This window comes from Micrasema longulum, unplaced genomic scaffold (assembly GCF_059751315.1).
Source record: "Micrasema longulum isolate JH-2025_06_02 unplaced genomic scaffold, ASM5975131v1 h1tg000309l, whole genome shotgun sequence".
NCBI classification, from domain to species: domain Eukaryota; kingdom Metazoa; phylum Arthropoda; class Insecta; order Trichoptera; family Brachycentridae; genus Micrasema; species Micrasema longulum.
This window is the reverse complement of record NW_028277513.1, coordinates 97,507-209,968: the sequence shown is the minus strand read 5'-3', so window position 1 is coordinate 209,968 and position 112,462 is coordinate 97,507. Positions and strand designations below refer to the sequence as shown.

General features: G+C 35.0%; 6 protein-coding genes across 6 annotated transcripts; 2 read left to right on the top strand and 4 right to left on the bottom strand.

Annotated features, from left to right (window-relative positions):
• Positions 1 to 16,484: 16,484 nt before the first annotated feature.
• On the bottom strand, positions 16,485 to 22,616 carry LOC148282618 (uncharacterized). Its single transcript, XM_088224798.1, has 4 exons — positions 22,416 to 22,616; positions 20,339 to 20,512; positions 19,436 to 19,609; positions 16,485 to 16,844 (listed from the first exon to the last, which is right to left on the bottom strand). Exons 1-4 carry the CDS (start codon positions 22,614 to 22,616, stop codon positions 16,590 to 16,592), a joined length of 804 nt encoding a protein of 267 aa, XP_088080924.1. The 3' UTR covers positions 16,485 to 16,589.
• Positions 22,617 to 26,766: 4,150 nt separating this feature from the next.
• LOC148282617 (uncharacterized) lies at positions 26,767 to 34,514 on the bottom strand. Its single transcript, XM_088224774.1, has 3 exons — positions 34,236 to 34,514; positions 33,393 to 33,568; positions 26,767 to 32,036 (listed from the first exon to the last, which is right to left on the bottom strand). The coding sequence occupies exons 1-3, from the start codon at positions 34,512 to 34,514 to the stop codon at positions 31,616 to 31,618; spliced, it is 876 nt and encodes a 291-aa protein (XP_088080900.1). The 3' UTR covers positions 26,767 to 31,615.
• A 4,016-nt stretch (positions 34,515 to 38,530) lies between these two features.
• On the bottom strand, positions 38,531 to 47,511 carry LOC148282616 (zinc finger protein-like 1 homolog). Its single transcript, XM_088224773.1, has 6 exons — positions 47,258 to 47,511; positions 47,065 to 47,176; positions 44,550 to 44,743; positions 42,363 to 42,558; positions 41,560 to 41,686; positions 38,531 to 39,966 (listed from the first exon to the last, which is right to left on the bottom strand). Exons 1-6 carry the CDS (start codon positions 47,357 to 47,359, stop codon positions 39,762 to 39,764), a joined length of 936 nt encoding a protein of 311 aa, XP_088080899.1. The 5' UTR covers positions 47,360 to 47,511; the 3' UTR covers positions 38,531 to 39,761.
• A 1,016-nt stretch (positions 47,512 to 48,527) lies between these two features.
• Positions 48,528 to 56,795, top strand: mRpS5 (mitochondrial ribosomal protein S5). The gene is made up of 7 exons (XM_088224772.1): positions 48,528 to 48,784; positions 48,871 to 49,090; positions 50,000 to 50,133; positions 50,216 to 50,310; positions 51,394 to 51,529; positions 52,830 to 53,029; positions 55,470 to 56,795. The coding sequence occupies exons 1-7, from the start codon at positions 48,616 to 48,618 to the stop codon at positions 55,815 to 55,817; spliced, it is 1,302 nt and encodes a 433-aa protein (XP_088080898.1). The 5' UTR covers positions 48,528 to 48,615; the 3' UTR covers positions 55,818 to 56,795.
• Positions 56,796 to 57,123: 328 nt separating this feature from the next.
• On the bottom strand, positions 57,124 to 106,806 carry Atg2 (Autophagy-related 2). Its single transcript, XM_088224771.1, has 37 exons — positions 106,523 to 106,806; positions 104,895 to 105,063; positions 102,854 to 103,018; positions 101,768 to 101,870; positions 101,112 to 101,684; positions 100,314 to 100,468; positions 99,215 to 99,382; positions 97,163 to 97,251; positions 96,563 to 96,738; positions 95,882 to 96,048; positions 95,269 to 95,422; positions 94,382 to 94,579; positions 92,301 to 92,466; positions 91,298 to 91,383; positions 88,818 to 89,002; positions 86,761 to 86,884; positions 85,415 to 85,563; positions 84,635 to 84,834; positions 83,601 to 83,751; positions 82,157 to 82,344; positions 81,270 to 81,457; positions 78,684 to 78,906; positions 77,236 to 77,428; positions 76,704 to 76,808; positions 73,516 to 73,838; positions 72,164 to 72,363; positions 69,254 to 69,436; positions 66,941 to 67,112; positions 66,510 to 66,677; positions 65,851 to 66,010; positions 65,197 to 65,367; positions 64,710 to 64,914; positions 64,272 to 64,418; positions 63,327 to 63,454; positions 62,322 to 62,476; positions 60,890 to 61,027; positions 57,124 to 60,152 (listed from the first exon to the last, which is right to left on the bottom strand). Exons 1-37 carry the CDS (start codon positions 106,688 to 106,690, stop codon positions 59,934 to 59,936), a joined length of 6,612 nt encoding a protein of 2,203 aa, XP_088080897.1. The 5' UTR covers positions 106,691 to 106,806; the 3' UTR covers positions 57,124 to 59,933.
• A 318-nt stretch (positions 106,807 to 107,124) lies between these two features.
• Positions 107,125 to 109,139, top strand: PolI (DNA polymerase iota). Its single transcript, XM_088224813.1, has 2 exons — positions 107,125 to 107,271; positions 107,361 to 109,139. Exons 1-2 carry the CDS (start codon positions 107,261 to 107,263, stop codon positions 108,979 to 108,981), a joined length of 1,632 nt encoding a protein of 543 aa, XP_088080939.1. The 5' UTR covers positions 107,125 to 107,260; the 3' UTR covers positions 108,982 to 109,139.
• Positions 109,140 to 112,462: the final 3,323 nt, after the last annotated feature.

The following is a 112,462-nucleotide window of genomic DNA, read 5'->3' as shown; positions in this document are numbered from 1 at the left end:
TTTTTGAATTTTTTAAATGTTCCACTAAATGTTTTCAAAATTCATTTGTAAATAGAACCTGCAATATGTGTAATCAGAAAATAAATTGTATTGATATTAATAACATTTTAAAAATGAAATTTCCAAAATTAATTCAAGTTATGATGTTGCGCCTTGAATCCGCAGCCTATATTATGCAGGTTATGTGCTGTTCTGTATGTAGGCACATAATAAATGTACACTGCATGGTCAACTATAGTTTTATTATTTATTATAATGTGCAACTGTGTGAGCAATATTGAAAAGTAGATATATTTTTAATAATATGTATTACATTTACATTTCTAGTAATATTATAAGTTTTGTATGATTAGTTATTTCATGAAATGTATAATTTTTGTGTGACAACATTTACAATAACAATATTATGTGGAAGCCTCTAATTGGACTTTATGATATGTATTTATAGTATAATTGTATCTTTTAAATTTATAAATGTCGGTTCTTGTTAAAATTAACAAATATAACCATGTATAGGTAATATTTATTCCACTCGGTGACAAGAAAAAAAATAGTATTTATTTACACTTTTGATTGTTGAAAAACCTTTAGAATCTCAAATAAAAACATGTTCCTCACACTCAAACATCGGCGGTAACGGGTGACTGATGAGTTGGCAAGGCTGGGAGCTGAGACAGCACCAATAGGCCCTGAACCCTACCGTGGGTAGCTTAAATATGCTCCTCGTAACGAGCTGGTCATGGCCCAGGAAACAGAGTGTAATGCTCCGCCAAAAAGCACCAAGTCAGCACCACGCGATGGAACTGATAAAACGGTACTCGCAAAGGTTTGGTTTCGACCTAATTAAGCTCAACATAAATCAAGTGAGGGTTATCACTAGAGCCCGCCCAGGGCTCTGCAGATTGAACAAACACCTTGCTAGAATGAACCTTTCCAAAACTTCTAGATGTGGGTTCTGCAGTGCAGATGAGGAAACACCTATGCACATTATATGCTAATGTTAATATGACGCTTTGCATCATAAAGAAAGCCGCATCCTCGGGGGACCACTGGTTAAACCTGAGGATGTTAAATAGCTCCCCTCTACCTAATCGCCTGATACTTTACGGATCTGGAATTGGAGGGGGAGATGTATCAAAAGAAGAACTCTCACCTTCCACACGGTAGTTGGGCTGGGCTAGGCCTGGGCTTGGAAGGCGAGGACTATTCACGGGGACCCGTCATAATAGATCTTCACAGGTCGCAGTGACGTCAGAAGCTTGTATTGCACTGACGCACCTCTTTAAGAATAAGAATATCGCTAATAGCCTAAGTTAACAACTTATATTAAGAAGAACAGGTTTTTTTTTAACTGTAGCATTTTCATGAGTAACGTGTTATGGGGATTTCACCGAGATTAGGAGGAAGTTGTTTTCGCGAATTATTATCATAATGATACCTTTTATAATTTTACAAATTAATTCCTTTTTGCGGTCAACCGGAGTAAAAATTACATGGTTAAATATAGTTACGTACGTAGGGGTCTACGATAGTGGCGAGCGCGCAAGATAAAAATTCGGTAGTGATACTATCCGGTTAAGACACTTTTAAAGATTGCATTTGTTGCGGCGTCTGGTAGACAGAATTATTTTGTAAATTCTCCCAATCATCAGACTACACTGGCTCGGAAACGAGTATGGAGAAATTTATATGTTTCGTTTTTAATAAGTATTAATATTTAAAATTCTCACGTCAAATAACTTTCTTTATTCGAATGCTGAAAAAAACACTTTATTAAGAAGTATAATAATTGGAAAATTGTTTTCAGGCGTTGCCTAGTAGGTGATTTGGTTCAGCCAGATGAATCTCACCCACATAATAAAGGTTTCAGCTCCTTTACTTCACAAAAGTCAACAGATGGAAGAGTTAAGGAAATGTGAATATTTAAACATAGGCAGAATGGTAAATGTTACACAGTGTGTAAAGTGGCCACTCAAACCAGCCAATGATAGGTCAAAAGCCCTGTAAATGCCTAGACTTCCATATTCCCTTATCAATAACGTTTTCTTTCTCTGTTGAAATAAATTTAAATATGAATAGGGAGGAAATCCAGCCAGTCTGCAAGCATTTGGACATATTCAAACATTGTTGTACTCTTTTTACTGTTAGTATGTATTTCATTTATATGTATTTTATTGCTCTGTAATTATCCTTTACTTTTCAAATACTCTGTTTTACCTCTTATGTATTTTGTTAAAAAAACAAAAAAAATATATTTTTTTAATACAATTTACTTATTTACTCTGTTGTGTCAATCAACGTTTTCGCGTGTACAATAAAATTTTAGAGAAATTAACAAATTGCTTTTTTTTATTTTTATATTAATTACATTTGTGTTATAATTATATTTTTCGCAACATGGTAACATTACGTGGCGACTTCAAGTATGCGAGCGGCGAAAGTGCGACATAGTGGGGGCATTTTTGGACACAGTCCGATGTATTCAAATATGATTCTACGCCCCGCCCCTTCTTGGCTATTCTTAATTCTATGGATCGTAGTATTATTTTTGAAGTAAATTTCCCGTTTAAGTCCCATATTACTAGTGTTGTAGATAAATCTAGTAAGATGCCTGGATTTGTACTTGTAAAATCTAGATATTTCAATAATACTACTGCAATTCGCACATTGTAAAATACACTATAGTCCTTAAAATGTAACATGATTAGAATGACAGCTGTCAAACAAAGTGACGACATAACTTTGTAGTAACGTCAAAGGAGTTATTTATATTGACACACGAAAAATCATTTGTATCTGGCGTGTTAATTTATTTTTTTAATACAATGCTTGAAACATAAATCAACATTAATATATAAAATCAGCGTTAAAACTAAAAGAAAACTAAAATAAACCTAATTATTAACGACGTTCTTACAAGGTTACATCATTTTGCAAAAACGTTAGAGATGGGACAAATTTATCAATGTTAATTGATCGAATAAAAAAATAATTCATTTGATGTTGTTCATGAAAAAAATATAAATGTCTCATTTTTTGTTGAATAATTGTGTTAAACACACTATAACAGGCTTGTTTTTGCGTTTTTTATGCCAATTTTCGGAAACCGAGTTTCATGATTGCTTGAAATAACTGGTAAAATCGATTTGATCAGTGATCAGTAATTTCTCATCACTAATGAAATTAGTTTAACAGCTGTCGTTCTAATCAAGCTATATTTTAAAGACTATAGTCCTCGGCATACTAGAATACTGTTTCATCATTTGAGACCCTTATGAATCAAACGACACCCTTGAAATAGAGAAGGTTTAAAAGTGATTTTAGCGATACTTATATCTTAAAGAAAATAATCATTTTCCATTCTTGTATCCATCGTTACTTCTAGCAAGGATGCTGGATTACAACACCCTCGAGTCTCGTCGTCAAATTTTTCTTAGGAAACATTTCTATAGGCTGATTTTTTGGAAGTTATATAATTATACCAAACTAGCGGACACGACAGACGTTGTCCTGCCCAAACGTTGGCAAAAGACTTTTCATTGATAAGTTAGTACCTAGACACTTGTTTGTGATTAAATTCCAAAACTAAAAATTGACAATATTCAATTAATTTTATACACACAAATAATATTAAATTTAAGTAGGTAATTGTTTATGGTTGAATTCCAAAACATAAAATAAATATTTTTTCAAATATGGCATTCTTTTCGCAAACGTCAAACTCCGGTCGTCTCACCAACAAAGGGGTGTACTTATGTAGAAATACGGTTTTTTAAAATACATTAAATTTTATATTATTTTAGTGTTACCAAAAATCCAATAAAATTAAATAAATGGGTAAAAATTATAAGGAATTTAAGGAAAGAATCTGATTGAGATCCACAAAAAACAAATGCTGTTTGTAAACATTCAAAAACAAACTTTTTTTAAACACAAAATAACAACATCTTTTCATTTTTTCGCAAATGCATTCTAACCGAACGCAACCCCGGTAGATTGATGAATAAAGCATTTATGCTCCTAACTTCTTTTTTACATATTCGATGAAAGATTTTAATATCTACGAACACGCACAGCGCAAAGATCTATATTTCTCTGAAAACCGCACGTAAATCGGTTAAGCCGTTTAGGAGGAGTACGGTGACATCATTCGTATAGAGGAGTTATATATATAAAGATATACTAAAAGAAATCCATTTGTATGTTCCTAATAATTATACTAGAGCGAGATCGTGCACTGTTTTATACACCCAGAAGCCGTACAAATGCACGTCAGAATTCAGACGTTAACTGGGCAATTCGATCGCTCAATACGGCTTCTGCGGATAATATGGATCTATTTTTCTGTACATGTCGGCAGTTTAGCAGCTATCTGCTTTCTATTCATAATTTTCAAACTTATGTTTACAATCTGCATTACGAAATGGGTTAAACAGCCCGTAAAGAAATGCAGACTACAGTTGTTAAATAAATAAATAATAGACATACATATTGTATTGTTATAACCATGATACGCTTAAATTTTAATTTTGTACCGGTCATGTAAAAGTCCTATATATATTTAGATAATTTATATAGCGCCATTTTTGTGAAAATCACCTCAAGAGCGCTGTACAATAAATAAATATCCCAGCACGTATTGCTGCTACAGAGCGCATGGACGATTGGGATTATAGACCCAATTTACTAAATTTAAGGGCGTATATAATAAATAAATAAATAATAATATAAAAAAGCATAAATTCTTAAGACTTAAATATATTCAGATTTCTTAAATACGATATTTCATAAATTAAAACTATCGATTATAAAACGCTTGATTTTTTTCTTCATACAAACGTATTCTCGTATTTTCTCCGTGGATTACTAGATAATGTTTTCTTACACTCTATAATATTTACCATTGGCATGTCTATCGTTTCCCTTTTCGATAAATTGTTTCTTATGGGAGCAATGATCATTCAAAATCCATAAAACGCCCAGTTTAATCTACCGTCTTCGGGCGTACGGTATACAAATATTATTAATAATTATGAACTTCGACTTAATAGTGAACCACTCAGTTTACCCTGAAGATGGCTCCTGCAATGGTAGCCGAAACGTCGGAACAAATCCAACACACACGGTATCACCCAAAAAAGAAACATATTGAAGGCCAAACATGTTGCGTTTTTGTAGACATATTTTTCAAAAATTTTATTTTTAAAATTATGTATGAAAACATTTTTCCAAAATAATCATAGTAATTTTGAAAATACAATGAGGAAGTTCAGTGGTTTTTTTAAATTTTTTATTTGTTGAAAGACTGTTAAACTAAGTCAAAAAAATTTTATTTTTTTATTTTTATATATCGTATTATCGGCGCTACGATTTTTCAAAGTTTTGTATTTCTGAAATAACTCCGTGTGTAACGTCAGAGGTTCATTTCCGCTTATTCTCATTCAGTTCTTCCCATTGGTCCAGAAGCGACAAGCAGACCGGAAATCTTCCATAGCTCTCAGATCATAGGTTGATTCACATGAACCAATGACGTAATTTAAAGTAGTGCGTTTTTATCAAAATATTTTTTATTATTTTTTCTGTACATTTTCAAGAAACTTTGCAGTACAATTTAATGCTCTAATTTTTACCCCGCGTAAGAAAACATTTTTTGTATCCAATTTCCCGTAGGGCTGAAGTTCCTCATTGATTTTTCTTAATCCATTTCACATGTTTTTATCGGCATTCGTAGTAGGTGATATTTTCCTGTTCCCAGACACCGCTTATCTTTTTAACCAGAAGAACAGGTTTTTTATAACTGTGGCATTTTCATGAGTAATGTGTGACTGGGATTTCACCGAGATTGGGAGAAGTTATTTTCGTGAATTATTATCATAATGATAGGTTGTATAATTTTAGAAATGAGTTCCCTTTTGCGGTCGAACGTGAGTAAAAATGACGGTGAAATAAAGGTACTATAATATACGTATGTACAATATGGACGGGCATGACATACCGATATTTAGGGGGAGTATTTTTCAGGTATTTTTATCAACAAATCCACTCCCCTACAATGACCTACCTCACCCCCCTTTAAATGGCCGCCATTTTTATTTTTACGTTACGATTACGCTAGTACATGTACAAAAATATCAATAACTGAGTACGTAAATATCGCAGAACAATAAAATTGGTGTTATTCGCACGATAACATATTGTTCTAGCGCCTATTAAACAAATTTTATTGATACTAACTGTCAAACATACCTAAAAACATTCAAACACCGAAAAAAGTATGCGAACACATTTAATGTATATATTTCTACCGACATATTGAAACCATTGTTTAAATTCCATAATGTGTTTTGTTTTTATGGGAAAAATAAAATAAAATACACCAACGAGTATGGCTAGGAGGCGTGTATCGGTCGGGGGCCTGGCTGAGCTGCTGGTGTTTTATTTAGGACGCTGTCCTAGTACCTATGATTAGGTTTTCCTATTGCGTGGGGTTGATAAGGTTGTTTGATAGGTTGGTTGATAGATTGCATGATAGGTCTTGACTAGGATGATGCCAGGTTTTTATTATGTTGATACTAACATACCCTATCGCCATCTGAATTGGGAAAATTAGATTGAGGGTGACAAACAAATTGACTAAACATATATATGTACGTAAAACAATCCCTTGAGATTTTAGAGGAACTACTAATGCCATCTATTGTTTAATTCTATAAACATATACATAATAACGTTTTAAAAATTTGACAGTAATGGCGGAAAGACGCGTGTAGTGAGAACAGTGTGCGAGTGTGCGTAAAAAAATATAATTTTCACCTGTCTGCAGCGTTGTCAATGCTAATTTTCCAAATTCCCCAAAAATCTAGATCAAATTCCCCACATAATTATCTCAAGAAAGAAAAAACAGTTTTGATAAAATGTGTATATAATAACCTGAATTAAAAACTGGCTAGAATCGTGAGTGTAGCGAGGGTCCGCCATCGGTAACTTTGCCATTTATGTACATATAATATTACAATATTTTTTAATTCAAACAAAATAGACTTAAGGTCTAATCATCCTCGATGCTTCGAGGGGACGTTTGTGGGCTCTTAAGAAGAATTTAAACAAATTTTGTTAATAACCTACCTTAGGATTATCTTGCGCTTTTTTATCAACAACTTTTGAGTGGTTAAGGCCACTCGATTGTGCATAGGTTCCGCACAATCGCCATCGCTCCGATTACCCGCCCGCTCTCATTTCCCCGCGCTCCCCTATTATTATTTTTATATATTTTAATGAAATAAAATTATTGACGTACTTTTAGTAAAGAAGTTGAATAATGTATAAATATTGTACCTATATGTATGTATATTAAAATAAAAAGTCAATGTGACATTTGCTGTTTGTGGTTTTTAGTGTAAACTATGAATAAATTAGTATACTTTACTTACGATTTGATTGTATAAACAATAAAAATGGCCATATACTCGTCATGTACAGGTTGTATATTAAAGCGTGACCAAATTTCGAATTGAAATATAATCATTAAGATATAATATATATAAAGATGACACTCCATGCAAATCCGAGCTAAAAAGTCGTCCCCAAAGAAAAGGGAATGACCAGCAGAGGGATCAAGTATCGTCACGTCATATCACGTCGACTTTGACAAGAAAAACAAGTTCTGTAAAAAGCGCTGACTGTTTAAATCGGTCTACTGTAAGTTCTATCGAGTATGTCGCTCCCTTCCGTTTGTCGTTTCACTGTACGCCCGACTAATCAAAATGGACCGAGACAAAGGATGGCTTACGACTAATAAATACTGGTAACATATTCATAAGACGTTTTTCAACATTAAAATAGCTATTTTAAACAAGTATTGAGTAAGATAAAAGCATTAATTTCCGGTGAAAGGTTATGCCGTCGCTTTTTCTACTTTCTCCAGATCGATTTGTGCAGAATCTTAGCGTACATTTAGAGGCATTTTAGTAATTTCGAGGAGGCAACGGTTCAAAAGTAGCCGGAGAACGCTCGCAACAGACTAAAGTCCGTTCCGTGAAACATATGCCAAAAGGGAAATATCACAAACTACGAATACCGATACAAATATATGAAACGAATTTAGAATAATTCATTGTATTTTCAAAATCAAAATGGATATTGCGGAGAAATGTTTTCATACATTTTTTTTTTTAATACGTTGCTAAAAAAACGTGACATGTTTGGCCTTGATAGTTGTGATGTCAAGATTCGTGACAATGTTCTAACCAAATTTGAATGGTCAGAGCAAATAAACATGAATCGTGATATCGTGGTTAATTCCGTACACTGTACGATATTAACCGCATAACAAGAAATATCTATAGTCTATCGGCTAAATTAGCAGTTCAAAATGGAGTTCTGGTACCAACCCTAATGTATGGAAGCGAAGCATGGAGTTGGAAAAAAAGGGACGAAAGTAGACTGAATGCTGTTGAAATGCGATCCCTCAGGCGAATGTGCGGAAAAACAATGTATGATAGGTGCCCTAATGTCGAAATTAGAGCAGAATGCAAGGCTGAGTTAAGCATTATCGACAAAATTAAGAAAGGTCTTTTGCGATGGTTCGGTCATGTGGAGCGAATGAATGATGAAAGAACGGCTAAAAAGATTTATGATGCGAATGTGTCTGGTTGTAGAAGTCGAGGAAGGCCGAGAAAGACATGGCATGATCAAGTACAACAAATTCTTGAAAGTGGTCATGTGAAAAGTCGGAATAATCGACGTGCGTGCATGAGAAGATGTATGAATGTGAAGGAAGCAAAGGAAGTGTGCCAGGACAGAGTGGTGTGGCGTTCTATCCTCTCTGCCTACCCCTCCGGGGAAATGGCGTGATGGTTAGTTAGTTAGTTAGTTAGTAACAAGAAATAAGTATTTATTCCATCTGCCAGTCTGTAGCACTAACTATGCACAACACTCTTTCCTCTATCGTTCTTGCTCTAACTATAATGATTTTTTTTCATCTATTGATATATTTTACATGCCCCTTAATTTATTTAAAAATATTATGTTAATAAAATTTGTATAAAACCACTCACCGACTTATCTGTCTACCGGTTTCGAGACGTAACCCGTCTCTTCGTCAGGACAACAACATCCTTTTGAAATATTAGCTTCATAAGTCATTACCCCTCGGTGGTGGCGTAGTGAAGCATGTGTCTAACCTGCATGTCGATTTTATATTTTTGCAAATCTACTATGGTGAAGGTGTGTAGTGGTATTTGCATGTTGGTGTAGTGTTGTTGTCCTGACGAAGAGACGGGTTACGTCTCGAAACCGGTAGACAGATAAGTCGGTGAGTGGTTTTATACAATTTTTATAACATAATATTAAAATGTTGGACCACAAAGTTAATGCTTTGAATATTAATAATATTTAAAAATAAATTAAGACTTATTATTTCTGGCTGCGATACGATCCCACTTACTATTAAATGATGCACACTCCTGAACACTTACTCCCACCTTAATACACATTACACTTACTCTCATACAAATACACATAAACACATCCTTATGTTGCAACACAATTTAATAATATGTATGATTTTCATTTAGAAACTTTGCTGGTCGGTCTTTAAACTGTTTTTTTTTTAATGTTATTATATCATTGTCGACTGTTTATATCATTGTCGACTGTCTTTAAAATAAATACATAAGTAACTATTTGTTTTACACCGAGCTAATGCCACTTTACCACATTGCTCTTTTCATCAAAGTTTACCTCAAAATTGCCAATGCGGAGAAAGAACGCAAATTTAAGATAAGATAATGTGAATAATATGCGAAGAATTTTTTTAGAACAAAAAATTATGGCACAGATGTTTCTTGCATTAAGTACCCACGTGCTTTATGCAGCGGTGAGACTTCTGCGGATAATTATTAATGTGAATTTTGTGAATGAATGTTCCCATGTAAATACTTGAATAAAGGTTTGATTGAAAAAGTCATTTTATCATTTGTAAAAAACACTTTATTCGTCATTTTTTGAGCCTTGAAAGAGTGTACGAAATGAGATGAATGATATACGGAATAACAAGCAAGTGTCGGGTAATTACGTACATTCTCCCTTTTTTAATTCTTTTTTATTGGGTTCCGTGGTAGTCACATATAAATAAATTTTAGTAATTTAAAACCTAACTTAATTCAGCTCTCTATAATAATAAACAGAGGATCGAGAAAGTTGTCAGCTTTAAATACTTGGGAGTTTACATAACTGAAGATGGAAGCATGAACAAAGAGCTCGTAACCAAACCTAAGGGTTGCCGGAGCAACTTTTAACATGATGCATGTTGTCTGGAACTCTAGTCTATACTCGGTCAAAATGAAATGCCGATTATTCAACTATAATGCCAGTGCTCCTACATGTGTGCGAATCTTGGCATCTTACCAAAACTCAGGAAATTCTGATGGATGTAGGTCTGTTCGTACCTGATAACTATCTTCGACAAAGACAGCATCGATTGTTTTACCTACCGCGATGCAGAACCAACCTGCCAATGGTTATGCCGGTTGGTAGAGCAATCTTGCTACTTAATCGCATCGCCCCAGATGTCGACATATTTCACGACAGTGGGCCTTCCCTTAGGAAAGCACTTTCTAATTTTTAATTTTTCTTTTTACATTTTGTTATATTATTTTAATAACATAACTATCTACTGTAATTTGTGATCTATTATTGTATTTAGAATGAATTGGGTCTTTTTTCTGTAATGTTCTAAATATCTGAATAAATAAATGAAAATGAAATTCAGAGTTTCTAGAGTACGTGCTTGAGGAGAATATTAGGCATAATTTGGTTCGATTTTATAACTAACATTGAAGTCCGAGAACGGACACTGCAGCATTCTATAATAAGCGTCTTTTTTTTTTTCTTTTTCCCAGTCCTCATGCGGCGGTGGACCCGGCTTGGACACGTGCTGCGCATGCCTCAGGAGAACCTACACCCAAGTTGCCTCTTCTTTAAACCGGCGAGCTTACGCCTTCCTAGAAGGCCGTCGGTGACGGTCTTTCGATCTTGTTCGACTTAAGTAGGGGACGCTGGATTGACGCGGGAGGAGGCGAGTGCTGGCTGGCGATCGAGTCTGCTGGAGGTACCAGGGCCTAGATTACAATGGGAAGTTAACAGATTTATCTTCGACTGTCTATAAAGAAAAAACAATGTATTTTTTTACGAAAATGAGTATATTTGCATGAACATCTAAAGTATCTTCGTTGGTAATCTATAATTGAGCATGTTTAGAAGAGAACAATTTATGCATATTTTATTTTACAAAGAAATCTGAGTCATTTTCGAAATTCAAATCTGGTTTGAGTAACTGGTTTGCTCGAACGGGAATGGATTTCTGCGATCAAATGTGGACTAACTAATAAATGATTAATATGTATTTATAAATGTAAAATGTAATAATGTATAAAGTATCAATGGTGTGTATAAACTTAATATATATGTATATGTATGTATAAAATATAATATAAATATGTATGTGCGAATATATATGTATATATGTGTGTGAATGTATGGTTATGAATGCATTACAAGTGGCCCGACTCAACACGGATTTTCTAGCGAGTCGGAGCAAGTTCACAGACATGGGTCGTTCCTGATTGTGTCGCTATAAACTGTGTCTCTGTCTCTAACAAATGTATGTATAATCTCTGTCTCTAACAAATGTATGGCGGCCTCCGTGGTGTAGTGGTCAAGACGCTTGATTCACGCACGGAAGGTTCCGGGTTCGATTCCCGGTGAGAACACAAAAATTACAATTTGATTTTTCTCAAGCCTGGGTGCTCTGTGATGTAATTCACTACTGTAATTAGGCCTCCTGGCCTGTTGTAGTGCAAAAAAAAAATGTAAAATGTAAAAAAAAAATAATGTAATTAATAAATAGAATAATAAATAAACTTATATTCTGCTTTTCGAGTTGAAGATAAATGTTAACTTCCCATTGTAATCGGGGCCCCGGTGATGTCCACATGCTTCACTTAGGGGTGGATGTGGAAAATAAAAAAATGAGAAATTAAGGGTGAATTGATACCTTCATAAAAGTTAGACTTGTATCGAATAGATTCCAAGAACATGACATTTAATGTTAGGTGTACGGCATTACCCTCCACTCTCCTACTAGTGTGTCGGAATTAATTATTATTTATTGAAATTAAATAAAAGTACGTAGTTAAATTTATAACCGGGACATCATTTATTTAATGTTGATTATTAGAAATAATTGATACATTAAATGTACTCACATGTAATGTACGTACTTAACTGTAAGATGCATGGAAATGGACTATTTAGATATCCGCCGGATGTGGCTTTTCTAACACTCGACGCGTTTAAAAGTCATTAATAAATGTCTATAACACAATACGTCACTGTATTACAATATTAATTTGTCGAAGATCATTCAAAATATATCTATAATTTTCACTAAACAAATATTAAATAATAATAGCAAAAACGTTTACATTTGTTGCAACAGAGGGGCAAAAAAAATGAGATGGGAATATGGAAGTCTAGGCATTTACAGGGCTTATGACCTGTCATTGGCTGGTTTAAGTGGCCATTTTACACTGTTATGTTTGAACATCCACATTTTCAAAACTCTTCAATCTGTTGACTTTTGTGAAGTAAAAAAGCTGAAACCTTCTTTGCCGCAACAAATTTATTTATTTTATTGTAATTAAATATGGATAACTCCTTAGGTAGGAAATCCAGCCAGTCTGCAAGCACTTGGACATACGGAATTTTTTTTTGTAAAAAGGTTAAATTATGCGGAGCCAATATTATCGTATTGGAAAAAAAACATACCTATTTTATTTGTATGAAACTAATCGCAAACAAACAAATTTTTCAGGAAAAATTAACAAAACCAATAAGTTCTTATGGCAATAAGGAAGTTCAGTGTTTTAAAAAAATAGTTATTAAAAGATTATCAAAAAAAGATAAAATTCGTGTAAAAATATTTTTAAGTATCGTACTATCGACGCTGTGATGTCGGCCTCGTGGTGTAATGGTCAGCGCGTTTGCCTACCATGCAAGAGGTCTCGGTTTCGATTCCCGTCATGGTTCCCGTCATCGGTCAGCTCTGCTGATTAGTGAGTAAACTGGAAATCTATTTTAACAGTATGACAGTGAAGAAATGCAGTGTTAGTTCAGATTCAGTTGCAAATTCAGATCGCGGAAATATTATATCCCAAATCCCTCTTCGAAAGAGGAAGAAGAACGTAGTGATACAAACGACACCTGTAGCTCAATCACAAATAACTATCTACGTGCTAATAAGCGACGTGATAACAATTTCTCACCATGGTTGTTTATCGCATTCCCGATCACAATTGAACATTCGCGAACACCTAATTTTAAATGTCAAAATATTGACGTTTCGCGACGTATAATCTTGCTGCGCTATCACATATTTGAATTTCACCGGTGTAAATATGGAAAATATTCCAAATCTGCTATTTTTATTTATTATTTATCATGCTATTCATTGCATTTAGCCGGCGCGGCGGTTGGCAAGCCAAATGTCAAGAAAAGCAGTCGCCATAGTAATTGTAATTTAATTTTCACTTTTTTGTATTAGATGCTCCTTACTATTTTGCAAATGCAATATATTGTATTATTTTTTATAGTAAACGCCGATTTTTCGCCAATGAACTGTGTTTATTTATGAGGAAATAAAAAAAACCGACACGAGCGTTGACTTAGAGATTACACACGCGTTGACTCATGACTGCGATATCCTAAGCATGTTCATTATTGTTCATTGTATCATCTTTATATCATCTGTAATAAATCTATTGATTCTGGTATTTTTCCATTATTATGGAAAACTGCACACATCTCTCCAACATTTAAGAAGTGCGATAAGGAGGATGTCAGAAATTACAGACCAATTGCAAAATTATCATGCCTTAGCAAGATTCTTGAATCTCTTGTATATCATATATTATTCTCACATGTTAAAAACTCTATTCTATCAGAACATCATTTTTTTTTCAAACGATCTGTTACAATAAATCTTATCCAATACACCCAATTTTTTAGTGACAGCATCGATAACAATTTGCAAGTTGATGCCATATATACAGATTTCTGTAAAGCTTTTGATAAGGTCAATCATAATCTTCTACTATTAAAACTTCAGAGATTTGGGGTGGTTGGCTCACTATCAAATTGGTTGAAAACATACCTCACGCACAGATCTCAGATCGTTGTTATCAGCGGGTTTTCAGGCTCTCCTTATTCCGTATCCTCTGGTACACAACAAGGATACAACCTCGGACCTCTACTCTTTCTGATATTTATAAATTAAATTGTTTTAAAAATTAAATTTTCCAAATATCTTTTATTTGCAGAACCTTAAAATATTCAAAATTATAAAATCAATTGATGACTGTCATAAAATACAAAATGATCTACATTTTTTGTTATCTTAGTGTGATAAAAACAACTTGTTTTTTAATATAAATAAATGTATGTCTATTAAATTCACAAGAAAAATTGATAAAATCGTTTTCAATTATTCAATCGACAACACAATTTTAATGAACGTCGAGGCAATTCGAGATCTTGGGATACTTTTTGATAACAAACTTAAATGCAACCATCACATTGATCACATTTCAAAGAAAGCGTCCAAAATCTGAGGATTTATTTTGCGAATATCTAAGCCATTCAAAAGCCCGAAAATTGAAATTACATTGTATAATTCATTTGTTCGTAGTTTGCTAGAATTTAATTCTATAGAATTAAATAATATGGTCTATTATTATAATATGGTCTCCTAATTATAATATGCATATAACGCCGATTGAATCGGTGCAACGTAATTTTTCAAAATCGTTAATATTTAGAATCGGATCAAATACTTTCATAATCAACTATTATGATCGTCTAGAGTACTTTCATATCTTCAGCTTAGAATTCAGAAGAATTTTAGCTGGTTTGATATTTTTGCACAAATTAATATCTGGCTGTATAGATAGATGCCTATGATATCCTTGCTCAGATAAACTTAAATGTACCTCGCCGTAACTTGCGTACCAATACGTAAGTGAACATAGAATTGTATTTTGATAAAGAGTGTAAGTAAATATATAAATACTTTCTTTGCTGTGAGAAATTATAAAACTAACATCGGATTATTTTCCCCTCTGCCAAGAATCCTCAGAACAGTGAACGAAATCTCACTAAACGGTACTGTCGATGTGTTCCTATAGTAAGGGCAGGCATTTAAGAAGCAAACGGTGTTGTCTCTCCTGACTCGCGATGTCCCACATTTGTTAATTATGCACTTTGTTCATTTAAGTTAATTTTATGAATGTTTAGATTAAGTATTATTCATAAATGCCAATCTATTAGGGCTTACTTAAGCCTTTTGATTGGCTTAAAAAAAGTATGATCGCTCAAATGCTTAGCACGTCGATAGTTATTTGTGATAGCTCCGATATGTATAAACATATCGGAAACCGAAGAATTCGCCCAATGTAACACTCACTCAAACAACAACAAAAAAAACTATTCGTATTCCAAAGCACGTAAGGACATTAAATTATCAAGACAGTATTGTCTAGGTAAAGTCCTAACACATATTCTAAGATGACGTTTTTATTTTATTAGTATTAAAATTAAAAGAATATTCAAATATTTGTAGTTTATGCTATAATTCTGCAAGAAAGGAAGCTTCAATCAAAGAAAATGAAATTGGTTGGTTTTTTAAAAAAAGTGTGAGAATTTAATTTAGTACCGACGAACTGGCCAGTTTGTATTTATTATAAAAAAATCATCATTTATATCAAAAGATCATTATTTATTTTGTAAATGAATTTAAACTGTATTTATTATATATTTATAATTTATTTTAAATATATACGATATGATGTATTCTTCTTCTTATGGTTCCTCTCCCCGATGGAGGTTGGAAAATCATCGTTGCGATTCTTACTTTGTCGGCAGCTGCCCTGAACAAGAACTGAGTGCTGCAATGGAACCAGTCGCGCAAGTTCTTAAGCCAAGAGATGCGCCTTTTACCTGCACTGCGTGAAGACGCATGAATGAAGTTCAATCCTTCCCCGTAGAATGATTTGTAAAATTTTATATTTTTCGCCTCTCATCACATGCCCAAAGTACTCAAGTTTTATTTTCTTTATGGTCTTCAGTACCTCTTTATCTTGTTCCATCCGTCTGTATGGTTGTATTAAATAAATATTTTAGATTGTTCTTAGAATTTTGACACGGAACCTAATCTTATATCTTTTATTATATTTGTGTTCATTTTACGCCGATTTTTTTACGCCGGTGTCTCTCGGAACGAAACCCCGGCGTAAAACGACGTTTACCTGTAATTGTGTTACAAAATATCTCATATTTCCAGCATCGTTTCCAAAGGTAGTTTTACCACAGTCTTTTGAGAGTTAAATACACTTAAAAAAATTGTAAATGGTTGATCACAACTACATACTTAATATAAAATTTATTTAAATCTAAAACTGGTAAAACAAAAGTGGTCTGTCAGATGAGGTCATGAGCCGATCAACCGCGATGTGAATAGACGTATTTTCTAGATATTACTCGTTCTCGAATCTCTTGGCCATGACTGCCTGTCTCTTCATGTCCCTGCCCCGGAGCATCCAGCCCTGGCCGGGGGAGCGGTGCGCGGCCTGCAGCGGCTCGTCATCCGCGCTCATCAACTGCGCCAGGAACATGCGGCGAGGGCGCGTCGTCAGATTTAGGTAGCTGCCGTGGATCAGGAGATACGAGAACACCACTACTTCCCCGCGCTTAGCGGAGATCGGACTGGCCTTCTCGAGGGGAAACTTTGTCTAAAACACAAATGAGGAAGTTCCAAATGATTTATTTATACATATGAAGATTACAAAATATTAAATCCTAATTCATACATATAATATAAAATGCCAACAAAATTAGATATATTTATATCTACCTGGGACTCTCAATGAATATTAGCAAAACTAAGCTTATGATCATTGATCGAGCTAATAAAATAGCTCCATTATCCTTATAGCGCAACTTAGAAAGAGTCGACAATTTATTTTATCTAGGTTCTCATTAGCTATGGTGGTGGGTGTGAAGGTGAAATACGGCGACGTATAGGTATTGCCAAAAGTGCTATGAGTGAAGAGGTGAAGGTTTGGAAGAATAGCAGTATAACCATTAACACCAAAAAGAGACTGGTAAAGGCCTCGGTTTTCTCAGTGTTCATGTACGGTGTGGAGTGTTGTACACTGGGGAAATCTGAAAAAAAATCGAAGCTTTCGAAATGTGGTGTTGGCGGCAAATGCTGCAGATTCCGTGGACGGCCAGACGTACGAATGCATCTATACTCTAGGAACTGGGCATAGAAGAAAGACACTTGCGAGAAAAGAATCCTGCAGTTCTTTGGACATATTTCCAGGGGGAACTCTGATAGTTTGAAGAAAACTATCCTTCTGGAAAATGACCAAAGAACAGGGTCGCGTGGACGTCAACCGACAAGATGGAGCGGCACAGTCACTAAACTATCAGAATCATCACTGACGAATGCATAGGCATTCGTCAGTCTATAGAGATGAGCGCAAGACCGTTCCAGGTGGAGTGAGACTATCCACAGACGAGCCATGTCTGGAGTCAGGCGTAATCACCATCCTCAGACATGAGCACGGATTGAAGACAAAATTTAACCGATAACAATATTGATTTTTTTAAATAACACATAGGTACATATAAAATCTTGAGGAAATATTAAAAAAGCAAGAGGATCTTGCATTAAAAAATTACCTCAGAGACGTGAAAAATATCAATGTCCAAAGTAGTATTGTTCAACATAGAGGTAGCCCTTGCAAGAGGTGTAACCATTGGCAAGTTGGTTATGTGTATTGGAATGTGGAACAGTCTATGTTGATCCTGTCTAAGGTCATAAAAACTAATGTTCTGCATATTCAGAGTTATCGACAATACCGCGCAGCAAACTTCGGTGTTTGTTGAGGAACGGACGAAATGCGTAGAAAATGAGAAATTAGAGAGTGACTATTTGAAGAGAAGGTGGCACAACTCCACTAATCTGCTAAATTCTTGGGGGGAGGTGATGGAACTTTGCTGGCAAGCTAGTGGTCAACTGACGCTGGCACAGCTTGTGCATAGTATGTGCTGAGTTAGTGGTCTGGGTGAGCACTAACAAATCTCGGTTGAAAATGTTTGAGAAACACTTCACTAGCTTGGTACTGTTATCGGTTAAATGACTTGGGAGGCGATCTCACACAAGATTTTTTCCATGCAAAGCTACTCAGGAGATTTGGAAATTTTGTGACCTTTATGGATTGATAGGGAAAAATATAAGGAGCAATACAAGCAGTTGATCTGCACAATGTTTTTTTTGAAAATACTATTCTATTTGACCAAGTCAATGAACATTTTTTTTAATTTCACTTTATATTATACAAGATTTACATTTATAAAATTAACCTAAAAATTATACAGCATATTCAGTAGAAAGTTTAAATAATAAAACATTCTACAGTAATACAACAAGAAAATCATGAGTACTGTTTCATACAGCTGGGCAAAGTGAACAATAAACTGTGTATACTATGAAATGCATAAATAAATAAATATAATTACCATTCTCCATCTTTGAAAAAGTTCAAAAGGTTTGTTCTATAGGAACAATACCCTACACTAAATATATCGGATACGTGGGAATAACTATTGCCGAGTTCATGAAGTCTGTTTAATACGGCATTACAAGTATACACTGTCCGTGAATTGTTGCTACAAAACGGTGGCATCTGTCTAGTCTTTATGTTAAAAATATAGAACACCTCATTTATCATACCATGTATGGCGTATTATTTATATTAAAATACAGGACTGCTAAAAGGGTTGTCGAAAAACAGAACGTGCTGTAAAATACAAGACAATAGGGAAAGATTTATTTTTTTACATTTTTAAAGTAATAAAGGTCTATGATATACAGTCCAGTAAAAATAATATTATTTGCTTATTATTAGTAGCATAAAAAATACTAATTTGTAATTTTGAATTCCCGCAAAAACAGTGATTCCATTGGCCGCGCCCCTAATACGTCACGATTCATGTTTATTTGTTCCTGCCATTGAAATTTGTGTAGAAGAATATCACGAATCTTGACGTTACAACAACCAACACGTCGCGTTTTTCTACGAACGTATTTTCTTGAAATCTTTTTTTTACATTTATGGATGAAAACATTTTTCCACAATATTGATTTTGAAAATAAAATAAAATAATCTAAATCCATTTTATATATTTTTATCGGTATTCGTAGTATGTGATATTTTCCAATTGCCAGTATTCAAATAGAGGCGGTGTGTCCCGGACGTTGAAGACAGTAAGTATAATATGAAGACAACAGGGTGATCCTTAAGGTGATCCTTACCTGATCCATGTAATGATAAGACTCCCCCTTCTCTACGACCCCTCTGTCCTCCTGCGGCCCCAACTCGTGCGAGCCCGGGTACACGGCCAGACCACCATTTTCTGGAGTGGTGTCGTCCAAGTGAACAAATGCCGCGACCATTGAATCGTTTTTGAACGGAAAGTAATGATAATCCTACAGCCAAACAGATAACTAAAACACTGCAAAACTTAAGTGAATTGAATTTTTCATTTTGATACCATGAATTGATTTTTATCCAAATAAACCTATTCATCAGAGTGGGCCTGGTATGAAGTTTTTTTATTTTTTTAGACATAAAAGTGAAAGGGGTCTAAAAAGTTACTTTTTGGATCACATTGAACGCAAAAATTATTTTTATAAATATTCCATACTACTTTTTGTTAATTATCTATATTGATAAAAAAAATGTTAATAAATACACAGCTTAAAGTTATAACCTTATCACATTACATATTCGAACACGTTTTAAAACTACTGAAATGCAAAAAATTTACACTCCGCGGAACTGATTCCATTGAGCGCCTGGCTAATATTGACGAAAACAATAGCTCATCAAAACAATGCTACCCATTTATTGCAAAAAAAAGCGCAACTCACGCCCTTAGATGCTTATTAAATAAGGTTTAATGCACGTTCTAAAATTTAATTGGACTGATTTTCTTACTTAAATACGAAATGACAGCCGGTTTAGCGCAAAAAAATGACTTTTTCGAAAACGTCAAGCTCGGGTTGAAGACCAAAAGTAGTATCAAATATTTTTTGCATTCCGAGTTATCCAAAAGGTAACTTTTCAAAATTTGGAAAAAAAATATCGGCCCACTACATGAATTTAGTATGCCAATATAAGTGCGAAATCTGAGTCCAGTGAACATAATATTTTACCTGGTGCATTAAATAAGGAGCACCATTTTCTGGCGGTTTAAAATGTGCTTTGGTGTGGTGTAGAGAAATATTCTTCGTTTCCATGATGTCCTCCAGAGCATCGAGAAGTCGGGCATTCATGAGGAGTTTTGAGAACACGCTGCTATGGAATTGTAAATTATGAATAGACTTGACCTGTAAGTAAAAATAACATTGATAAATGATGCATCAATCATGTTACAATCATTTTACTTCGAAAACCTACATCCATAAAATTAAGAATAGTCCATAAAAAGCGTAGAATCATATTTGAATATATATTACTGTGTCCAAAATCCCCCAACTTTGCCCAGCTTTCGCCGCGCGCATTCGTGAAGTCGCCGCGTAATGTTGTAAAAAATATAATCATAACACAAATGTAAGGTAAAAAAAAAGTAATCTGTTAATTTCTCTAAAATGTTATTTTGCACGCGAAAACATTTATTGACACAACAGAGTAGATAAGTAAAGGGTCATTTAATAAATTAATAATTATAATTGAATTAATGAACTTTGAACTTAAAACATAAAACGTAATATTTGATGTTTTAAAGATAATGTCGTTCAAATGTTCACCACGGCGTTGTTTAATCCGAGGTCCAATTTTCATTAGTTCTCTCATTAGATGAGCAAAGTAGGGTAAAAAAATTACTACCCTGGCAACACTCCAAAATGTCCATTTTGTTTTCTTCGACAATCTGACAGAAAAATAATTCAATTTTTAAGTAATGCATTTGCTACTAACACATAAATTTGCTAATTACGCATGAAATGTGATCCCACCCTGTTTCTTTAAGATCCCAGCAGTATTTCTACACTTTCGGGAGTTGCGTATGAGCGACGTCTACAAAGAAACTAATAGGTGAAAACGTAAAACAACTATTTTTTTAAGAGTAGGTCCAACATAAAGTGTATTTAACTGGCAATAATCAATATGTGTAGCTTGCTTTCCGTATACTCCACACTTCTCCTGACCTAAGTCTCATTGGTGGTGCCTTTATACAAAGAAAAATTGCTAGTTGCCAAATGACAAAAGTTGTCCTAGGACCTGTCTGTAATCTGGTAGCTTTGACATCTATATGCAAGAAGATAATAAAGTAGGTATTACATGTGCTTCATTAGGTTGAAGAAAAGAGGGAAATGACAGGATGAATTTGTCGAAACTATTCCGTAACCACTAACCGAAAATATTATTTTATAATAATTCATATTACAAAAAACCTTGAAAATTAATTTAAGAAACTGTCAGATTAAAAGGTCAGAACAAAATGACTACATAAACTGCTGGCAGAAAGCATAATTATTTTGAATAGATCGAGTTCTCTTTATTATTTCTTGGTAGATCTGAATTTTAAATTTTAATTAGGATGTTCAGTGTAATGGGAAATCGGATAAAAAAAAAGTTTTTTAAAAAACAACAGCTCTTGAAAATGTAATTGAAAAAATAATAAAAGTGTTTTTCATAAAAACGGACGTCAAAAATTCTTCCTAATTAATAAATCAACTACAGCGTTGGATAGATTTCTAGTTTCCAGAGAGCCAACTCACCCGCCAGGTCAACTCTTCGATGACAACTAGTCACTTCAAAATTATAAAACTTTAAAAAATACCAGCAATAAATCTGTTCTTTGTAGATCTTTTAATTACCATGATTGGTATGGAGAATGCTCTACCTCCAGAAGTTCAAATTTGTACAACCGAATCGCTTTTCAAAAAAAAATTTAAAACTTTTATTTGTGAAATCGTCTCCTGATTTGAAAAGTGAAACTTTTTAGAGGTAATTTTTAAAAATACAAACATAATGTGTATTACATGATTTTTTAAATTTGTCTGTAAGTAAATAGTAATTAAGAGTTAGCCTGTAGATAGACCTTTTTTAAATAAGTATAAAGTACAGCGCCCTTGAAGTGATTACTCGAAAACGGCGCTTTAAAAATTGTTGAAATTTATTATTATTATTCCATTTTGAGGAGTATTTTTTTGATGACACAATCTCATTGATGGGGAAACAGTAAAAAATTGACAGTTGTAGTTGTAAAGAGAAAAAAATCTTGCTTACTGAGTAGTTAATGTAGTTGGCTTGTTTCTTCATGTCGTTCCCCACCCATGCAGCTTCCATTCCATCATTACTCTTAGCTTTGAAAATTAAGTCGTACTCCTGACATATCTCATCCATTTCGGCGTCAGTAAAGATATCCGACAACTTAATAAAACCATTGTCTTTGTAAAACTTCTTCTGCTCTGGCGTTAAACGAGGCATCTTAAAGAGAATCACAATACAACTAAACACGATGACATGGAGAAGTGGAAAGTAGGTAATGATTTTTTTTAAATTATGTAATTAACGAAAAAAATAAATAAAGTTTACTATGGAAAATTCTACGGTTAGTGGTTAATTTAAATGGCTAAAATGTACCCTTTCTTTTCAAAATTCATAAGATTCGTATCCTTAGTGGTGGGGGTCAGTGCAATGAAAGCTCCTGACGTCACTGCGACCTGTGAAGATCTATTGTGACGGGTCCCCGTGAATAGTTCTCGCCCTCCAATCCCGGATATATCAAGAGCCTGGCTACTGTGTGAAAGTCAAGAGTTTATATTTTGCTAAATCTCCCCCTCCAAGCCCAAAATTGTAAAGTATCGGGCTATTAGGTAGGGGGCGAGCTCTTTAAAATCCTCAGGATTAACCAGTGGTCCCCCGAGGATGATGCTCTCAAAGTGGAACGGAAGATTTGTTAATGCCTGTCAATAGTCCGGCTTCTCCTGTAAGAATTTCCAGGTTTTACTATGGTAAAAAAAATAGAAGGAAAATACCTTTTGCAGTGAATATAAGCCTTTTACATAATAAGCGAGGCAAAAAATTTGCAACTCCTTTGATGAAAAAAAAAAACCTAAATCTAGAAGTTTCGGAAAGGTTCATTCTGATATTCTTCATATAATCTGTACATTCTTCTTTGTACAATTTGCAGTACCCTGTAAGGGCTTTAGTGATAACCATCACTTGATTTCGGTTGAGCTAAATTCACATGATAGTTAAAAAATAAAAAAGAAAGAGTCGCAAAAAATTAACTGCCATAACTGTCATTTAAAATATTTGTAACTTTAAAAACCCATTAGAGTTATATAAACATGATATGTTATAAGGTTAAGTCACGTTATGTCTTGCCTGGTCAATGTAGGTAGTCATCGTGTGGCTTTTATATTGATTTTAAATTATGAAATTTATGGCACCAAACATTTTTCTAACGTAAACAAATTTACTAAAATATTTTATTATTTGCTGTTGAAATATCTGTTATTTTAAAAGTTCAAACTATTTCACATTGATTTTAATTTAGTGAATCACAAAAATTAATATGTGGTAATATTTAACATGAAAAATCCCAAATGAATTTTAATTTTATTTCACATCTAAAAATACTTTTAAATTCGTATACTATAACGTTTATTAAACTTACATTTTCTCCAGTGAACTATTGCTAAATGTAATGTAGCTGATAGATTTATACTGAATCAATAAATTAATATATATCTTATTTAAATCTAAATATAAAACTTTTGACTTTACTTTATCACCAAGTAAACATGGAAAGGTTGTGGAGGGCATTAAAATATTGGATTGGATTTAACAAAACATTTACTTCAATACATACTTGTTTCAGTTTTATGAAAATCTCCAGGCAATAGTCCTGCACGCTTTAATAATTGTTTCTTCTTGGCAGTCCTGGGGATTGGTTTGCGGAAAAGTCCTGCATCTCGTCCTCCACTGCTCTCTATTCTCTGCAGCCCTCTTCAGCTCAACATATGAGACGCAGTTCAAATCCTCGCACACTTGCTCCAAATACTCTCGTCGGGGGCGCCCTCTGTGATTTGTCCCCTCAGCTATTCCCTCTATTATGTCATGCAGTAGACCCCCATTGCGTATAATGAGGCCGATCCATTGGGCTCGCCTCTCTGAGATGGTTTTGATTAGGTGCTTCTCTTCTACGATTCTACTGAGAACCTCGTCATTGATAATGTGGTATCTCCAGGAAATTCCTAATATTCTTCTGCAGTACCACATCCCAAAGGCCTCTAGTCTTTTTTTTATCTCTTTCGGTAAGGCGCAATGTCTCACAACCGTACATCAATATGCTCCATACATATAATATGTCTTGTCAAGTTGCTTGCGGAGTTTTATGTTGTTTGACTCGAAATGATGATGGTGATGTTTTTTTTTCCGTGCGACATCAGATAGTTTTTTTTACCCTTGTTAAAAATTTATTTTTGACCCTTGTAATATAATTTAAAATATGCGTAGGTATATAAGTCCTTATATACGCATATTTTAAATTACCATAAAACAGGAAGTTTCGTGCCCTATGGGACAAACAGCACATATTACGGTACCGCGTCATACTTGTACACTATTTTATTTAGAAGGGCATGACGCATGGTGTCAAAATGACGTGACGCTAACTGCGAGCCGTTTTACGGGTGCGTTTTTAAACCAGAAAATTATAAATGAAATAAATACGATTAAAATGGTATATTATGCACTTAGTCATCGCTTCTCTATGGAATAATTGGATGGGGGGAACTTACAACAATCATATTAAACCATTAGAAACTGTTCAAAAATTTATATTAAAAATAATGCTTCACAAAAATCGCACTTTTCCCTCTTTCCAATTGTTCCAAGAAGCTAAACTTTTAGATCTAAGATAAATTTATTGTTTTCAATATTTAAAATATATATTTAAGAACCAAAATTTATTTACAAGTAATTCAAATAGATCAAGTCAAAGAAGGAATCGTGTGTTAGAAATACCACATTGTAAAACGAGGCTCGCACAGAGACATGCATATTTTATAGGCCCAAAAATTTTTAATTCGTTTTTTACTGATAATATTTCATTGATTCCAAACATTCAAAATTTTCCTTCTTTTAAAAAACATGCACTATCCTGGATTCAAACTAAAGATATGAACTCTTTTTTTCTATGATTTATTTTGTTGCCCTTTAAGGAATAAGGAATATTTTTGTGTGTTTTTTTAAATATTTTTTATTTCCTTTTTAATTACTCTAAAAAAAATACCATATTATCTTTTACAGAATATTTTATTTTTTCTTTCTTATGTTATAGAAAAATATTATAACTGTCCATTGTTTATTATAGGAGCAAAAAATTCATCAACATTTTCTTGTATACCCACGAACAGGCCATGCCTTTGTGGGATTTTTCGTTTACTATTTTTCTATTAATATGTATTTCGTTGATTTGTAATTATGCTTTATTTTTTTAATACTCTGTTTTATTATGATGTTTATTGTAAGAAAACAAAAAAAAAATATTTAAAAAAAAATAGTTTTTTACATACATAGTTTTTCATGGCAAAACTTAAGAGAAACATTTTTTATGATGTACTTTGAAAAGTATCAAAAAATTCGATTTTCCAATAATTTCCTAAGGAATTTATTGGAAAATCTAATTTTTTTATTTAATCTTTTTTTAAAAACGTATTTGACCATTGAATCGACACACACCGGATGCAGAATAGGGAAGTGGCTGGGTTGGCGAGGGTTAGGGGTTTGCGGAAGGGATGCTAGTCCAAGAATTAAAAGATTGTCTCTATTTTCAAATATATTTCAAATAAAAAAAAAATTTTCATAAAAAAATTGTTTTTGAAAAATAAATATTGGGATTGAAAAAAAGTTTACCATGAGGAATGTTCCTGTGTCATTTTGCGGTCTGGCTAAGAACACCATGCATAATTAGAATCCGTTTTAAATATTAAACATACCTATTTTCATTGTTATTCCCAATTTGTGAAAATACTCTATTGAAGATTTCCCCTAAGAATGAATTTAGAAAATAAAAAAAACATATGTTTATAACAACCGTTGTAAACCAATTGGTTGACTGTGTTGAAACATGTTATCAATTTCAACTTTTAAATCAAATTAGACTTCTTTTTACGGGTAAGCTTTTCCCTAAGTCAATCACTACACACAATTCACATAAATAAACCATAAAATGAAATGCAAATGAAAATAAGTATTTGTAAGAAAATTTCATTACCTTCGCAAGAAACATATCAGAAAGATTAAAGTTATTTTGCAGACACCCTTTATATGTAACTGTATGCAGTTTTGTTGAAATGTTATTCGCCATAATATTTGTACATTTGTGATTTTACAAGTTTTCCATTCAAAACAGTCTTATCAGTCATGTAAATAAATAACAATGAACTAATTCAATCGGTATTAGCTCCCTGGGTGGATCACCATGTGTTATCCACGAAATTTCTCCAGGCCTCTCAAGTCAGGTCGGCTACGTGAACCTTATTAGATTTTTAAAAAAATTAACATTTAAAGTTAATTTACACCTGGCAATACTGCTGGCCAGAGCGGAAACTATCAATGCGTTGACGGACAAAATTAAAAATGGGGAGAGTACGGAAGCGTGTGAGATTTCACTGAAACTGAGAGTAATAGAATGTAAGGAAGACCACTATGAAATCAAGTGTAGTAGTTTGTGTATCGTAAAGCTAATTTAGATCCGACGCTATAACTCATTATCTTGTTTATTTTCAAACAGGGTTCCTTTTGCTGACCACCCACCAAATTGAATAATGCCATAACCTTCATTACCTTTTTTGACTTTTATAACAAATCATCATGGGTGATCATTATGCATAATAGCAATCAGCCTTATAGGAAAGATTTCTCTTTCCCCATTTCAAGTAGATATTTGTTGAGATCTAAAATTGGAAGCTCGAAAGAAAAGTTCACAAATAAATGGATCGAAAGGAATTTCCTACGATCGATAGATTGTGTGGCTTATTTCAACAGGAAGAGAGGAATAGGTCCGAATTATAAAATAATAATTATATTCAAACCTCGTGGCAGCCCTCTCCTCGATTTTATTGGAGTAATCTATTATTGTATTGAATAATTTAGTGTTCAATAAATATGAGAAATTGCATTAAGATAAGTTAATAAAAGTTTAAAGAGGCAGATTAAGATTGTAAACGTACTTGTATTCAATAATGAAGTCTGTGAACATCATTCAAACGTCTTTTGTTTCAACATCCAAACTATTCTCCTGGTTAAATCTGCGCATTCATTGAATGACATATCTTTGATTCTCACACTCCTGCTTCATTGCTTCACACAGTACGTTAGTCAAATAAGATGATTATTCGACAGGATGCATTTCTCCAATCTTGTGTGAAGCGAGGGAAAAAGACGACAATAGCTGTAAACGTTTTCATGTATTTTCTATTCAGTCAGGCGTAAACTGCTCATCAAGGGAGACTTTATAAATAATCTACTAAATAAAAAGGCAATAATATTTATATACAAAAATATTTATTGATCATGCTGTTCTGTCATTAACACTATTTGTCAGTCATTTTGATTAACATGCTACTTACAAATATAACATTATGCACATTTGATTCATATTTAATTTATATTGAACATCAGTCACTTGAACAATATTAGGATAAAAATCAGTATTGATACTTCATCATTATTTCACAATACAATAATAATTGAATACGTACATGCTAATATAAAAATGGACATAATCAATTCCAGTGGTGATTTCGCGGGTGAGGCAAGTGAGGCTCCATCTCACTAAAAAATCATGATCCACGCATTTACAATGCGGTGCATTGAATAATATCAATGTAAAAACAACCTTATTCCCTTGTCTAAAATATAGTTTTTTGCAACGACGGGCAATGCTCACGACATCTTCAGTCTATCGATTTAGTCATACTCCTTCAGACAACAGGCGTTGCAAGGAAAAAACATATTTATTTTTATGTACTTAAGGTTAAATGAGTACATTGATATTGGTTAGGCTCTACGTAAACGAGCCTCAAAAGTTTCAGCGTGATCTTGCGGGAATGTTTTGACCATAATTCGTTATAACGATGAGTCTGATTTTTATAGTGCCTCGTAGATGAAGAGGAAGGGAGCTAGCTATCTACTCTTATGTCAGTCGTTAGTCACTAATGCGAGTTTTAGCATTGAGTACGTGTATAACTAGTAATGAAACTTTGTAATTTTATCAAAACTCAAAAAGACATACCCACGCTTATTCTTATGCTAATTTTTTTTATTTTAATTGAGCATTATACTATGGATAATCAATTTTGATTATTAAAGTCTAGTGGTATTAGAGTGTAAAATATATTGTAGCCTCGCTAGAAATTTCGTACCAAAACCGCCATTGATCAATGCTGTTATTATGTAAATTGTAATAACATCCGATCGTGTCATAGATATTTCGCGGGGATTCAATACCAAGCCAGTATTGCTTTTGTATTCTGAATGTGTGTTTTATTGTAAATATTTCATTATGATTTGTGAGAAAATCTGAAAATTTATTGTGATGAAAAATCACTAACAATGTTGATTAAAATAGTTACATATCACATGAGTCACTACAAAATAATTATTATGTATAAAATTGTAATGCAAAGTTAGTAAATTATACTTGACGTTTTATTGCCGAAATCATTGTACCTTTATAATATCATGGGGTAATTACTACGGCTAGGCAACTTCAAAATCAGCATTTGTGAGTTACCCACTAAAAACCTTTTTTTTATCCTCTTCCGTGAATGCTACAAACAGACAAGTTGTGCATTCAAAGCATCATAAATGTGATTTAAACTAATCACTTGCCTATTTGTAGCTTTCATGGAGGAAGATACAAATATGTGTTTTTAGTGGTTACTCTAAAATGCTGATTTTGAAGTTACCTATAGTCCTTAAAATGTAACATGATTAGAATGACAGTTGTCAGAAAAAGTGAAGACATAACTCTGTAGTAACGTCAAAGGAGTTATTTATATTGAAACACGAAAAATCATTTCTATCTGGCGTGTTAATTTATTTTTTTAATACAATGCTTGAAACATAAATTAACATTAATATATAAAATCAGCTTTAAAACTAAAAGAAAACAAAAACAAACCTAATTATTAATGACATTCTTACAAGGTTACATCATTTTGCAAAAATGTTAGAGATGGGACAAATTGATCAATGTAAATTGATCGAATAAAAAAATAATTCATTTGATGGTGTTCATGAAAAAAGTATAAAGGTCTCATTTTTTGGTGAATTGGTGTGTTAAACACACTATAGTAAGCTTGTTTTTGCGTTTTTTATATCAATTTTCGGAAACAGAGTTTCATGATTGCATGAAATAACGGATAAAATTGATTCGATCAGTGATCAGTAATTTCCCATCACTAATGAAATTAGTTTGACAGCTGTCGATTTAATCAAGCTATATTATAAGGACTATAGTTGTATCAATTACCCCACGATATTATAAAGGATAATAGAGTGTGTCCAATTTTTTTAGACAAGGATTGTGTTGGCTGGGCAGCGTTGCCAACTCTACCAACTTTGGAAGCAATTTTTGAGCAGGATGTTAAATAAGTAAAAATGTGTATCAATTTAAAACTAAATAAAAATCTTGAATAATATGCTATTTTTATGCAAAATCGTCATAAAAAATAGTTTTTAGAGTACCGTGGCAAAATTGTAGCCACCCCTCCCCCATGAAAATGAAAAAATCGGAAACTGTTTCCTCAAACAGTTTTTTTTGGCAGCGTGGCTTGTCACAAGTAATGGTTTAATTATTTTTTGTGAAACTATTTCAGCTGATAAAGAACCAATCAATTTATTTTCTACCAATTTTAGCTTGATGGAAGTTGGCAACGCTGCCGCTGGGGGGTTATCAACATATTACAATAGAGATAAAGAACATTTTAGAGAATGTTATTACACACTGTGTAACATTCACCATTCTGCCTATATATGCCCTTCTGCCCATATTTAAAATGTTACAGTGTGTAAAATGGCCACATAAACCAGGCAATGACAGGTCATAAGCCCTGTAGATGCCTAGGCTTCTATATTAGCTTCTCTAAAATGATCTTCATCTATGTTGTAATATGTTAATGTTAACAGCTCCCAGGGAGTTAAATCCAGTCCTTGTCGATTAAAATATTACAACGGAGATAGGGAACATTTTAGAGAATGGAATATAAAAGTCTAGGCATTTACAGGACTTATGACCAGTGACATTTACCATTCTACCTATGTTTAAACATCCACATTTATTATATTATTCCATCTGTTGATTTTTGTGACATATGAAAAAATATTTTAAGACATTGCCTAGTATGCATGTATGTGAAAAGATTCAGTCAGATGATCTCACCCGCATCAATAAAGGTTTCAGCTATTAAGCTTCACAAAAATCAACAAACAGAAGAATGGAAGAAATGTGGAAGTTTAAACATAGGCAAAATTGTGAATGTTACATTGTGTTAAGTGGTTAATTATTTTTATTTTTACAATTTATTAAAATATTTCCATTTAGGGACTGTTGTAAATAACTCACTACTAGAAAATGGGGCTCGAACCTCAGACCTTTAATCCGTGAGTCCGCAACATTAGCCACGGGACCACAATCCGATAGACCGCTAGAATGTACCCTTCTGAAACATCTAAACGTAGTTTCTGCAGTGCAGATGAGGAAGCACCTATACACATTATACGTGAATGTGATGCTTTACATCATAAAGAAAACCGCATCCTCGGGGGACCACTGATTAAACCTGATTATGCTAAAGAGCTTGCCCCCTACCTAATAGCTCGATACTTTAAGGATTTGGGTTTGAAAGGGGAAATTTAGCAAAATGAGAACTCTCGTCTTTCAAACAGTAGCCAGGAGGCATATTTTGTCACAATTTCGTTTCGTAAATTTGTTTGTTCGTGGTCGTATATCCATCTCAGTCTAACGCAGTCAAAATCGTATTTCGCTCTCGTTCACTTTCATATGATACAACTGAATTTACTAATCGAATTAGCTACAGAATAAGGCCACAGGCTCTTTAAAGGCCTGTGCTCGGAGGGCAAGAACTATTCACAGGGACCCATCACAATAGATATTCACAGATCACAGTGACACCAGGAGCTTGTATAGCTCTGACTCCAACTTCTAAGAATAAGAATAAATGCAACCCAATTATACCCACGGGACCACCACACAACAATGCCTAGACTTCCATATCCCCTTCCTAATTTTTTTTTCCATCTCTGTTCTAATATTAAATCTTATAAAGGATACATTTAAATATATTTGTCATGGTGACTCAGGTTGTTTTAAAAAATAAACACATCAAGTATTAACACAATAATATACCAACCGAGTATATTGATTTAGATTATTTTAAAAAGTACCGTCAAGAATTTAACCATAAATCTGAAACAGATTGTCCATTGATGCAGCAATCTTTGAATCCCTTTAGTGAAACATTCGCAAGAAACCATTGGTCGCATCTCACAATATTTACCTCACCATAACTATTGTTTTTATCGCTTTTGCTGGGAGCGGGATTAGATCGGTTAGCCTCGCAGGATTCACTAAAAATTTGAATGTCCCGACAGCAGTTTTCTGACATGTTACAGTTGTAGTTAAGTCTGATTTCCGCTTGGGGGATTTTCGGGGAGATCTGATAACTGCTCGTCGGGACGAAGAAGTCGTGTGTAGCAGTGGAAGATTCGGCTACGCGACTTGCGTTTCTCTTCAGCAGGACAAACATGTTGGTGGATGCCAGCGGGTGATGGACGGTCTTGAGAAAATCTTCCGAAAATGATATTTGTCTGGAATAAAACACAAAACTATGAGTCGTAATTAGGGCTTCCCGTCTTTACACAAATTTGAGTCTCGAGACTGAGAGACAAAGAGATTCTCAAAATTTAGAGAATTTGTAACTCCAAGGTACAGATATCATTATGAAAAACACCACTACTGTTTTGGGAGAGTACTCCTCCCATTGACGGATGATACAAAATTAATATTATAAAATACAGAACATTGGAACCACCTATTTTTTAATTTTTTTAAATTTATTTATTTAATTTAGTTCCATGATAAACATAGTCTATACTTATTCTAACATTGTTTAATACTATTGTACACTTATTATCTTAATTTATAATATTTACAAAAAAACAACCCATCACGCTGTTTCTCCGTAGGGGTAGGTAGAGAGGATAGAACGCCATATCACTCTATCTTTGCATACAGGCCTCGCTTCCTCTACATTCATACATCTTCTCATGCACACACGACGATTATTCCTACTCTTGACATGTCCATCTTCTAGTATGTGATGGACTCGATCGTGCCATGTCTTTCTCGGTCTTTCCCTTTTTTGTGCATCCATCAACATTTGCATCGTAGATCCTTTTAGTCATTCTTTCGCTGTCCATTCGCTCTACATGTCCACACCAATGCAGCACCCCTTTCTTGATTCTGTCGATAATGCATATCTCAGCCTTACACAGTTCACGGATCTCGACATTTGTGCACCTATCATACATCGTTTTACCACACATTCGCCTCAGGGATCGCATTTTGACAAATTTAACCTACTTTAATCATTATTTTTCCAATTCCATACTTCACTCCCATACATTAGAGTTGGCACTAGAACTCCATTGTGAACTGCGAGTTCTACCTCCTGCGATAATCATTTGTTTGCCAAAGTAGATTTCAGTGCACCGTTCACCCTGTTCCGGCACTCACCCTCCTTTCAATATCTTTCTCAGTCTTTTCATCCCTAGTAAGCATGCTTCCCAGATACACAAATTCTTCTACCTGATTCAGAATATCTCTGTTCACACTGATCTCACATTTAGTTATATTTTCATCCCTTTCAAAAACCATCACTTTCGATTTATCAACATTCATAAGCAAATCGCAAACTGTTCAAACAAATATTTCACGGTAACCCCGCCAGGAATCGAGCCCAGGACCTCAAGCAACCATACACTACGAGGTACACTTATCTCCACTCGATTTTCTCTTCAGAATTTTTACCAAATGAAAATGAGTGATTTTCCCAGATTTTGTTTTAATTACGTGAAGTAAATATATGTACATCAACAGCTACATATATATCTGCAAACTCTGGATGATCGTGATGCTGTATTATGTAAATCCGAAAGGTTTACCTTAAAGTTTTCATGACGAGTTTTTGTGAATTGTCCTTGTGGTTAAGGAAGTAATGTGAGTGCAGCGCCGGGGGTATCCTGATGCTGTAAGCCTCTTTAGGACACATGGGGATGGCTCCCAGGAGCACTATCACCTCATCTGGAGGGCTCTCACTCTCCATCTCCGTGACTACATTCTGCAAACAAAACTCAATTGTATTAATTAGGATTATACAGTCAAACTTGGTTATAACAATCAATAGCGAAATCTTGGATGTAACGAAGAAAAATTCATCGGCATTTCAGTTTATAGTTTTCTCCATATTTCTCCATTCACTTTTATAACGAGGTACTTCTCGAACATACCGAACAAAAATATTATTAACAATTAACCTAAAACTCTTCCATCGTTTAAAAATATAGCTTTTAAAATAAGAACTTGTAGTAATAAAATCTAAATGGGTGGCTAACTTAGGATCGATGCCGCTGGCATCGGGATCGGATGACGTTTATGACACTAAAACTGTCCATCTCATGGTCCTGTGGTTGGCGTATTTGTCAACCATATCAGTAAATATTAGTTACTCGAAAATCTATTTATTATTAATTACAGAATCGCTTCGTCTATATTCATACATCGTATGTATGCAAAGATAGTGGTGTGGCGTTCTATCCTCTCTGCCTACCATTATGAGGATATGGCGTGACGGTTTGTTTTTTGTTTGTTAACACACATATGTACACAGTATATCAGCTGATATGATATTTGTCTTTAATCTCAGAATTTTACGGTCATGGCAGGATGATGATGATTTAGTTGAAGCAAAAAATAAACTGAAATAAATCTAAATAATCATTCGATACCTTAAACAATAAATCCAATCCATCCACCGCTGATGACGCAATGCGAAAATAGTTAGTGGACTGCCAACTTCCATTAATTTTCGGATTACATTTGTCACTTTCACGTTTTTTCTGAACTAAATATTTTAAAACATCATAGGCGTAAGGTATTTGCAATTTCTGGTAAGCCAAAAATTTTATAATCTCTATTATTATATGTGCACAAGTTTTAGGCGTTAATACATCATTTATTTCAGCATTAACAGTGACTACGTTATTTTTCAGGTGATTTGTATTCATGTTTCAAAAATACAAATTGCACTTCTTTTGAGATCAACCGAAACTGCAAGTTCTTTAACGGATTTGGTTTATTAAAAAAATAATTTGTGTAAAAAAAATTGCGGAAACATCTTTTGAATTAAAAACGTTTCAACTGTTTCTGACTTCTAACTTCGGCAAAAAAGCGCGAATAACAGATGCCAAATGCCACATAAAATGACAGTTGTACTTAGTATTACCAGCCGAAAAATTGACCATTGAAATGGTAGGTACTGTCCTTGAAAGTTTTTTTTTTTTTTTTCTAATATTATTTTTTCTTCCTTACCTTTTCACAATCCCAGCGACAGTGGGGGAAGGGGAGGCAAATCTCCGGGGGCCAAAAAAAGCAGAAAGGTTTTTTGTTTTTCTAAGTTTTTAATCTCTCACTGTTTATTTTTTTCGCTACGCTAGGCGCCAGCGACAGCATATTTAAGCATAAATTGTTTTTAAAAAAATCTCAATAAATAACTCGAATAGCAGCCCGTACCTCTCATTGCCCAGGGACCCGAGAATCATATCACCGGCCCTACCTTTTCACCTACCAACTGGAGTGTTCTAGCTAGTACACGCAATGTTATTGAACAGTCTAAAAGGCCAAAAGTCGACTTTGAAAAACTAGAAATACTAAATAATAAACCACCCCTCCCTCGGACACTTGACACTGTCGAGAGCTACTGTCTCAATTAGAAGTTAATGTGAATATTAATTATTCGTCTATTAATCTACCAAAAATATTGTGGATTCTGATGCAAATAAGACAAAATACATACTAATTAGTTTTGAATTTTTAAATCAGAAGCATGGTATTATTTCAATGATCCAAAAGTATGTGTCTTTCAAGTTCATTTTATCATTATTTAGTAAACTCAAAGGAAAAATTTGCCCTCCGGGGTTCGTCCCTGCGATATATTTTTTTGTAATATAGAGAATAGACCTTCAACAAGTTAACAATGCAAAAATGAGTAAATTTTTATTTGTATTAAAATGACTAGTTTTTTTAGCGTCATTTAATAAATAATGAGTTTTTTTTTTTTAAATTAATTTTGACAATTTTTTTTTTCATTTCATGGTTACCAGGTGGTTGGAACTTAGGAGTAGTGACTCATAAATATTTGTTTGATAAAATTCAACAGCAAGACTTTTTCAGAGAAAAATTGTAATATTTAAAAAATTATATTTTATCCATTTAAGATTATTCTTATATACAAATCGAGCACAAGTTTTCATACTCAAAATCACAAGTTGAACTAAAGTGGTTAAAAGCATTTAAAAATTAAGGTTTTTTCTTGAAAAAACAGCGTCCAATGTTTACAAGGAAAGTTTTCAATTCCGAAAGTTATACATCAGCATTCGGGTCGGCCACAAAAACTATTTATTGAATTGAGTGATGGAAGCAAACGAAGAAAAACAGAAGAAATTCAAAGTCCAGTGAATGAAGATTTGTACAAGTTCTGACCACAGAGATGCTTTCAACTTACTCAAAGAGATTACCATGTCTCCAAAGAGAGTAATAAAATATGAAAAAGCATACCTCTCTAAGTTTCTGCAGGATGAAACACAACTAACACCGTTACTGACACTATCAATGTTTGTTATACGCTGATCTATCCATACGGAAATACGAGATCATCAGAAGTACTAATAAAAAATTCCATCCAAGCTACAGTGTGCTACAAAGGGCCAAAAAAAATTGCTATCCATCTACAGAATTATATCGAGTGACTAAAGCATGCGCTGAAATTGATTTACAAAACTTATTAGACCATACAGTTTCATGATTATTAGTTTCCTTTTTTTAAATATTCCTTATACAATATCCTACAGTATCCCACAGTACAGTATTACTAGACTTAAAGGTTAACAAGATTCTCATGCTAATTTGGAGTGGCGATAATCGAGACTGTATTGTAAATATGCAAGATTTTTTAAAGCATGGATAATGACTACACTCTACTTGGTCTCGGATGGTAGAAAAAAAATATTTCAGCCCAGCCGGATGTGCAAGCACTTTACAATGTTGTCACACATAAACGATATTCAATTAATTTGTTTGACATAAATTCATTCGGAATTTTTTTACAACATTCAAATATTTTTTTATTTCTGGCTTTGGCAGGAATTATTCAAATGTATGAAGATAAGTTTTCAAATAAAAATCATTATTAACATTAGACAAAACTATTTAGTTTCATAAAAAATCTTCATGTTTTTATTTTTTGTACTATACATCACATTTTGTTGTATAAATAAAACACTTACGTATATTATAAATAAAACAAATATTTATTCAAGATTATTGAACAAAAAATATAACTTAATCCTAATTGAAATGCACATACTGTTTATTTGAAATTGGTCTAATTCACTGTTTAACAATACACAGAAAATAGTGTTATTTTTAGTACAATAATAAAAGTAAAGTGACACAAACATAATTATTAAAATCTGGGCGCAAGCAAAAAAATTGCAATATGACTTTATATATTTATATTATAAACCTTGGATTGAGAAAATTTAATAGGTATTTAATCCCAAAATAAATATTTCTAAGTGTGTAAATAAAATATTATGTACATAACATCTGAGATATATACAGCTTGTAACTGAGAGGGTGGATCATCGGTGGCAGAGCGATGGAGGACCTCAATGCCTCAAAGTGAATAATGGAGCCCATTTTGAGCATTTACTTTAAAAAAAAAAAAAACAACATGTCTTTGTATTTTTTATTTGACACAATCCCGTATTTTTATCAAGCAAACTTATTTCTTTACTTAGTATCGTTACGTAGTTAAGTACGTCTTTAATGCACATAAAAATGAAAGGAAAAGTTATTATACCTCTACGCAAACAGCGCACTAAATTCGGCGAACGTGCATTTGCGGTCGCAGGCCCTACGGCATGGAATGCTCTCCCAGCAGAAATCCGAAACTGTGAGAGTGAAGTGATATTTCGGAAGAAACTTAAAACCCACTTGTTCTCTAAATCATTTGAATAAATTCTTAGCATGTGGTGGAAAAGTAATATGAAAAAGTACATTATTTTTCTTAAATTAAAAAGTTAAAATTAAATTTATATCTTTATATAATCACTTTGTAAAGCGCCCTTGAGGTATTATATTACGAAAATGGCTCTATATAAGTTATCTATAATTATTATAAAAATATTGATTTTAGCATTTGTATAATGCCTTTACACTAGCCAAATGAAATTTTTAGGGCTACTTCTCCAAAAGTAAGGATAGTTTTTGAAATATGTTTGTAGAATTTTTTTTATGCGAATTCTTTTTTAAAGTCCTTTAAAGTTAGTTGAAAAATTAAGTTTGCAGATTTTTTTTGTAAAGGTTATTTTTTACTCGGAATTAAATCAAATAACGACTCAAAACTGTATTGTATGATGAAAGGCTTACTATTGAGCTACTTGGGAAAAGAAATAACGATCGTAGACTCAATAGTTTGGCTACACTTGGGACATCCAGCCTAAAATCGGATTTTTACTAAAATTGCTTAAAAATCCGAATAACTTTTAAATGACTGAATATCGCGGAACATATATGAAGGTTAAATCGATAGGCATTGAGGTCCTCCATCGCTCTGCCACCGATGATCTACCCTCCCAGTTACAGGCTGTATATTACATAAAGCTAATACAAGTTTTATACCTAAAATATGAATTCATACACATGACTAAAAATCAAAACATTTTGATATGGTTTTGTAATAATTTGTGTAGTGCTGCGGTTTGTCTGATTATAGATACGTGGGTTAAATTCTGTTCTACTGTTATTTCCCAAAGGTATTTACGACTAGGTTAATGTTTTGATAGCGCACGGAAATATTCTAAAAACATAAAGATTTATATTGAAGAAAACACATTAAAATAAGCATAATAATACAATATATTTATATAAATCAGTATTAAGAATAAACACAAATAATACAAACAGAATTAATCAACTGAGTTTAACCCAATCATGACGAAAATATTTTTTTCAAATTTCATGCTGAAGTTTTAGAGAATAGTTATGTTGTTTATTTTTGAAGCCATTTTCATATTTTTTTTGTTTTCCCAACCTTTGGGAGCCTTCAGAAAAAACAGATCTATATGGAATGCTTTTTTTTTTACTAAAATAATACTTTTTTGTTAACGTTTTCACATAAACAAACAAAACGAGTTAGTAAATTTCTTGAACTTCATAAAATATAAGACTTTTAGAAAGAAAACAAATACATTACTATAGGTTTTAGGGTTTAATAACCTCTTCTGTTATTACATTTTGTAAAAAAATCACCTTTTTTTCATTACTGAAATTGCAACTCTGCTCACATCGTCACACGCGGATGAATTCATAGTAAGAAATTTCAACGTGTACATATCATTGCTTAGTTAACAACACCGCAGAGGAATTCGACTTAAGAGTTTTTAATTGGCGACAGTTAATGAATATACATTTCATTTTAATACATTTAAAGACGTAATTTAGTTGATATGTATTTCAATAAAACAAGCAGTTTTTTCACCGTCCCGTAAAAATGACTTACACAGTGTGGTTAGCTCAAGGATGACAATATATACATGCATTGAGACTAGAAATAACAACTTATTATTGTCACAAAATAACTCAATATGACGGATAGAATGTCAACTCCATAGAACTCTCGTCATGAATGGGTTAAATTATATATCTCTTTCAGAACATACCGAATTAAAAATACCATTTGGAAGTTTGCTTTTGGTCGATTATTTTATCATTGGTAAAGATTTGAAAATGGTAATCATTTATGAACCACATTACCTGAAGCGTAAAATTGATCACCTAGCCTGCATTCAACATTATAGTGTTCCAATTGCAGGCTCAATGGATCATTAACATCATTAACTCATCATTAACTCAAGTAGATAACAGAAAAATATTTAAAAAGGAGAATAAACAATTATTTTCAGTAAAATTGTCTATGGTTTTGCGTATGAAAAAGATGATAGTTTTTAAATATGTACACGTCGAATTATAAAACAAAATAAACTTAAAGAGTTTTCTGCGTGTTCTGAAAACGGTATATGAGTTTCGGAATGTAAAATTGATTGTTTTTTGTCTGTAGTACGCTTTATGGTGGACAAAACTTTATCAATAATAAAAAAAAAAAGCAGCCATGTAACTCGAAGTAATATTTTTTTGATAAACCCATTATGAAATAGTACTGGATTACTTTTACAATATGGAATTATTTACTTCTATGAGTCAATATCATTTTGCACTTGAACCTGCGGATGAAATCTCGGGTTAAAGGAAGGATCATTGTCAAGCCCCGAGCGACCTATCTTAGTCAGAATTATGATAACCGTTACTACCACAATTGCGATAAGAATTAAGGCCATAAAGAATCTTCGGTTTAAATAGCCAGCCGATCTACGGTTCCGTGCTGGGGGAAGAGTGTTTCTGGAAAAAAAATACATAACTTATTACAAGATATATATTTTTATGTTTATTTATTTCTAAATAAACAAACAGCAACAATTTTTGAAAGGGGTACATCACAAACCAGCCAAATTCCTGTATGTATAATATATATTAAGTATTTATTTTTATTTATACTTGAGCCAAACTCTCGAGTAAAACCAACCAATTATTCAGTAGACACTTTTTAGATTTTAAAATTAAAAAAAAAAAAAAAAAACTTGTTGATGACCTCGACTTGTGATACATGCGCTACAGTTGCAAACTTGGATTTTTAACTACAGGCACAACATATTATTTAAAAAAAAAAACTAACTGACTTTTTTGGTACAAACTAAAATGTACCATTTTACTGGATTACACCGGCCAGTTAATGTATGTTTATTTCCTAATTTTAAAAGTACATTATACTTAATTGATGACTGTAAGCATTAAATCTATTATTGATTTTGCATTATTTTCAAAGCTTCTAAATCAGAATATTTTTATAGAAGCAGGTACCTGTCTATTTTTTTAAAAATCGGTACATTTAAGAAAAGTTCCATTAATTGATTCAAAAGGGAAATAAAGCGGTTATTTTTATAAGGTTTAATTGGCTTTATCACTAATCTGGAGACTCGTTTATTTGCAAGATTTGATAAAAAATATTTTAAGTTTGGAACTTAACATGATATTTATAAATAAGTTTTTTTATTTTTTAACTTTTGAAGCACTAACTTTGTGGAACATTATTATTTGATGTTTTAAAATGAAATAACTTTGTTTTTTTATGCACCACTATATTTTTTCATAATTTAATAACCGACTAGTTTCAGCAAAAACACCATGCCTTCTTCGGGGTTAATTACAAACGAACATAATATATATATAAACTTTACACAGGGAGGGTGGAGTGGGTGTGGCTGAGGGAGAAGAGAGTTTGTAATTAACCCTGAAGAAGGCATAGTGTATTTGCTGAAACTAGTTGGTTATTAAATTATACAAAAATAAAGTGATGCATAAAAAAAAAAAGTCATTTCATTTTAATATATAGATTAATAAAATTGATGGCAAAATTGTATTCAAAGTAAACCCGGACTCACGGACCAAAGGTCTGTGTTTCGAATCCTACTCTACCCTAACTTGATTCCCATTTTCTAATAGTGAGTTATTTACAACTCGTTGAAAATGACCCTCAAAATTAAATATTTGGGTAAATCATAAGAACACAAATATTTCTTTTTGTAAAACAAAAAAAATAAAAAAATACAGATGAATTTTCATATCAAGGCAAAAAATATACATATTTGCATAGTTAAATGCAAGCTGATTGCCAATATGGCCTCCGTGGTGTAGTGGTCAAGACGCTTGACTCGCGCACGGAAGGTTCCGGGTTCGATTCCCGGTGAGAACACAAAAATTAAAATGTGATTTTTCTCAAGCCTGGTTATTCTGTAATGTAATTCACCACTGTAATTGGACCTCCTGGCCTGTTGTGGTGCCAAAAAATGAAATGAAAATGAAATGAAATGAAATATTTACATTGGTAATGAGTAATTAGTTATTACTTATAAAGAGAGTTGTTATCATACTAACTTCCACCATCTTGTTAACCAATCAAGGGCTGATTTCCTCTTGTATTTGTCTTCATCATGGTCAAACCTGGAGATGCTTGGTCGAGTTTGCGCTTTGTCTTCAAATATTCTTCGGGGAGCTTGGGTTCCTAGTAACAACGGGACATTCATAATGTTAACATCGATGCTTGGAAACTCCAGTTATTACGAGAGTTGGATAAGTTATGGCGATTATAGTGAACATTGTAAAATACTCTTGGCCTATTGCGTGCGAAATAAGATAATAAACATTAAATTCACTAAATGTTTAATCACAAAAAAATATACAGACAAATTCAATGAATTGACAGGATTTTGAAAGCTGAAAGTAATAATGTTGCAAGAGATAATTTTTTTTTTTAAATATGACTTATATACAAACAAGCTATAATGAGAAAGTTGAATCCATTGGTAAATAAATTTTCTTTGTTTTTTATTGCAAATCAATATTATTTTCTATAATTTTGCAAGAATTTAATTCAGCGTTAGCTCAATACAGTTTATTTGAATATTTTGTGCCATTTGTTCAAGATGATAAACACATCAGGTACGTAATTTAAATTGGGGACAGATATTTAATATAATCTAGTTTGCAAAAGCGTTCATTTTTGTTAGGAAATTTCACACGAGAATTGAGATTAAGTACATATTTACTAGTTAAAACGTGAGCAGAGAGCACATTAACACGGGGAATACAACTTGTAACATATTGAGTCAGCAATTTATCAATTTGGCATGGCAAGGGCGGGGTACGACAAAGTCTTGCGACCACTGGCACTGACTAACCTTGGAAGACATCGTTCCTGTTCCCGAAGGCCGAGGTGTCGTAGTTGTCGTCCTGCACCTGCACCACAGAGTAGGGGGGCCCGGGGTCACTGGCTCCCACGGGGGTGGCACGGAGCGGGGTGTCGCCCCCCGCCGGCCCGGCGTAGTGGGACCCCTGGATGTCCATGGAAGCCTTCATGTCCATGTCATCTGATAACTAAACAATTTGAACCGATCATCAGTATGTTTAACACATTCAAAAAAAAAAAAATGATTATAAATAAAACAGATGGGTTTACGGATGAAATACAACACACCAACACACCAGAACCTATTTCTTATGTATGAAGACAATGGGTAGAATCCCATATTAAATTTAGTAATGCATAAAAAATTTACTAATTTTACATATGGGTTCCTATTTCCTATATATTGCGGCAATTTTTTTTTACAAGTTGACGCATATTTTTTTTTTGTAGTGCAGAGGTGTGTATTAGAGTGTGTCAGGCTTCATACAAAAAAAATAGACTATTTATGTGTTTGGTGTAATAGGTCTCAAAAGTTGTATTGTAGGCTAGTGGCAATAAGAAAAATGCCGAAACGCGTCACAATATACGCTCTTGTATATTTTTAAAAAATTAAGTAGAATTAAAATCCATACGATAAGTGATACGTTCCACGTAGTACCGTGTGAAAAAATATATTAATATTTTTTGTGCTGCTAGGTATTTGCAGTTCCCAGCAGGCCGCAAAATTTTAGGCAATTTTTAGAAACTCTTGTTTGAACTGCTGTCGTGTTGATAATTTTAATAACTCCTCAGATTCTAGTGTTTCATCAAGCTTCTAACGGATGTCTCAGTGTACGAAATCTAAAATCATTCGGAATATGTGACCTTGACGCGCGCACAAAGGCACGCATCTTTACGTGGTATTTTTGTATGGCCGGCCTTCCAAGCACGGAAAAAGAGAGTGCGTTAACGCACTTATGCCCCTTAGATTAATGGTGGATATTCTTTTACTTTACACACCATGTAATATTCAAATTAATTCAGGATTTCAAAAAACAATTATTTATTGTACCATAATTTTATTGAAAAATATTACAAGATAACAAAATACTTTGAAAACTCGTAACGTAGATTATTCACCATAACTATCACCTAGTAAGTAAAAGAGCAAAGCGGGGCATTCCAAAAATGAATAGTATAATGAGGAAGTTCAGTGGTTTTTTAAAAAAAAAATGATTGTTAATAGACTGTTAAACTAAGTCAAAAATTATTTTTTTTAATTTTTATATATCGTATTATCGGCGCTACGATTTTTTGCAAAGTTTCAAAGTTTTGTGTTTCTGAAATAATTCCGCGTGTAATGTCAGAGGTTAATTTCCGCTTATTCTCATTCAGTTCTTCCCATTGGTCCAGAAGCGACAAGCAGACCGGAAATCTTCCATAGCTCTCAGATCATAGGTTGATTCACATGAACCAGTGACATCATTTAAAGTAGTGCATTTTTATCAAAATATTTTTTATTATTTTTCTGTACATTTTCAAGAAACTTTGCCATACAATTTAATGCTCTAAATTTTACCCCGCGTAAGAAAACATTTTTTGTATCCAATTTCCCGTAGGGCTAAAGTTCCTCATTATATTACTAATACACATTCTTAAATTAAGTTTTCAAAACCGTATTTTAAAAAAATATGTAAAACGAGGTTCCAGCATATTTATTCCATTCATTAAATTAAGTGAAAGATTTATAGTGAAAAACACAATCCTATAATATGTATTAAAGAGTTTGTTTTTTTTATCATTCTAACACAATTTTGACACATTGTAAACTCGAGGATCGGGACTATTTGGTGTAAATCTTTTAAGATTTAAACAATCAGTAAAATAGACCAGATGTCATCATCACCCCTTTTCCGCACCTAATGGTGCATAAAACACTGAATTGGTACACCAATTGCAGCATATCTTGATAATTTTTTTGTTACATAAATATAAGATTATATGCTGACCATTACACCATGAGGCCGACATGACCAGATGTCTCGAGGTAATTATTATTTGTTCTAATTTGTTTAGTATCTGTATTTGAAAAAATGAAATGTATTTTAACTAAATGGACCGAATGAGCCAGTAAATAAATAAATAACTTTTTAGAAGGATGGAAAAGAAATATCGAGAAAATCTGGTTAAATTTGTTTACCAGCGGGAGGCCGAGAGCCTGGCGGGCCCAGTTGACGGAGGCGAGGCGCTCGCGGAGCACGTCCGCCACGGGTGACACGAGATTAGGGGCGGGGAACAGGGGGGCGCGGCAGCCGGGGCAGGAGTAGCCAGCAGGGGCCGTGGTGGGCGGCAGCGCCCGCAGGGCCGACTCCAGGCACGCCCAGTGGTACACGTCTGATAACACAAGTTGACAAATAAGAAAATGTTCCGCTGCCATTTATTTATTTTAAATATCATTTTATAACAATATTGTAGACTCAATGCTACAACTTCAAAATCAGCATTTTTGAGTTGACCATTAAAAACACATATTTGTAATTTCCTCCATGAATGCTACAAATAGACAAGTCATGATGTATTCAAATCAAAATATTATGATGAAATTAAAACAAAACAACTTAGTTTTTGACCACTTCTTTTATACTTTATTATCGATCGGTTTCGAAGCCACGTGAGCTTTCTTATCAAGATAAAATTGAGTATATTTTACCTTGGCAAGGAAGCTTGAGTAGGTTCGTAACTGTTCAGTAATAAAATACATTTTTTTTTTAAATCACTAGCAGTAGTTTGTATTAGGATTAAACATGATAATATGTAAAAGATAAGTTAATAATGAAGAAGATTTTTAATTGATTGTAACAATATGTTGTAATGGGCGCAGGAGGTGCACGATGCCCGACTTGCAGAAACGCTGAGTCTTATCATCAGGAGGCAGGATGGACTGGAGCGTAGAATGAATTACATGGCATTGGCTGCATATATCCAAGTTTATTGACTGGTGTATAAATTCAGTAGTCAATTCTCGTGTATTCCAAAATCAATGTGTCGTGAAGTTACGCTACTTCTATTGTGAATCACTGCTACTGCTGTTAGGGTAGTGTCCTTATTCAAAGGGATAACTTATACAGCGCCATTTTTTGGGCGCTTTACAAAGTGATTTAAAATTTAACTTTATATAATTATTGATAAGCTCAAAGCAACTACGACCATGTGACAAATGACTGGACAGGTTAACCCATGACCGATTTTGATTGAATATTTAATAATATAGATAACTCTTTATTATTATCAAATGGCAGGACCATTACAATGTATATAAAAACCATAATTTTAAAAAGTATGTTAAACATTTTTTTTTTTAATAATTAAAAAAGTATTACATTTTTGGAGAAGTATATCATGTAAATACCTGCACAATTACTACAATATTTTTTACCATCACAATTTTGTTATCTGCACCATTTTTCAAAAGAGATTAGTGTATCAGCAATTTGGTGTTTAGTCAATGTTAAGTTATGATAGATGGACATCATATACAATCAATAAGGTCTGCACCATTAGATGACAATATTACTTCTAAATACTTTGTCAAATAACTAACTAATATATATGATACTCTAGTATAGAGCACGTCATTCCATTATCCATGTTTAGTACCAAGAATAAGTATAGTAATTTGTAAAAATGCCCATAAATTAGTGAATAGTGACTTGCTTAAACAAATGCAATTTCGTGCAAACTTTCGATTTGCATTCTTATATTACCGAAGTACAGGTAAACGTCGTTTTGTGCCGGTTCGATTTACGCCGATTTACAATTACGCTGATTGGTGCCGGCGTGGGATTCCCCGGTTCGGCCGACACCAGACGACAGTAGGTGCCGTAATTCTAATAGCAGACACATTTTTACATATTGTTTTATTCCAATACCGTGTATGCGAGCAGCCTGTTGTGTGTGTGAAATTGTTTCCGTCTTGGTTTTTGTTTTGTTTTTAAGAAAAATAAAAAGGTATGATTATATTTTTTATTTTATTATTATTAAAATTAAAAGAATATTAAAATATTTGTAGTTTGGGCTATGGTTCTGCAAGAAAGGAAGCAACAATCAAAGTAAATAAAATTGGATGCTTTTTTAAAAAAAGTGTTAGAATTTAATTTAGTACTGACGAAATGGAGAGTTAGTATTTATTATAAAAAATTCATTATTTATATCAAGGGATTATAATTTATTTTGAAAAGGAATTTAAACTGTATTTATTGAATACATTTATAATTTATTTTGGATATGTATTAAATAAACATGTTAGATTGCTCTTAGAATTTTGACATGGAACCTAACCTTATATCTTCCATTTCCATTTTATTTGTGTTCCTTTTTCGCCGGTTTTTTTTACGCCGGTGTCTCTCGAAATGGAGCCCCGGCGAAAAACGACGTTTACCTGTACTTCAATTTCGGGGACAATTTTCAAAGAGTTTTAAATAATTCACTATTAGAACATGGGAATCAAGTCGTGGTAGAGTGATCTAATCCCGGAGTCTGCGACACCAGTTACTTGTACTATATAATCTGTGGTTACGGGACCGAAACCCGGTGATCTATATTCAATATTACTCCATCATGTCACATTCTTCAAATTATTTTATTCACAATAAAATAGAATAAGTTATTAGGGTTTTGTTAGAAGTGATAGTTGCGGGTGTATGAATATAACTTACGATAACAAGTGAGTCGTATACATTCTTCATTTTCTAACGTTTTCGTGCAAATTTCACATATCGGATTATAATCGCTGTCTTGTAACCATTGAAGGTAAGATTGCACTATGCACTAAAATAAACAAAAAACATGTCCATTATTAAACTTTCCATGAGATTTAGACTATTATAAGGGTGATAGTTAAAAGCAAACCTTGGGATGATTAGTGACCATACAATATTCGCAGACATTGACGCGGTGTTCAAAGCAAAACTGATTGGTGACACGCCTTTTTGGACATTTGCATAAACCCATTTTGACAATTTATAATAAATATGAAAGGGTCTTTACTTCCATCAAAGTGAATATACTCAAATAAATTTAAATACAATCCAATAACAAATGAGAATTCAGTGCCGCAAAATAATTGTCAGCGGCCACGTACAGTTGTCAAAATTTTCTACGAGGGGCTACAAATACAAATGGCAAACTCTATAAAAAATATCAATATTTCTTTTATTTGTTAGATTTCTTTGTGAAGTAAAAAAGTCCTTTAAAAGGAACAATTTCATTCTTAAAAAATAATCATAAATTATTTTTGAGTTATTTAATAAAAAAAAACAGTTAAAAATTTCAACTTCTTTGTTTATTGGCTCTTTCACCTCTTTTCTGGAATGTTCTAGACAGTGTCTAAATCAGTCGCGTCTTTAATACCAAATTTCTAGAGAAGCTCAGATTTTAAGGGTAAGTATAATATGCGCAAATGTTAAGTGTGTACTTATAGTAAATAACACAGTACGGACTACGTTTGAAGGCATCTTTGAGCATTTTTATATTGGTTGCTAGTTTTTTTATCTTCATAAGGTGTTGATATAATGCGAATTAAAATACATATTAGGTACTGTTAAATAGCAATGATTTCTTAGTTAGGCTCAGCCTCACTTGCTTCATATGCTCCTTCGTCCCTGGTCTAAATTTACATATCTGTTAGTGTATTAGTATTTGTAACATAAAATTCACAAATTGATACAGTTTATAACTAAACATTAACATGAACATTTTAATTCATGTTTATGGAGTAGGGACAGGAGAGTTAAAATAAAGTAAGGGTATGGGATGTTCTTCAATAAGAATGTCGATGTCTCCAATGAGAGGTCGAATAGGAACTAAGGATACTAATCGTTTATGGGGCATCTAAAAAACATGGTTTAAATCTTCCCCCTCAAACTGACGTTCGCACATGGCAGAGCCCCGAACATGGATTCTGAATAGGTGAAAATCATAACAGGAATGCCCAATGCGCATTCTGCATAAATATGGTAGTGCAGAACGGTAGCATGATTATTTAGGGTTGGTTAGTTACGAACAAAAATGTAGTCGTAAGGTACTAGTATTTTAGGGTTGCTATTGGGCAGGAATATTTTCCCCATACATCCACAGTATTTTTAAAAAATATAGTCTACGGGATTTCTATGTTGTCTATATCACAGATTAGTCTTTATTTTCTCTACAATCTATGAAATTCAGATTGTGAAAAATCAAAAAAAATAGAAATTTTAGAAAATTTGAAAATGGCTCTCAGGGCGGCTGCGCTTTGCAAAAGTTTAACAAAACCTTTTCAAAGTCTGTCGCTCAGTTGTAGTACTATATCTTTAAGTCACAAAATTTCGCACTATGATTCAGTTCAAAGGAGTGATCACAATTTAAATATTGTTCGATATACCAGTTTTTTTAATAAGTGTAAGTCTTTTGAGGTTATGTCGTTCTTGACCACTAAAAATACAAAACCAATATATCAATGTTTGTCACATTTATTAAATTTGTAGTACCTGCGGAAAAACTATGGAAGAGCGTTACATCCGTAAGTAATGCCGGTGCTAAGAAAGGCAGAGGGAGGGGTGCGGGGAGCAGAAGAGCGAAAGATTTAAATAAAGGACAAATAATAGGATTCGGAAAGGAAAACATCATTTGGCCCGGTTTGTCTTCTCCCGTGATCCGGGGAAGAGAACTAGTCAAACAGCAAAAACTTCCCGAAGATCCGGAAAGGTGACTATCCATATAAACAAGAAATAGAAAGTAATAAAGTAGTTTAATTTTGTAAGGTTAATGCAGATTACTTTAAAAATAAGTTAATTGAAAGTCTTTTTTCAAACTTTTAACTATGTTTAAAATCCGGGTCCTCTTAATAATATTCAGGAGAATAGATATTGATTTGGCTTGTGGTCCTGTGATGGTGTTACAAATTCCAAACTGGAGGTCCGAGGGTCGTTCCCTGCTCTATCACAATATTGTTAGTTTTCTAATTATTAAGGACTAATTTTAAATGGCCATGAAAAATGGCGCATAAATGCCGGCGTTGTGGCGCAGTTGGTTAGACGGCCAGCAGTGAAACTGGCGTCGCGGGTTCGATTCCCCCCAGTTGCAAGAAAAAAAATCCAAGAAAGATTTTTTTCTCAGTTGGTCGGTGTTGTGGTGTATTTTTCATTACCTCCTTCAAAATCCCTTCTATCCCACCCACTGACAAGCCTCAAAATAGAGGCTTGGTGGGTTATTCCTTAAAAAAATACAATTTTAATGCAATATTTAAATGCCCAAATTGTTTTATGTTAAAATGATGGAAGTGGGCTGTATTTGGTGTACCGATGCAGTGCCCTATGCATCATTGGGTGTGAATAAATGGCAGCAATTAAGATAATTTTCCTTTTTGCACATTTTTTTTACATTCGCTCTTACCTCGAATAATTTGTTTTTTATTATTTCATGATCTGCGATTTTCATTGATCCTAAATTCTTCATCATTTAATGTTTATAACCAAAGTGATTTTGTTATTAAATTTATTGTATTAATATATTTTAAAAGTACAAATTGTGACCAATCTGTTTTTTGGTTGGGTGGACGATATTGTTTTAAGTAAAAATATAGCCCTGTTACAAAAGTGTTATAAATTTTTGCAGAATGAACAAATTAATCAAATTACGAGATTCCATGGGGGGATTCCGAAGGTTAAAACTGAGTCCTATAGAGAGGGGCTGGTCTGGAGCCAAGCTTCCTGGAAGAAGTATCGGGCCACCGGACCCTATTGCAGAAGGTGATTTGTATCCCAGAGTATTTTTCGTAAAGCTGGCCACGGGTACGGTTATACCTGTTATATAATGTTTATATTTTTTCAGACAATTTCGAAGGCTTCGACACGATAATTTTAGAATTTAAATCTCTCCTTATTATGCGAGGTGGACTGGGGAGACGGAGAATATTATCCGCAGTGGTGAGTCACAGAACACTTACTTTTCATGTTTCAATCGCCGAGTCTATGGTCTATGATTAACTCTCTAGGACACTTATTTTGTGCTGGTTTACGTCTCACAAACCTAATAAAATATGTTTTTTTTCAAAGATAATAAACCTAAAGTCTGTTCATTATTACAAGAACTTCCAAATAAACAAACCAGTTGCGTGATATCTGACTGAAAATAGCCAATTTTACACATATCATCTTAATCTTAATGGCACGGTAAAATTATAGTGGATTGACAATTATTAGATTAACTTGTACCTATTTATATTTGATAATTGTATTTTTGTTTTTTTTTATAAAACTCCTTAGTTAATGATTTTAGTAAAAATATCAATAAAAACGCCTCGGTTAATATCTTATTTAAAAAGATATATTTGTGTTCTTATAATTTACCCAAATACTTCAATTTTGGTGACCATTTTCAACAAGTTGCAAATAATTCACGCTAAAAACTGGAAATCAAGTTGGGTTAGAGAAAGTATCAAAATAAAACCACATCAACGGTATTTCGTCACTATATGTTTGTCAGCGTTGCGTCCTTCACCCAGCTATATAAACACAACACTAATAGAGTCGCTTCCGTACTGACACGGAACCTAAATTCTCTGAGTAACAAAGAGACCGATGTAACGGTTTTGTCCTATTCCCACCCGAATGTTGCACTTTTTTTTATGCAGAAAGATGGATAATGTTCAAGTCGTTTTATGATCATAACTCATTTTAAGGTTTTTTTAAGTTCAGTCATTTTCGTTCTAAATGTGCGATATATGCATGTAATAATTACATAAAAAACAGAAGATTAAAAAAGAAATTCACTTTTATAATCATAAAATATTTTCATTTAGAATATACTAAAAATATTAGTTAGTTAGAAATAAAATATCTCATAGAATACTTCTGTGTGTTTGAGGGTTGCTAATGAACGCACGACAAAGAAAATTAAAAACACACACACACAAAAAAAACTTTTTTCACACACTGAATTCAAATTGATTGTAATTTTTGTCGTCGAAAAAGTTTAGTGAAACCTCGAGGATTGTGTGATGATTGCAGGTGGTAACGGGTAACAAGAAGGGCCTAGCGGGTTTCGCCGGGGGCAAGGGGCGGATGGGGACCGCAGCCCTGAGGAAGGCCAAGAACCGGGCGGCACAGAAACTTATCATGGTTGACCTCTACAATAATCACACTGGTCAGTTATATATGCATATTGTTTTAATTACCTGTTTATTGTTTTAATATGTAAATAAATATTTTTGATTTATATACCGAAGAGTCCCGACTTAACACGGAATTTTCTAACAAGTCGGGACATAAAAAACATATAATTGTGTCTATGTAAAATTGTGTATTTTGTGCATTAAATAAATAAATAAAAAGTAAAATAAAAATATACACTTAATCCACATCTTCGGAATTTTCTTTTAAAATATAAACATTTATCAGGTGATTTTCACAAAAAAGGCGCTATATAAATTATCCAACTATTATGATAAATTTATCTTACAAAAAAGATGTAAAATTCAAATGAATAATTTAGTAAATTTCCAAACAAAAGAAAAAAAAAATAAGCGCTACATTCTATCAACTTCAACATTCTTTGTAATTGTTTTTTTTTGCTAAACTTCTTTATACGATGGTTACTACTCAAGTTCTGAGATAGACAAGTAAAAAAAAATATTTATCATCGAAAATGGCTACATTGTTTTTCAAAATATTCTCCTTGAAGATCAATATACTTTTGCTTGCGTTTGAACCATTTTTCATACCACTTTTTCCACTCTGATTTAGGTACCTCCAAAAAACATAATTTGAACGTATCAACTGCTTCTTCAGACGTTGACCTCGCAATTTATTTTTGATATGCGAGAATAAGAAAAAATCATTAGGTGCCGAATCAGGACTGTACGGCGGATGATCCATGAATTTGATGTTTTGAATACTCAAAAATTCACTTGTTTGAGCTGATGTGTGACAGCTTACATTGTCGTGGTGGAGAATGATTCGTCTTCTGCAATTGGTTTTCCTTATTTTTCCGAACACTTCTGGCAAACAAATGGTGGTGTATCATTCAGAATTGACCGTTCTACGTTGCTCTAATGGAACGGTGGCAACATGTCCAGTTATTCCGAAAAAACAGGCGACCATTTGCTTCGAAGTGCTTCGTGCGCGAACAACTTTCGTTGGATTTGGCTCATTTTGAAAGACCCATACAGTCGATTGTTGTTTAGTTTCGAGTTCATATGCATAGATCCATGAATCGTCGCTTGTCACGATTTTATAGATGTCTTTGGAAGCGCCGCAATTGAGTTTTTTAAACATTTATGTGCACCAATCAACACGAGCCTTTTTTTGAGTAATTGTCAATTATGCGGTATCCAATGCGAACAATTCTTTTTGACGACCAAATGTTCATGTACATATTTATTTATTTATTCACACCCTTTATCAAAATACAATTCCATGTTCACTTATATTCATTTACATTTCAGTTTACCACGACTTCTTTGCTCAATTTGGGAAGACCAAGATATTCGCGTATAAGCAAGCCGAAGGATACGGACTCCAGTGCCACCGCGCCATCAAGGAAATCTGCAAGATGGTCGGCATCAAGGATCTGCACGCTAAAGTGGAGGGCTCCCTGAACCTGCAGAATATTATCAAGGCTTTCTTCATCGGTTTATTACAGCAGGTACCCGCTTATTTCGTCCGTAATGTGCCATTTTATATAGACATTGCTGCTACTAATTATACTATTAATTCACCTATTCCAAGATTGCACAGTCTAGGGAACTAGATCAGTTGTATTGACATTTTTTACACTAGCCAAATCAAGTTTAAACTTGCTATTAAATAAACAGTTCAGGATTCTGACTGCTGTTTAAATATTTATGTTAATTTGTACAAAGAGAAAAAGAAATGTATAAATAAATATTTTTTTCACTTAATTGTTTAAAAAGGTTAATTATTTTATTGTTTTTTATTATATTTCATTTTTTAAATTGTTGTTAACCCCTGAGCTCTTAGCATGAGATAGATTGTATTTTACCCAGGATATTAAATATCAAGACATTGCAACAATACCAACAAATTAAAATAATTAATCAATTATTAATTAATAATTAATTAAGTAGTCAAGACGCTTGACTCACGCACGGTAGGTTCCGGGTTCGATTCCTGGTTCTCACACAAAAAAAAGTGATTTTTCTCAATCCTGGGTGTTCTGTGATGTAATTCACAACTGTAATTGGGCCTCCCAGCCCGTTGTGGTGCAAAAAAAAGGAATTTAGGATTTTTTCCATTTCTAATTGACCGCGTTATCTTTATTATTTTTTTTACCCAAGTATGTTAAATACAATGTATCGCATATTATTATCATATAGTACAATGTATAAAACAACTGTGTAATATGTTTAACTATATTGTATTATTTCACAATTTATAATAGAACAGTGTTATGTTTCATGTACTTATGTTTATGTTTACAAAAGTGCCGTGTACACTAATAAAAAAACTTTGATTTATGCGACTTGCTCTTAGAAAATCAAATCGCTGCCTTTATAATTTTCTTCTAAGTCTGGATGTGTCATCAGCAACTTTATCCAAGAGTGCCCTATGCACCACTAGGTGCAGATATGGAAATAATGATGACTAATAAAACTTCTTGATTTAGTTTTATTTTGAACAAATATATTTCTCCAATTCTTTCGTCTTCCACATCAGAAATTAGAAAAGAGGATTTCACCGGTTGAATCGCCATACACTTTGTAACATGTTATAATTAATTATTGTGAAATAATCAAACTTTCTTATCAGTGTTACCAAGTTTATTGTGCATATCGTTGGTGATATTGCAATATGCGTAACCTGTATATTTTACTGAAATAAATTCGTTATAGGGGCCAAGAGCAGTCCGTTCTTAATTATTACTATTTTTACTCTAAACAATGATAGTTTTTCTGTTACTCCAGCAGTATTTCTGGTTGATGAAAATCGTAAGATTATATATTAACAGAACGCTTTTTAGGATCCCCTGCCAAAAAATTCAACTGATAGTTACGCTGTTTTGCAGTATCACCGACGATGTCTAACTTTAGTTTTTACCACCGATGTGTTTTGTTGGTTAGATTTATTTTTTTATTATTACTACTACTACCATCACGCCATTTCTCCGTAGGGGTAGGCAGAGAGAATGGACCGCCACAAACGTCTATCCTGGCATATATTCCTAGCTTCTTCCACATCCGTACATCTTGTCATACATGCCCTTTGGTTTTGTTTGCTTTTGACATGACCAGACTTAAGATTTTGGTTTATCTGATCATGCCACGACTTCTTTGGTCGTCCTCGTCCCACGTTACCATTCATTTTCACCATACATACTTGTTTTACCATTCTTTCGTCGTCCATTCGTTCTACACGATCGAACCATCTCAGAGATCCTTTCTTAATCTTATCAGTTATACTTAACTCTCTGATCTGACTTATACTCCGATTTATTATTATATTGTATAAATTATATTTTATACAAAATTGAGTCCTTCTCACTGGGGAAACCCATTTTAAAGAGGACTGTACAGTGAACAGTGTTCAAAGTTTAATTTACATATTTTACATGTCATTCAATTTTTTATTTTATTCAGATTTTGATTTCTCCTTTGAAATATTTTCTGTTATCAGCTAGCCCAATTTTATACGGAAGCGTATTAAGCAATTTGGCATAAAAATAATTAATAAATTTTCGATTGTTAAGTTAGTTTTTCTGTGTGAAAGAATGAGTACCAGACTGTTTGAAATGAAACAGCAAATTGGAATCACATTAAAAACTTACTTTAACACGTCCGGCAAAGTTAATTGCGCAATTATATTTTAATTAAAAACTTCTCATTTATTTTTTATTTCCTGATAACGATCCGGATATTTGTCAATTCGGAAGACTGGAGTTCGGATAAACATAGTTCTACTGTACTATGAAATACAATCTTGACGGAATTTTATATTTTGTATAAAAATTATTGGCTATACAGTTTAATCAATAATTTACGTCTACAAAAAACAATAATTATCAACGAAAAACATAAATTATTGATTAGATCTTTTACTTAAGTGCGGTTCTTTTGTAAATATTCCAGAAATCTCACCAACAGCTTGCGGAGGAGAAACAGTTACACTTGGTGGAGTTCAAGAAGGAATATGATAACTTCCCCAAGGTGGTGGCGTCCCCCAAGACGGTGCGCACTAGGAAGGAGATCCCGAGGAGCGAAGATCTGGACTTTACGCGCTACGCTCTAAACAACCAGGTCATGGAGAAGAGGAGGAAGTTTCCTCCGTTCTACACCAAATTGCCGCACTGGAACATCTATCTCAAAAAGTTCGAGATGAGAAGAAATCACGAGAAAGTCAGGATGGAAATGATGTCAGAACACGGAGAACTTCGCAGTTTTCTGTCAGAGCGGTATCCCGACAAACCTGACCAATAGAATTTCCATTATTGCCTAGTCGTACAATTAAGGGATATAGACACGATGACAGAACGGTCTGCGGATACTGAAAATGAATTACATGCGTGATTAGGGGGAGTAAAAACAGGCTCATATCGCATCCTTCATCAGAAGTAAAGAAATAGTGTTTTGAGTCAAGTAAGATATTTTAGAATTCGGAATAAAGTTCATTACAATCACTTATGGAGCATAATATGGTAGTCTTACGTGATACTTATCTTCGAATATTATCAAGTGTCAACGGAATATATCGAGGGTAAAAGGGCTAAATGAGGGTCCAATAGCAGAAATTGAGTTATGTACATGTATCACTTTTCTCAGAATTTTAAGCCCCACCATATGAGCCAACTAATCGCTCGAGCCCTCTTTTATGTCATTTATAAAATCAACGGATTTATATCACAGAATTGGAATTATTTTTACAAAAAAGGAAGTTCAGCGCCATGGGAAAATGAATGTAAAAATGTTTTCTTATGCGCAGTAAAAATTAGAGCATTTAATTGTACAGCGAAGTTTCTCTAAAATGTATGAAAATGCACAAGTCCTTCTAAATCAACCAATGATAGATTTTCGGTTTCCGGAAAGCCAACCCACCAATCGCGTTTGATTCCCGGTGAGATTGTAAGAGACAAAAATTCAATGTGATTTTTTTCAAGCCTGGATATTCACCACTGTAATTAGGCCTCCGGTCTGTTGTAGTACAAAAAAATATAGCTGTTTTGAAATAGTAACAACTAAAGCCCAATCTCAATAATTTTGGCCGTAACCTGAGGGAAAAGTTCATTCAAGGAGATTTGAAATTCTGAAGATATTGCACATCTAATTGAGCACCATTCATTGTAGAGTATGTATTTTGTCTATGAAAATTACTATCGTAACCTAACCTAACGAATATTTTGTTTTTACTCCCAGTAAAATATTGTATTTGTGATAGGAATATATATTTCTATTTAACAATGCAATGTCTTTTATTTTATACAAAAAATATATTGATTTTATGCATTTGAGTATAATCATAAAACATCTGATTTTATAAAAAAAAAAAAAACTGCAAAGAGGTTTCTTGCGAAATTAGTAAATACATATTATGGTGTTTTTTAATTGGGCAACTGATTAAATTTTCATTTTGCGCATGTGAAAAGAATGTTAAAGATGATGATATTGTATGTATTACTATTAATTTGTTATTAGTTTTTATAGAATAAAAAAAATAATATTAAACACAGCCTTATTCTTTTATATTATTTTTCCTTTTATTATTTATGTTAGTAATAATAAAACATTATTTATTTCATTCTTTTATTTGCAAATATTGCATGCAAAGTATAAAAATATATCTCAAGACACACCATACACAATATCATATGTATGAAAAACGAGTGTTGGACAAATCAAAATATAAATTTAACTAATTGTATTTAGTTTTACAATATTTTATGGCCACAAAGTTTTCTTTAAACAACATATAATTTCTAATTTGAATCATTCATCCGCGGCGAAAAAAAGATGAAATGGTCAAAACAAAAATTCAACTATGTCTTTATATTAATAAGGTCTAACCGCGTAATAAGGTAAGTAGTTCAATTATAAGAATTTTGAGTAATTTATTTATTTACATTTTTTAGGCGAGATGTTGATTGTTATTTCGCTACTATTAAACAACGTTTCACGAGACTATGCAAAAAAAAACACAATTTGGTTTTGTGATAATGCACTGTGTAAAAACATCAAATTAGGTTAATAGCAGCCAAAGACTTCACCCATTTTATATATTGTCAATATACCTAGCTGAAAATATGAAATTTGATAAAATTACATATTAATTACATTTTTAATAAAATGCAGCAGTCATACAAACTAAACATTGTATTTTTTATGTACATATAAATGAATGAAAAACAATAGGTACATACTTATTACTACATAATTTATTATAAGAAAGACTTTTTGAGTATCCGATACTCGAGGATTTCATAAAATATAAAACCATACTGTATAAATTGGCACTACATTAACGAACTAGCTACGAATAAAAATAATTACAGACATTATCTAAAATCAATAGGAAAATACGGATCGTTTGTTGTTAAAAAGAATTAGAAGTATTCAGTTTTAAAACAAATCTATTAGTTATTTAAAAAAAGATTTATTGTCAATTATTATAAAACTGTGGTCAGTTATCTTAATTGTTTACAAATTCACAAAAATTATAAGTTATCGCCGTTAGAGTGAGAACATGGAAGATTTTGTTTCTTGTCAATTTTTTGTATGTACAATATCATATTCCACTGTTTTGCTTGTATAGGACTTGAATAAAATCTATTACATTTTCAAATAGTGTAATAAAAACATATCTACGTATATTTAAATTTATCACTTACCTATTTGGAACTAAAAACACAGCACAAAAACAGTATAAAAACTAAACACAGGAAACTGAAACATGAATTATTTGAAATATCAATAAGTCACAAAAGAAAATAAGCAAACATTTTATTCGCTGCAAATACTTAGTGGATATTTTTTTATCCAAAGACAAAAAAAAAACATCAAATATGATTGACATTCAAATAATTTTGTTAAAACTAAAGATATGTTTATTGCATCGATGTGAATTTCTTAACACTAAATTATGTTTATCTATTTACAGATAAAATTTGTCATTTTACAAAAATTCGATAACTAAATATTTCATAATATTATGGTCACTGCACCAGTTTTAAAACAATCTTGCATCGTGTGTGCATTATGTAGTGCCTATTTTTGATATAGAAAATGTCTATTTAGCTTAAAAACCCTTTTGACTAGGAAAAGTTTTGCTTTTTATCATACTCACATACATACATTACCCAGGTTTATATGAATGATGGTTGATCATCGCGAGAAAACATAACATCTTTGATTATTTCTAGTAGTAAACGCTAGCAAACTCAACACATCGGCTAGCATTGTCGATTAAATATAAAACCTACATCTTATTGTACCATATACATTAAAATAAATCTATAATAAATATAATTTTGCCTTTGCATTTTATTTACAAAGGTGGGTACTGACCGGTGTTACGCGATCTAATGTAACGTTCGCAGTGAGCATGTACGTAACGCCGTTTGCTTTAAAAACGTGTAACATGCTCGTTGCTCTTCCGTGCTCCAGATCCGATCCCACTCGCAGTCAAGACTCGCCGCGGCGTACTGACTGAATCGCATAACACTCGAAAGATTCGCCGAAAAACAGACAGCCGGGTGGAGCACTGGAGCGAGCGACGAGCGGCTCGCTGCTCGCTAGTTTCCCCGCACTGACTGCACGAATGCTTGCTTGGTAACATTTTACATTACGCCCTGTAACGCCGGTCAGTACCCACCTCAAAGATGTTGAAAATATCTGATGCAGCCGACAAAAAAAACAGAAAAAAGACACTGATAGAATTAAAGTTACTCAGATAGTTATGGAGTGTTCTGTTACGAGCTCGTTGCCGACATTTCGGACAGCATCTTCATTTGGACAAGTGGACACCGAATTGATCAGTGGAATGTCAGTAAAAAAGACCACTAAAAGACATAAGCCAAAATAATATTTACAGAATTTGAATGCTAATGAAAATTATAGAAAATTAAAACGCTATTTATAATTATTTAGATTGCAGAAAATTTGGCTTTTTCCACCCGGTTGAATGCTGGATTGTTCAATTATCTCAAATTCACAAAGTTTTTTTTAAAGGGGAATCTAAAAACTGTTCTGTTTATTTTACTTATGATTTTTATCCATCAAAAATACAGCTGGGGTATTAGAATAATTATCATTATTTAGAGTAAAAATGTCAATATTTTGAAACTTATGGCTCTTAGTCTGTAGAACAAATGTATGCTGTGAAAACATTTTTGTAAAAGAATTGAGGTTACAAGGTGTCGCAGAATAACCGACGATATGCCACCTTACAAATGCACGGTGGTAAGCTTTACATAACTTAATATTTCCATCAGTGACTAAGTAGTTTTCGACGTATCGTCTGGACAAACTAGCGCCGTAAAGGGTTAAAAGCCCATGTCTCTGTATTTGTTGGCATCGAGAGGTCAGTCCTAGCGCTCGCTAGCCCTAGGGGTGCCTCCACTTGTCCCTCTGCTCCTCGGGGGCCTGCAGCGAGGCGCGCACGCCGCCGAGCACGCGCGCCGCGGCGGCCGAGGCCAACAGCAGGGGCGCCAGCGCCGTGGGCGGCAGCTGGCGCAGCACGCCGCCCACTGCGCCCGAGTAACCGCGCGCCGCGCGCTCCGACACGGCCACTTGCGCCAGCGCCGTGGCCGTCTCGTTCAGGCCCTGAGGACAATTACACGGCCGCTTATATAATATGGAAAACCACAATATTTCGATAGAAGAAATTTCCTGTCGTCTAACCATCTATTTTACTGATAAGTTAATTATTATAATAAAAATACTTTATAGTTTTATTATTATAATGAAAATGCAGTTCCACCAAGAAATGTCAGTAGAAAAACTCAATATATTCTGATAAGTTAATAATAAGAATTCTCAAAATATTTTTTTTGACGGCGATGTAAGAGGGAAAGTCACACTTCTAAGTCAAGAGAGAGAAAAGTGAATTTAAGGACTGCGCAGTAATCAAAATAAAAAGGAAAGGAGAAAAGAAACGGTGTGGTTTTGCAGAACAAGTTCACAGAAACCTGGCCTGCATCCAGGATTGTGTTTTAAAAAACGCCACACGAAGAAAAAAATTTATACTCACAAAATTACTTATAAAACGTTTTTTATTTTAAATAAATCTGTTGGTAAATTAATTTTCCGTGTTTTTTTTTTTTTCAAATATATTCATTTCTATTTTTTCGCAAGAATTAAATTCAGAGCTAGCTTAAACAAAGAGTGTGAAATAAATAGAGTTAAAATTAATTTTTGAAGCCACTGTATATCCGACAGGACCTATTAAAGGGCTACAGATAGTAGCGAGAAGCATTGGGTACTTAAAAAAAGAGAGAAATCTTTTTCTCAAGACCACAAAATGTGTTAAATAAATACAAAATGTGGGATATGATGCTCACCTCTCTTACGATGTGGTAAGCGTTAGTGACTCCTTCCCGAATATCCTGTGGCTGGTGAGGGCGTCCCCTCCTCCTGCGCCGGACCCCCCGAAGCCCCGGGTGGGGAGACACCATATCGTAAGCTGTTTCAGCCGTTGCCTGCAAATCATTCAAGTCAATCATCATATTATAATTACATTGATAACAGCCAAGGAGCTTTTGCCGGGTGACTAAGTTTGTTAAGACATTTTGCCCGCAGTATTCAATCTCTAGAAAAGGATTCAATCAGTTTCCAAAATAATTTATAGTGGAATCTACAACTATATTAGGCAAATAATTCCAGTATGTTGAGGTGTAATTGGACGCGATCCAGCGACGATCCTGAAAACCGATACTCAAGTTATGTAGATAGATGATCTCTTCAATCCGTGCCTCGTGTTTGCGACTCCAGCCATGGCTCATCCGTGGACAGTATCCCTCCACCTGGAACAGTCATGTGCTGTTCTGTAGGAATCTGTCAGTCTCTATCTTGTCGGTTGACATTCACGCGACCCTGTCCGTTGGTCATTTTCCAGAAGGATAGTTTTCTCCAAACTATCAGAGTTCCCCCTGGAAATATGTCCAAAGAACTGCAGGATTCTTTTCTCGTACATGGATGTTAGTCTTGTTCTTATGTCTAGTTCCGGTAGTATGGATATATGTGTACTCTAGATGGATGATAGAAGACTTGTAATAAACCAACTTCTATCTCTGTAAATGAATTTGATTGAGAATAACTATTTGAACTGTAAACAGAAGCCGGAATTCCATGTGTCCATGTGCTCTGTGGATGCAAGACGTGTGGTAATATAGCTCCTACCTGTAAATAATGAGGAACTTCAGCCCTACGGGAAATTGGATACAAAAAATGTTTTCTTACGTGGGGTAAAAATTAGAGCATTAAATTGTACCGCAAAGTTTCTTGAAAATGTACAGAAAAAATAATAAAAAATATTTTGATAAAAACGCACTACTTTAAATGACGTCACTGGTTCATGTGAATCGACCTATTATCTGAGAGCTATGGAAGATTTCCGGTATGCTTGTCGCTTCTGGACCAATGGGAAGAACTGAATGAGAATAAGCGGAAATGAACCTCTGACGTTACACGGGGAGTTATTTCAGAAATACAAAACTTTGAAAAATCGTAGCGCCGATAATACGATATATAAAATTTAAAAAAAAAAAATTGGCTTAGTTTAACAGTCTATTAACAAATAATTTTTTTTTTAAAAACCACTGAACTTCCTCATTATCTAAAGCAAAACACTTGATAGTAAAACTATAATTTTCAATGCAAGTAGGAGCCAGAAATCCAAACATTTATGCATTCTATTCTAACATGAGGGAATATAGGCATCTAAACACGAAGTTAAGGTGCGAGAATAGAGCAAACAGGCTGTAATGCACACACCTGAATAAGATGGATGATTCTGGCTGTGATGTCCAGAGCCGCCATAGCCGTGGAGGTGGTGAAGGAGGAAGCACCTCGCTGGAGTCCCCTCACCAGACGGCCATCGCGCTGGTACTGCTCGATGGGCAGCCAGAATAGGTCACGGATACCTTGAACTAAAGGAAAACAAATATGTAGTCAAATATATCATCAGATCCGTGCAAAAGTTGTTCTAGTTAGTTAACAAACTAATTATAGAACATAATCAAAATGTGGATACGTAAAATTAATTCATATCTCTTATAGATTGATGATTTCAATAAATTACATAAACATCAACCCTGATGATGGATGCTATAATGCTATTTGAAGTGTGCGAATCACACATGGCATAATAGCCCAGAAAAACTCATTGTGTTTCTGAATAGCCGTTAAAATCTATTAAATTTAGTCAAGGGACTATTTTAAAAAAAATTGTAGATAAATTGTTGGATTTGACTTATCATAAGAAATAGGCAAATTTTGATCTAAATCATGTAAATGCAGTTTATTTTAAGTGTTTAGTCATTTATTATATTATATATAATTGTCAATTTGAACTTATTAAAAAAGCGTTTATTGTTTTCCTGTAAAGCTTATTATTGACATATTTTTTTAAACGTCCACATGAACTTGACGATGTATTACATATGCGATATTGACGTGTTTTACATAAAGTACATTAACTACATTGTTGAGGATCTGAATTTATTTTTACGTTATGATATTACATTCTTTTTCTTTAAACATAAAAACAAAAAATTAATATGAAGACACATAATTTAAATACATATGAAATCAGATACAAATGTTAATTAATAAAAAAATATATGATGAAAAAAACCTTTCAAGCTCTCTCCCGCAAAGCATGTAAAAGATTTGCAGATAGAGGACTTTACGTAGCGCACGTCGATATGATTAGTTGAGGGCAGCAAAAATATACAGGGTACATAAAGAAGAACACATTATAGTGAAAAAATAGCTTACACAGTTGTAGTAAAGAGGACATGGGTCCAACTCCGCCCAATAATCCGGGGAGTTGATGCCTCTTGATGTCTCCCAGCCACTCCTGAAGCGCCCAGCGTATTAATCGATCCAATCCCAATAAACCGTGCCTAAAAACCAATTTAGTAACATTACGATATCTCATAGTAGAAGTGATTTTAAATTTGGTGAAAACTATTTCAAACCCAGTACACTGGGTATATTTCCCTCTCACACCTCTTTTTTTCTCCCTAAATATAACCCGAGATAATTTTAATATAAACGCAGTAAGATTGTGACTTCGCGATTTGGATTCCGATCAATTATAACTTCATAATCCTGAAACAAGTATTTATTTATTCATTCATTTAGAATTACACTCGTTTAAATATTAATGAACTTATTAAGGTTTTTTAGGCTGTGCTCTGTGTCAAGCCATAATAATTAACAATAAAAATCATATACAAATAAAAACATATCCTTTCCGTAAAACGAACCGCCTACTTCCCTCGTCATCGTGCACATTATCACGACCTCAATTGAACTGTCTCACCCATCTCCTTGCCATTGTATCAATTATCATATGTTCTCAGTACTCCTCACAAATCTGTCGATGAATGTACACTGGTTAAATGTTCTTTGCATAAAGGACACTAATTACAGACCTTATTTCACAAGCAGTGGAATATTAAATTTTATCAGACATTTCAAACACGCACCACGAAGCGTACACAACAGTCAGCTAAATCATAATGGCGTCAATTCCTTCTCAATAAGTCAGGGTAAGCACCACATGAGTGATGGCAACAAATACAAACAGAACATAAAAATTAACTGAAATAAAATGGAATTTAAATGTCAGAAAAGAGTAGCGCCCTTGCATTTGTCTGATGGATTTTTGAGGGAATATTTTATACGACACACCTGAAAAGAGCTCATTGTCGTTACCTGTAGGACAGCCTCTTAAGTCGCAGCTCGGAGCAGTTGAGCTGGGCGAGCCCCATGAGGAGGCCAGCAAGGGGACCGTGGGTGAGGTCCACTCGCTTGCCCTGGTAGTCCAATCGGATGGGCACTTCAGGACTGAACACCACATTTCTGTAATATATACCGATAGTTTTAAATACACGGGATTGATTTCCGGTGAGTTCACAAATATAAAATGCGATACTAATCATTTGGCAGCGCAATGAGGACGTTAAGCGTTCTGTTTGTTCGCTCACTAGTCGCGCTAGTAGCTCTTGTTAGTCAAATAAAACAATGTAAAACTTGATCGAGGAATTTTATTGATATTTTTATAAAAATCATTCATTAACTTTGAAGTTTTATCAAGAAATATCTACAAAAAATATCAATATTAGATATAAATAACAAAAAGAGTTAACCGACCTAAAGTACACGGGAGCGTCATCAGATGGTTCCGGCGTGCTCCGCGGCAGGCTGCTCGAGCTCCTGCGCCCGGCGCTGCCCCCCCCCACGCTGCCCCCCCGGCTGCCGCCCACCGCGCCCCCCTTCCAGTCCTCCTCCAACAGGATCAGGTTGTCAGAGACCAGCTTCTCGGCCTCGTAGGATCGCAACATTGGGTTTAAATCATCTGCAGGGAAATCGAAAGATAATCTTTATATTTTGAAATATCAAATCCAGAGTTCTTAAATTATCATCATTTCCTCAGCCACACCGAGTATAAAATTTAGTGATATAAAATTTAACCAACAACAAGGTACAAGGGTTTAAAACTGTAGAGTGAGTTTCAGTTCTAAATTTTTTTGTAGTTTGTATTAGTTCTTAAGATGTTATGAATTAATTCAAGTAGGCAAGCAAATCCCATGTTATCTTGCAAGAGCAGGAAACAAAGTATATAATATATGTACGTTACCATCATCTCTCACAGACATGTCGTCCTCACTGGGGCAGTCACTGGTAGCCATGATATCAGGGTCTCGGGGGCCGAGCCCCATAACAGGGGGCGCAGGCGGGTGCCGGGGGGAGCCCCCTAGACTGTGCAGGGACTGGCTCGAGCCCCACTGCCCCGAGCCGAGGGACCCATCTGCGATCAATTAGGAAATTTGAAATACAGAGTTTCAGCTAAAAAATAAATGTTACCTTAAACAAAACTGTAAAAAAAAATAACTAAATTTAAAATCTGTTAAAACTGTAAACTCTTTTATGCTAACGATTTGTGATAATATGCTATGACAAAACTAAATGAATAAATGCCTCTAAGGTGATTTTTAATAAAAACGGTAATTGTAAAAATAATTTTATTACAGAATGATTTTTGTTAGAATGGTTGCCTGACCGTTCTTAGGGATGTACTGACTCTTTTTTACTTTAAAGACGATTAAAGGTTTTTATAAAATAATTGAATTTTAAAAATATTATTTTGGTTTCTTTTGAGTATGTTTTTTTTACAACTTGAACTATACGAGGGGTCGTATAGTTCAAGTTGTAAATAAATCCACAGCAAGTATTTTTGGTGAGGAGCCACATGTGTTCGCAAGTAAACTAGTCGAGTGAAACAAGTGCATACCCGCTGCAGTGTCAGTCTCCGATAGGCTCGTGAAGAAGGAGATGAGGAAGAGCAGAGCATCCTGGTCAATATTGAAGCGCAAGGGCAGAAGGGACACCTTCAGACAGCACTCGGGAGCTGCTCCACTCTCCGGCCGAAGGTGGACCGCTTTCACCACCACCTGAAGACACGGTTGAACTCATGTATCACGCCGACACAATGTAGGACTAGTAATGTAGGTGATAACTGAGAGATAAAGATCCCTTAAAAATAACACATGACTTGTCATTTAACCAACAACAGATTGTGCATACGACGCTTCATTCCTGATCTAATCGCAGCATATTAGTGATATATGTAAATGAAACCGGTCGGTGGAAAAAAAAAAAAATTGTGGTTAAAAACAAAGTTGTTTTATTTATTTTATTTTATTGAAATGTATTCCCTTTAATTTTTTAATTTTACAGCGTTCCGCGATGTCGATAAAGCAGTGCTTCACAGTTAGAGAGTAAAACAGATAAAACCAAGATGGCGACATTATGTCAGATTTTTACATTATAGAAAATAAAAGACGAGTGATACTTAAAAGCCATTTAAAATTCTAATGAATTTTTCTCGCAATGTAATGAATTAATTATGATTTCTATTTGAAAAATAATTTTCCCCAAATTGTGCGTTACCATGTTGGCGTGTTTCCTCTTGGGCCGCTGTTCGGACGTGAACTGGTACAGAAACTTGTTGATCTGACTGGACTCTAGCCGGTCTCGTATCTCCACGGAGGAGATGATCAGGGTCTGGCGGGAAGCCTCCCTCGCTCCAGCAGGATACGTTTCGTGCAGGAATCTCACCTAGGTACAACTATTCTATTAGTTATCACGAATTATCAATTATTAAAAAATTATTACGGATGAAATTGGTCAATTAGACGTGTCAGCACATACTATATTTTGATAGTAAAACACATATTCTTTTACGATTTTGAAGGGATGTGCCGCATCCACAGTATGTATGGACAGAGCGGAGTTATAGCAAAAACCGATGCAAAATATTGCAAAAATGACCAGGGTCCCTGTTTCTGCCCTGTGACGGGGGCCATCCAAAAGGGCCTCACCTTGTTGAGCTGCAGCTCCATGAGGATGTCCTGGCGCCGTCCTCTGCCCGGGGCGTGCGCCGCCCCTCCTCCCTCGGTGTGCACGCTGTCACTGCTCTTGTGGTAGGACACCCCCCAGGGGGCCGCGCGGCTAGGAGATTGCGGAATCACGCTGTACGGGTCACGTTCCCCCCTGAAATTATGATAGTAAATCGTCACTATAAATGAACTGAAGTAGTCATATCAACTAAGATGAAATTCTTCTTCTTCTTAATGTGTCATGTTGGGTCCCCTCGACATCGACAACCACTTGGAAAAAAGCTTCTCTGTCCTGAGCAGTGCAAAACGGCTCCTCCACAGTTCTAATAATGGTACATTCTCGGATGTTTCGAAGCCAGGAAAGCTTTTTTTCCAATCTCCCTACGTCTCTCTGTGTAACATTTATCATTCTGCTTATGTTTCAACATCAACCTTTCCTCAGCACTTCGTGAGTAAAGAAGTCACTTAAAACAGTCAATGACAGGTTACAGGTTCCAAATTCCTCTCTTAAAATTGTTTTCGCTCTCTGTTGCAATAGATTCCAAATCTCAATGAAATCAATCAAATAAATTTAATTGACAAATATTGAAACATTAAAAATTGTACACAAAATTACATAATAAAATACCACATAAAAAAGCAAGAAAAATGTGGAACTGGAAAAAGTACTATACAATGGACTTAAACACTTCAATGACTTACCTTACCACTTGAAAAACTACACTGGAGACAAATTAAAAATCAACCTGAAGAAGCACATGATGACTATACATCCTGGACAACACATAACATGACTAGATCTAATAATATTTCTTATATAACCCTAATGGGTTTTAAAAAACATTAATTGTATCATGCATTTGTCAGAAATCGGCTTGAACATTCAACTTTAATCTGGTCCCCATACTATGAAAATCACAAATATAAAATAGAAAAAGTCCAAAATAAACTAATTAAATGTCTATCATACAGAAATAATTACCAATTTAATAATTATAATGAAGCGAGAGTACATTTTAAAATAAACACTTTGGATAATAGACGACAGATTGCTGACTTAATGTTTCTATTTAAGCTTTTAAATGGCATTACTGACTGCCCCAATTTACTAAGTTTAATTCATTTCCATGTACTTCTTAAATGTACCCATCACACCAAATTATTTTACTGCACCAATGTAAACACTAATGCAGCAAAAAATTCGTGCATTTATAGAATATGCAACTTGTATAACAATATTATTGGAGCCAATGTGATAAATATCTTCAATTTGAATAATAATAAATTCAAAAGGAAAATCAGCGACAGCGTGCGGGCATTGTCACCGTGGGTGAGTAGTGATGAGTAAATACAATATTCTTTTTTCATTTTATTTTAAATTTACAATAGTAAAACATTTTATGTACAAACATTTTATTTACAGTTTTCCAAATTCTATTCTTGTGTAATATACATTTATTTTTGTCACATTCCGTATATTGATAATTATAAGTTTGAGATCATTTTTAGTCTAGTTTTAAGTACCTATTATATTATAACCTTATTATTGTATATGACTGTAGATTTCAATAAATAAATGAAAAAAAAAAATATGGCACTAAACTTTTTGGTTTTTTACGGCCAGATACTGATGACAATTTTGATTTAAAAAAACCGTTTCCTTCTCAAATAAGATTTATTTTCTGTCTATACAAAGTGACAGAAATTAAAAGCCAGATCGCGATGGCTAAAGGTGCAATGGGTAGACTTGTGAAGATATGGAAGGATCGAAGCATTACTAAAAATACAAAGAATTTAGAATTTTGTTTTTATCCATATTCCTAGAGTAGATACATTGACACAGAGAGTCAGAGAGAAAAAAGATCGATGCCTTCGAATGTGGCGCTGGAGAAGAATGCTCCAGATTCTGTGGATGGCGATGCGATGTAATGTGTCCGTATTGAATGAACTAAAGATTGGGGGGATCGACTGTCAACTATATGTTACGGGTGAATCCTACAGTATTTTGGACACATCGCCAAAAGATTCAGAGGTCGCTCGCCTACCCGATGGAGACTTAATAAAACTTACGCTGGGGTAACGGATGCTTTTCGCTCTGCCCGGAACAGGACGACCTGAGGCAGACCACAAAAAGAATAATCTAATGCAGTCGCTACCCTCAGTCACAAGGGCAAGGACGAGAGAAAAAAGAGTCGGGTTTGAACCTCATATCTCTTGATCCGAAGCTCACAACACTGCCATTGTAAATGGCCCGTTGCAAATAAAGAAATAAGGGCAGATCGCAATATATTTTACCTCTGTTTGAAGATAGGAGATGGTGGAGTATCATCGTTTATGGTGACCTTCCTGATGGGCCCCAGAGAGCCTCCCCTGGGGGCGGGTCCCCGCGGAACTGGCTCCTTGCTCCTGTCCCGGGGAGGGGCGAAGTCGTGGCCGCCGTACATGTGCCATACAATTGTCATCTCACGAAGTGTATACCTGAAGTAGTAAGAAATTTGTACATTATATATGTATTATTAACATATAACTGGTTGCCATTAATCCTCGCCATATATAGGTAGCCGCCAAATAGTTAAAGCCACATCCACTGAACTGAGCGGCAATTTAAGGTTTTTAAACCTAATTTGACCTAACCTGGTGACTTTTGGTTCGGCCGTTTCAAAAGGGTTAACTTTCAACCAGCCAAAATGTTGAGCGTTGAGTTATCTTAATTTTTTTAACGAACGGCCTAACAATTGAACAGCTTAGCTGCTCAGTTCAGTGGCTGAATTAACTATTTGGCGGCGACATATACATATTTGTTCTACCATTCGTTCTACATGACCAAAATGACAACATCTCAGTGACCCTTTCTTAAACTAATCAATTATACCTGTCTCGGATTTGCACTCTCACCTGATTTCATTGATTTACATTATTTTTATATTATGTTCTAGTACATAATAAATAAATAATAGATAACACTGTATTGATATAAACATAAAACATAAATAGCAGACATGCAACAATAGTTCCGAGTTCAAATAGACAACTGTTTTGGTGGGGTGACCATCTCGAGGCAGTCGGGACCCATATCCAGAAGCCATTTTTAAACAAATAGTTTGAATTTCTGTTTATTTGTATTCAATTTTAAATCAAGTGGTAGAGTGTTGTAAATTTTAGGAACAAGGTACATGTGACTCCTCTGACCAAACGATGTTGTCATTTTAGGTGGCACAAATAGTTGTCTCTTTTTTATCTTGTTTCATAGATTGTATTATATTTACTGCCACCATTTTTATGTGTGTGAACGAGAAGTGCCCTAGCGTACAGTTGCCTGACGTCCAGATCACCTACTCGTGCAAACACCTCCGTTGTGGGTGTTCTGATAGGGACCCCGAGCAGAGCCTTGAGTATGTACTTTTGTACTATTTCCAAGGTATGCATAGCACTTTTGCTGGCTCCACCCCATGATATTATTCCGTAATCTATAATGGTTTGACACATTGAGTAGCATACTTGATTTAAAGTAAATTGATTTCTCTTGATATTTATACAATCAAATAACTGTGTTTAGTGTGCCATTTATTAGTTGCCAAGCCTTCGCTCTCCTTTCAACATCTTTTTTACTCTCTGATCTCTCATGAACACGCTTCCCAGATGCACGAATTCTTCTACTTGTTCAGGACATTCGATGTTAACATTAATGAGGTCTGTATGCAAAAACATAGCAGAGTGGCATTCTATCCTCTGTCTACCCCTATGGGAAAACGCTGATTAGTTATTGGTCTTCCTCCATACAAAATAAGAGATAAAATAAATTTCAAATTAGAAAGTAGTGGCTCATGGAGCAAATGCTTTTCTCGGCCCGTGGTGATAGGGTTATAGCTCAGAGTAATAACTGCTTATTATGCTATTTCGGCCTCGTGGTGTAATGGTCAGCGCGTTTTCCTGCCATTCAAGAGGTCTCGGGTTCGATTCCCGACATGGTTGATATAAAATGTTTATTTAAAAGGGTGTTTTCAAACTAGAATATTTCATGGTTCCTGGACTGGTACCTGATGCGTAAGACTGATCAGCTTACCTCCATCTAACAAAATTGATCCAAATATGCAGCGATTAGTGTACCAATCGATTGCCCTATGCACCATTAGTTGTGGAAAGGGAATGATGATGATAAATAAATATTTACAGTAAAACCTCGTTTTTACTTTCCTAAATTTTAAGTTTTCCCGCTTTTTACGTCAAAATGTTTAGGTATCATTTTTTTCCATGCATTCTCATTCAAATATCCCCCCAATCAACGGTTTTTATGTTTTACATAACCCCGGTTTTACATTTTAAAAAATTCGAAACTCGTTCAATCTGTCAAAAGACACTGAGCTGCGCGCTGCCGCGTGAATGGAGAATAAAATCGAGGTAAATAAAAAAATGTGTAAATTATTGTCTCACTAAATTCAAAGTAGGTGCAGTGCAATTGGCCATTTTGTTTAAGTGTCTAATTTGTGACATGCAGTTGACGCATGTTTGGGAAGAATAAAGTCTTTACACCAATAAATTACGGTGCAGAAAGTTTGAAAAATCGGCGATAGAAATATTATTTGAAGTTATAAACATAATATGGAAAGAAGATAGTTTCATATAACAGTTATCATAAAAGTGTTACACAGTTTTGCCGCTATATAAATGACAGTTAAAATTTTGTGGTGCCATACTAAAAAAAGTGATACCATATTTATAAAATTTCTTTATATTTAGGGAAAAAATCATTGTATGCATTTTATGCAAATTCCAAATTTTATTTTCGTGTTTTTAAGGTTAAGTACCTACATAAAATTGTTTAAAGTGTTTTTTTTTATTAAAAAAAAACAAACATCGTATTATTGATTTTAAATGAAATCATAGGTAAATTATGAAAAATCCCCAATTATGACCGTTTTTACAATATTTCTGCAGTTTTTCATTTCTTCGCTTTAGTGTTTTCCTCAGTTTAATACTTTTTTGCTAATCCCTGAAAAACATAATACAGGGGTTTACTGTACATATTTTCTACCTTTTTAAGAGAATTAATACATGGGTATTTTTAATGTTTTTAAATAATCGATAATGCAAATTAATATCGATTTGGCGATTTTCGACCCGAGTAAGGCCCATTGTTTTGCTGCAAACTTCATGTTTCTCTCTCATTTGTCTTTATAAGCAGAAGCGCGCGAGGGTTATAGTTACCTCAACACAGCCATGGGGAAATTCTTGGGCGGCTTGAGCAGGTCGGTCTTGCCGAGCGGGACGCTGAAGTGGTTCTCGATGATGTGGGGCGGTTCCCTGGTCAGCCAGCGGACCTCGGGCTCCGTGCACGAGCCCGGGAGGATCTCCTCTCCCAGGATGCAGAACTCATCGTCCGTATTCTCCCCGGAGCTCTTGCCATTCTAATGAGATAGAACACAAGGATAGTGCTGTCCCTACTGATGTCGGATATATCGATGGCGGCTGCGTAAACAATCCTTTGTTGAAAACATCCACTTTTCAGGACAGCTGATTAAATACGTTTAAAAGCATTTATTACAGATATAACTTTCCAATGTACAATTCGTACATTATTATATTTGTATAAGCTGATTTCTGGAAGTATATTAACTGCTGTAACAGCAAATTATTTTTGTCAAACCAAGAAAATTTTAATAACAAATTATTTTACAAAACAACGCTTTAAGAGTTAACATATTACAACAGATATGAAGAACATCTTAGATAAGGTAATATAGAAGTCTAGACATCGAAAGGGCTTATGATCTGTCATTGGCTGGTTAAAGTGGCCACTTTACACACTGTGTAACATTCACCAAAATTTGGACAAACTCAAAATATTGTTGATAAATCCACCTGGTTCATGAAAAAGTATAGAAATTGAAAAAATAAAATTTTCAGGCATTGCCTAGTATGTAGGTGAAATAATTCAATTAGATAAATCTCACCCGCATAAATAAAGGTTTCAGCTCTTTAACTTCACAAATATCAACAGGTGAAAGAATTGAAGGAATATAGATGATATATTATATGACCCGTCATTGGCTGGTTTAAGTGGCCACTTTACACACTGTGTAACATTCACCATTCTGCCCATGTTTGAACATCCACATTTCCTCAACTCTTCCATCTGTCGACTTTTGTGAAGCAAAAGAGCTGAAACCTTTATCACGTGGGTGAGATTCATCCGGCTGAACCAAATCACCTACTAGGCAACGCTTGAAAACAATTTTCCAATTTTCATACTTCTTCTTTTACCGGGCATTTAATTCAACAATGTTTTCCCTCTCTGTTATAATAAATTTAAATATGAATAACTCCCTAGGGAGGAAATCTAGCCAGTCTGCAAGCATTTGGACATACTCAAACATTGTTGTATTGTATTAAATTCATACCTTTAAAAAACAAAATTTTATACAAAATTAATGGTTTATGGAGTTTTATTGTCTCCAGTAAAATTATCATTCAGTGACTTATATTGCATTCAAATGAAAGTGATGTTATGCAGATGCAAAAGAGTAACAGTGTAAAGTGAATATTAAAATTACACTTACTCGGGTTTTCTTCACGCTCGCAGCTTCGACCTTCTTGGCCTGCCGCTCCTCCGACTGGCTTCTCGCCGTGTAGTCTCCGAGTTCCTGCGCCACGAGGGCCAGGGGCGGGGCAGGCGCAGGCTCCGCCTCGGGAGGCCACGCCCCCTCCGCCCCCTCGTCGCTCAGGTACTCCCCGGAGGCGGGCTCGCAGCCTGCGCAGTTGGCCCCCGTGAGGTCGGTGGAGGAGGAGGCGACCGACGCTCCCCGCTGGCCGGCCGCCTCGTCAGGGAAGAAGAAGACGTCCGCGCCCTCGCTGCCCTCCGGGCCCTTCTCCTGGGTCGAAGCTGTAGGATTAAAAAGCGGATTCCTCAACCTTTTTACTTTATAACTGATTTATATATTTATTAATGGACATTGTCCACGTATACAATTTTTAGGGTTTAAATATTACAATAAAATAATAGTTTAAAACATTTTTAAAAAAAAAGAAGCTTTGACAGGCATAAGGGACATCGAGACAAGATCTGGACTATTTATTTTATGCTCGTTTAAATCGCTGTAAACTTAAACCAAAAAACAATATTTTGAGTTTGTCCAAATTTTTGTAGACAAGGACTGGATTTAACTCCCTGGGGAGCTGTTTATATTAACATATTACAACAGAGGTGAAGAACATTTAAGAGAAGGTAATATAGAAGTCTAGGCATCTACAGGGCTTATGACCTGTCAATGGCTGGTTTAAGTGGCCACTTTATTTTATTTTTTTTAGGCGTTTTTTTATTTAACTTTTTGTACATAATGTTATTTGTACATTGGCGGGCTTATTGCCAAATGGCAATTTCTTCCAACCAACCAACCAATAAAATAAAAGTTTTATTTTTATAATTCAAGTTACAGAACATATTCAATAGAAAAAAAAAAAAAAGATTAAAAAGTGGAAAATATATAAAAATAGAAATAAACGTATTTGTTTATAAATTACCTTAAATCAAAACTATTACTCGAGGAGAGATTAAGGAAGAGAAAGGAGATGTTTCTTCAGACGTGATTTAAACAGAGATAATGTAGTAACATCTTTGATGGTGGATGGGAGATGATTCCACAGTCGAGCCGCATGGACACTATATGAGTTAGAGAAGAAAGAAGAATTGTGTAAGGGTATTAAGAGAGTGCCTTGGGAATGAGAACGAAGAGGTAAACCATGAACTGATACACTGTGTATTACCTGGTCCATGAAGAAGTATAGAAATTGAAAAAATAATATTTTCAGGCGTTGCCTAGTATGTAGGTGAAATAATTCAATTAGATGAATCTCACCCGCATAAATAAAGGTTTCAGCTCTTTAACTTCACAAACATCAACAGATGAAAGAATTGAAGAAATATAGATGTTCAAAAAAAGGCAGAATGGTGAATGTTACACAGTGTGTAAAGTGGCCACTTAAACCAGCCATTGACAGGTCATAAGCCCCGTAGATGCCTAGACTTCTATATTACCTTCTCTTAAATGTTCTTCATCTCTGTTGTAATATGTTAATATAAACCAAAAAAGTCCAGATCTTATACAAAGAGAGTTCATTGGAGAATTAAGGCCATAGTTTGTTCTATGCTGATCGATGAACAGTACTTCATTGTTTCTCAACCCACGAGTTGGAGTATGGAATTTTACTTGTCCCAGTAGTGACGGAACATCGATTATAGCGAGCGATGTTGGACTGATTCAATGTGATTTAAGCGATTCACATAGAATGGAGACCAGACCACTATTCTGGGAGGCATATTCTAGAAGAGGGCGAACAGTTGAGCAATAAAGAGTTTTGATTGTACGGACATTAGTAAAATCAGAGGATATTCTGTATAATAATAATTATAAAATATAATTTATAGATTAAAAAAATATTTGTTAATTATTATCTTAAATAGTATAGTATAATATACTTTGTACATTTTTCCATGTTTGTTTTTGTTGTTTTAAGTTGTATTTGTGTGGTGGGGTATCGGTAGGGTATCGCACCCACAGACAACACAATAATAATCTACCCACTAATGTTAGAGACGCCCCTTCTTTATTTACATTTAAGTCAAGATTGAAATGTCACTATCTAAATATTTAAATTGTTCCTTTATCCTTCTTCTTTCCTTCCCATCCCCTCTCCTCTCTTCATAGTAAAGTGTTATTTTTTTTTTATACATATATTTTTGTTAATCTTTGCTTTTAATTTTTGTATAAAATTGTAAGATTCAATATGTCCATATATTTATAATTTTCTCAAACTGAACGGTTTGGGTAGGTAGGAAGAAATTGCCTTAAGGCAATATGCCCGCCCTTATATGTATATTTATTGTATATGTATATAAAGTGTCAATAAATAAATAAATAAAACAACACAGCAAAAGGCGACAGCTAGGCAATAAGAGAAAACTCTGGACGCTCCATGAGGACCATCCAAAAACCCAAAAAAACACCCAGTTTTATCTGTCGTCTTCGGATGTACGGTAAACAAATGTGGTAAATGATTTTGAAAAACACAGATGGTACCGACACAGAAAACACTCATTTAAAAAAAAAAACTCAAATTTTAAAAAATCAGTTTGGATTAACAAATTACAACAGAGATGGAGAATACATTAAATAAGGGAATATGGAAGTCTAGGCATTTACGGAGCTTATGACCTGTCATTGGCTAGTTTAAGCGGCCACTTTACACACTGTGTAACATTCACCATTGATGTTCAAACAGGCAAAATGATGAATGTTACACAGTGTGTAAAGTGGCAACTTAAACCAGCCAATGACAGGTCATAAGCCCTGTAAATGCCTAGACTTCCATATTCCCTTATTTAAGGAATTCTCTATCCCTGTTGTAATTTGTTAATCTTAATGACTCCCGAGGGGGTGAAATCCAATCTTTTGCCTACAAACATTTGGACAAACTCGAATATTGGAAATCGGTTTGGGATTTTTTTTTGCACCACAACAGGCCAGGAGACCCAATTACAGTGGTGAATTACATCACAGAACACCCAGGCTTACCGGGAATCGAACCCGGACCACTACACCACGGAGGCCGCCAAAGCGTAGAAAGCGTCGAGTGTAGAAAACGGGACAGCGAAACGAAGAAAACGAAAATAGCAAGAAAACATTGCATCAAATTTACACGGAATGAAAATAGAGGTTAGGAAGAAATACATTCAGTAAAGTTATCTTACCACTAGAACTAATGCTCTCCTTCATGGCTTCAGCCATCAAGTCATTGACTTGCTGAACTTGGCTCTTTGATAAGTCACGAATATCTTCCTGGCGGTCTGAAACTCCTGGAATATTTCACAAATATGTAAAAGTAAAAAAAATACAGTAAAACTAAACAAAATTGATGATAATTTTTTCAAAACAAGATACACAAATTGGGTTTAAAAAGTAATTAAAGCCAATATTGAGACTCTCGATTACCTGAAACAAAATACTTACCGAAAAATTCTAAAACCCAATTTAAAAAATATCAAAGTTTAATAGTTTTTTACAAAACACAATATTTTATCATGCATCCCTAATTTAAATCATTAATATTGGGTGCTAATGAAATATAAAAGAAAATTACAAACTATTCAAGCTAATCAGAAAGATTTTGATTCACTTTTTGTTATCTGTTAATTAAGCATCTGAACAATTTGACAGAGAAATAATACTTATGCCTTTGAACTAATGTTGATCACGATCATAATAATGAATTAAGTTACTGACCAATGAGCAGGTCGTGGGTGTCCGAGTCCATGGGCAGGCTGTCGGTGTCGCCGTCGCCCTCCCCGGGCAGGTCCCCGTCGGCCGCCAGGTAGTGCGTGAGGCGGCACAGCGCCCCCAGGGAGTCGGAGCACGTGCGCACGCTCACCAGGTTGTTGGAGGCGCGAAGGTCCACCCGCGGGGCCTTGGAGATTTCCTGCGCCAAGTCACACTTGTAACAAGTCGGTCATAGCAATATCTAACAGGACCTTGGGGCTATCAGCGGCAGAATTTGCTTAAAGAGGCCACGGGAGGGACACAACTGTAAGTCGAACAGTCATATTCTGCTGGTCAAAATGCTGCTTGCTTGCATTTTTATATTTAAAAAAATGGTAAAGTACTCTAAAAACAACTGTTACTTAGTGTAAAATCTATTCTAAAGTATCCGAGAAAGGTTTTTCGTGATAGTTAAGATAAGCGTTGTATTCCCAATGACTCTATTTTACATTTAAAATGGCTTAAGGACAAATATTTTTCACCAATTTCTAGTGTAAATGAAAATATGCATTAAAACCTTAATAGGCTGCCACACACTCGACGAGTGGCATGGGAAGTAGCGAGAAAAGGAGACAGAGACGTAGTGTGGCAACATTACTCGTCATGCCGCACGCCATGCTCCTCGTCGTGCCCACCACTCCCTATTTTGTCGGTTTTTAAACCGGCAATATGAGCGCGAGTGGAAGGTCACATAATCCCGCGGTCGCAGTACGCATCGAGCGCTCACACAAGACGCACGCATCATTTTTGAATGATGTATATTTCTTTGTATGTCATTGATATAATTAGCTATACTAAAAATGCATAGAGCGCACGCTGCCAGTTATATCGTCCATTGTATAGAAAGACAAATGACAAGTGCGGAGCGTCGCGATTGATTGCGCGAGTAGAGCAGTGTGTGGGGAGAGAGGGCAACATCGGGCGAGAGGGCGGCAGCGCGAGGAGCAAAGTGATGAGCAGCGCAAGGAGCATAGTGTGGAGGGGTTGTAAGATTATTTGGGGCTAAAATTGTAAACCCTTCCCCATTTATAACCATATATTTAGATACTGCTGTTAAAATTTCCCTTTTTTTGTCACTGTGCCTTTTGACAAGAGGCCTTATCATACAGAATGGTCTTCTTTGTGAGAGCAGTTGTGGTCCTGGAGGGAAGCACGTCATTACGATCCGTGACGAGAGGTCCGAGAGGGACACCAGTCGCTTCTGTTACAAGTCTGTCCATCTGATAGGACTTCTTCCACGAGATCAAGTTCCCTCTACTCGTCCTTGTACCACTAATCTTTCCATACTGTCTCTTTGTCTCGTCTCTTTTCACATTCTTGGTTCACACCAAGCAGGAAAATCGTTGGATTTGGAGTCTACGGATTTTACCAGTCAAGTTTTTAAAACGATTGAATGATGAAAAGTATAACCCTACCATGTCATTGAGCCTCAGGGACAGCTCAAAGAGTCCGACGTCCACGACTCCAACGTACTCCTTCTTCAAGTCCACGGGAGCCTCGCTGTGGCCCTCGGCCAGAAAGAGGGCGCAGTCCTCAGCGATGAAGCGCAGGTTGGAGGCCTTACTCTGCGCCACAACGTTACTGGACACGGAGAAACTGCCCAAGGTCACTACGGTCCTCAAGGGCAGGTGGAGAGGTCTGGAAAAAACATATACACTTAAAAAAATAATAAGAAACGACGTCATTGTCATTATTTTATCATTCATGTAAAATGGCGGACAGTGAGCTGTATTAATGCTCCGATCACAACATATCAGCGAAATTCATATTGCGTCAAATAGATTCACTCTTAAACTAAAATAAGATTTGATTAGAAGTCTAAGGCATGGCAAAATGTAGGACTTCAATTGTGTATGCGCTTGTCGTGTCTGCATAATTTACAAATTTACCATCGGACAAAATTGGATCTCTGATTAAACAACTCTATCATTTGATCGACATTATCTTTAAAACATCAAATATTATTTAACATGATATAAAAATATCCGTTTTATGTAAAATAAAATTTGTTTTATATTTTAAGTTTAAAGTTCATTAACTCAATTACTCTTATTAGACTGGCTATTCGATCAGGAGTTTATATATTAAAAAAATTGAATATTTGTAAATATAGATATATATAAAATAGAATTTATAACTAAGTAATATTTTCATGGATGTTTGTGTGTGTATATGTATGTTCACATGTATGTATGTATGTATGTATGTATGTGTATATATGTGTATATATGTATGTATGGATATGTATGTGTGCATGTACGGGTATAAATATGTATGGATATGGATGAGGATGATATATAGATATAGACTTACATATAGATATAGATATAGATATAGATATGGATATGTTAATAAATAATGTTTTTAATAAAATGCTTTGTGCCCATTAAATATGTAAACACTTATGTTTAAAATTTTGGTACTCCGGTTCTGTAATTATTTATTTTTTATCTTAAAATTGCGTGATCATTCACTTATTTTTTTTGCTTTTTTTTACATCTTCTAAATATTTTTTTATTTGAAAGCATCAATTACATGTACTTTTTTTTCGCTCCCTATATCTAAGTTAGTAGTAATTATTATTATAAAACCATGTAGGACTATCATATGATTAATTGTAAAGGATCTTTACCGACAAGCCATATTCATTGGCTTGGTGAGTCCTGTAAAAAAAAAAAAAATGTCAAAAATGTCTTAAAATAACTAAAATGTAATATTGTATGTACATAATAAAATAAATAAATAAATAAATGACCCTTCACTTATCTACTCTGTTGTGTCAATCAATGTTTCCGCGTGCACAATAAAATTTTAGAGAAATTAACAGATTGCTTTTTTTTACCTTACATTTGTATTATAATTATATTTTTTCCCATCGGGCAACATTACGCAACGGCATCACAAATGCGCGCGGTGAAAGTGAGCCATAGTGGGGGAATCATTGGACACAGTTCGATGTTTCAAATATGATTCTACGCTCCTTCTAGACTATTCTTAATTCTATGTGTAATCTGTTCTTTTATTTAATTTAAAAACAGCATGTTAAAATTATTAAATGTGTAAATTAAAAAAAGCGAAAATAAAATTTAGATTTGGAATAAAATACATACAATATTTTTTCTACAGCATCACTAAAAACAACTGGCATAGATTGCGACAAAACTGTTTCACATTTTTATGTCAAATTTTTAAACCATCTATTTTGTAACTTTTACAAAATGAAGTTTTATTGTGCTAAACGTTTGTCAACGATTTATAAAAATGTCAATGAAAACTAATCCTAAAGGAAGACACTTAAACAAAAAGGTCAATTTCACTGCGCCTGCATTGAATTTAGTTTAAGACAATAATTTACCCTCAAGTTGTTTACCTGCTTTTATTCATCATTCATTGAAATATATTTTTTCGCATCACAATGGGCCAGAACGCCCAGGCTTGAAAAAATCACATTATTCGCGTGGCACACGCGGTTTGCGCGGGGACTGCGGCACTGTTTTACGTCATAATTTTTTGACACGTCAAATAAATTCCAAAAATTTGACGTAAAACTGGGTGGTGAAAAATGTAAAAAAACGTTAATTGGGGGGAAGATTTGTATGAAATCGGGGTAAAAAGCGGGAAAACGTAAAATTGAGGTACGTAAAAATGAGGTTTTATTGTATATTAAATTTTAAGAAATCAGGTTGACCATATTATATTATGTTCATCTCTCTAAAATGTTTTTATTTTTCTGATTTCGATCCATAAACTTGTTTGCAGCAAAAACTCGAATTTCCTTTTAAATTCATTTCGGTCCTCGGAAGCTCTTTTAAACTGGCCTTATAATGTGTCCTTCATATTTCCTATACTCAGAGCGGGTCATCTCTAAGGTTCGTGCCTTCTACCACTCTTTCCTAAACAGTTTGCGGGCGTTTGTATTAAAATTAGATGCACGACCGACTTTTCGCTGATGTACGTACAATATCATATGCACTGAATGATTTATCTTCTGGAGAACTGACCTGTAATCCACCGCGCAGTCCCACAGGTGCACATGCAGCTCCGTGACCACGGTGCTGGGCTCGTACCCCGGGACGGGATAGTCCAGGACGTCCAGCATGTCCATCACCTGGCTCAGGACGCTGTGTCGGGATGCGGACATGGTGTGGCGGAGGGTACACTGGGACACTCCAACCGCTACCCGAATAGTCTGGAAATATAACATCATCATCTTCCCGTTTCTGCGCCCAACCGAATGCAGCGTAGTCCGATTTTCTGTTTGATTCAGGGACCAGTCCAGGAACAATGAAATTTGTGCAGAACCACCTTTCAAATCAATATTTCACATCCACCCTGCCAGGAATCAAACTCAGGACCTCAAGAATGGTAGGCGAACGTATCAACCACCACACAATGAGGCGGATTTATTTCCATTTGATTTCCTCAGTTGAGATTTTTACCTGAGAGCAGCCATCGCATCGAAAACACTCGCCCAGAGTTCCGGTTCTATTTCATACACAGAACTGTATTCTTCATTATTCTACCAGTCCAAAAGTAATAAGTGGTTATTTAAAACTTTTAAATAGAAATACTTGAAAAATGATTGTCTTCATCTAGTATTTATTTACTTTATTTTTTCAAAGAAAGGCATTTTGAAATGGCAAGATCATATGATTTCTTTACTTTTTATCAGACTTTGGTGCATGTGGGAATCGGGAACCAAAAATAATAATAAATGAAATAATTCAACAGTGTTAAATGTAGGTCCATTTTCGTGCTCCTATTCAATTCCTCAGATGTATCGGCCAGAGATGAAACATATTTGTTTATACATAATACAGCCTGTTTTTATTTAACAACATACCCACAGGCCTTCACATCCCACCTCCAGTATAAGTAGAGTAATTACCTTGAAGTTGGGATAGTCTCTGCTGGGCTGGACACTGACAGCCACACTGAGCAAGTCCCTGCCCCCCGGGGGCTTGTCCCTGACCCTAGCGCCCGCACCGGATGGACTCACGCAGGCGCGCAGGTAGGCGGGCGGAATGGAGCCGTAGTCTCGGGGGGAACTTCTCTCCTGAGGCATGGGGACCAATCCTAAAATGTCATAACCAACATTTAGAGTACATACAGTTTTTGGATTTTTCACTGACAAGATTGATGTCGATGACTTCCTTCCGACAACAAACTTATGGTATCCGTGATCAGGCACATATGTGGTTCAATTCATATCTTAATGAAAGAGAATATGCAGTTGTGTTCTAGGGTAAAAGCTAACCCAACTTTCAGGTGTCTACTGGTGTGCCTCAAGGGTCAGTACTCGGACCAGATCTCTATCTCCTATACACTAAAGATATAGAGAGCATTATCAAAGAATGTGGATTGTGGTCTCACTGCAATGGAGATGATACAGAGATTTATTTTAATTGCAAACCAGGAGAGAGAAGTGTGCTTGTTAATTTAATTGATGGATGCATTGAGAAAATAGGAAACTGGATGGCTGAAAACAGGCTAACATTAAACCCATCAAAACGGATCATCAATGGAACCATCAGACTTATTTTCGGAATCTCTAAGTTCAGTCATATCACTCCAATATTTCGGAAATTACACTGGCTACGTTTTCCACAGAGGGCGCAATAGAAACTCTGTTGTCTTATGTATAAATCACCGCACAACTCTGCTCCGGAATATCTAAGAGAATTATGCATTCCAGATGAACTAGCCGGCAGGCGTCTTACGCTTAAATCAGCTACGTCTATGGCGAGAGAAAAAGTTATTATACCTCTACGCAAACAGCGCACTGAGTTTCGGTAAACGCGCATTTGCGGTCGCAGGCCCTATGGCATGGAATGCTCTCCCAGCAGAGGTGGGAGGTTGTGAGAGTGAAGTGATGTTTCGGAAAAAACTTAAAACCCACTTGTTCTCTAAATCATTTGAATAGATCCAAAATAAATATATAACATATATAGATAACAAAATAAATTGTTTTAATTTAATCACAAATTTAAAAGCTTCGATTAAATTTATTTATCCATAGAATCACTTTGTAAAGTGCCCTTGAGGTATTATATTACAAAAATGGCGCTATATAAGTTATCCATGATAATAAAAGATAGATTTTCACCACACTTCTAGTTTCTATGGAAAACCAACAAACATGTGAAATGTGGTGTCTGAACTTAGCAGATACCAGATCTTGCTATTGCAGCGCTGTGATCGTTAGCAGCGCTATCCCGACCTATTGAGTAGAAGTTGACGCCATTAAAAGTTAACTGACCGTTAAGTTAACGAGTCTCCAAAGATATCCATGTTTGTTAACTTGTGAAAATATAAAGCGAGATGAATCATACCGCAATGATGCAGAAGAGCGTGATTGGCCTGCACGGAGAGCAGGGCCCTCTTGGGGTTGCCCCCTACTCCTCCTACGTGGCAGAGGCTGAGCCCCCCCAGGGCGAGGGCAGCCTCCCCCCGCTGTCCGGGCACCACCAGCTTCTGGGAATCCTGCAAATTATTATTATTATATTATACACTAGAAGCTATTAAGCTGATGTGTGTAGATCTAATGCACTGTGTTTCAAACATAGAAAATATGAATAGAAAAAATTATATATTTATCTGGCGGTTTTTGAACTCATTGACCGAGCATACACCAATTACTTTATCGGGAAAGCTATTCCATCGCTCCACAACTCGGCTTATCAGGAAGTTCTTCCTGGGGATGGATGTGAAGAAGGCGGTGTTTTCTTTGACAGCATTATTCATAGTGAAATTCTTAACTTATTTCAACATCGGTATAATGTTCACAATAATTAAACACGTCACTGAGGAACATGGCACAGTAAATGCAGCACATCTCGATTATCTGTTATTTGGGTGATTAGACTCACGCTTCAAGTGCCGGACCAGGGACAGTGGAATATTGTAGGAATTGAACCCGGGACCTCAAGCATGGTAAGTGAAATCTCGTACACAACAAGGTGGACTTTTTTCCACTCGATTTCCTATTATAAGATTTTCCCCCGAGATTAGCTATCGAGTTGAAAACACTCGTCCAGGATTCTATTTCACACACAGAATTCTCCAGGATTCTATTTTTTCATCCGCCCGGACACATAAAAACTATAAAGTATAAAATTCAGTAAATAATATTTGAACCGCGTTGTGTCGCTAACTGACGGATCAAAGGTCCGAGGTTCGAACCCTGCCTTGCCACAACTTCATAGACATTTTCTAATAGTGAGTAACTCAAATTAGAAAATGGCTCTGAAATTCAAATATTTAGGTAAATCGTAAGAACACATATATCATTGATTTATACTTAATGGTCAAATTGCTTGAAAAATCTTACTGCTTTAATCATGGATGTAAATACATAGGAACATACCCGAACAGGAGTGTGTAAAGTCAGCAGGCCTTTCCCGATTTTCATGTTGAAGCAGATATTGTTAATCTTTCCCGCTCTCTCCTTTGTGTCCACGGCCTTGCTGGACGACTTGAGCTTCTGCTGTCTCACTTTCTGGTCATATAAGGAGTAGAACACATTGTTACTCTGCTCGGAAGAGGAAGACGACTCCGAATCAGAATCTGCAATTCATTGGACGCAATAATACTGTGTACAAAATAGTTCGAAGATTTAACAAGAAAAATTCAAAAAAGTTCCCTAGTACATTAGGGGTCTACGTTATTCGATATTAAATAATAATAATGCATAGAATCTTCACAGTAAACGGGACTTTTGGAATTATTTATAAATTAACCCACCCTTACAAAAAATGAGAGATTCTAAATCGAAAAACTGGAATATTCTAAGGCAATTGCTACAATTATTTATAGTTGAAGTAAAAAGTAATAATATTTTAAATCTAATCCACGCTGCTGCAGAGACGGGGAAGACTGAGAAAGACATGGCATGTCCAAATTCACTAAATACTTGAAGGTGTACATGTCAAAAGTTGGAATATTTGACGTGCATGAATTAGAAGATGAACGAATGTAAAAGCGAGGTCCGTATGCAAAAGACAGAGTAATATGGAGTTCTATCGTCTCTGTCTACCCCTATGGAGAACCGGAGTGGTGGTTTGTTTTATGTGAAAAACTGAGTTTTCAGTCAGCGACAGCAGGGTCGGCAGGTTTGTACAGTTATCAAATCGTAATAACGACTTACTGTAGTTGATGGCGCTCTTGCACATGGTGAAGGTGGCCCCCCGGGAGCCTCCGTAGAGTGGTCGGGCGGCGGAGCGGGGGGCGGAGCCCTCCCACAACAGCAGGTCAGAGTTGACTCGGTTATATAGTACTTCGTACAGGTGTTTTGAACTGAAAATAAACAGGCGAAAGGGCATTTTCTTATATTGTTACAGTGTAAATAGAAATATTTATATAATGCAATGTATAGAGACCATTGCAGGAGCTGCTGTGTTCAGTTCAGTCAAAATTAGTGGTTAAAAACAAAGTTGTTTTAATTATTTTATTTTATTAAAATATAAGTTTATTGAATAATTTTTATTTTTAGTATTCGTTAATAATATACATGCCTCTACTTTCCATTATAATACAGTAAAACCCCTGTTTTACGGCCTCTTTTTTATTAAAAATTAACCAATCGGGTAACCCCACCTCTACCCCCCCTCCCTCACAACTCATTACAAATTCTTCATTGTAAGATTAAATATTTTTTAACTAAGCTTAGTGCATGTTTAGACACTCAGTGATTTATGTATTTTTGGAAATACTATATGCTATGGTGATGGCAAAAGTGTATTTTAGTATTCGCAAAATGGCAAAAGTGTATTTTAGTAGTCGGTGTAGTGAGTGCCCTGACGAAGAGACGGGTACGTCTCGAAACCGGTATACTAAAAAAGTTGGTAAATGGTTATTTACTAATATTTATAGTCAGTTTTTTTTTTAAATTCTAGATACATCAATATTAACAATATAAGTACAGTAGAACTCCAATTATCCGAATCAATTGAGACGGACCCCATTCGGATAGTAAAAAATTCGGACGATTGGATTTTTTTCAAAAAGGGGTCTATTTTAATAAGTTACAGTATGGATGCTGAAAATGCGAGAAAAAACAATTTTTAAAGAAAAAAAGCTTTTAATTAATCAAATGAAAAGGCAACACATTTACATCTTAAGCGTAGTAACAAGTTCTGTACATTAGTACAGTATGTACGTATCGTACTGTAAATAAAATTCATCGCTTGCTGAACATCTCGGTCAAAGTAAGCTATTTGACTGTCATCATCTGAAATTCTAAAAGCGATTTGGATAATCAGCGATTCGGATAGTCAGAGTTCGGATAATTGCAGTTCTACTGTAATTACGATTTTACAATAAACTGAACAAAATGAATCTGGGTAATATCGTTTTTCACTACACAAAGGCGAGATCAGTCTTGCGCTCGGGTAAAAACATCTTTTAATCTAACTGAGACCTCGAAGAGTGGTAAGCAAAAGCAGTAACCGTTAGACCACAAGTTGGGATTGAAAGGAAGTTGAATTTTCTTACCCGAGTTGCAGGCTGACGACAGGAAGACTACACTGGATCTGAAGGAGGGAATTCTTTATGGAGTAGTGAACGAATTCAGCCATTTCTGCTGCATCACCGGGTATCACAAGCTCTTCAGTTTCATCTGAATAACAGATTAATCACTTATGATCATCATTTTCTTACCCACACCCAGTGGTGCATAGGGCACAGAATAAGTTCATGAATATGTAAAAGAGTGCAATTTTGAATGAATGAATGCTCTCTGCCTACCCCTATGGGGAAACGGCGTGATGGCTAGTCGTTGTTATATACACATACATATGTGGTAGTGTTTTTTTTATTAATATTAGTTTCAAACAGTTCATTATAACCCCACTGGCTATAAAACTAATAATACATATATATAATAAAATAATACATATCTATAAAACTACAAAACTGTTGAGGAATATTAAAGAAATCCATATTATTATTATTTTTTAATATATTTCTCTTAATTTCATTGCAATTGCATTGACGCTTTATTTATTAGTTAACTGTATTATATATTATTGTTATCAAAAACATTTTTCACTTTGTGGTATGACATTTTACACTTATTTGTTTATAAATTTGTATAAACCACTTTTTTATTTTTTTTAATTACACTTCGACCGGTTTTGAGGTTACTACCTCATCGTCAGGAATTTAACTAACTTATAATTACACGCGTTGCTATTTATATAATAAAATATTGTATGAAAGAGATAGAAAATTGAAAGAAAGAGAGAGAAAGAAGATAAAATAAATCATAACGGGAATAGTTATTTTTTCCCAAATTTCTATATTGGAAAAACTTCACGTAAATTTAAAGTTAGAATCAAAGAACATATAAGATGTCTGAGTAATAATAATTTTTCAGAATTCGCAAATCATCTTATATCCGAAAACCATGAATTTAATCAAGAAACGTGTGTAGAAATTTTGCATGTCAATAAAAATGGTTTTCGTTTAGATAATTTATAACGATTAGTAATTAGTAAAGCCATTAATCAAAAACTTCAAATAATAAATAATCAATTAAATTTAACTTCGAGTCCTCTTTTAAAACTATTCCCGTTATGATTTATTTTATCCTCTTTCTCTCTCTTTCTTTCAATTTTCTATCTCTTTCATACAATATTTTATTATATAAATAGCAACGCGTGTAATTATACGTTAGTTAAATTCCTGACGATGAGGTAGTAACCTCGAAACCGGTCGAAGTGTAATTAAAAAAAATAAAAAAATAAGTGGTTTATACAAATTTATAAACAAATAAGTGTAAACTGTATTATATTTAAGACCTTGTATATTTATTATAATTAATGATTCTATTTTTATTTTATTGTAAATAAAACATTGTGTACAAAAATAAAAAAATATATATCTTCATTGGCATAATGAAGCGCTATTAAAAACTCTATTATAAAGTATAATTTAAATAAACTCAATATTTATGCAAATGATCGTTGATTGTTGACATAAAACTATGTCAAATTAATCATTAAGATAGAAGGATATGTAATGTAACTGGATACTTTGTTATTAATGCGCATTTTCTCTTTTTCTGTATTTATGTAAATGATCAAGACTATTTTTATTGTTTATTATTATTTAAAAATTATATTTAATGCAAATACTACTCTGTAATGAAAACACAAAGAAAAAAAGGTCGAAGGCCGTGTAACATTACCAATTAAAATATGTTTCCTTTCATCATACATTTAAACGTATAGTAGTTGCTTATTTAAAGCTAATATAACAAAAAAAAAAAAAAATAGAGGTGGAACTGCACTCAAAATTTTATTTTTTCTTTAAACACTAATATATGATATAATTTAATTAGTTATAAGAAATTTACTCTGTATTTTGTAACAAAACCTTGTATATGTAAGCAGGGTGATTAAAAATGAAAGAATTAATAAAGAAACTTAAAAAAATTAAAAAAAACCCCACTGGCTGAGAAATCTGTCTCCTGTAATATTAAGATTAACGACATAAATCCTTTTAGATCCAGCCACGGATGTAATGATTGTTTAGTTTGGTGGATATACCCTCGTCTTCTTTCCCGTGTGGAGTGTCGCTCTCGTGCACCATCTTCTTGTGGCTGAAGGGGCCCGGGGGCGCTGCGAGCTGGTCCGCCAGCATGGCCGCGGACTGCCCCATGGTGCCCCCCTGCGCCCAGGAGTCCGCCATCCCCGTCTGCAGCTGGTCCACGCCCGCGCTGGTCACAGTCACCCTGGAGCCGATCCGAACACCGGACAAAGTTGATTAAACATTTTTTAAATTACTACCCAACATAACCTGGGCAGAACCCTTCCGTCTTACAATCGGAGACCGGAACATTTTCGTCTGGATAAGTTGGAAGTTAGGAGACAGATTGTAAATAACGTTGTAGTTTTTAAGTATTAGCTACTAAAAGCATGTGTCGTATCAGTAAATTGATTTCACATTTTTGGGCAAATACTATGGAGAAGGCGTGTAGTTGGATTAACATGTTACAGTAGGGCCAATTTAATAGGTCACATTTGACATTTGTCGGTTTTAGCTTCATAGTGGTGACCTGCTTAAAAACATCGATTTAAGCGAATGAATCGATTCGGACTTTAAACATAATATATGTACATTTAATTCAGTTACTATGAAAAATTACTTTTAAGTACTGTAATTTTATATTTAAAATCATAAGTCGAATCTCTGTCCCATTATAATTTTCTATCGTAAATTTAAGGAACAAAATAAGATAAGTACATAGTTTAACCAAATTATCAACATTCGATTTTTCTGGGTAACATCCCTAGTGTTTAAAAAGAAAAAGGGTTCACTGATGCAACATTGTAACGACATTTAGAACGGAAAAAGTTTATTATTTATTTATTTTATTTATTAAATCATGCAAATTTTTTTTTTTACTTCCAGGAGTTACAACAAACTCATTTTGGGACAGAAAAATATTTACATATAGGTATGTTAACAATAATAATATAGCAACAAATAGTTATAAAGTAACAAGTAATATTATGTACATAAAAACTGAAATAAGATAGCAAGCAAATATATGATACAAATCATACATCCGCTTGCCATCCTTTAAACAATCCATAATAAAAATAAAAAATAAAATGTTTATATTTACATATTGCAAGAAAGAAATATTTAAGGGAAAAAAGAACTCAAAACTAAATTTCACCCTCCACGTACCTCAAGTAGTAATTTTTTTAATGAATACAGTTATTTATTGACGTTCTAGCCGTGGTAGCCTGTTGTGCTCACTACAAGCAAGGTATAGCAGAGACCTTAGACCATACCTTGTCGTGCGTGATCCAGGTACGTGAATATTTTGACGCTGTCGCGTATTATACTGATGGACGTCACGATTAAAGGTATAGCCAATATTAGTCAGAGAGTCTTTATTCACACCTTGAAGCACCGTTTTTGCAATCTCATAATACGGTGTGACCAAAAATGGGAGAATGTCAGTAAGTTTGTAAATGTCTAGAATGATTTATTAGTAAAGGTAAATCGTAAAATTACCTTCTTTTGTCATTATTACTATAAATATGTAATCGTATTTGAAGAAAGTTAAGCAATTGTGCAGTTCTAAATTCGAAAAGATAAATAATATTTTATTACAAGGTTATGTTGTTGAATTTTGATGAAGTGTCAAATGTGACCTATTAAATTGGCCCTACTATAGTCTTATTAATGACCTGATGAAGAGATGGGTACGTCTCAAAACCAAAAAACATAGAGAAGTTGATAAGTTGTTTTAAACAATTATTTGGTAGACATAAAAATTTTTAAGTATTTTTAGGCATTGTCTAAAAATGAGGAACTTCCGCCCTACGGGATATTGGATACAAAAAACTATATCTAGCGCATGGTAAAAATTAGAGCACAACATTGTAGGGCAAAGTTTCTTGAAAATGTACGAAAAAAAAAAACATTTTTAATAAAAACACATTACTTTGATTGACGTCACTGGTTCATATGAACCAACCAATGATATAAGAGCGTGAAGGATATCTGGTTGGCTTGCCGTGTAAACGAACCAATCGGAAGAACTAACAGAGAACAAACTCTGATGTCACATGCGTAGTTATTTCAGAAATACAAAACCTAAAAAAATCATAACGGTGATAATAACGATATATTAAAAAAAAAGAAAAAAGTTTTTGGCTAATTTTAATAGTCTATTAACAAATAAAATAATAAAAGAAAGACACTGAATTTCCTCATTCTGCTGATGATCTCACCCACATCAATAAAGGTTTTGGGTTTTTTTAGTTTACATATGTCAATAGATGGAAGAGTTGCGAAGAGGCTGAATGGCGAAAGCTTCACAGTGTGTTGAGCGGCCACATAAACCAGCCAATGGTAGGTTATAAGCCTCGCGATTGCCTAGAATTCCATATCTTCTCATCAAAAATGTTTTCCCTCTCTGTTGCAACAAATTCCAATTCGATTAGTTTTGTAATTTTTCGTCTCTCCCTAAATTTTATAAATTAGTATCAGCAGTAAACAAATATCTTACATGGGCCAGTCGGGTGTAATATCCCCCGAAGTACTTTCACTGCCTTCAGCCGTTCCCAGGTGAATCTCGTTTTCACCCTCGCTCTCCTGAAAATAGCAAAAAGATGAACAGTCAAATTATGAATGTTAAATTAAATTAAAAAAAGACGATTTTTCAATCTAGCAATTGCGCCAACCACTATTCTGGGAGGCGAACTTATCTCGATTGGATTTCCTTTTAGTAGGCTAGCACATAAAAATCATTATTGCTAAACTTTACGCAACCTATCCTAACCTAACCTAACCTAACTTCACATTCTTTCAGTGCCTCGTCGGGTCTCCCCGACGTTGGCGATCACTGCAGAGAAAGCATTTCTGTACCACAATACTGTTATATTCCGCAGCCAGGACTGCTTACTGATGTAGCGATTCCTGGGAAAATATGACCAGAGTGGTTTCCCGTTGCCTTCTCCGATGAAATTTTCTGTCGGGGTTACCTTCCCTTAGCTGGTTGGTTCTGGTTTGGAGGCGCCAGAAACTCGCCTTTCATCCTCTCGCTATCTGCTGCCCAGGGTTCGCCACGTGGACGCTTGCGAGTTGGACTAGTCAGTGGTGTTGCCGGTGAAATGCAACTGGGCGTTCGCGGCATTTTAAAGAATCACACGTTCCAGTAAGATGTGACTCACAGCTACCCTACTGACAGTTTGAACCTTCACATAACAAAATAAATTTAAAAATAAAATTATTATTATTGTTGTATTCAAATTAAAGAGGCTAAGCGACGTTTTTCCCTTTCGTTAAACAGTCATTCAAAAAAAGGCCTATCCATTCAGTCGAATGCCGGCATTTAATGAACAGCCTAGCTGCTCAGTTGAGCTATTTGGCGGCGACAAATATACCGTTGACAGAGTGTCCAAACCAGCACACCCCTTTTCTTAATTTTGTGGATAACGTTTGTCTCAGCTTTGCATTTTGCGCCGATCTCGACACTTATATTATTAGTAGATACTCAATGTTCGAGTTACCGAGTAGCAGAGACGGAGCCGACGACAGCGCAGCTCGTAGGAGGCGGCCTGCACGCGGAAGGAGGCCTCCGCCAGATGGGCGAGCAGCAGGTCCCGGCGCACCTGACGCTGCCACCACGCCGCCCGGGCCATGTCGTGAGGGGGGCGCAGGTCCGCCACGGGAAACCTAACCAAAACATGATAATTTTGTCATTTGATTCATCGAAAAGACAGTGCTCATTTTTTCATTTATTTAAAACTTCAAGTACAAAAAAAATGCGCCTTTGCTGGGCTTATTGCTAAAGGCAATATCTTCCAGCCTACTAAAGAACGGACTGGTCTAAAGAAAAATTAAGTAAAACACGCGTACAGCAAGACCTCAATGCACTCCAATGCAAATTATGGTCATTATTAAAATGGGATAATAATGTAAATGCAATGAGACTACTTGCATTTGCCTGCCTCAACCCCAGCCCGAGCAGTGACCCCTCAAAACTACTCAGTTGGTTCAGCCCCATCCTATATTACCGATTTGTAATGTTTACTTAACTTTTTCTGTGCTGCCGGGTATTGCTTTGGCAGTTCCCAGTAGACCGCAAAATTTAAATCATGTTTTAGAAACCCATATTATGTCAAAAAACATTCATGAAAACTTACTAAATAATTTCATTTAAGACGCCGTTGCCTCAGAAAATTTCAATTAAAATTTTCACAAAATGTCAGGGTTATCACTTGCCATATACATTTATATTCTACATCATCATATTCACGGTGTGATGAAAAATGTAGGTGCCTCATAATGAGGGGTATCCGAATCACCCCCGTAGGTATATTTTACTATTTTTGCGTAGTTTTCGAGTTATGAATTTTTCAATGGGTTTTTGAAATTTTCAACTGGATCAGTTTTTAATTTTTGGAAAGTTTTATCAGGATTTTTTTTTGAAACTCATTTTTTAAAAATTATACATTCATGCATAAAAATCAGGTTGTGGTCCCGTGGCTAGTGTTGCGGACTCACGGATCAGAGGTTCGAGGTTCGAACCCCACTCTACCCCAACTTGATTTTCATTTTCTGATAGTGAGTTATTTACAACTCGTTGAAAATGCCCCCAAAATCGAAATATTTGGGTAAATAATAAGAACGCAAATATTTCCTTTATAAAAAATAAAAAATAATTAGCTTCGTAACATTAATGGAATCTACAAAAGTATTGACCGAAAATGCAGAATTTAAGTTCGAGCGAGTCAGACTTGAACTTTCAACTTAAAATAAAAAATCTAAATCTTAATAGGCTAGTATTCGCTGAAATCAGCCTTCAAAAATACTGAGGTGGAAAATTCCTAAGGGTAATTATGATGGAAAGTGTGGAAACTAACGAAAAATAATTGTTAGAGATAAAATGGCAACACGAGTAGCAGTGGAAAAATGAATGAGGAATTTTCCACCTTTGAAGGCTGATTTCAGCGAAAGATCAGCAATGAATAATATAAAATGCACTTTCTTCTATCACAAATAAAGGAAATAAACAATAAAATCGTGGCAAAATAATAAAATAAAAGCATCAGATATTACATCAAACTAAGTTTGACAAAAAATTATACGCATTACTAAAGGGGACTCCCAAACTTAAGTGTCAACCCTGCATTATCTAGACGCGTGTCAAACATCAAACATGGCTCTCATTTGAACAGCTCACACTGTCATGTCAAAATTTTTAATAATTCCTCGTGTCCTAGTGTTTCATCAAGGTTCTAACAGATGTCTCAAAGTGTACGAAATCTAAAATTATTCGGAAAACTTAACCTCCATGCGTAAAGCGTGAACAAAGGCACGTATCTCTACCTGCTATTTTTGTATGGCCGGCCACCCGAGCACAGAAACAGGGAGCATGTTAACGCGCTTATGAAACTTAACCAGTTAATATACCCTTCTCATAATAGTCACTGCTTGCACCCGCTTACGACCCGTCATCAGTTGGCTTAAGTGATCATATCCATCTCAAGACAAAATCATTCATATTTCAAATAAAATCGTACATAATAAAGGTCTTAAAATTGCAAGCCATATGACGCTTGCGGGATAGGCAAATTGTTTAATGTACCTTAATCTGACGCACACTCGAGGGGAGAGTATCTTCAGCTGGCAGCTGGAGTCCCCTTTGTCCTGGCCGCCGGGAGGCGGGGTCAGTCCCTCCAGGGGGGAGGGGACCCGCGGACAGAGGAGAGGAGGATTGAGTAGCGCACACAGCCGGTCCATTATGGATATGTCAACTTCCACAGTACAGGGCTCTAAGTTGACACTGGAATAAGACAGAAATCAATTTTGTAAAAATCAATGTTTGATACAAATCAGCGGTGAATTTTTCGATAAGCATCTATAAATGAGTACATAGGAACATCATCGTCTGCGTCAATCTCTTCACTGCTGAGGGTTGTGACCATCATCCCTCTTTGTCTGCAACGTGTTATGGATAGTTGTCCTCCACCTCTCCGGACACACCGCTGTCCGCATCGATCCAACCACCGGCAGCCTTGATTTGGTCAGTCCATCAAATGGGGGATCTTCTTCTACAACTACTTTCTTCGAACCTTCCCACGAACATGAATTTTTTAAGACTGCTCCCGTCTCGTCTAGCGATGTGTCCGAAAAACTGGAAGACACGCTTTAAACAGATGGAGAATAGTCCGTCATCTAATTTCAGATCTTTTAAAATTCATATTTGTCCTTCTCGCGGTCCATAGACATGAACATACTGGATCGTATTAATTTGATAATTGAAGTATGGTGCACGCACTTAAAATTAGAATACTTCCTAACTCGACACAAATCCTATGGGGTTGGAACGAAATGTGTTTTTTTAAGAAATTACCATTAAATATATTTTTGTATTAATTTTGGGAGATATTTCAGATATTTACTGTGATATTTCATATTATATCTAGGTTATAATGAAGCAAAAATCGTACACTTAGCATTATTCTCTCTTACCTGATTTCTGTCTTAGGATTAACATATTTCCTCTCCCCAGAGACACGAACAGCCCTCTGCGTAGTTTTGAAATGCAACTTAAGATCAGGAGTTTTACTGAGTGTGTACGCAAAGCCGGCTTCGTAGTCATCTGACTCTTCACGTTTCCTTTGATCTGTAAATTTGTTATGGTAAAATCAATAAATGCATTGTGCTGAAAAACTAGAGTTGGAAAGAAACCATAAATTTTAGAAGGTACGGAAGTAAGTAAATGCATTTAAAAAATTAAAAAAACCATCTGGCTGTTCATTCTCCTCTAGACAGAGAGGAAAGAATGGCATATGACTCTGCATACAGATAAAATATCCTCTACATTTTTCCATTTTCTATGCACGTACGCTGATTATTCCAACTTTTGGCACGTCCATCCATCTTCAAATGTTTGGCAGATTTGGTTGTCTTTTGCCATTGCATTTCAAGCATCCAGCCTACTTTTATCCTTGTTAAATATATTTGTACATATTCAAATAAAGATCTGGTCTGAAAGGATTTTTAGCGAGACTTAAATCAAGACTTAAAATTTATTTCTAAATTCAGTGAAATTTTATCTTCCACAGGGTAATTCTGTACTAACCCAGTGCTGTAAACGCGAGGAGCGGAATAGTCTGGACTCCCGACCCCGAGGAATCACGGAGGCACTCTTCCAGTCGCAGCTGGGACATGGTGAGGTATCCCGTCAGGCACGACCCCGAGCTAGTGCTGCGCTCGCTAGCCTCGAGCACAAGAGGAGCCCCGATAAGCCTAAAAATGTTGCATGTTTGTATTAGTTTCTAATGGCAAGCGACTAATGTCAATTTATCAATGTGTGAAATAGTTATCGTGACAAATGTGTGTTTTCGATATTTATTATTGATTTGGGATATAAGTTTTGCGTTTTACTAATATGTAGGAATGTCTGGCGTCCATAGAGTTGGATTACCACTTAACAATTGGATTTTATGTAAAAAGAAATTCTCTTTCCGGTTTTTACAAAACAGTTCAAAAATCGTGGTGAGCGGCGGGGGAAGGGGTGGCTGCTATAATGTCATGAAAATAACCAATTGTTTAAGATATTTAAAATTGGTAGAATTACTAATGAATTCGGTAGATTGCTCCCAAAATCAAACCCAAATCAAGCAGGATAAAAAAGGAGAGCATGGGCTCGACAGTATACATAAAACTACAGTATTTGAAGCACAAGGATTAGTGACCTTATTAATAGCCAGTGTAGAAATGACATATTTGATCCATCATTTAATGCGGGGCTTGTAGTTACCTCAAATGGTTGAAGGTGACGGCTTCGCCAAATAGTTTACTGGTCGCTTCCAAGTCTCTGGAGAGGGCGGACAGACCTAACTTGGAGAAAAATTCCTCGGATACGGTTTTCATCTGCTTCACACTAGAGGCTGCCAGACATTCTCCATTCGCAGAAGCAGACAGAGTCAGGATATCCTAGAAATAATAATATGCGTATCTTAAAGCAGGTAGCAACATATTATCTGTACCTCAGAGGCAGACGGATGCAAATCCAAATGTCAAATGTTATACAAAAGCCTAAAGAATCTACTTCACCCAAGTAATTCCTAGAAATGTATAGAATTAATTTGTATTTTCAGTATCTTTATACATTAGTTCATTCATTATAAGACTTACATTTCTTCAAAATCAATGGACATGATCATAAACTGGATACAAAAATCGAAATGTCATTTCATAAAATTCTGGATTTGTATCCGTCTGCCTCTGAGGTACAGATATTATGTTGCTACCTGCATTGTAGGAGATAGTATTTATCATGAATCAATGGAACAATTAACACAATGTATGTTTTTTAAGAGTTAAATATCTATATATTATCTAAAAATACAATGCATACCTCATGTAGAAGAATGCAAGCAAATGAAGCAATACGAATGTGGAGTTGCGATACTTCTGCTGATGGATCCCCTTCTGCAGTTTGAGAAGCTAAAAAAATAATCACATTGTTAAAATAGATCACATTTCAAATATTTTAAAATATGGGTGCAAGATGTTGATTTAAAATTTTACACTTTGCCTAGAATAAAGATTACTCTTTTAAAGCTTTAAATAAAATAAAATTCTGGGAGAAATAATGCGTTTAAGGAATAAAAAAGCTTTAAATGCGGAACTAGTTTTAATTACTAAATGCATTCTGTCAGTAAAGCCTCGATATGTAACGTAAAAGCAAACACAATATCTCGAATAAGAGAAAATTTTCTTCCGTATGACGTAAAACCATTTTGAATGATCTTTGCCATTTTATTTTACTTCTGGTGATTATTTTTAAATTTGTAAAAAAACTGTCACAATTTATGTTAACACCTAATATAAGAATAGAAATTTTTCGATTTTTTTTAAATATCATTTTATATTAATCCCTCCTGCATGAGATGCATCAATTAAATCCCAACACAAATTTACGGGGTCATAACTGTAAGCTCGATCGCCCCAAATTTCCACCTCTTATTCTTATTTTTAGAGGTGGGGGTCAGTGCTATTCAAGCTCCTGACGTCACGGGTCTCCGTGAATAGTTCTCGCCCTCCAAGCCCAGATCCGTAAAGTATCGGGCTATTAGGTAGGGGGCGAGCTCTTTAACATCCTCAGGTTTAAACAGCGGTCCCCCGAGGATGAGGCTCCTTTTATGATGTAAAGCATCATATTCCCATAGAATGTGTATAGGTGTTTCCTTATCTGCACTGCAGAACCTACCTCTACAAGATTCGGAAAGGTTTATTCTAGCAAGGTGTTTGTTCAATCTGCAGTGCCCCAATTCCACCTCAATCCCAAGAAAAACTTCCTTTCCAGCAGGGTAGTTTCAGACTGGAATAAATTGGCAAATCTAGTTGTCCATTCCATTTCGGTCAACCAGTACAAACACCGTTTGGATGCTTTTTTGAAGGAAGAAGAACTCGGACAAAAAGCAGTACACGAGATATAGGCGCATCAGCAAAGGCTGCCTGCCGATAACAGATAATAATAATAATAATAACTAACTGTTACCTGCGGCTTCACTCGCATGATATTAGGGAGAAATTAGTTAAGTAATTAATTACAGTCGAACTTGGTTATTACGAGGAAGATGGGACCACTTGAATTTGATCGTTATAAGCGTTACTTGTTATACCAGAGAAAGGTTTTTTTATACAATCGCTATTGCACATTATCACCTAAGTAAATATATATGTTTACATATAATTCATACAGATTTTTTTAACCGGGGTTTAGGTTTTAACTGATCTGGTCTAGAACTCATTTGATAACCCACTTGTAATGTTTATTGTGTACTGAAATAAGCCTAGAACATTAAAAAATCTAAAAAAACCCCCGAAACAAGCATGTCATTCATAAACTACACAAGCAGCTGTAAATTGTAGCAATGTGCCGAACCGGCACTTACTAAGTTCACAATGGTCAGATTTTTAAAAAACCATGTGTGTTCATTTTTCAATATTGCCGGTGAAAAATCCAATTGGGTACTTAGACCCTTACATAGCTATCATAAATATAATCCGATCCCAACGCCCGGCGGTATTTATCCTTTACGTAAGCCAACCGTATAGATTTTATTACTTAGATTCTTATTTCGAGAATTATGTTTTTAACAATTGAAGATATTTTGTATAATTTTTGACAATATTTTTGTTCGGTATGTCCGAGAAGTAGCTCGTTATAACAGTGAATAATTGTATGGAGAAAACCATGAACTAAATTGTCAACCAATGTTTCCTCGTTACATCCGAGATCTCGCTATCTCCGTGATCGTTATAACCGAGTTCGACTGTAGTTTTGTCGATTGTCAATAAGAACTTTCCCAATGAAAGGAAATTCCGGTTACCACGTCCAGTGAGATGAACATTATTTACTAACTAGATAAAATATGCTGAGTAATTAATTATCTTAAATAACCTCTTTTCTTCTTATTAGTGACGGTGGTGGCCAAAGAACCGAGACTGCTGGCGGTGGATCCAACACTGCTACTGAAAGAAGACACCATACTGTCCCACATGTCCGACTTCACTTCCTCGCGGCGCTTCAGGGGAAGAAAGCATTCCTCGTCTTCTGATTCACTGTCATCTATATTAAAACATTACACTTTCTAATTTTGACACCAATTCAATAATTGCACATATTTATTTGTTTACAAAACACAACAGATAATCATAAATAAATACAGGTCAAGAGTACATACAAGGGTGTGTCCAAAAGAAACGTGAATAATATTTATAAAACTTATTTAATTACTTTAAAAATAACTTTAAATAACCTTCAAAGCACTCTCCATTGGAGCTAATGTATTTGTCCAATCTTTTATTCCATTGTCAGAAACATTTTTTCAATTCGTCTTTCGTGGTGCTCGATAGCGGCTCCGTCGTATTTTTTTCACCCCAGAACTGTTGGAAAAACGCTATCCTTTTGTATCTCTTTTCATTAGAGGCAATAAAAAGAAGTCGCAAGTGGCTAGATTGGGTGAATAGGGGGGGTGGGACACAGCGGTCATACATTTTTTGGTAAAAAATTGGCCCATAGACAGGGCTACGTGACAGCGAATTAGGTAGCCACCCGCCTCACCTCTAAATCTTCACTAAAAACCGCTGCCCTGAACTCCAAGTCACTCTAGATGGCGACCATCTTTTTTTCTAGGGTAATAAGGTACTATCTGTCAAAATGAGTGCATTGCGTTTACCCGTGAGTACTTATAAAATATTTGAGTGAACTTCAGTGAAAATTTTAATTGTCTATTAGGTTTTAAGTAAGTTAAGGTTTATAAAATCCATTGCGTCGTCGTGCGCAAATGTTTAAGACCAAGTGTCTAGTTCAATCCGCCATCCCATAGAGCCTGCTAGCGAGAAAAAGTTCTAACAGTGAGGTTGAGAACCCCAGTATAAGTTGAGTGCTTGTATTCATTTTGTATTAGGAGTTTTTTGCAGATTATAAAAATCGAAAAACCAGCAACCTATTATTCGAGCGCCTGAGTGGTGCGCCTTGTATTTATAATAAAAGCTACCTTTGTTAGTATTGGTCCAGCCGTGTGCCCTCGCTAGTCCCCGGTGCCTCCCTCCGGCCCCCGCCAGCCCCCCCTGCAGCTGCGCCTCCACGCGCTCGTAGTCCGCCGGCCGCATGGGCTTGCACTCCATGCCCGGGTGACGCGATGGCACATTACTAAAACACAACAAGCAGTAATCAAAATTTTTAAGACTAACCCATTCTCAAAAGAAAAGTTCGTTTTTAGTTTGACAGTGGCTTCTGGCTGGTTTTTTTGTTTTTGAGCGAATTCCTGTAGTGTCAAATTATATTGAAGGCAAGTTATTAATACATCTCACGAAAATTAAACTAATTAGATTGAATAAACATAACACAGCATTAGAAATAACCAATGTTTAAACATATATAAATATACTGAAAAACAAATTAATAATGTCTCTAGTATATTTAATACAAATTAATTTTTTTATGAACAGCAATTCATTCATGTTGAATGGGTGAAATGTTTTTTTTTTTACATTCCCCAAAAAAACTACACGGTTTACATTAGATATTTTGCATTGTATGTTCACATCCGGTTCTTTTTACTTATAAAAATAAATATTTGAGATTTGATTACTTATCCAAGGAGGTATTTCAATTCAGAACATTTTTGAAAACTCATAAATAATGAAAAATGTGAATCAAGTTGGGGTAGTCGGATTTTAGCTTCGAACTTTTGATCTGTTGAGTCCACAACACTACCACGGAACTACGTTCCGGGTTATAGGGTTTTTCAGAATAAATCAAATTACGTAAACATTATAATAATTATTATCACCTGCTATCTTCTAAATGTGGAGAAGCCAGTCCTTCAGCTAACTCCAGAAGGACATGAAACTGCCGAGGGCTGAGGAAAGCGGTGAAGGATCCTAACGTGAGTTGGAAGTCCACTTTGGGTCCGGTCGCTTCAGAAGACTGCTTCATGCGAACCCTCACCTCCTGCCGTCCCGAGACGCGCGCAAACACTATCGGCTCTGGCTCCAGTGACAAATTTCTAGATATGTTCGTCTGGTCTGCGGGATCCGTCGACCGTCCGAAGTTATCAGGTCTTGCTCTATCGTTCAAGCTGCTATACATTGTATTACATGATTCATATAGGCTTTGGACATTCAGATTGTCGATGTTACTTCGCTGCAAGTCTTCCATCACCTCTTCCTTGTAATGCGACGGTTCGGCTATGATGGAGCGAGCGAAGGTTCGAGCTTTCGATGGAAATTCGTCAGTATGGAAAGTTACCCCTTCGAATGCTATTTTCTTTGTGGTAAAAGTAGAAACAATATACGTTTTGGAATTATCGGAGTTTAGCAGTTCCGAAGGAGGATCTGATCCTGCCTCATCTAAATAGTCGATACTGAAAATTGATAAAAACAAATTGATTAATCAGAAATGAATAACCGCGTAATATTTTTGGCTGTAATTAAAAGATTTACATACTTCTTAATATGAATCTCCAGTGCAACTCCAGTATGGCTATCCTTGGGAACATGTTCCATTCTGATTTTTGTGTCAGAGAATCTTACTTTCACTCGACAGAGAACTAAAAAAACAAATGAGCAATGAGTATGTTACATATCATTCATTCATCAATTTTTTTGTACATATCGGCAGCTTAGCAGCTATCTGCTTTCTATTGATTAACTTCTAACTTATAATCACAGTCTGCATTATGTGATTGATGATGATGATGAATCAGCCAATAAAGTAATGCAGACTACAATTGTCAAATAAATAAATATTCAAAATACTCTTAAAAGCTTTATTATTATGCTTAAATCAATTTTAACAAATCTTATCCATTTTTAAACTTATTGAGACTAATGAGGAAGTTCAGTGTCTTTTTTTAATTTTTTTATTTGTTAATAGACTATTAAACTAAGCCAAAAAATATATTTTTTTACATATCGTATTATCAGCGCTATAATTTTTTTTAGTTTTGTATTTCTGAAATAACTCCGTCAGAGGTTGTTCACTGTTCGTTCTTCCCATTGGTCCGTTTATGGTGAGCTAACCATAACGGATATCCTTCACAGCTGTCACATCATTGGTTGGTTCATATGAACCAGTCACGTCAATCAAAGGTGTGCGTTTTTATTAAAATAGTTTTTATAAATTTTTTCATACATTTTCAAGATATTTTGCTTTACGATTTAATGCTCTAATTTTTACCGAGCGCAAGAAAAAAAAATTGTATCCAATTTCCCGTAGGGCTGAAATTTCTTGCTGAGACCAGCTCTTGTGGCAGCTTATTCCAACCATCAACAACCCTATTGCTCGGGAATTGTTACCGTAAAACTAAAGTAATCATACGGTTGCAGGAGATATCGTATTTTTATAAAAAACAGTCAGCAGCAAGTGTCCCAGTATGTTAGTCAAATAAGATTTACTTCAAACCATCAACTATGATCCAATCGGAAGTGATATATTCCAAAAACCAAGAAAGTTATGATATGCATCCATATGAGTGCATCCTATCATAATTAAGAAAATAAAATAAATGAAATTAGATTTGAAGTAATTTACTAGAATCTATAGTCTGGGCGAAGAGTTCAATCCCTTCTACGGGCTGCGGGGGAGCTGGGCCCCCTTCCTGCCCCCCCTCTGGGACCCCCTCCTGCTGCAGACACTCTGCCGCTAGTTGCATGGATGACGTCATGGAAGACCACATGGACTCCAGCATGGAGGTGGCTGGAAAAACACGCAATTTATTTACATACCAGATACAGAGGAAAATTGGAAATCTACCGTTCTTTTAAATGAGCTTTTGATGAAGAACATATTTATTTATTTACTAACGCCCAAAGGCCTTTTACATAAACAGACGTTAAAAAATGTTCAAATATAAAAACATAATTTAAAAATGAAAAAAAAACAAATAAAAATACTAGGTACCTGGATATTTATTACTATTTAAAAAATTAAAACTAAATATATTTATATGTGTATATTTTTATTAAACTTTTTGCACGTAATGTTTTTTGTACATTGGCGGGCTTATTGCCAAATGGCAATTTCTTCCAACCAACCAATAAAATAAAAGTTTTATTTTTATAAATTAAAATTCAACACATTCAATAGAAAATAAAGATTAAAAAACCAAACATATTTGTTTATAAATTACCTTAAATCAATACTATTACTCAATGCGAAAAAGGAAAAAAGAGGAAAGAGGAAAGAAGGAGAGATTCAGGAAGAGAAATGAGATGTTTCTTCAGACGTATACCAGGTAATTAAATAATATACTGGGTAATATCTAGATGAAAATTTGTATTGTTTATCTATTTTAATCACATCATGGAAAATGCAAACAATCCCAAGCAATTTTTCAACAAAAAATAATACTTCATTTTTTATTTTACCAATTTATTAGGTGAATTAGGTTAGATTAGCAAGTTTACAAATGATCACTGATTTAAGCCATGTACGAGTAAACACACTGATCTTCAGTAAACAGCAATTTGCTAATATGCTGGAACCTCATTTTACGCGGTTTCCAAATTTTGATCTGATTTTGAACAATTAAAGCGAAATAGAAACATGTAGGGAAACGATTATAGTTCTTTTACGCAGTGCATATTATGTTATTTTAGAGCATTAACAGTTAATATTAAAAAAAATATATATATATATATATATATTCTTATGTTTTTGTTGTAAATTTCAAATAATAATAATAATCATAGTTTATTAACAAAAATAACAATTACTTTATCTACTACATACACACGTAGGTAATAGATTTATCTGAATCATGTCAAGTCTGCCCAACTAGGTATAACCTGTTTTAAGGCAGACATTTTTATGCAAAAGTAAACATTAACATTACTACCTACTAGTTAATTTACTATACAGTTATACAATATTAATTTATTATTTGAGAATGTATTTCAAGTAAATTTTCCGATTTTTCTCGACATAAACCTAGTAACCATTTTTTTACAAATTTATTCAATTGAATCCGGGTCATGGTTTCGCAATGTTTGGATAACATATTGAATATTTTGGGGCCCAGAAACCTGAAATTTCTTTGCCCGAATTCAATAAAAATATATTTTGAAACCTGGTTTTATTCTTTTTAATTATTGTATTTATTTTAGAAATAATACCTGCTATTTTCCAAAGGAACAGAGAATTAAAAAAAGTATCACTGTTTTAGTAACAGTTTTTCAGACATTTCTGAAAATGGCGGTTTCTAAGTCTCCCACTGCATGGAATATTGTAATTTGTCTAGCTACTGTCCGTGGTTAATAGGTCCTGTCGGATAAACAAATTTTGTAGTCACTTTCAAACAGCAAGTAAAGTTTTCAAAAAGTCTTCTGATCATTTCGACGAATCGAATCCAATGAAATACACGCATACTTCTGGATTATTTGTAATAATACAAATAAGATGCCAAAGCCATTAGATTACAGAATGCTTCTTGAGACAGCTTTTTTGTTTGGAAATGATACAAATTACTTCGTATGTGGGCACCGTCAAGGAGACTTTGGTCCTCAGGTGCATTATGTGGTGGGCAAGCTGTGATTATCTTTTGAAATGATACAATGGAAGTAAGGCGAGTTACCTGGCTGAGTTCTCTGCCTGGGCTGTACCGTGACCGTGAGGCCAGTAACCTGAACAAAGGAGTCATCCTTCAGCAGGTTGGCCCAAGGTATGGAAACGTCAACTCTCTGCAGAAACCCATCTACAAATTCTAGCGGCCATCCTTGTGTCTCCCCCAATTCATTTAATGCCTGGAACCACAAGATGATATATATGTACCAAAAGAAGGAAAGAAACTAATGATATTAGCAGTCCAGGAACATATATTGCTATATTATAGCAAATTTGGGGAATTGATCGGCTTCTGTAGTGTAGTAGAATGTGTTGTAATAGAATTTAAGATATTTAGGATTCGACTCAACAAGTATGTCTTTATTTATTTATTTGACGGACTTATGCAGTCCATTCTAACGATGGTAAATACAATCTTATAATTAATACAGGCACTAATAAAATAAAATACAACTAAATAAAATTAAAGCTAGGACAAAAAAAAAAATTACTACCTCAAGACAAGATCCGGTTTATCTTAGTGAATTTTTAAAACTATAAAGACTTACACCAAAATGTCCAGATCTTGTCTCGAGTTTACAATACGACACAATCGGGACATTGGTGCATGCAAGCCATAGTTTGTGCTGTGTTGATCGAGGAACAGCACATTATTATTTCGCAACCGGCGGATCGGAACATTGAATGCCACCTGTTCCAGTAACGATGGTACATCAATTAAGCCATTCAGCAAATTAAACATAAATATGGAGTCAATGTTATTTCTATGTTTTTGTAGACTTAAGATTTTTAACATTGACTCCATTTCTCCGTAAGTGTAGTCTCCCCTCTCAAGGCCAATCATCCATGCTACTTTTCTTAGTAAACGATGTTGCTCCGATTCAATATGATTTATCTGGCCTACATAGAAAGGAGACCAGATCACGGATGCATATTCTAAAAGAGGACGAACAAGTGAGTAATATAATGTTTTAACCGTGAACATATTAGTAAAGTCACTAGATGTCCTGCAAACAAAACCCAAGAGTTTTAGTGACTTGTAAATCATAGTATCAATATGTTCTTTAAAAGCAAGTTTACAGTCCATGATAACTCCGAGGTCCTTAATAGACTTGACTACATATAAATTAATATTTTCTATTTTGTAATCAAAGGAGATAGGTTTTTTCATTCTATAAAAATACATTTTTTAAATTTTAATTCTAGGTAGCTGGCTTTGCACCACATATTAAAAGAATCAATATCTGACTGAAGCAGCAAACAATCATTTGAATTTTGAATAATTTTATTGTCGTCCGCAAAGAGCCACAAACGAGTAAAGGAGAATATAAATATTTATAAATGCGTTTTATTTTTAATCTGAGTTGAATAAAAAATAAAATAAAAATCAGATGTTGAAATGTGAGTTTTCGACTAAAATTTTGTTTTACATATTTGTAGATTTTTATATGGAAAAAATTGCAGTTAATAGTTTTTAAAAACATAAAATTATCATGATCAATATTATTAGTAGTAAAAAACGTAGAAGAAATACGCATACAGAATATAATTCTTGCGTAATATATTGTGAAGGGGTGAATCAATAAAAAATAATCGAAACAATAGAAGGAAATGAAAACAATATGCATATTATTAAACCTCGCAGTCAAGGCTGACATCGCTGACTGTTCCCGTCCCATTGTATAGGTCCACACTCAGCTGATCCAATGTCAACTTTTCCTCCAGAAATTGTCCCAAGTATCGTTGCAATAAATATCTACAGGCACGTTTTTTAATGTTCTCCGACCAAGGAACGTACCAAGGCATTTTAGAGCATGAATTCTAAATGGTAATTACGCCGCAAAATCCGAATAATCACAAAGAAATGTTACAAAAGCACGTTTCACGAACATCGTTGTGTCAGGTTGTGTTGATTTGATTTGTTTTTGTACCAAAGTGAAGTAAACAGACCTTTGTTCTGTATAATGAAATGACGTGCTGTCATATGTCTGTTTCATTTTTTCTCTAGAGTATCTGACATTTGTGAATTGGCGTCGGTGTAATATAAGATTTTAATATTTGAAATTCAAATAAAAATTCATAAAAATACTTATATCCTAAAATAATCGATGAAATGATTTCATAATAGAAAAAATAAGCAAGTTTATTTTGCGATAATTTGTTGTAAGTGAGTACTGCTTCTATATTATTTTATAATGTGCTATTTATAGTCTATGACATTACGTTCAAGCAATTAATTTGTCTGTGGTAAAATTAAGCATGGCGTGATGATAGCAGCCGTCTATTTGCTGATGTATTTTATTTTTGAGATTTCTGAAACCAGCCGGAATTCTTTAGTTTCTAAGAAATTGTATCGCACGATTCGATGTCTTCAAAATGGAAAATCGGTAAAACTCACGTACTTCGAATAGCTAACTCTTTTTGCTAATTTTTTTTGGCGAAGTTGTTTCTTCACTTTCATTGTTTTAATTTTTAGGAATGCCAGAAAACAGACCAGAGTTTTTGGCAATGACACAACAGACAGTCACGAAAGATCCATAGTCCACATCGACATCGACTGCTTCTACGCTCAGGTGGAGATGGTAAGGAATCCCGAATTGAGGTCGCGACCCCTGGGCATACAGCAGAAGAATATCATAGTTACGAGCAATTACGAAGCGAGGGCTTTCGGGATCCAAAAGTTAATGCCCGTGGCCGAGGGACTCAAGCTCTGTCCCGGGCTGGTCCTCGTCAGGGGAGAGGACCTGCAACCCTATCGCAAGATGTCGGGGGACATCTTTTCCATATTGCAATCTTACGGGTGCCCCGTGGAGAAGCTCGGGATGGACGAAAACTTCATCGACGTCACAGATATCGTCAACGCCAAGGTGGCTGAAGGGGTCGCGCAGGACCCCGCGGGGCACGTGTACGGGGGGGCGGAGGAGGAGGGCGAGGAGGCGTGTCTCTGCGGCTGCCGCGAGCGGTTGGCGGCGGCCTCCCACCTGGCGGCCGACATGCGCGCGCGCCTGCGCCAGCGGCTCCGCATCACGAGCTGCGCCGGGGTGGCGCACAATAAGCTCCTGGCCAAGCTGGCCACGCCGCTGCACAAGCCCGACCGGCAGACGCTGGTGCCCTCCGGGCGCGCCGCGGCGCTGCTGGCCTCGCTGGGGCCCGCGCGCGCTATCCCCGGAGTGGGCGCCAAGACGGCCGAGGCCCTCGCCAAACTGGGACTGCACAGCGTGGTGCAGCTGCAGGCCGCCGAGCCGCGTCTGCTGCGGGACACCTTCAGCGCGGACGTAGCCGCCCGCCTGCGGGGGCTCAGCCTGGGGGTGGACCGCTCCGAGGTCAAGACCAGCGGCCCCCCGGGGTCCGTGGGGCTGGAGGACAGCTTCCGCGCGCTCAGCGTAGAGAGCGAGGTGCGGGACAAGTTCGGGGTGTTACTCCGCCGCCTGCTCGCGTTGGTGGGTGGCGAACGCCGCCTGCCCGGGGGGCTGCGCGTCACGCTGCGCCAGCACGCTCCCCCGCGGACGCCCGCGCGCGCCTCCCGCCACGCTAACCTGCCCCCCTCGCTACTGCGGAGGGACCCCGCCCTCGGCACGCTCAAGGTGACCCCGGAGGCCCGCGACAAGCTGATGGAGCTGGTGATGCGCCTGTTCCGCAAGATGGTGGACCTGGACAAGCCCTTCCACCTCACGCTGCTGGGGCTCGCATTCACCAAGTTCAGGGAAGTAACCGCCGGGAAGAGCTCCGTGGCGGGGTACCTGATGAACGACGTGGCTGTGCAGACGGTGATGGACTTGGAGCACGTTGCGGACGGCGGCTCTCCGGCCATGGAGTGCGACGGGGGCGCCGCGGGAGGGGGCGGCGCGGCGAGTCCCGCGGAGGCCGAGCCGCGGCCCAAGAAGGTGCGGCAGGAGCGGGGCGTGGGGGAGCTGCGCCTGTCGCACCTGCGGCTCAGTGCGCCCCCGCCCGAGGTCGACCCGGAGGTGTTCGGTGAGCTGCCGGAGGAGGTGCGCGAGGAGCTGCGGGCCTCGTGGGGCCTGGCGCCCCCGCCGCCGCCCTCCCCCCCGCCTAAGCCTAACTCCATAAGGCGATACTTCATTCCCAATAAACAGTGATGTACAGGTACTATGTGATCAAATAAGGATAGGCTTAAGATAGTGTTATAAGTTAGCCTCAGGCTGACGCGTGATGACTTTATTTTTATAAGAGATTTTCCAACATCGGGTGGTAGCCTTTTTTTAATAATATATGTATTTTGTCATTTTTTTAAAAATCTCTTTTATTTACCCTTCATTTCAGTCCTACTTCGCATTCAATCAAAATAACATGCACGGTGCTGGTTGATGTTCATGTTACTTTTACTCACTCCTGATTTATTCATTCACGAGCTGAACCCGGCAATGCTTTGCTATTGCTAGGTTTGAGTTCTCGCTAAATAGATTAAATGAGCACAATCGAAAGTTTCATATCAATTATTGTATTTAGTCCGAATTAGATATGTACGTATACATTATTAATTTTGTATTTCGGTTTAGATAAATTGTGAGGACAGAGAATTTTGATAAATAGGTGTTCGAACATTGTTTTCCGGTCACTGTCTTGCAGATACCTCCCCATTCTGTGCGAAAAAGACAACTGCATGTCAGACCTTTAGTTAGAATAGAAAAAATTGACGTTTCTCTGTACTGTTTTCCGCACCTCAAAACTGAATATCGGAATAAAATTTTCTGTATCAGAAAAAATAGTTATATTTATATTCTGTGCGTCATGCGCCCGAAGACAGCAGATAAAACTGCGCCTCTATACGGGTTTGGATGGTTCTAGTTCCCATAATAAACAATTTTTTTAAAAACAAAACAATATAGGGACGCCAATGGTAAATATCTATAATGTGTAATAAAGAGCTCTGCGCTGGTTTGGACATGTAGAGCGAATGGACAATGAAAGAATGGCTAAAAATATTTACAGTGCGATGTTCATGGATGCAGAAATAGAGGAAGACCGAGAAAGACATCGTATCATTTTGTTTTAACTATCCAAAACACTAATACATAATAATTAAAAATACTTAATATGCACAACAAATGACAAAATATAGATATGACTTGTTTTTTATGGTAGGAAATTCTTTAATTCAACAAATCGAATATTTAATATCGGTTGTAAATGTACTTACCTACCTCAGATTTCAGGAGAGAAGTGTTCTAAGATTGGTGCAGAAATTTCACGTTCATTTCATTCATTAAAAATGTTTTACTTCATTAGGACAAAAAATTATCAATAACACCAAACACACATCACAGCGTTTTTAAATATAATTATAATGCATATTTATATATATAACACATACGAACACAAATTGATTATTAATCTGTAATTTTTTTTATTTTAAATATATATTACATAGTAATGCCTAGTAGGAGAAGACCCGTGCTAAGGCAGACTAACATAAATGTTTATTTATATATTGCCATATACATACACACTCACGTGTGCACCCTTAAAAACATTCATACACATACATTCATATACACATACATACATGCACATATACACATAAACATGCATATATACATACATATATGTACACATACATATACACACAACCACATAAATATTCATGTATATATTTATACATTTTATCCTTCTTGTCATTGTATTGTATTGTATAGTGTTTAAATTGTTGTGGATAATATGAATATAATTTACCTTGCTATGTAGTCTAATAAGGTTTCGGTGTATTTTCTTCCTAACTTAATAAGCCACTGGGTTATTTTATTTTTTTGCATAGAAGTTACATCGTGTTGGGTGAATAAAATATCTTCTATTCTATTCTATAAAATTATTTAACCTTATTACAAATTCTAGGAGCCATAAAGCTAAAAGATCTAAATTATTATTATATAACAAGTCACAATAGTTTCCACAATGCTTTCTCATTCACCGAAGGTTCAATTTCTATTTTTTTCCTAATTCTAGTATCATCAGCTAGCCGATGTTGCAACCAAGTCTTTACATGTGATGAGGCATCCCAACCTGATGAAGGTTTCCCTATAATTTTAATTGTCGAAAGTTTACTCCTTTCACTCGTGATATCATTCATTACGCTAAAACCTCGTTCTGAAATTATATTGATTTTTTAATTTTTTTTATTTTCTTTTATTTAGGAAACATACAGTACAGTTACAAAGTTTAATATTTTACACAATTAGACTTAATTCTAATGGACCAGTGAAGTTTCCATATTATAAAGCAATTATATGTAAGGTTAATTATGAAAGTATAAAAAAGAGAAGGGAAAAGAAAAACATAAATGAAAGTAAGTTGTTTAAAAATTAAAATTTAAGTGAAAAAAAGATATTTTAAAATTTGTAGTTTGTAGTGAGTATTTACAAATGGAAATAATATTAAAAATGAAGAAAATTTGTAAGAGTTATTAAAAATTAAGAATTGAAATAAAGAATAAAAAACATGCTCAGATGTAAAAATAAAATAAAATAGTAATAACATTTTTTTAATAAAAGGAAAAACATAAATATACACATATTTATTTTAAGGGATTCAAAGAAACGATGAGAAGAATCTTTAAGTGAAATATAAGACAATAAATATAAGTCAATTTAAAAAACATCTTCAAAATTAATGACACATTATAGTAAGAGCAGCAATATATTGATTTCATTTACATATATAATATAAGTAATTAAAAGTAGTTTAAAAGTATAAAAACATGCCAATGCAGCAGAGATAAAAGAAAAAATAAAGAAGGAATAACAAGTATAGCAAGTAATCTTTAAAATTTTAAAAAGCAATACAAGGAGAAGATTTTAAGCCAAGAGAAGTTGATAAAATTTCATTAAAGCGATTTTAGTAGTAATACAAATTTCAAAAGAGAAATTTGATTTAATTGAATTCATTTTATTTATGCGGCAATTGAATTTATTTATGCGGCACTGCCATACGTAGATTAAATTACAAGTTTGCATCAACAAAATTTCTGAAATCGTTGATTTCTAATTCAAATTTCAAAAGTTGGCTTAATATGTTTAATTTCTTTTCGCCTTCTATCCACGGTGATAATAATATGTTCTCTTAGTCCCAAGAACATGGCTCTAATAAATCAAAATGTCCTAATATATCTTTATAATCTTGGAATATTAAGTATTAGCTTAAATGTTATTTATATGCGTAATCACTTGTGCCCAAAAACAGTGCCCAATTAGTAAAGGGAAGAAAAATGTGCACGTGTGAAGCAAGACAAATAACCGTTCAAAAAATCACACAAATGTTGCATTGAACATCTAAGAACATATGAAAGCAATAAAGTATGTATTATCAAACATCGGAGTTTCAAAGCATTGTTAGGCTATAGCTATAGCAATTGTTACACTATAAAGACGAAAAACGGATAGGTTAAGTCTAATAAATATATTTCTCGATATCCACTGAAATTGCGTTTATGTACTGATTTGATCCGAGAATATTGATTTCTCTTCATTTAACAAGGGGCTTGCCGGCCCAAGTCAAAGTTAACAAGGGGCTTCCGCGAGCCCCTCCGAGCCCCCTGCAGCCCACCCCTGCCTGTGAGAGAAAACG

Bases quoted from the DNA above. Each gene is read 5' to 3' on its own strand.
- LOC148282618 (XM_088224798.1), bottom strand. From the start codon at position 22,616: ATGCCTCGTTTAACGCCAGAGCAGAAGAAGTTTTACAAAGACAATGGT. The intron at 20,513-22,415 runs GTAAGCAAGATT...TTTTACTTACAG, and splicing joins CCAACTACATTAACTACTCA to GTCAAGTCTATTCATAATTT. The intron at 19,610-20,338 runs GTAAAATATTAT...GTTTGGCTGTAG, and splicing joins CTCCTTATTTAATGCACCAG to GATTATCATTACTTTCCGTT.
- LOC148282617 (XM_088224774.1), bottom strand. From the start codon at position 34,514: ATGAATACAAATCACCTGAAAAATAACGTAGTCACTGTTAATGCTGAA. The intron at 33,569-34,235 runs GTATCGAATGAT...TTTTGTTTGCAG, and splicing joins GATTGGATTTATTGTTTAAG to AATGTAGTCACGGAGATGGA. The intron at 32,037-33,392 runs GTAAACCTTTCG...GTTTTATTCCAG, and splicing joins CTCGTCATGAAAACTTTAAG to ACAAATATCATTTTCGGAAG.
- LOC148282616 (XM_088224773.1), bottom strand. From the start codon at position 47,359: ATGGGTTTATGCAAATGTCCAAAAAGGCGTGTCACCAATCAGTTTTGC. The intron at 47,177-47,257 runs GTTTGCTTTTAA...TGTTTATTTTAG, and splicing joins TGGTCACTAATCATCCCAAG to TGCATAGTGCAATCTTACCT. The intron at 39,967-41,559 runs GTTAGTATGATA...TTTTTTTTCCAG, and splicing joins TGGTTAACAAGATGGTGGAA to AAACACTCTTCCCCCAGCAC.
- mRpS5 (XM_088224772.1), top strand. From the start codon at position 48,616: ATGGCTCTCAGGGCGGCTGCGCTTTGCAAAAGTTTAACAAAACCTTTT. The intron at 51,530-52,829 runs GTCAGTTATATA...TTTACATTTCAG, and splicing joins CCTCTACAATAATCACACTG to TTTACCACGACTTCTTTGCT. The intron at 53,030-55,469 runs GTACCCGCTTAT...TAAATATTCCAG, and splicing joins TCATCGGTTTATTACAGCAG to AAATCTCACCAACAGCTTGC.
- Atg2 (XM_088224771.1), bottom strand. From the start codon at position 106,690: ATGCCTTGGTACGTTCCTTGGTCGGAGAACATTAAAAAACGTGCCTGT. The intron at 81,458-82,156 runs GTAATTACTCTA...TTATATTTCCAG, and splicing joins GAGACTATCCCAACTTCAAG to ACTATTCGGGTAGCGGTTGG. The intron at 78,907-81,269 runs GTCAGTTCTCCA...TGTTTTTTCCAG, and splicing joins GACTGCGCGGTGGATTACAG to ACCTCTCCACCTGCCCTTGA.